The 128,338-nt window shown below is 44.9% G+C and overlaps 3 protein-coding genes and 1 long non-coding RNA gene across 5 annotated transcripts in view; 1 reads left to right on the forward strand and 3 right to left on the reverse strand.

Moving 5' to 3' along the window:
• Window positions 1–38,708, reverse strand: part of RNF216 (ring finger protein 216) — an 89,361-nt gene extending 50,653 nt beyond the window's left edge. The window contains 14 exon segments of the mRNA XM_087728483.1: window positions 18,355–18,433; window positions 19,453–19,601; window positions 21,630–21,767; window positions 23,280–23,330; window positions 23,615–23,754; window positions 25,208–25,322; window positions 28,612–28,776; window positions 30,382–30,484; window positions 31,852–31,928; window positions 32,503–32,676; window positions 32,678–32,749; window positions 32,751–33,320; window positions 36,081–36,208; window positions 38,448–38,708. Coding sequence (XP_087584609.1) covers window positions 18,355–18,433; window positions 19,453–19,601; window positions 21,630–21,767; window positions 23,280–23,330; window positions 23,615–23,754; window positions 25,208–25,322; window positions 28,612–28,776; window positions 30,382–30,484; window positions 31,852–31,928; window positions 32,503–32,676; window positions 32,678–32,749; window positions 32,751–33,320; window positions 36,081–36,208; window positions 38,448–38,511 — 2,025 coding nt within the window. The 5' untranslated portion in view covers window positions 38,512–38,708.
• Window positions 38,709–46,353: 7,645 nt separating this feature from the next.
• On the forward strand, window positions 46,354–48,607 carry LOC148042665 (uncharacterized). The gene is made up of 3 exons (XR_015698469.1): window positions 46,354–46,372; window positions 47,894–47,937; window positions 48,052–48,607. It is a non-coding gene; the product is annotated as an uncharacterized LOC148042665 (long non-coding RNA).
• A 3,713-nt stretch (window positions 48,608–52,320) lies between these two features.
• On the reverse strand, window positions 52,321–100,155 carry SMURF1 (SMAD specific E3 ubiquitin protein ligase 1). Of its 2 annotated transcripts, none has more exons than XM_087729103.1 (18): window positions 99,807–100,155; window positions 79,823–79,861; window positions 78,453–78,561; window positions 77,392–77,525; window positions 77,194–77,259; window positions 76,468–76,543; window positions 74,769–75,016; window positions 73,390–73,474; window positions 72,385–72,531; window positions 70,081–70,282; window positions 69,104–69,208; window positions 67,269–67,382; window positions 62,341–62,519; window positions 61,344–61,481; window positions 60,057–60,177; window positions 59,374–59,575; window positions 57,875–57,950; window positions 52,321–56,314 (listed from the first exon to the last, which is right to left on the reverse strand). In XM_087729103.1, exons 1-18 carry the CDS (start codon window positions 99,859–99,861, stop codon window positions 56,215–56,217), a joined length of 2,196 nt encoding a protein of 731 aa, XP_087585229.1. In that variant the 5' UTR covers window positions 99,862–100,155; the 3' UTR covers window positions 52,321–56,214. The 2 variants fall into 2 exon arrangements, with proteins under 2 accessions (XP_087585229.1, XP_087585228.1); XM_087729102.1 differs by having other exon boundaries at window positions 57,875–57,959.
• A 3,019-nt stretch (window positions 100,156–103,174) lies between these two features.
• Window positions 103,175–120,370, reverse strand: KPNA7 (karyopherin subunit alpha 7). The gene is made up of 10 exons (XM_087728875.1): window positions 120,305–120,370; window positions 118,149–118,283; window positions 116,789–116,874; window positions 115,425–115,693; window positions 112,588–112,670; window positions 112,239–112,502; window positions 110,158–110,391; window positions 107,675–107,857; window positions 105,290–105,439; window positions 103,175–103,321 (listed from the first exon to the last, which is right to left on the reverse strand). Exons 1-10 carry the CDS (start codon window positions 120,368–120,370, stop codon window positions 103,238–103,240), a joined length of 1,554 nt encoding a protein of 517 aa, XP_087585001.1. The 3' UTR covers window positions 103,175–103,237.
• Between the last annotated feature and the right edge of the window lie 7,968 nt (window positions 120,371–128,338).

Raw genomic sequence — 128,338 nt, forward strand, 5'->3', positions numbered from 1 at the left:
CTCACTCCACTCCATTAAAAAAAGTAGCTTGTTCAAACTCTACAAAATCTCGCCTTCTCCTCCAAAAATGACCTCATGCCAGTTAAAAAAAGTAGCTGAAACCGTTTCTCCTCTTCCCAGCATAAACATTTTTCCGCCTTCCAGAGAAGGAAGACGGCCGCTCGGGGAAACTGGCGAGGGAGCTCTCGCCCCCCCCCCGTACTGGGATGGCGCGTTGGCAGGACGCAAAGCAAAACCGCATAGCGGGCACCCTGGCTCACGTTAAGCCTGGAACCCGTTAAGCCCCGGGGGGACGGATGCTGGAGGAAAACCAGATAGTCTCACCTCTCCTTGGAAGAGGGGAGGGAAAAAAAGCCGATTTATCGTGATTAAAAAAAGGCATTCCTGCAGTTTACGGTTGATGATTTCTCCAGGGTGCAGAGATGCGGCGACGAATTTCCGGGAGCAACGGAGGAGAATGAGGTGTGTGAAGATTAGGCAATCCAAATGTTGGAGATGTGACTGTGTTGATGCTACGTATTATCATGTATGGTGGACTTGTAAAAAAAAAAGTTAAAGCGTTTTGGATAAAAATATGGTGGATTATTCAAAATATCCTTAAAAAGAGGATAAAGTTTACTCCTCAGTTGTTCTTGCTAGGTATAATTACAGACTGTACGGTTATAGAGACTAATTTGATTCTGAACTTAACAACGGCAGCAAGATTGTTGGTGGCGCAATACTGGAAGAAGGAAGAATTGCCTACTATTCAAGAATGGACGTTAAAAGTAGTAAATTTAGCAGAGACGGCCAAAATCTCAGCGTATTTGAAGGACCATTCAGATGAGAAATATAAGTTGGAATGGGAGAAGATGGATTGACTACATTCAAAATAAATATCGGACTAAGACATTTCAATTAGCTTACGAATGAACAAGGAATGTTATAACTTATCCAAATTTAGCTTAATAAAAGGGGAGTTAAAGCACAAGAGGAGTTAGGATGCTATAGTTAGTTAGCTTATGTTAGTGTATGATTGTTAAATGTTTATACTCTGTATTTCGCTCTGGAAAGTTGGGGAGAGGGGGAAGGGTTGAAGGGTTGGGGAGGGAGGGGAAATAAATGTAAAATGTATTAAAACTTTTCAATAAAATAAAAGATTAGGCGAGAGAGAAGGTAGTTATGTTTGCATATATTTTTTTTTGCAAACCGTACAATTCTTCCCACAGTTGTTGCAGGGAGGGGCTGTGGTATCTGTTATTCTAGCAACTAAGGGAAAGGAGGCCTTGCAGGCTGGGAGGGGAAGATGTGAGCTTAAGAGGTGAGTGATTCAGGTGAGTCACTCCCCGATTTGCTGGCCTTATTTGTTAAGATTTTTGCCCTGCCTTTATTTCTATTTCTTTATAAATACCAACTTAGAACTGAGGAGGAATTTCCTGACGGTTAGAACAATTAATCAGTGGAACAGAAGTTGCCTCCAGAAGTTGTGAATGCCCCAACACTGGAAGTCTTTAAGAAGATGTTGGATAACCCTCCAAAAACCCTTCTTGCTAGGTTTAATTACAGACTGTACAGTTATAGAGACTAACTTGATTCTGAACTTCTGAACAGCAAGATGGTTGGTGGCGCAGTACTGGAAGAAGGCAGAATTGCCTACTATTCAAGAATGGACGTTAAAAAGTAGTAAACTTAGCAGAGATGGCCAAAATTTCAGCATATTTGAAGGACCATTCAGATGAGAAATGCAAGCTGGAATGGAGAAGATGGATTGACTATATTCAAAATAAATATCGGAGAGGAGGGAGGAAGAGAGAAAAAGAGAAGGAGAGAGGGTAGGAAGGAGAAGAAAGAGGGGAGAAGTAGAGGAGAAGTAAGGGAAGGAAGAAGGGGAAGGAGAGGAGGAAGGAAGGAAGTAGAGAAGGAAGGGAGGGAGGAAAGAAAAGAAAGAGAAAAGAAGGTGAGATGTGGAGAGGTAGGGGAAGAAGAAAGAGGTAAGGAGAGGTGGGTGGGAGAGAAAGAGAAGGAGAGGAGGGAGGAAGAGAAAAAAAGAGAAGGAAAGAGGGTAGGAAGGAGAAGACAGAGGGTAGGAGTAGGGGAGAAGTAAGGGAGGGAAGAAGGGGAAGGAGAGGAGGAAGGAAGGAAGTAGAGAAGGAAGGAAGGGAGGAAAGAAAAGAAAGAGAAGGTGAGATGTGGAGGAGAGGTAGGGGAAGAAGAAAGAGGTAAGGAGAGGTGGGTGGGAGGGAGAGAAAGAGAAGGAGAGGAGGGAGGAAGAGAAAAAAAGAGAAGGAGAGAGGGTAGGAAGGAGAAGACAGAGGGTAGGAGTAGGGGAGAAGTAAGGGAGGGAAGAAGGGGAAGGAGAGGAGGAAGGAAGTAGAGAAGGAAGGGAGGGAGAAAAGAAAAGGGAAAATAAGGCGGTGTCATAGCAGGTGTGAAGGATGGTAAACAATACATTCCAAATTATACCTTATATCCTTTTAATTGGAATAATAATAATAATATAAGAATGGCAAAGAAAAAGAATAACTATGTGAATGTATACCTATAACTGTATGTAAGAGAATAAACGACAGTAAAAATATAAAGCACAATATAGGTAAATAATACTTGATCATAAGTAGCTAAGTATAAATAAATAAAGAACATATATATAAAAATGGATAATGAATAACGAGATTATGAACGGAAGACAGAAATGTATAGAAGGGAAAACACTAACTGCAAAGAAACCGATTCGGAACTGCTGTATGATATACGATGGAACTTATTGTTCCTATGTTGTTTTTTAAGTTATGTGGTTATTTTTGTTAATGTGTTTATGTGTTCTGTTGATGTGCTTATGTGTATAAAATAAAAATTCAAAAAATAAAAAATAAAAATAAATAATCGGACTAAGAAATTTCAATTAGCTTATGAATGAATGAACAAGAAATGTAACAATTTCTCTAAAGTTAGCTTAATAAAAGGGGAGTTAAAGCACAAGAGGGAGTTAGGATGCTAAAGTTAGTAAGCTTATGTTAGTGTGTGATTGTTAAATGTTTATACCCTGTATTTTGCTCTGGGAGGTTGGGGGGAGGGAAGGTTGGAGGAGGGATAGGGTTGGGGTGGAGGGAGGGGTTCCACCACAAAACCACGGTAGACTAAAGCGCGCTCGACGAAAGCGCGTACGTGACGTCATCACAGCGTGACGAAAACAGCACACTGAGCGGTAAACTTAAAATTAACACGTAAATCTAAACCTAACCCCCCCAAACCTAACCCTAACCCTAACCCTAAGCCTAACCCTTAACCTAACCCTAAACCTAACCCTTAACCTAACGCTAAACCTAACGCTAACCCTTAACCTAACCCTAAACCTAACCCTAACGCTTAACGTAACCCTTAACCTAACCCTAACCCTAACCCTTACCTTTATGTGAATCGGCTTGCTTTAAAAGCGCTTTTTAAAGCGCCCTTTTTTCTCCGCGGTCGTATTTGTCGCGCTGCTGATGACGTCAGGTACGCGCTTTAATCGGGCGCGCTTTAGTGGACCGCGGTTTTGACGGGTCACGTCCGGAGGGAGGGGGAAGGGGAAACATTTGTAAAATCTATTAAAACTCTTTAATTAAAAAAAAATTAAAAAAAGATGCTGGACACCATTTGTCTGAAGTGGGGTAGGGTTTCCTGCCTAGGTGGGAGGTTGGACTAGAAGATCTCCAAGGTCCCTTCCAACTCTGCTATTGTATTGTATTGTATAATAGCTCAGGGTGGGGAATATAGATCATAATAATACTCCTTTCTCCCCCTGTTTTCCCCCCATAGCAACAACCCTGTGAGGTGAGTTGCGTTGAATGAGAGGGACACTGGCCCAATGATACCCAGCTGGCTTTCATGGCTAAGGCAGGACTAGAACTCCCAAGTCTGGCACAAAGCCCCCCTCTGACCCGTACAAAAAGCCCCCGAAAGGGGGAGATTCTGTGCAGCAACACAAGCGTTCATTGCAAGTATCCATCCCAGGGGCCGTAGCTCAAAGACCCCCGATTTAATGCAATATCTAAAATGCAAATAATTTTTCTGAGGGCCACCAGTTTGCCCGGAAATGAACAGGCCATTAAGCCAGGGGTCTCACCCCCCTGTCTGGACATCAGCCCTTCCCCACCTGGAACCCTGATTTTAAGGAGGACGAAGCACTTCAGCCATGACTTCCTGCTGGCAAACTCAACTCTTTTCTGCCTTTAAGAAGTCACAGAAGGTCAACTACAGCTTCCTGCTTCAAGAAATTGAAAAAAAAAATCGGGGCTGGAAATACAAGACTTGCCTCTTATGGAGATTTTTTTTCCCCCAACTCGATCGGCACCGAAAAGCCGAATCATCTTCTCGCTGGATGGCTATATATGGAAGGAAGAAGAAGGCAGAACCTTCTACACACACACACACACACACACACCCTTGCAAAGTTTCACTTCCCAAATCTGCCCAAATCTATTTTTAATTCCGGGTTTAAAAAAAAAAAATCCCAAATTTTTGGAAGGTATGGGATAGTGCAAACCAACACTAATAATAATGAGAGAGAAAAAGAACACACACACACACACACACACATATACATACATACGCATACCATATTTTTCGGTGTATAAGAGGCACTTTTCCTGCCCCCCTAAAAGAGCGTGGAAATGTTGGTGCGTCTTATACAGCCATTTTTGGCCTCTCGAAGCCCTGCCTTCGCATCCAATTTTTGCAAAAAACAGAGGGGTTTTTTTTGCCTTCCCCCAGCCCTTCTGAAGCCTGCAAAGTGCTGCTGGGGGCCGAGGGAAAGCAAAAACTTTTTTTTTTTCTTACTTACGTCTTTGAAATGTTGGTGCGTCTTATAGTCCGAAATATATGGTGTGTGTGTGTGTGTGTGTGTGTGTGTGTGTGTGTGTGTGTGTCTGTGCGTGTGTGTGTGTGTATGAATGAAACGGACGTTGTTAGCTCCGAAACTTAAAATATATTGCTCACTTAGCTTTCCTTAGCCACTGCTAATATTGTCAGAATGTAAAAACCATTAAAGAGATAACTGCCTTTATACACTATTTATAGGATAATTCACAATATAGATAGATATAGAGAGATTAGATAGAGAGATTAGATAGAGAGATTAGATAGATAGTTAGATAGATTAGATGGATAGAGGATAGATAGATAGATAGAGATAGAGAGATTAGATAGAGAGATAGAGAGATAGAGATTAGAGAGATAGAGAGATTAGATAGAGATTAGATAGATGAATACATAGATAGAGAGATTAGATAGAGATAGAGAGATAGAGACAGATAGATAGAGAGATAGAGACAGATAGATAGAGATAGAGAAATTAGATGAGAGATTAGATAGATAGATGGATAGATAGATTAGATAGATAGATAGATAGATAGATAGATAGATAGATAGATAGATAGATAGATAGATAGATAGATAGATAGATAGATTAGATAGAGCCTCTCTGTGGGCACATGAGTCGTTGCCACAGCTCAGTTCCACCGCGCATGCGTGCTCGCTTCCCGCCGGCCAGCTAGTTTTTGGGTCTTTGCTGCGCATGTGTGTGGGGGGCATACGGGAGAGGCGCACTCATCTGTGGGCACACATGGGGTCACAATCACATGCATAGGCAGGGGCAGAGAATGGCGGGGTTGTGCACGCATGCGTGGGGGCTGCGCACGGGGGTGGTGGTGGTGTCACTTGCACATTTGCATTGTGGGTGTCTGCCAGGGGTGCCACCATGAGTATCGATTCAGCGCCCGAAAAAATTTGCACGCACGCTTAAAACAGTCTGCACTTGCAAACAAGGTTAAAAAAGGAATAAAAATTACGTTTTTTTTTTCCCAATGAAGATTTTTCTGTGCCTGTGCAGAACAGAAAACCGAGATGGCGCCGCCGAGGAGAGACCCGGTACGGTGACGTGTCTGCTGGAGTTACTACCGCTTCGGCCGAACCACACCGAATAGGTAGGAACCCACCTCTGGCTCTCGGCGACTAAAAGATTAGCCATCCCTGCCCTACAGGTTTTTACAAAGGCGCCTCCGGAAAGGTGAAGCATCTCCATGCCAATTTTATGCCAAACGACAGCAACCTCACTCCCCGGAACGGCAGCCTTAGGCCTGGCCAGGAAACACAAACACACACACAAACGCAGAATACAATTTCTGCCTTCTCGTCAAGTCTTTTCTCTCTCTCTCTCTGTTTCCTCCCTGGTTAGGCTTCAGCGGCACCACTGAAAAATCTGCTTGTCCTTTTAAGGTAGAAAAATGCCTGCCCCGAATGAACGGGGGTGGGTGGGTGGGGGGGAGAGCGAGAGAAGAGCCAACGCAGGCAGAAAACTTCCTTTTTCCTGCGGCTTTGGCAGAGGCTCAATGGAGCGTGTTCTCGGCCGGGGCTGTTCGGAAGTGGAGCTCCACATCAGCAAGTGGGAGAGAAAAGGGGAGAAGGGGAGGGAGAAGGGAAGGGAAGCAGCGCTTTGCAAAATCAAGACAAGGGGGTTTCTCGGAAGGGGAAAAAAAATGTGCTCTTTGTGGGGAGGTTTTTAAGGGCACACACCCCGCGGGTCGTATCTGGCCTTTTGGACATCCCTAATCCAGCCCAGGTGAGGTTAATTGGAAATTCAAAATCAAATCTCAATTTAAAAAAAGGTAAAAGGTAAAAGTTCCCTTTGCTCATGTGTGCTGGTCCAGAGGCCTTCAAACTTGCCAACTTTAAGATAAGACTTGTGGACTTCAACTCCCAGAATTCTCCAGCCAGCGTGTGGACGGCATGACTAAACGCCGAAGGCACATGGAACGCTGTTCCCTTCCCACCAAAGGTGGCCCCTATTTTTCTACTTGCATTTTTTAACATGCTTTCAAACTGCTAGGTTGGCGGAAGCTGGGACAAGTCACGGGAGCTCACTCTGTTATGCGGCGCTAGGGATTCGAACTGCCGGCTTTTCTGATCGACAAGCTCAATGTTCTTAGCCACTGATCTTCCCTTATCTTCCTCCCTCTCCCATTCTTTCCTCCTCCTCCTCCCTCCACCTCCTCTTACTCCCCTCTATCATTGTTGTTGCTGTACTGATGATGTTGCCTAGCTGGGCCATAAAACGTCTGTAAGAAAACCACCAAGCTCAGAGAGCACCAAGGACCCCCCAGTCCCCCTCCTCCTCCTCCACATTGCAAACCCAACTCTTATCACTGATGAAGTTACCTAGCTGGGCCATGAAACGTCTGCAAGAAAACCACCAAGCTCAGAGAGCACCAAGGACCCCACAGTCCCCCTCCTCCTCCTCCACATTGCAAACCCAACTCTTATCACTGATGAAGTTACCTAGCTGGGCTATGAAACGTCTGCAAGAAAACCACCAAGCTCAGAGAGCACCAAGGACCCCATACTCCCCCTCTTCCTCCTTCACATTGCAAACCCAACTCCTATCACTGATGAAGTTACCTAGCTGGGCCATGAAACGTCTGCAAGAAAACCACCAAGCTCAGAGAGCACCAAGGACCCTATAATCCCCCTCCTCCTCCTGCCCTGCTCCTTTTTCCTGTCCACAACCCCGCTTCCTTCTAGCACTGATAATGTTAGTTCATGCTGGTTGCTAGTTGCATCATTAAACTATCATTCATGATGCTACTTGCATCCTTAAACTAAACTCGGGGAACACCAAAGGTTTCACTGCTCAACCCTGAGCTACCGATATCCTCTTTCATTTCTGTTTATAAGAAGGAGTGAAAGTCTTAAAGCATTTTGGATAAAAATATGGTGGGATTATGCAAAATGTTCTTAAAAAGAGGATAAAGTTTACCCCTCAGTTATTCCTGTTAGGTATAACTACTGCTTGTACTGTTATAGAGACTAACTTGATTTTGTACTTGATAACGGCAGCAAGATTGTTGGTGGCGCAATACTGGAAGAAGGAAGATTTGCCTACTATTCAAGAATGGACATTGAAAGTAACAAACTTAGCAGAGATGGCTAAAATATCAGCATATCTCAAGGACCACTCAGATGAGAGATATAAACTGGAGTGGAGAAGATGGATTGATTATATTCAAAATAAACACAGGACTAAGAAATTCCAGATAGTTTATGACTGAAGAAGCAAGGAATGATATAATCTGTTTAGAGTTAGCCTAGCAAAAGAGAAGTTAAAGCTCAAATGAAAGATGATAGTAACTTTCTTTAAGTTTATTTTAGAACATTTTGTTAAAGATTTATACCCTGTATTTGTTCTAGGAAGTTGGGGGGGAGGGGGGAAATTTTGGGGGGGTTAGGTTCGGGTAGGGGAGGTAAATATTTGTAAAAGCTTTTTTTGAAAATAAATTCAATTAAAAAAAAAAGAAGAAGTGAAAGTCCAGAGCTGCCGGACACCGAGGTGAACCAATCACCTTTGCATACAGAAGATGTCTCGCTTTTAAATCCCGATGCCTTCAACTGAACGTAAGATAGCAATAGCAATAGCAGTTAGACTTATATACCGCTTCATAGGGCTTTCAGCCCTCTCTAAGCGGTTTACAGAGTCAGCATATTGCCCCCAACGACAATCCGGGTCCTCATTTTACCCACCTTGGAAGGACGGAAGGCTGAGTCAACCCTGAGCCGGTGAGATTTGAACAGCCGAACTGCAGAACTAGCAGTCAGCTGAAGTAGCCTGCAGTGCTGCGTTTAACCACTGCGCCACCTCGGCTACCCAAGGCCACAGGGACGAACATTGCAGCACTGAATTGGCAGGACGCATCCTTAAATCCCAACTGTTTTTGAACTCAAAATGCTCCACCGAGCAACGTTGAGTCATTCCAAGCGAGGCTTCTGGCCACGGGAGTTTTGCTGCATCCGACTTCATTTGGTATGTTAGCCGCGTCTCCTTTCCAGTAACAAGATAATTGAGGTTTAATTAGAAGGATGTCGGCAATTAGTCTCTCTTATTGTGGAGGGCTCACTGGAGCCTTGGTGAGAACAGGGAGAGGGGGAAAAAAACAGCGAAAGAAGCTGCTTTTGGGATACAGGGAAGCGGGTACGGCCGTTTGTAATCCAGCTTGTTTTTTGGAGTGTGTGTTTGTGTGTGTGTGTGTGTGTGTGTGTGTGTGTGTGTGTGTGTGTGTGCGCGCGCAATAGGGAGCAAATGTTAGAATTTTGACCCTTATGGGTGCTTTCTCCCCAGTGCACTGCCCTAAAGAGATGGCCAACTCTACACATATCTAATGAGGATAGGCTAGGAATAGGAATGGAATAGAATAAAGAGTTCTGAATAGAATAGAGTTTAGAATAGAATAGAATATAGAGAATAGGAATAGGAATGGAATTAGGAAATAGAATAGAATAAAAAGTTTAGAATAAAACAGAATAGGAAATAGAGAATAGAATAGGAATGGGATGGGATAGAAGAGAATAGGAATTAGGGAATAAGATAGGAATAGGATAGGATAGGAAAAGAATAAAATATAGAGTTCAGAATAGAATAGAGTTTAGAATAGAATAGAATATAGAGAATAGGAATAGGAATGGAATTAGGAAATAGAATAGAATAAAAAGTTTAGAATAAAACAGAATAGAAAATAGAGAATAGAATAGGAAAGGGATGGGATGGGATAGAATAGGAATTAGGGAATAAGATAGGAATAGGATAGGATAGGAATAGGAATGGAATAGAATAAAATATAGTTCAGAATAGAATAGAATAGAGTTTAGAATAGAATATAGAGAATAGGAATAGGAATGGAATTAGGAAATAGAATAGAATAAAAAGTTTAGAATAAAATAGAATATAAAATAGAGAATAGAATAGGAATGGGATGGGATAGAAGAGAATAGGAATTAGGGAATAAGATAGGAATAGGATAGGATAGGAATAGAATAAAATAAAGAGTTCAGAATAGAATAGAGTTTAGAATAGAATAGAAAAGAGAGAATAGGAATGGAATTAGGAAATAGAATAGAATAGAGTAGAATAGAATAGAAAATAGAGAATAGAATAGGAATGGGAATGGAATGGAATAGAATAGAATACAATAGGAATTAGGGAATATGATAGGAATAGGAAAGGATAGGAATAGGAATGGAATTAGGGAATGGAATAGAATAGAATACAATAGCAGAGTTGGAAGGGACCTTGGAGGTCTTCTAGTCCAGTGTTTTTCAACCTTGGCAACTTGAAGATGTCCGGACTTCAACTCCCAGAATTCCCCAGCCAGCATTCGCTGGCTAGGGAATTCTGGGAGTTGAAGTCCGGACATCTTCAAGTTGCCAAGGTTGAAAAACACTGTATCTAGTCCAACCCCCTGCCTAGGCAGGAAACCCTATACCGTTTCAGACAAATGGCTATCCAACATCTTCTTAAAAACTTCCAGTGTTGAAGCATTCACAACTTCCGGAGGCAAGTTGTTCCACTGATTAATTGTCCTAACTGTCAGGAAATTTCTCCTCAGTACTAGGTTGAGAGTAAAATGTAGCTCTTGGTTTACGACGATTCCTTTAGTGACGGTTCGAAGCTCCAACAGCAATGGGGGGGGGGGAGAAGCCACCTATGACCATTTTTTCACCCCCTCATGGCTGCTGCAGCATCCCCATTGGTCATATGGTCAAAATTCAGAAGGCCTGGCAACTGACTCGTACTTAGTGACAGTTTCAGCCACAAAAGGGTCTTTGTGATCCCCCCCTTTTGCGACTTCCTGACCAGCAAAGTCAACGGGATTCACTTAACAACTGTGTTTACTTGGGCTTTAACAACTGCAGTGGGCTCCCTTAACAGGCTGCGGCAGGAAAGGTCGTGAAACGGGACACGACTCTCTTAACGGATGCCTCACTTCGCAGCTGAAGCGTCGGGCGCCCTTGGAGTCGTTAAGTCGAAACCTACATTGTTGTGATCGCCAGGAGAGGCGGAAGGGGGTTGGAACAAATAAACGAAGAGTTAAACGTCCTGTATTCTTAGCTTCCACCCAGCCTCGCCAAAGGGAGATGGGCTAACTACTCTCTTTCATGGATGGATCATCGCCATGGCAACCGCATCCTTCACCTTCTGGTCCTTCTCAGCTCAGTGGGGAGACGCTGCAGTGACTTGTGCTGAGACTGCATAACAGAAAGGACTTTTTGGGCCATATGGGAAAACGCACCGAAACGGCCGTTGTCAGCAGGTTTACAGCTGCTGTTGAGAGAGACAACACCACACATCCATGGCCGTCACAACGGATGGAGCCAAGGGCCCAAAGCAGAGACTTACGATAGTTGCAATGTCTTGGGGGGGGGGGTCACGTGTCTTGTGGCCCACCAGTGGCCGGTAGAGCTGGCAGCAGATTCGGACAGTGAGGAGGTTGGGGAGGAAGATGGGCCAGTCCTGGAGTCTGGGGAAGGCTCTGATGAGGGCTCTGTGTTGGAGGCAGAGAGGGGGCCAGGGCCGTCTGACAGTTATCAGCTGCCTTCGGAGTCAGAGATCAGTGAGGCAGAGGAACAGCTGGAGCCTGTTCCCAGTGTGCGCATGCGCAGAGTGGCCAGATGAAGGGAACAGCTAAAGAACAGGGGGCGACTTGGGAGTAAGGCCACAGGTGGACGGTGAATGGCTCCTCCCAGAGGAAATAAAAGAGGAGCGACAGGGGAGTGGAGTTTGCAGGAGACAATTAGTTCCCTTCATTGGTTCGTGACTCTCCGAGGCTCCTTGCCAAGTTCTGCAGATATCGACCTGGCAGCTCTCCAAGCCAGATAAGGTCCGTGACTGTAAATCCTCCCTCGAAAGACTTTGCTGGATGTGAATGAGCAGAATTCACAGTCCATTAATAAAAGGGTTTTTCTGTAGGGACCAGGAGTTTGCTTCCTGCTCTTGGGAAGCCTCGGTCAGAACAAAGGGATCCCCTTTTGCGACCTCCGGCCAAGCCAAATCAATGGGGAAGCCAGATTCACTTAACAACCATGAGACTCATTTAACAACGGCAGGGACTCGCTTAACCACTGCGGCGAGAAAAGTCAAAAACGGGGCAAAACTCACTTAACCGATTTCTCGCTTAGCAATGTACATTCTGGGCTCCGTGGCGGTCGTACATTGAGATGAACCCGAACGTCAGAAAACAAGCTTGATTTAACAAATAATAGAGGAGGCTCATTATTTGCTTGCTCGGAAGGAAATCATTCTTATTGGACTTCTATTTTATTTTATAACCCAAAATTGGAGAGAGAGAGAGAGAGAGAGAGAGAGAGGGAGGGAGGGAGGGAGGGAGGGAGGGAGGGTGGGTGGGTGGGTGGAAGGGAGGGAGAGGAAGGGAGGGAGGGAGGGAGAGAGAGAGAGAGGGAGGGAGGGAGAGGGAGAGAAGGAGAGAGAGAGAGAAAGAGAGAGAGAGAGGGAGGGAGAGGGAGGGAAGGAGAGAGAGAGAGAGAAAGAGAGAGAGAAAGAGGGAGGGTGGGTGGGAGGGAGGGAGAGGAAGGGAGGGAGAGGAAGGGAGGGAGAGAGAGAGAGGGAGGGAGGGAGAGGGAGGGAAGGAGAGAGAGAGAGAAAGAGAGAGAGAGGGAGAGAGAGAGAGAGAGAGAAAGAGAGAGAGAGAGAGAGGGAGGGAGAGGGAGGGAGGGAGAGAGAGAGAGAAAGAGCGAGAGAGAGAGAAAATCGGAGATTCAGTGAACGAAGTTTCCTCCCTTCCTTTCTTGTCTTAGATGTGGCTTTCTGGCCGAGAACATCTGGTTTCTTGGTGTAACTACTAGGAACTTTAATTACATCCAAACTGGGAACACTGATTGGAATAAAATACAGCCGGGGGCCATTCAGAGTCGTAAACTAAGACCTGATTTTGTTTCGGAAATCCTTGTTGAAGCTAGCCGCAGTTTGTTAGACGCCAAAACAAGCCACGGGTCACTTACAATGGGGAATGGGTGCTAAACTGTGATTTATGTTGTATCCGAAGCAGATATATTTCGGCTGGAAACGCTTGGATCTAGTGGTGAAATTCAAAGATTTCCCCTACCGGTTCTGTGGGCGGGGCTTGGTGGTCATGTGACTGCGTGGGCGTGGTTGCACAGCCGGCTCACACACAATGCAAAAGCAGCTGGCTTTTTTTCACACAAAATGCCCCCTGCAATAAGCAAGGAACCTCACAGAGACACAGAGAGCTCAAAAGCCAACTATCACACTTTACCCAAAAATAACACAAAAGCTGCACAACTGACTCACACAGAATGCAAAAGCAGCTGGACTTCACACAAAATGTCCCCTGAAAAATGTCGCCTGTTCCTGTCCCCTGCAGGAACCTCACAGACAATCAGGCACAGCTGATTGTCACACAGCTGATCGTCGGAACCTTTTTAAAAAACTTTTTTAAACATTTTTTTACAACTTGTTCAAGTGAATGGTGGCTTTTTTCACTACTGGCTTGGCGAACGGTAGCATTTTCACTACTAGCTTGGGAAAATGGTGGCATTTTTCACTACTTGTTCGAGTGAACTGTGGTGTTTTTCACTACTGGTTCGAGTGAATGGTGATGTTTTTCACTACTGGCTGGGCAAATGGTAGCATTTTCACTACTATCTTGGGAAAATGGTAGCTTTTTCACTACTGGTTCAAGTGAACAGTGGTGTTTTTCACTACTGGTTCAAGTGAACGGTGGTGTTTTCACTACTAGTTCAAGTGAACTGTGGCCATTTTCACTACTGATTTGAGTGAACAGTGGCATTTTTCACTACTGCTTCAAGTGAACTGTGATGTTTTTCACTACTGGTTCAAGTGAACAGTGGCTTTTTCACTACTGGTTCAAGTGAACAGTAGCATTTTTCACTACTGGTTGGGCGAATGGTAGCATTTTTCACTACTAGATCGAGTGAACGGTGGCATTTTTCACTATTGGTTGGGCGAACCAGCCCGAACCGGTAGCATTTCACCCATGTTTGGATCCCATCTTTCAAAGCACTCAACACGAGATTAAAATTAGAATCCCTTTTAAGGCCTTGGAGTATATTTCAAAAGCAAACGTTTATCAGTTCAACACAATCCTTTTTTCCTGCACCACAAAGTCCTTCAGTGGTTTTCTGCTGCCATCAAAATCCGTAATAAAACAGCCTTTAGGCTCAAATCAAGAGAGAAGTGGGTTCAAATCCTGAAGCCGGCTCAATACACCGTAGTTGTTTTGTTTTTGGATAAACCGTTTCTTTGCATTTAGACAGAAGAACTGGGCTGCATAGAATTCATCCCCACTGTGGATTTAACCAACGGTGCCACCTAGCGGTGTTCAGCCCTAAGTGGACTTTGCGCAATGACACACTTTTTCATCAATGAGACAATCCCATTGAATAAATAAAGAAGCTTTCATTGAGCAGATCCTTTTCCAGAGCTAAAAATAACCCCCATTCCTCGGCCGCCCAGCCATCCAGGCTGGCTCAGGAATTCTGGGAGTTGAAGTCCACACGTTGCTGTAGCTCTCCACGCCTGCTTTAAGTCATGGGGAAATGGACACACACACACACACACACACACACACACACACACACACACACACACTATAGCAAGGGGCGAGTCTCAAAACCTGGCCACTTTTAAGACTGGCGGACTTCCAACTCCCAGAATAGCTGGCTGGGGAATTCTGGGAGTTGAAGTCCATGGAAATCTTAAAAGCTGCCAAGTTTGGAGATGGACAGCTGAACTGGAATATAATCTTAGAAGTCTTTCTGCAAAGCAATTTAATGACCATCAAAGGTATGATCTTGTTATGAAGGTATAAATAATTTGGATCAGAAGAGAGGAGATGCGATATAAATAGCAAACAATTGTGTTTTTTTTCTCTTAACTATAACAACGAGAAGGAAATGTTAATGTATACTGTTGGTGATTATTAACTAGAAATGTCAGTATCTTTCAGATTGTCTTAGATTTTAAAGGGTTATTTTGTTAATAAATTTATGTTTAGAGACGGTTATAAAGGTAAATCTCTCTTGTGGTGAGGAGAGGTGAGAGAAATAGTAAATAATTTTTAGCTAACTATAATAACAATAAAGAAATGTTAATGGACAATATTTAATGATATATACAGGTGTGTTGCACTGGTAAAAGTAAAATGGAAGTGTTAATCCATGAGTCTTGTGGGGGGGGAGGAGAGGGAATGTTAGATATCCTTTTAATCGACTTTCTTTTAGAATATGGTATGTAAAGATGTAAAGTTATGGCAGATTCATTGAGACTGGGGGGGAAAAAATGCCAGTGGGTGGTTGTGTCCTTAAAACCCTAATTAAATGAAAATTGTGGTATGGTGATAGTAAAATATATAAATTCTATAATGTACAACCCAAACTGAATGAAATATATGTAATGATTGTGGAAGAAATGCACAAAATGTACCTGTGTAACCTATGGATACGCTTTCTACAAGATGTAATGAAAGATGATTTTTTCTTTTGTGTTTCTCTTTAATAAAAACAATTAAAAAAATTTTTTTTTTAAAAAGGTGAAACCACCGTACTTGGTTTAAATGAGAGTGACATAAGGAGATGCAAGAATCCCAAGGCAGGAATATGCAGAATTGAAATACTAAAAAGGACAAGAGATGATGGGTAGATATAGAATACTTCTTAATATACGATTTGTTTGATTAAGAGTTAGAAAATGGAAGTAGAAGTTAGAAATGGGAAAAATATTACATGTATACAATATATTATAATTACCAAGTAGACACAAATGATAGAAGCGGAAAGATTATTATTAGATCTACTTGAATGGTATTATTATTAGTATTGTCTATAGCAATAGCAATAGCAATAGCAATAGCAATAGCAGTAGACTTATATACCGCTTCATAGGGCTTTCAGCCCTCTCTAAGCAGTTTACAGAGAGTCAGCATATCGCCCCCAACAATCTGGGTCCTCATTTTACCCACCTTGGAAGGATGGAAGGCTGAGTCAACCCTGAGCCGGTGAGATTTGAACCGCTGAACTGCTGATCTAGCAGTAGCCTGCAGTGCTGCATTTAACCACTGCGCCACCTCGGCTCATATAGAGTAAGTTGATCATTATTACTATTATTATTTTAACTATTATTATTAATCTTGGAATTATTATTAATATTTCAAAAATCTAAAATGACTCAGACAATGCACGGTTCACCAAGCACCTATGTGTACTTAAAGAAAAAAAAAGTATAAATAAAAATTATTTTTAAAAAAAGGTGAAACCACCACTTGGCTGGTGTTCATTTGCCATCGGCTTGCGATCTCAAAAGATGCAAACCCATTTGCAGTTGGTGGTGTCAAAAGACACAAACCCCGGCATTGCACAATATTGGAAAAAGTATTTGCACAATATTGGAAAAAGTATTTGCACAGTATTGGAAAAATGAGAACACTCCATCAGATGAGGATGCAATTCGAAAAATATTAAGACTGTGCAGAGATGGACAGATTGACATTAAAAATAAAGGACAACGATGACGCAGAATATTACCTAACATGGAATAGACTTTACCAGTGGTTAGGGATGATAAGAGCTAGAAATTAGATGAAGAAAGATTATTGCTATGTATGAATTAAATATACAGGTGGTTTGTAATTATAAACATGCTGATATAATTAACAGACTTACAAATAAGCTAATATAAAGAGAAATTTAGTGAAAATTATTATGTTACACTGTTGTTATTGTTAGTATGTGTTAATATTTCTTTTTGTTCTTTCTTTAGCTTTTTTTTATAAGTGATGTGCCCTGACAATATACTGTATTCAAAATGTTTTTTTTAATTTAAATTTTTTATTTCTCATATATACATTCACAATTATATGATCTCATAACTGTTATTAATAATATGTATTTGTAACAATTTTTCTCCCCTACAGTTGACAATATACTTGAAATTGCTTTCTTACCATCCCATAAACCCATCTTATCTTACAACAATCCTACTTCTTCTTCCTTCCTTCCTTCCCTCCTTTCTTCTCTCCTTCTCTCCTTCCTTCCCTCCCTCCTTCCCCCTTCCCTCCCTGAATAACTCATGGCTGGAAAGTATGATAAGGCAATGAATAGATCTGAAACCTGAGACATTTTCGTTGGGCATGCTTCCAGGGAATTATAATAAGGGAAACACATATTTGGTTCTGGACATCCTAACAGCAGCTAGGATCACATACGGACATTGTTGGAAAAACACAGAAACCCCTGCGTATTATAACCCCCCAAAAATCCTGGAATGTGCAAAGATGGATAGGTTAACCCTAAAAATTAAAGGAAAAGAAGATTCGGACTATTTCATAACATGGGAACTATTCTACAAATGGTGAAATGACAGCTATTGAGGTTAGAGGAGTGGAATTAGGTGAAATGTGGCCTACAGGAAAGAAAGAAAAACAGATGAGTGAATGTTTGTTGTTGACGGTTATATGATCGGTACTATAATGGAAGATAATATATGTTATAACATGATTGAGGTTATCGCATATTTGTCTATATATTACTGCATATTTGTTTATATGTATGCAATCATAATGACAATGTTGTGGCCCAGCAGGAGCCGTTGGACCTGCCAACAGACTCCGATAGCGAGGGACCCTATGAGTCAGCTCTGGAAGATGTGGAGGACCCTGGGCAGGGTTCAGACTCCGAGCAGGACCAGAGAGGCTGGTTGGCCTTCAAGAGGCGCCTGAGGCATGGAGCAATGGTGAAAGTCAAAGGGAGTTTGTCCCTGACGTCAGGCACTGGAGCAGTGGTGAAGACGTCAGGCACAGGAGCAGTGGGGAAGAGCAAAGGGAGTTGGTCCTGGATGCCAGGCAGAGAAGGGCGGAGAAGCGAAGACAGCAATTACGGAGACAGACTCATAGGAGATAATCAGGCCCAGGTGGTTGTGATTTGGCTCCTCCCAAGAGAGTATATAAGAAGAGACTTTGGGAGGAGACCTTTTGCAGGACACAACAGTTATGCTAAGCTGGAGAAGCTCTTGTGTGTATCTCTTATCTGTGGGAGTCTGGGTTGCTGCAAAATGTCTTGTCTGTGAGTAATTACTGTGAATAAAGTGTAAGCTTGTGTTGGCATGACTCACCGGATGGAGGGGGTTCAGAACAGACAATGATGATGTTTGCATGCTTGTATGTACGTTAATATCTTGGACCCCTAGGAGAGCACACTGCTCAACATGGAAATGGAATGTGTGATATAAAGCAATAAAAATATTTCAAAATGTTTACGAATAAAAAGCAAAAAAAAAAAAAGAAGAAGAAGAAGACGCAAACCCATTTCTGCATCTTCCTTTCATTCTTTTCATCAAAGTTGTGAGTCACACCCCATCGCCTGCCAACTGCAAAGCTAGCCTAAGAAGGTTTTAAGTTTCCTTCTGGAACCTCTAGCTGGGTCTTAAGCTAAGGGTGAGATAAAACAGCCAGAATCTTCCTCTGGTTGTGTTTTTGCTAGGCGAACAATCAATTGTTTTCATAAACAGGCACAACCTACCTTCCGGCAGCACGGATTGGGACAGCTGAACCGCTTCACCTCCTTGTCCAGGAGAGCCGGGAAGTTGCAGAAGGGACATCTAGAAACCAGAAGAAGAGCGAGTGAGGGCTTTGAAGGGGAAGCTGTTGTGGCCCACCAGTGGCCAGCAAAGCTGGAAGCAGATTCGAGCAGGGAGGAGGTTGGGGAGGAACCTGGGCCAGTCCTGGAGTCTGGGGAAGGCTCCGATGAGGGCTCTGTGTCGGAGGCAGAGAGGGGGCCAGGGCCGTCTGACAGTTATCAGCTGCCTTCAGAGTCAGACAGCAGTGAGGCAGAAGAACAACTGGAGCCTGTTCCCAGTGTGCGCATGCGCAGAGTTGCCAGATGAAGTGAACAGCTAAAGAACAGGGGTCGACTTGGGAGTAAGGCCACAGGTGGAGGATGAATGGCCCCTCCCAGAGGGAATAAAAGAGGAGTGAAAGGGGAGTGGAGTTTGCAGGAGACCATTAGTTCGCTTAATTGGTTTGTGACTCTCCGAGGCTCCTTGCCAAGTTCTGCAGATATCGGCCTGGCAGCTCTCCAAGCCAGAGAAGGTCTGTGACTGTAAATCCTCCCTTGAAAGACTTTGCTGGAGGTGAATGAGCAGAATTCACAGTCCATTAATAAAAGGGTTTTTTTGTAGGGACAAGGAGTTTGCTTCCTGCTCTTGGGAAGCCTCGGTCAGAACAAAGGGATCCCCTTTTGCGACCTCCTGCCAAGCCAAATCAATGGGGAAGCCAGATTCACTTTACAACCATGAGACTCATTTAACAACGACAGGGACTCGCTTAACCACTGCGGCGAGAAAAGTCAAAAAGTCCTTGCCAAATTCTGCAGAGATCGGCCTGGCAGCTCTCCAAGCCAGATGAGGTCTGTGACTGTAAATCCTCCCTTGAAAGACTTTGCTGGAGGTGAATGAGCAGAATTCACAGTCCATTAATAAAAAGGGGGTTTTGTCGGGACAAGGTCAGAACAGTGGATTGGAGAGGCTCCGCCAGAAGCCGCTGCCACGTCGAGAGCCTTGAAAGGGTGGGAGGATGCTGCTAAGCCCCTCCCCTGTCTCCCAAATTCGGCGAGCTTTACCTGACGAGTTCATCTGCGCAAGCAGCCGACACTTCCTCCTCGGCTTTCCTCTCGTAGTATTTGCAAAGGATGTTTTCAGGAAGCACTTTCTCCAGTTCGGTGGTGGGGAAGGAACAGGTGCAGCTCCCTTCCATGCAGCTGAGCTCCGACTGCGTTGAGGGAAGGAGGAGGAGGAAGGGAGGACATGAAAGGTTGCGCACGTCAGGAGTTGCAGTGCCGCGGTGGTCAGAATGGGGTACTGCAGGCAGACCCTGCCCACTGCCAAGAGTTCGACCCTGACCGGCTCAAGGTGGACTCAGCCTTCCAGCCTTCCAAGGTGGGTCAAATGAGGACCCAGACTTTGAGGGGGGCAAGAGGCTGACTCTGTAAATCACTTAGAGAGGGCTGTAAAACACTGTAAATCGGTATATAAGTCTAAGTGCTAAGTGGGAAGGAAAGAAGGAAAGAAGGAAGGAAGGAAAGAAGGAAGGAAGGAAGGAAGGAAGGAAGGAAGGAAGGAAGGAAGGAAGGAAGGAAGGAAGGAAGGAAGGAAGTAAGTCCTAGTGGCACAGTTGTTACAATGTAGTGTTGCAGGCTAACTCTGCCCATTGCCAGGAGTTCGACCCTGACCGGCTCAAGGTGGACTCAGCCTTCCAGCCTTCCAAGGTGGGTCAAATGAGGACCCAGACTTTGGGGGGGCAAGAGGCTGACTCTGTAAATCACTTAGAGAGGGCTGTAAAACACTGTAAATCGGTATATAAGTCTAAGTGCTAAGTGGGAAGGAAAGAAGGAAGGAAGGAAGGAAGGAAGGAAGGAAGGAAGGAAGGAAGGAAGGAAGGAAGGAAGGAAGGAAGGAAGGAAGGAAGGAAGTCCTAGTGGCACAGTTGTTACAATGTAGTGTTGCAGGCTAACTCTGCCCATTGCCAGGAGTTCGACCCTGACCGGCTCAAGGTGGACTCAGCCTTCCATCCTTCCAAGGTGGGTCAAATGAGGACCCAGACTTTGTGGGGGCAAGAGGATGACTCTGTAAATCACTTAGAGAGGGCTGTAAAAGCACTGTGAAATGGTATATAAGTCTGCTATTGCTTGGGAAGGAAGGAGAGGACAAGGAAAGAGGAGAGGGAAGGGAGGGAGGGGGGAAAGAAGGAAGGAAAGGGAAGAGAGGGTGGAAGAACAAGGGAAGGGGAGGAAAGGAAGAACAAGGGAAGAGGAGAGGGAAGGACGAAGGGAAGAAAAAGGGAAGGAGAGGGAGGGAGAACAAGGGAAGAGGAGAGGGAGGAAGGACAAGGGAAGGAAGGAGGGAAGGAAAAGAGTAGGAAGGAAGTCATGAAAAGAGGAGAGGGAGGAAGGGAGGGAGGAAAGAAGGAAGGAAGGAAAAGAGTAGGAAGGAAGGACAAGGAAAGAGGAGAGGGAGGAAGGGAGGGAGGAAAGAAGGGAGGAAGGAAAGAGGAGAGAGAGAAAGAACAAGGGAAGGGGAGGAAGGGGAGAACAAGGGAAGGAGAGGGAGGGAGGAAGAACAAGGGAAGGAGTGGGAGGAAGGAAGAACAAGGGAAGAGGAGAGGGAGGGAGGGAGGAAGGAAGGACAAGGGAAGGAAGAAGGAAAGGAAAAGAGTAGGAAGGAAGGACAAGGAAAGAGGAGAGGGAGGAAGGGAGGGAGGAAAGAAGGAAAGAGGAGAGAGAGAAAGAACAAGGGAAGGGGAGGAAGGGAAGAACAAGGGAAGGAGTGGGAGGGAGGAAGGGAAGGAAGGAGGGAAAAGAGTAGGAAGGAAGGACAAGGGAAGAGGAGGAGGGAGGGAGGAAGGAAATGAGAGGCAGGCAAAGGAAGCCTGTATCATGACCCAAACTAGGTTAACATCATCAGGGATAGTGAGAATCCGACTAGCACTGATGAGGTTCCCTAATGTGGGTCATCAACACCTGCAAGAAAGCCACCAAGCCCAGAGACCCCCCCCAAGGACCTAGAGTCCTTCTCCTTCTCTCCCCTTCCTCCTCCTCCTCCTCCTCTTCCTCCACTCCACAAATCCCTCCCCCTTCTAGCACTGACCCTGTTCCCTACGTGGGTCCCGAAACGCCTGCAAGAAAACCACCAGGCCCAGAGAACCGCCCCAAGGAAGCCACAGTCCTCCTCTTGACCTCCTTCCTCCCGCCCTCCACGAATCCCCAAAATTGGGGAGCACCCGAAAGAGAGCGTCCCTCACCTTCCCGGAGCCAAAGACGGCCTCCTGCGCGTATTTTATTAAGCACTCCTTGCAGAACAGGTGTCCGTCGGCGCACTGCGTCAGCTCTTCGAAGGCGAATTCCCCGTAGCAGCAGCGGCATTCGATCATCTGGCCGTCCTGAAAAGCGGACACCCCCCACAAGGTTGAGCTCTTTTATCAACTGCTCTGCTCCCTCCTCTTGGCATGGAGCTCACCTGGGCCGTTATCAACCCTGACCTGCTTCAAATGCTCCTTTTTTTTTCCTTTCCATTTTTTCATTTTCATACACTCACATGTATACTGTGCATAGCCAACGCCATACAACATTAAACAATAATCGCAGCAATTCCTCTTGTCAACAATACCCCAAAAAATAGAAACCCAATATACCTCTTCCACTCTCCATACACCTCTTTCTTCCACCCCCTCCAACTTTCTATCTTCCCTCCATCATCCCCCTCTAGCCTACTTCCCCTGCCCCTGTACCACTCCTCTCTCCTAGTCCACTCCCTCCCTTCCTTCTCACCTTCCCTCCCACCCTCTCTCCCATCCCTCTCTACCCATCTTGGTGGCGCAGTGGTTAAATGCAGCACTGCAGGCTACTGCTAGATCAGCAGGTCAGCGGTTCAAATCTCACCGGCTCAGGGTTGACTCAGCCTTCCATCCTTCCGAGGTGGGTAAAATGAGGACCCAGATTGTTGGGGGCAATATGCTGACTCTCTGTAAACCGCTTAGAGAGGCCTGTAAGGCCTATGAAGCGGTATATAAGTCTACTGCTATTGCTATTGCTATCTTTCTTCTATCCCACTCCTCCTCCCCTTGGTGTATTTCCACTATATGTCAATATACTTAACTTATCCTATTTTTACAGAGAAATTTAGAGAAAAACAGTATACATGTGAAGTCGCATTGCATTGAGAACTAACACATCGTGTCTAGCCTAATGTATACCCCTCCCTCTCTCCCCCCCAACCCCCCTCCTCCCCCCCCCCGACTTCCCAGAACCCGTACACGGTATAGATTTTTAACAAACAGTGTCTAAAATGTTCAAATGCTCCTTTGACAACATGAAACAAACGCTTCATGGGCCCAATTTTGAAGAACAGGAGGGGATCAGTGGTGGGATTCAGCCGGTTCGCACCTATTCGGGAGTCTCCTCCATAGAGTCTCCAGAGCCGGCAGCAGATTCGGACAGTGAGGAGGTTGGGGAGGAACCTGGGCCAGTCGTGGAGTCTGGGGAAGGCTCTGAGGAGGGCTCTGTGTCGGAGGCAGAGAGGGGGCCAGGGCCGTATGCCAGTTGTCAGCTGCCTTCGGAGTCAGACATCAGGGAGGCAGAAGAACAGCTGGAGCCTGTTCCCAGTGTGCGCATGCCCAGGATTGCCAGACGAAGGGAACAGCTAAAGAACAGGGGTCGACTTGGGAGTAAGGCCACAGGTGGAGGATGAATGGCCCCTCCCAGAGGAAATAAAAGAGGAGCGACAGGGGAGTGGAGTTTGCAGGGGACAATTAATTGGTTCGTGACTCTCTGAGATTCCTTGCCAAGTTCTGCAGATATGGTCCTGGCTGCTCTCCAAGCCAGATAAGCTGGTGGGGTTTTTTTTTGATAAAGCAACTGATACGATTGGTCAGAGATGCCTTTTAGCTACTTACTTTTTGATACTGCTCTTCATTCATCTGCAGGGCGAGAAGGAAGTCTGCATGCTGACAAAGGGAGGAAAGACACATTTAGCACCGGTAATAGTTTGTTGTGTTATAAACTAATAAAAATTGTATATATAGAAAAAGAAATTGAACGAATGAATCGAAAACAAATTTCAAGTGTATCCCACGGAGAATACACGGAGTATTTTAAGGAGTTTCACACCGTGTTCACTGGAGGTTCAACCTACAGTGGTCCGGTTTTTGAGTTTACGGAGCTACGTATGCGCAAGAGGGAGGGGACACCCACCCCCCCAATTCCTCTCCCACCCGGGGCTTGTAACTACCTCCGCCATCTCCTTGATCTTCTGTTCGTAAAACTCCCTCTCCAGCTGCACGGGGGGCAACAGAGAGAGGTGGTCGTAACTCCTCCAGTGGCGTCTCTTGTTCTCCAAGAAAAACATGCGCTTCTCAATCTTCGTGTCACCTGGAGCATAGTTGGAAAGCGGGAAGAAAAAATAAACCACGAATGCTTCTCTTAATGAAGAAGACCTGGAATTTTGCAGAGGAATGTGTGAGAAAACAAGCCTAGAATTGTTGAGAGTTGGTTTCTTTTCTTAAAAAGGGAATTATTTTTTATCCAGTAGGGTGAATTTTGATTTCCGGCTCTCCGGAATCGCTGCTTGTACAGCTTTACTTTGGAGTAGAAAGCGGTAGAAAAAAACGAACTTTTCTTGTCTTTCGTTCGAAGACGTTTCACTTCTCATCCAAGGAGCTTCTTCAGCTCTGACTGGATAGTGGGGAATGGAAGGATTTATATTCCCTGCAGACAGCTGGTCATTTGCCTGCTTTTTATTACAGGGTCGTTGAGGCCACTTGGGAGGTTTAAGGGCAGCACTTCCAAGAGGATTCCACTCCCATTTCCACCACTCAGATAAGCCTCCAAGTGGCCTCAATGACTCTATAAGGTAAAGGTTCCCCTCGAACATGTGTGCCAGTCGTTCCCGACTCTAGGGGGCGGTGCTCAACTCCGTTTTAAAACCGAAGAGCCAGCGCTGTCCGAATATGTCTCCGTGGTCATGTGGCCGGCATGACTCAACGCCGAAGGCGCACGGAACGTTGTTCCCTTCCCACCAAAGGTGGTTCCTGTTTTTGTACTTGCATTTTTTTATATGCTTTCGAACTGCTAGGTTGGCAGGAGCTGGGACAAGTCACGGGAGCTCACTCAGTTACGCAGCACTAGGGATTCGAACTACCGACCTTCCTGATCGACCAGCTAGGCATCTCGACCACTGAGCCACCGCGTTCCTCTCTACGGCTCTCTAAAAAGAACGCAAACGACCAGCTCTGCATGCAAAGCATATAAATCCTTCCGTTCCTCACTATCCTGCCAGAACTGAAGAAGCTTCTTGGATGAGAAGCGAAACTTCTTCAAAAGATTAAAAAAACAGAAAATCCTCTTGGGGAAAACACTATTAAGGACTGAGAATCTCCATAGATTCTTCCCACCTGAAGATCGACCAGATCAGGCTTTAAGAGCCGAGGTGGTGCAGTGGTTAGAGTGCAGCACTGCAGGCTACTTCAGCTGACTGCAGTTCAGCAGTTCGGCTGTTCAAATCCCACCAAGCTCAAGGTTGACTCAGCCTTCCATCCTTCCGAGGTGGGTAAAATGAGGACCCGGATTGTTGTTGGGGGTGATATGCTGACTCTGTAAACCGCTTAGAGAGGGCTGAAAGCCCTATGAAGCGGTATATAAGTCTAACTATTGCTATTGCTAACTATTGCTATTGCTTTTTCAAATATTCATGCTGAAACAACGAAATGGAGACTCATCTCTCTGGATAAAATCGCCACTTATTTTATATTTTTATATTCCTCCACCAACAGTTAGACCCACCCCCCACCCCAAAAAAGCCCCCTCCCTCAGAAGCCAAACCTACCCTGCTCAAATTTGAAGTCGATGTAAGAATACTGATTCATCTCTTTCCTCCTTTTTCGCTTCCCGCTGGTTTCTTGAGATAATTCCTGCCATTTTTTGATGGCATCGGAAAAGGCCTAAATGAGGGAGGGAGGGGGGAAATAAAAGCTGTGAACCCAGATGTGAAGACGGAACCACAGATGTAAATTAAAGTGTCCGCAGGGAGGCCTCAGGCAGCCCCACCCACCCACCCACCCCCCCAAAAAATCCCAGTTGCAGCTGTGTCTTTGAAAGGTTGTAAACTAAGTGTCACTTTTTATAGGGGCAGAAGAAAATTATTATCCCCGCAACTGGAGAATGGAGCTTCTAGGGATGGCTAAATCAAGGTCTTTGATCAAGGGGAAAAAACAGGATCTACATTTATATTTTGCATTTATCTGCATTTGTTTATTTACAGGAAGGAAAGAAGGAAGGAAGGAAGGAAGGCAGGCAGGCATAATGGTACAGTTGTTAAAATGCAGTGTTGCAGGCTAATTCTGCCCTGCCAGGAGTTCGATCCTGACTGCCTCAAAGTTGACTCAGCCTTCCGTCCTTCTGAGGTCGGTAAAATGAGGACCCGGATGTTTGGGAGCAAGAGGCTGATTCTGTAAACGGCTTAGAGAGGGCAGTGAAGGATTGTGAGGCGGTATATACAGTAAGTCTGCTATAGCTTGGGAAGGAAGGAAGGAAGGAAGGAAGGAAGGAAGGAAGGAAGGAAGGAAGGAAGGAAGGCATAATGGTACAGTTGTTAAAATGCAGTGTTGCAGGCTAATTCTGCCCTGCCAGGAGTTCGATCCTGACTGCCTCAAAGTTGACTCAGCCTTCCGTCCTTCTGAGGTCGGTAAAATGAGGACCCGGATGTTTGGGAGCAAGAGGCTGATTCTGTAAATGGCTTAGAGAGGGCAGTGAAGGATTGTGAGGCGGTATATGACTCTTAAGTGCTATTTTGTTTGTGAAGGAAGGGAGGGAAGGAGGGAGGGAGCCACAGAGGTGCACTTTTTACAGGGCAATGTTTCAGGCTAATTCTACCAGCTGCCAAAAGTTCGATCCTGCCCGGCTCAAGGCTGACTCTTCCACCCTTCCGAGGTTGTATTGTATTGTATTGTATTGTATTATTTGTATGCTGCCCTTTTCCGGGAGGACTCAGGGCAACAAACAATTCAAGGAGGAAAAAGGGGAACATAAAAAGACAAAATACAAATAATAAAAGTAGACAACAGTCGCACAACCATACATGTCGAGAGGGGAGGGAACTCATCACCCCCAGGCCTGCCGGCAAAGCCAGGTTTTGACGGCTTTTCGGAAGGCCTGGAGAGAGGTGAAACGTGGACCCAGATTGTCGGAGTTAATCGGCTGACTCTGTAAACCGCTTATATACGTGAAGCAGTATATACGTCCAACGGCTAGTAGCGTTACCTGCTTCGGAATCTTACCCCGAAGCCACTTTTAAGCCCTGAGATTTGGGAAGAACCGATTGAAGTCATAGACCGAATAAAGTAAAGAAAAACTCGAGATAAATGAAGGTGGGCATTTTTCTTTTTAGAACGGCATTTGGCCAGCCGGGAATTGGGCCTTTAGTACCCCCCACCCCCCCGAGCCAAGACTCTCAAGACACAGAGCGGTAAGCAATGCAGAAATAGATGAATATTAATAGATTCTGTTAATGTTATGGGCTCTTTACACTTTTAATCATTAAGCTGCTGTCTGGATTTTGCCGACTGCCCTACTCCTGGGAATTTTTCTGCACCATTTCCTTCAGCCATGGCTATTTGTCTGGGAAACGTTAAAAGTGAGATGCTTTTGATAAACAGGAGGGAAGATGGCCAGGATTATTCAGAGCAGTTGGGGTTACGTCACCACCACCATCCCAGTTTCACAGGCATTTCCCTGCTGGTAGTCCTTGATTTAAAGTAAAGGTTCCTCTCGCACACATGTGTTGGTCGTTCCTGACTCTAGGGGGCGGTGCTCATCTCCGTTTCAAAGCCGAAGAGCCAGCGCTGTCCGAAGACGTCTCCGTGGTCATGCGGCCGGCATGACTCAACGCCGAAGGCGCACGGAACGCTCTTCCCTTCCCACCAAAGGTGGTTCCTATTTTTCTACTTGCATTATAGAGCCGAGGTGGCGCAGTGGTTAAGAGTGCAGCACTGCAGGCCACTTCAGCTGACTGCTATCTGCAGTTCAGCGGTTCAAATCTCACCGGCTCAAGGTTGACTCAGCCTTCCATCCTTCCGAGGTGGGTGAAATGAGGACCCAGACTGTTGGGGGCGATATGCTGACTCTGTAAACCGCTTAGAGAGGGCTGAAAGCCCTATGAAGCGGTATATAAGTCTAACTGCTATTGCTATTGTTATTTTTTACCTGCTTTCGAACTGCTAGGTTGGCAGAAGCTGGGACAAGTCACACAGGAGACCGTCTCCTGCCGCATACCTCCCTAAGACCAATAAGATCGCACAGGATGGGCCTTCTCCGGGTGCCTTCAGCAGGACAATGCCAGCTGGCGACGCCTCGGAGTAGGGCCTTCTCTGTTGCCGCTCCGGCCCTATGGAACGAGCTACCCCCCAGAGATCCGGGCCCTACCCACCCTCATGGCCTTCCATAAAGCTATTAAAACCTGGCTTTTCCGGCAGGCCTGGGGCTGTTGACCTCTTGATTGAGGTCCAGCCCCCTTTTGATTGGGTGCATGTTGTGCTTCTTCTTAATTTTGTTGTGTCTTATTGTTTTAATTCTTTTTTAATATTTTTCATTTCTGTAAGCCGCCCGGAGTCCTTCGGGATTGGGCGGCCTAGAAATTCAATAAATGAAACGAACTCTGTTACGCAGCGCTAGGGATTCGAACCGCCCAACTGCCGACCTTTCTGATCGACAAGCTCAGCGTCTTAGTCCCCTGAGACACCACATCCCTAGCCGTCCCTGACTTACAACCATTCATTCAGTGACCAAAGTTGCAACAGCATTGGGGGGGAAAAAAGAGACGTACAATTGTTCTAACATTTAACAACAGACAGCTGCACCATCTCCCTGGTCACGTGATCCAAATTCGGACCCGCAATTGGCCGACTCATATTTATGACGCTTGCATAACGACCTGATCCTTCTTTTCGTGACGGGGAAGCCAGATTCGCTTAACATCCAGGTCACTTCCTTAACAGCCGCAGCGATTCACTTAACAACTGTGGCGAGGAAGGTTGCAAAAGGAGGCAAAGCTCACTTTAACAACTGTCCCACTCAGCAATGGGTCATAAGTCGAGGACTATCCATATCAGAGGCCTTTGAATTCCGGGCACCTAAGGGGTTTCTTTTTTGAGCCTGGCCTGCGCGTCTCCCTTTCGGACGTTAAAAGAGGGGAGGTTCCTAGCAAGGAAGGAAGGAGAAGCAAGAGGCGAGGACCTTTCGTGTGATTGCATAGTGTCCCTTGAGTTCGTGGAGGGCCCACTTGATGTCTTGGCTGCTCAGCATTTTGAAGTCGGCCATGAGGAGGTCGGCGGCTTGAATGAAGCAACGTTGGTCAAGCGGATCCAGTTTGGAGAAGTCAAAATAATCCACTTTAGGCACCTAAAGGGTGAAGAGGAGGAGGAGGAGGAGGGGGAGGGAAGAGGAGGAGGAGGAGGAAAAAGAGGAGGAGGCAGGGAGGAAAAGGAGGAGAAGAAGGAGGAGGAAGAGGAGAAGGAGGGAAGAAAAGGAAGAGGAGGAGGAAAAGGAGGAGGAAGAAGAGGGAGGAGGAAGAAGAGGGAAGAAGAGGAGGAGGAAGAAGAGGAGGAAAAGGAGGAAGAGGGAAGAGGAAGGAAAAAGAGGAGGAAGAGGGAGGAGAAGGAGAAGGTGGGAAGAAAAGGAAGAGGAAAAGGAGGAGGAAGCAGAGGGAGGGAGAGGAGGAATAGGGAGGAGAAGAAGAGGGAGGGAGGAAGAATAGGAGGAAAAGGAGGAAGAGGGATGAGAAGGAAGGAAAAAAGGGGGAAGAGGGAGGAGAAGGAAGGAAAAAGAGGAAGAGGGAGGAGAAGAGGAGGAAGAAGAGGGAGGAAGAAGAGGAGGAAGAATAGGATAAAAAGGAGGAGGAAGAGGGAGGAATAGGAAGGAAAAGGGGGAAGAGGGAGGAGGTGGAAGAGGAAGAGGAAAAGGAGAAGAGGGAGGAAGAGGAGGAGGAAGAGGGAGGAGGAGGAAAAAGAGGGAGGAGGAGGAAAAAGAGGGAGGAGAAGAAGAGGAGAAGGAAGGAAGAAGAGGAAGGAAGAGGAAGGAGGAAGAAGAGGGAGGAAGAAGAGGAGGAAGAATAGGATGAAAAGGAGGAGGAAGAGGGAGGAAAAAAGGAGGAAGAGGGAGGAGAAGGAAAGAAAAAGAGGAGGAAGAGGGGGGAATAGGAAGGAAAAAGAAGGGGAAGAGGGAGGAGGCAGAAGAGGAGGAGGAAAAGGAGAAGAGGGAGGAAGAGGAGGAGGAAGAGGGAGGAGGAGGAAAAAGAGAAAAAGAGGAGGAAGAGGGAGGAGAAGAGGAGAAGGAGGGAAGAAGAGGAAGGAAGAGGCGGAGGAGGAAAAATAGGATGAAAAGGAGGAGGAAGAGGGAGTAAAAAGAGGAGGAAGAGGGAGGAGAAGGAAAGAAGAAGAGGAGAAAGAGGAGGAGGAGGAAAAGGATGAAAACACAAAAGAAGTTAGGTATTTTCTAGGTAAATTTTCTTAGGTACACTTTAGAATTTTTAAGGCAGTACTGAAGATGCATAACCCCCCCCCCCCCTTCCACCTCTTATGGCTTACATTTGGGACCAGGATTTCCCTTGCTAAGCAAGGCAGGTTGTTAAATGAGCCACGCCCGACTTCACAGCCTTTTCCGCCACGGTTCTTAAGCAAACCACGCAGGCATTAAGCGAATCCCGCTTGCCCCATTGACTTTGCGTGCCCAAAGCCAGCTTGGCAGAGTTAACCCGTTAACCCATCAAAGGCCCCCCCGGACGCTGCCAACCATCGTGAATGCAGGCTAGTTGCCCAGCGCCTGGATTCTGATCTCGTGACCTTGGGGGGGGCACTGTGACGGTCATAAGCGCGAGGAGCGGTCCCAAGTTAACCTGTGTTTCAGGGCGACTGTAACTTCGAACTGTCGATAGACAAAGGACCGTAAAAACAACAAGAACAACAACAAAGGATTGTAAACAGAGAGGGGAAAAATCCTCAAACTTGCCTTTGTCTCGTCTTGGCTGGAAAGCAGGCTGCTATTTGGATTTAAAACCATATTGAGTTCCTTCTTTGGATAGTCTGGATTTTCCAGAAGAAAATTACAGAGTCTGAAAAAAGGAAAAAGAGATGAGAAGGAGCTGCTTGCTGGAGAACCTGCCCCCTGTCCATCAAATATTAAAAACGTCCAGGCACTTGGGGGGTAGTTGTGGGGCTAAGAGATTTGGGGTACGCGATTGGTTAGTCTAGACCAGGGGCCGTGGGGTGCTTAGATCTGGCCCCAGGGGCTGCGCTGGAAACAGCAAAAGACCGGCCCGTGGTGGGTCTTGTCAGTGAAAACGGAGCTCCCTCTGGCTAGTTGGAAGAGGGCTAGCAAAACAAACTTAAAGCAAAGCAAAAGGAAAAGCCTTTGAGCATGTAAGAAGGGACAGGAAAGGAGAAAGGGAAAGAGGAAGAAAAAGAAGGGAGGACGGGAAGAGAGCAGGGAAGGAAAAAGAAGAACAGAGGGGAAGGAAGGAGAATGAAAAGGAGAGGAAAAGGAAGAGAAGGAAAGAAGGAAGGAGAGAGGAAAGAAGGAAAGAGGGGAAGGAAGGAGAAAGGAGAAGAGAGAAAGGAAAAAGAAGGGAAGAAAGGAGAATGAAGAGGGGAGGACAAAGAAGAGAAGGAAGGAAGGTAGGAAGATGAAGGAAGGAGGGAGAGAGATGAAAGAAGAAGGAAGGAAAGAGGGAGAGGAAGGAGAAAGGAGAATGAAGAGGGAAGGAAAAGGAAGGGGAGGGAGGGAGAGAGGAAGGAAGGAAGGAAAGAGGGGAAGAAAGGAGAATGAAGAGGGGAGGAAAAAGAAGAGAAGGAAGGTAGGAAGATGAAGGAAGGAGGGAGGGAGATGAAAGAAGAAGGAAGGAAGGAAAGAGGGGAAGGAGAAAGGAGAATGAAGAGGGAAGGAAAAAGAAGAGAAGGAAGGAAGGAGGAAGGAAGGGAGATGGAGGTAGGTAGGTAGGTAGGTAGGTAGGTAGGAAGGAAGGGAGATGAAGGAAGGAAGGGAGATGAAGGAAGGATGGAGGGAAGGAGGAAGGAAGGAAAGATGGGAAGGAATGAGAAAGGAGAATGGAGAGGGAAGGAAAAAGAAGAGAAGGGAGGAAGGAAGGAAAGAAGGGAGATTATAATGAGGGAGGGAGGGTTTGAGGGAAGTCCTGCCTTAGCACTTGGCAATACAAGTGATGTTAAGCTGGCCACGCCCTCCCCTGACCCCCCTACCCCCCCCCGGAGATCAAACACAACCCTGATGCGGCCCTCAATGAAATCGAGTGTGACACCCCCTGGTCTAGACCAAACGAAAAGGGCTCAGGCGAGAGATCCGGGACACGAGATCAGAATCATCTTTTGTTGGGTCGCAAGGAAGGGGGAATCTCGCCACTAGTTTTGCGAGTTCTGGGCCAGGTTGGCTGGCCAAAGGACGACCCGCCCAGCCTTTGACACTTACATGTTTAAGTCGTTGCAGTTTTTGCTCTGGATCAGCTCTTCAATGTACTCTCTCGTTGCATCTGGGAACCTGGCTTCCTGGAAAAGGAGGAAGTGGGGGGGGGGTTGAATCCTTCAGGCACCCCAGCAGTGGTGGGATCCTCCCTGCTTAACAACCAGTTCGGTGGTCGCGCCTGCGCAGTTTTAACAAAACCTACCTCCCACATTACTTCTGGGGAGCAACACAGCGGAGGCGCCACCATCTGCTCGCCCGCGCAAATCAGCTGAGAGGATATAGGTAAGTGAAGCGCAGGGGCGGGCGGGCGGGCCCACCTAATCACCGGAGCTCCCGGTTCTCCCGAACCGAACCGGCTGAATCTCACTCCTGCACCCCAGCCATTCAAGGAATTACTAGCTTCTTGCCGGTCGACGGTTACCGTGTTTCCCCCAAAAATTTCGGGGAAACACGGTAACCGTCGAGCCATTCAAGGTCAAAAATGATGTAGGGGGTCTCCTGCTTGACCTAGAAGACTCCCAAGCTCCCTTTTAGATCTATTCTGATGAATCGAGTCTACCATCAGCCAGTCAGGATCGAACTCCTGGCAGTGGGCAGAGAGTCAGCCTGCAATACTGCCTCCTAACCACCGGGGCTCAAGTGAACCGTCAGACTTACCGTTTCTCGGGTGAGTAAAACAAGGAGGTCTTTGTCCAGCAGAGTAGCCGTCTGCTTGGGAAGCTCGCCGGAGCTGGTATTCAGCGACCCTTGGACTGGAAACGCCGGCCCGGCCTGCTCGTTTATTACCGCCTCCTGGCCTCCGTTTTCCTCTGGGGGGTGAGCTAGTTGAGGGGGAAGCGGGGCCTGGGATCCCATCCTGCTGAGGCACGGGCCTGGGGAAAGCCGGCCCGGGAATCTCTCCCTGGGTACACCCTCGGCAAAGGCCCAAGTTCTCTTTCTAACGGTCCAGGCTGAGAAGGGAGAGGATTGACCCCAGTCCGTGCCTCCTCCTTCGCCGGCTGGAAGTACGGATGATCCAGCCGCATGTTCTCCTTCGCGCAATGGAAAAGTTTGGGGTCCTGCTGTGGTGGAAGCGTCCGATCTCCCTCTTCTTCTTCTTCTTCTTCTTGGCTCTCCTGATTGGGCCCCACTTCCTCCAAATTAATGACCTCCGGAGCCGCCTCTCTCTTCGGAACCACGCTGGGCCCAGCCTCTGTCCCGCTAACCTCCCCGGGGTCGGCGGGATCTGGAGAATCGGGTAACTCCAAGACTTCGGCCTGGCTCGGCCTGCCCCGCCCCGCGGCGCTTCCCGCCTTCAGGCAGTTCCGGCGGGTTGTTCCGGGCAGCCTCGGAGAAGTCGGGGCTTTGGCCTTGTGGTCTTGGTGAGGAAGCGCCACCACATCGCCATCTGATCCTCCTTTCCCCGTCTTGTCAACGACTTGCCAGGGGGCGGCGGGCTTGATGACGTTGGGCCGCAGGAATGATTTGGTGGCCGTCTTTATAAGGAGGCAGAGAGAGAGGGGTTAGATGCGTCACTCCTTTGGAAAAAGGGGCTAGGTTTAAAACCCCTCTGCCTAGATCAGGGGTGTCAAACTCAATGTGAAGGCCTTTCCGCTTTCTCCGGGGTCTTCGGGCTGCCACACTTTCTATTATTCTACTATGCCTTTTTCTATGGTGGGGAAATGGGAGGGAGGGATTGTACGGTTTAAAGGGCCACTACCTACTCCTCTTTGTCTCTCTGCTTCCCCCCTTCCAGCCAGCAGCTCCAATCACCGGCCACGGGAAAGTTTAAAACCTTCTTTGTGGCAGGCCTTTCAAATGATAACTTATCTATCTATCTATCTATCTATCTATCTATCTATCTATCTATCTATCTATCTATCTATCTATCTATCTATCTATCTATCTATCTATCTATCTATCTATCTATCTATCTATCTATCTACCGTATCTATCTATCTATCTATCTATCTATCTATCTATCTATCTATCTATCTATCTATCTATCTATCTATCTATCTATCTATCTATCTATCTATCTATCTATCTATCTATCTATCTATCTATCTATCTATCTTGTATGCCACCCACTCCCGGAGGACTCCAGGCGGCTCACAAAAGACAAGGGAAAGTGGGGAACAAGACAAAGACAACATATTAAAAACAAAACCAACATTCACAATTTCTATGGAGGTAGGTGCTTCTCAGCTCCCCCAGCCTGCTGGAACAGCCAGGACTTGGTGGCTTTGCGGAAGGCCGGGAGGGTAATAAGGATCCAGATCTCAACAGGGAGCTCGTTCCAGAGGGCCGGAGCTGCAACAGAGAAGGCTCTCCCCCGGGGAGTCGCCAGCAGACATTGGAGTCGCCAGCCGACAAAATATAACTTTGTGCTTCTCATCCAGCCAGCTCCCACTTATCAAAACATCTCAGAGGAAAGAATCAAAAGCGGCTGGGATGCATGTAATGAATTTTTTTTTTGCAAGATTAGCAAAAATGCTCCCAAAGAGATCACCAAGAGTGTTGGAAATGCAAGCAGACACAAGGAGCATATTAACACATGTGGTGGACCTCTCCATCAGCAAGAAAAAGTATTGGATAAGGATAAAAAAAGTGGCCAGAGGAACTGGTGAAACAACAAATAGAATTAAAGCCAGAGCTATTTCTATTAGGCATATTAACAGGGAAATATAACAAATAAAACCCCAATACTTAACACTTACACGTAATAACAGAGGCTAGAATAGGGTATGCTCAAAATTGGAAAAATGGAAATATACCCACCGAGGAAATGGTCATAAAAAAAAATATTAGATTGCGCTGAGATGGACAGGTTGACAATGGAAATTAAAGGAAAGGAGCAACAGGATATTATTTAATTTGGGATCTATGGTTTAATTGTCTAGAAAGTAGATGCAAAGATTAGAAAAATTAACCAACGAAAGACGATTAACAAATTGGGAATCAGAAATAAGTATAAGTATAATGGTAGATGGAAGAATAGAGATTGTAAATAATATTATGGTCAGATGTTATAAAAAGGTAAAATGTAAAACAAAATATCTAGAATGATAATTAGAGAGAGATGTATGTTAAGAAATAGGGAAACAAGAATTATGAATATGATAATGTATACTAGGCGCTATAACAGTATGTATAATGTAAAAAAACTGTGGATATAACCAGTATATCGCTGTTGCAAAGATGGAACTGTGATGTATAACGAAGAAAACTGTATAATAAAAATACTTCGAAATATAACTTTGACCTTCTGGGCTAACAGCTCCCACTTGTCAAAAATATCCCAGAGGAGAGAATCAAAAGCGGCTGGGGGATGCATGTAATGAATTTGGGATAATAAACCTCTCATCAGCTTGAAGAATATTTAAAGCAGCTGGAAAACAGCCACCTGGCGTTTTAAGAATGCAGGGGGGGGGGGGAACTGTGCTTGGCTTTAAGCCTTGGGACATTCCTCAAACCTTGCACCTGGTTTACACGCCAGGCAATTTTTGCTTGAGGTTTTCGTGCAAAACTGTGACCCCGGTGAATTGTAGCCGATGCACCACACTGTGGTTTAATAATGAAGGCTTAGCCACAATTATTAAAAGCAAAGGTTCCCCTCGCACATGTGTGCTAGTCGTTCCCGACTCTAGGGGGCGGTGCTCATCTCCGTTTCAAAGCCGAAGAGCCAGCCCTGACATCTCCGTGGTCATGTGGCCGGCATGACTCAACGCTGAAGGGACACGGAACGCTGTTTCCTTCCCACCAAAGGTGGTTCCTATTTTTCTACTTGCATTTTTTTATGTGCTTTTGAACTGCTAGGTTGGCAGAAGCTGGGACAAGTCACGGGAGCTCCTTCCGTTACGCGGCGCTAGGGATTCGAACCGCCGAACTGCTGACCTTTCTGATCGACAAGCTCAGCGTCTTAGCCCCCGAGCCACCGCGTCCCCTAGCCACAATTATTAGTATAAGATAAAACCCAATTTTAGCTGCAGCCTATTTGGATAAACGTACAAAAACCAGTTTGGGAAGGCCCTGAGCTCAGAGGATTCAGGAGTTATGAAACTCATCGCTGGAAAACAGGCCCAGCTCCTTTACCAAATTGCCAGAGAAAGAACAAGAGTATTTTTTTCTTTTTTTCTTTTGTTTTCTGCACTGCTGAAAAGATTTTTTTTTAAAGAAAACACCATGGAGAAACTCCAAACGGTCCAAAGGTCCAAACGGTTGGTGACCTCTGACACAGAATAGGGAGGACTTACCTCCGTCAAGATGACCACGTCTTCATCATCCTCGTCTTCCCACTGCTGGCGGACGGGTGTGTCCAACATCACGGGCAGGTCTTCGTCCGAGGAGTCCGATATAGTGATGAGCCCCTCGTCTCCCCTATCTGAAGGGAGGACAAGCCCATCAGCCAGCTGAAGGTCAGCGGCAGCTCGTAAATATGCATTATCTCCGTCCGTCTGACTCCAGGCGGAAATAAGTGGCCTGAGCTTGCATGGAAATAAGGCAGGAGGGGAACTCCCAGGACAGAGGTGGGCGGCCGGTCATGCACATGGACTTCAACTCCCAGAATTCCTTGCACAAGGCACTTCACCTCCCACCTTGCTTAATAACAGAAATAACAACCAATTGTTACCAACCTGCCTTCCATTGAGGTACATTGCACGAGTCAAAAAAAGCGCTGAGAAAATATCTAAAGACCCCTGGCATCCTGGGCATCAATTGTTTCAACCCTGTTCTGACCCCCCTCGTTCCACACCAAAGCACACGCCGAGCCAGAGATAAGTTACGGCATTTAATTAACAGACAGACAGGTCCTTGGCAGCAACCCAGCACAGACAAGCTTGGGCAGCAAATAAACACAGATAAGGCTTGGCAGCAATCCAGCCTGCCAAGCTCACACAAAGTTCTCCGACATTCGATTCTGTGTTGACTTCTGCAAAGAGGGCCGTGTGCACAAGTAGTCTCTTTATAGTCTGGAGAGGAGCCTAATGACCACCAGCTGAGCGCAATCACCTCCTGTAATTGCGTAATTGTTCCTGACGCCTATTAGCTCTTCGATGGCGTGCATCCAGGAACAACTCACTGCTGGCTTCCGGCTCACTCTCCCTTGTCTCCTCCCCACTGGTCCAAGGCTTAGGTGCCTCCTGGTGGCCAACCAGCCTCTCTGCGCCCTGCTCCGAGTTGAAACCCTGTCCAGGGTCCTCCACATCCCCCAGAGCCGACTCATAGGGCCCCTCGCTGTCGGAGTCTGGTGGCAGCTCCAACGGCTCCTGCTGGGCCACAACAAACCCCTACCCTCAAAACGACACTATAGAGCACCACACATCAAGACAATTAGACACAAGGACAGTTTTTTCCCCGAGCGCCATCACTCTGCTAAACAAATAATTCCCACAACACTGTCAAACTATTCACTAAGTCTGCATTACTATTAATCTTTGCATCGCTCCTATCACCCGTCTCCTCCCACTTATGACTGTATGAGTGTAACTTTGTCGCTTGTGTCCTTATATTGATTTATACTGATAGTTTTTCCTGATTGCTTCTTTGTACACTATGACCAATCATATCTGCGAGACCGTCTTCTGCCGCATACCTCCCAAGGGCCGATAAGTTCGCACAGGGTGGGCCTTCTCCAGGTGCCGTCAGCCAGACAATGTCGGCTGGCGGCTCCCCGGGGGAGGGCCTTCTCTATAGCCCCTCCGGCCCTATGGAATGAACTACCCCCAGAGATCCGGACCCTACCCACTCCGTGACCCGTCAAAACCGCGGTCCACAAAAGCGCGCTCGACGAAAGTGCGCATTTGACGTCATCACAGCGCGACGAAAAAAATTAAAAATTGAAATAAAAATAAAATTAAAGCAAGCCGATTCACATAAAGGTAAGGGTTAGAGTTAGGTTTAGAGCGTTAGGTTTACGTTTAGCATTAGGTTAAAGGTTAGCGTTAGGTTTAGCGTTAGGTTAAGGGTTAGGTTTAGGGTTACATTTAGGCTTAGGTTAAGGGTTAGGTTTAGGGTTAGGTTTGGGGGGGTTAGGGTAAGGTTTTCGCTTTATTTTTACATTTATCGATCACAGCGCGATGTTTTCGTCGCGCTGTGATGACGTCACGTACACGCTTTCGAGCGCACTTTTGTCTACCGCGGTTTTGTGGTGGAACCACCCACTCTCATGGCCTTCCGAAAGGCTATCAAAACCTGGCTATTCCGGCAGGCCTGGGGCTGTTGACCTCATGACTGAGGTCCAGCCCCGATTAGACTGGGTGCATGATGTGGTTTTTCTTTTAATCTGTTTCCTCCGTTTTTTTTAACTTTTCACTTTTTTACAATTTATTTTCTGTAAGCCGCCCGGAGTCCTTCGGGATTGGGCGGCCTATAAATTTATTAAATCAAATCAAACCAATCAATCAATCATCAAGTGTACCTTATGATTCGTGACGAATGTATCTTGTCTTTTTATGGACACGGAGAGCATCTGCACCAAAGACAAATTCCTTGTGTGTCAGAAAAGAATTCAATTCCTTATTCTACTTCTATTCCAATTCTATTCTGTTCCGGTTCTCATTTCAGTGCTGCGCTGTGCTAAATTCTAGTGGCCAGAAGGTGAGAACTTGCTGAGAACTTACCTTTTCCTCGATGGCTCCGGAAACTATTCAAGTCGATTACTTCTTTCTGACCTCCGTCTGCCATGTTAGAAGGTTACGCACTTGAGCATGACATTCCCTTGGTCAGGAGCCCCTGGAAAAGGTAGAAGGACCGTTTGAGCACACGGCTTTGCGTGAGCATGTTACTGCAGTCTCAGGAGCAAGAACCCTTAGACTTATACACCGCTTCACAGCCCTCTCTAAGCGGTTTACAGAGTCAGCCTCTTGCCCCCAACAATCTGGCTCCCCATTCTATTCTATATTCTATTTTCCATTCTATTCTATTCTATATTCTATTCTCTATTCTGTTCTATTTTCCATTCTATTCTATATTCTATTCAATTTTCCATTCTATTCTATTGTCTGTTCTATTTTCCATTCTATTCTATTCTCTATTCTATTTTCAATTCTATTCTATTCTCTATTCTATTTTCCATTCTATTCTCTATTCTATTTTCCATTCTATTCTTCTATTCTATTCTTCTATTTTCCATTCTATTCTATTCTCTATTCTATTTTCCATTCTATTCTATATTCTATTCTCTATTCTATTTTCCATTCTATTCTTCTATTCTATTTTCCATTCTATTCTTCTATTCTATTTTCCATTCTATTCTATTCTATATTCTATTCTCTATTCTGTTCTATTTTCCATTCTATTCTATTCTCTATTCTATTCTATTTTCCCTTCTATTCTTCTATTCTATTGTATTCTCTATTCTATTCTCTATTCTATTGTATTCTCTATTCTATTCTATTTTCCATTCTATTATTCTATTCTACTCTATTCCATTCTATTCAGATACTGCCTTAGCTCCCTCTTCCTAGCCACAGCTGCTAAAAGGCTCCACACTTTTTCGGGGGTCCCCCCTCCTCCAGGGACGTATTTGGTGTCCGTCAGTGTGTGGGCGTATATGAGGCAGGAGAAGACTCAATGCGAAAAGAGAGAGGCTATAATTGAAATATGACACGTGGATCTGAACAGAGGCGGCAGAACTGCACGATAAACGGCTCGCTGGGAAAGACACTGCTGGGCGTTTCAACTCTGATCCCGTTGCCAAAAGCCTGCAGCAAACTTCTATCCAGAACTGTTCCATGACACCAGCCCCATCGTCAGATTCCAGGCACGACAATGCCGGCCTTCGTTTCAAGAGACCAGCATCTGTTTGGGTGTAAATAAAACCCTTCCAAGAGGCAGAGGACAGAGAGTCAGGCACGGGGGGGGGGGGGGGGGGGAGGGATAAAATACAAGAGACCCATCCACTGACCTTAGAATAGAATAGAACAGAATAGAATTTAGAATAGAATATAGGATAGAATATAGAATATAGGATAGAATATAGAATAGAATATAGAATATAGGATAGAATATAGAATATAGAATAGAATATAGGATAGAATATAGGATAGAATATATAGAATAGAATAGAATAGAATAGAATAGAATATAGGAGAGTGAAATATAGAATAGAATATAGAATAGAATATAGAATAGAATATAGGAGAGTGAAATATAGAATAGAATATAAAATAGGAGAGTGAAATAGAATATAGAATGGAATATAGAATAGAATAAAATATAGAATAGGAGGTGAAATATGGACTAGAATATAGAATAGAATAGAATATAGAATAGAATAGAATAGAATATAGGAACAGAATATAGAATAGAATATAGGAGAGTGAAATATAGAATAGAATATAGAATAGGAGAGTGAAATATAGAATAGAATATAGAATAGAATATAGGAATAGAATATAGAATAGAATATAGGAATAGAATATAGAATAGAATAGAATATAGGAGAGTGAAATATAGAATAGAATATAAAATAGGAGAGTGAAATATAGAATAGAATATAGAATAGAATATAGAATAGAATATAGGAATAGAATATAGAATAGAATAGAAAGAGAGTGAAATATAGAATATAGAATGGAATATAGAATAGAATAGAATATAGAATAGGAGAGTGAAATATAGAATGGAATATAGAAGAAACAGAGTTGGAAGGGACCCTGGAGGTCTTCTAGTCCAACCCACTGCTTAGGCAGGAAACCCTACGCCACTTCAGACAAATGGATATCCAATCTCTTTTTAAAAACCTCCAGTGTTGGAGCATTCACAACTTTTGCAGGCAAGTTGTTCCATTGATCAATTGTTCTCACTGCTCGTAAATTTCTCCTTATTTCTAAGTTGCTTCTCTCCTTGATTAGTTTTCACCCATTGCTTCTTATCCTGCCCATAGGGGCTTTGGAGAATAGCTTGATTCCCTCTTCTTTGGGGCAGCCCCTGAGATATTGGAAGACTGCTATCATGTCTCCCATAGTCCTTCTTTTCATTAAACTAGCCATGCCCAGTTCCTGCAACCATTCTTCATATGTTTTAGCCTCCAGTCCCCTAATCATCTTTGTTGCCCTTCTCTGCACTCTTTCTAGAGTCTCCACATCTTTTTTTACATCGTGGCGACCAAAACATCTATTTATCTATTTCTTTTTTCCCCTGGAATACACGCTGAAAGAACTTTTTAAGGGAAAATCTCTTGATTCATTGGGCCGCGATAAAAAAAAAAAGTTTCACCACCGACCGGTCGAAGGAAGTTGCCAGGACTGGATTCCCCTGGGATCGATTATCCTGAATGCAAAAAATTTCCCCCCCAGCTCTAACCAGAAACCAAAAAAATGGTTCCAAGAGGCGCATGCAACAGATTCTTTCCGAAAGGAACATAAAGTTCAAGAGGACACAGTTGAAGAATCTTCCTTGTGACAGCAGCTCACGACTTCCTCCAGAATCTAAACTACGGCCAAACTCATCTTTCAGAAGGGTGGATCGGGAATTTGGCTTTTTTATCGGCGCAGAGAGGAGGGGGGAAAAAAAACAACGAATCTTAGCCGACCACCCTCGCAATAGGGATATTTAAACTGACCTATTGATGGCCGTGCGTGCCGAAATATATTTAAAAATCCCCCAACGCATTCCCACGAAGTTGAACATCAACCAAAGTTACCAAAGATAATTCGCGGGAATGACATGGAAGCTCATTCAAAGGATAATGGTTTTTGTACGGCAGGCAGTCCTCGACTTACGACCCCAATGGAGCCCCCAAATCTCTTGTCGTTGAGCGAGACACTTGTTAAGTGGTTCACCGACAAAAGGGCGAACGACAAAACCGCGCTCGAGTAAACCGCGGTGACAAAACCGCGTGTTCTAAAGCGCTCTGACGAATGAGCGCTGAATCGCGCCGACAACAGCACGGCGACAGAAGCGCGCTGTAAAACTAAACTTAACCCTAAACCTAACCCTAAACGTAACGCTAAACCTAACCCTAAACCTAACCCTAAACCTAACCCTAAACTTAACCCTAACCCTAAACTTAACCCTAACCCTAAACCTAACTCTAAACTTAACCCTAAACCTAACCCTAACCCTTACCTTAACTTAAATCGCCCCTCTGTCAACTGAAATCGCCCTTCTGTCTCCGCGCTGTTGTCGCCGCGTTGATGACGCCGCGGTTTTAGCGACGCGGTTTAGTCAGCGCGGCTTTGTCGTTCGCCCTTTTGTCGGGTCACGTGTTAAGTGAGTTCTGCTCTGTTTTGCCATCTTTCTTGCCACGGTTGTTAAGTGAATCGCTGCTCTGGTTTAGTTAGGAACCCGGTTGTTAAGCGAATCTGGCTTCCCCATTGACTTTGCTTGACAAGCGTGTTGCAAAGAGGAAATCACGTGACACTGCAACCGTCATAAATACGAGGCAGTTGCCCAAGCATATGAATTTTGATCCCATGACCGGGGAGGGGGGACGGGACGCTACAACTGTGTGAAAAATGGTCATCCGTCAATTTTTTTTTCTGGGGCACTGTAACTTTGAACAAACTTCTGAAAACTGCTTGTGGTATATTTACTAACACAATTAATAGCAAACGACTTACAAATGTCAAATTCAAAGCTGCATCCGAAGTCTGCAGAGCTCAATCACACACACACACACAACACACACTACACACACAAACACACACGCACGCCCCCCCAATATTATGGTGCTCACTGCTGATTCCCAAGGATAAGGAAGAAAACCACTCATATCCCAAATCTACAAGGCTGGGACCAGAAAATTCCTACAAACCATCTTAGTTTAAAGTCCATTTCGTCCATGTTATTCTCACAACAGGTAGCAGACAATTTCAGGATCTGCCTGCCTCTTCTGTCCTTCCCTCTCACCCCCCCCCCTAAAAAGTTCCTGGCACTTACCTTCTCCCCCCCCCCCACCCCACCCCCAATAAACGTTCAGATGGCCAGGTTGTGTTTTCACTGCACACAAAGCTAGATTTGCAGGTAAGGGAACTTTGTCCCTGCCAGCAATTACGAACCAGGAAATTTATTCTCTTAATCCCCATGAATGACTTTCCAAGGAGAAGCAAAGACCGTCTTAGGGAAGGAAGGAAAGGGTGGGAGGTGGGGGGAGAGAAAAAGGAGCTTGTACGATGGGGAAGGGGAGAAAACAGGAAAGGGAGAGAACAGGTGGGAGAGAGACGTTAAAGGGACAGTTCGAAGGGCTATTCCATAAATGGGAAAAAGAGCAATATGGTTCGGAGGACGAGCAGACATGTGGCCCAATCAAAAAAGTGAAAAGGAACACAGTTGAGCGTCTGATTTGTTCAACTGATAAGCCACGTTTACATTCAAGTGGGCAAACCCCAATTAAAACCTGAAAGGTAAGTAAAGATTCCCTTTGCACATATATGCTAGTCGTTCCTGACTCTAGGGGGCGGTGCTCATCTCCGTTTCAAAGCCGAAGAGCCAGTGCTGTCCGAAGACGTCTCCGTGGTCATGTGGCCGGCATGACTCAACGCCGAAGGCGCACGGAACGCTGTTCCCTTCCCACCAAAGGTGGTGCCTATTTTTCTATTTGCATTTTTTACGTGCTTTCCAACTGCTAGGTTGGCAGAAGCTGGGACAAGTCACGGGAGCTCACTCCGTCACGTGGCGCTTGGGATTCGAACTGCCGACCTTTCTGATCTTAGCCACTGAGCATCTTACCCACTGAGCCATGAGTCCCAAAGGATAAATGAAGGCATATAAATCCCATTAATAAACAAACAAACAAACAAATAAATGTTAATGGAAGAATTAAAACCTGATTTTTTAAAAATAAAAAAAAATAGTTCTCGGGAGTTTTCCTACGTTGTTTCAAAGAGGAAGGATTTGGAAAGTCCATGAAACATTTTGGCCTGGAGACACACACACACCCCTCCGGAAGGGATGGGAGGCAGCCCTTCAGACTACTAAGCCCTGGGGCTATGTGTAGATTTTTCAAAATTAGCAACTTACGATTCGCAACCGAGCCCAAAACTGATGTTGTTAAGTGAAGTTTTGTCCCATGTTACGACGTGGATTGTTTTTGCAACTTCGGCCGATGGAACCATTTCAGTTGGTAAATGAGTCACACGCTGGTGTCCTCGCCGACTTTTGTCGGAAGGTCGCCAAAAAAGGGGGGGGGGGAATTGCGTGACTCCGGGATAACTGCCACCGTCATCGAGGCGAGTCAGCTATCTAGCATTCAAAAGTAAATCCAGTGTGAAAAAATGGCCCAGAGTCCCTTTTTCCAGTGCCGTCGTAACTTCGAACGGCCGCTAAACTAACTCCCGCAAGTCGAGGGCTACCTGTACTGTCTTCAATTGAGGAGGGGGAAGCCATACATTTCAGATCTCCGGGGTCATTTCAGTTAGTGTCAAATCCCTCGGGAATTGGACATAGATTAAAACAGCTGTAAAGCCAGGAGCCAGGGGACGAGGTGGCTCAGAGGCTAAGATGCTGAGCTTGTCGATCAGAAAGCTTGGCAGTTCAGCAGTTTGAATCCCTAGTGCCGCGTAATGGAGTGAGCTCCCGTGACTTGTCCCAGCTTCTGCCAACCTAGCAGTTCAAAAGCAGGTAAAAAATGCAAGTAGAAAAATAGGAACCACCTTTGGTGGGAAGGTAACAGCATTCCGTGCGGCTTCGAGAGTTGAGTCATGCCGGCCACATGACCCCGGAGACGTCTTCGGACAGCGCTGGCTCTTGGGCTTTGAAACTGAGATGAGCACCACCCCCTAGAGTCGGGAACGATTAGCACTGTGTGCGAAGGGAAACTTTACCTTAAACTAGGAGCAAATTCCAATATAAACCATAAAGGTTTCTTTCCAAATCAAGTCAGTCAACACCGATTTGGCCAGCAAAGAAAGTTAAACAAGGATAAAAGATCTGGCGGAGAACCAGCCAGGATGCTAAAAACATAGAAAGTCAGTTTACAGCAGGCCACACCCACACCTGGCTGGCTCTAAACCCCAGAAAGAGGTTCTTGGTCTTGCTTTTAGCCCCAGGGTGAAAAGTATCAGGATTTGAACCGGAGACTCGGCTGTTGATAGAGAAACAGCTGCTGGGCCATCCACCAGTCCCCCCCTCTTGAAAGCATTGCCGGGGGGGGGGGGGGCGGGGACAGTGGAGACCCCTGAAGCCACATGCCAGGAAGGGGCAGAGAAAGGCCTAAAGGGGAGGGGGTGGAGAGGGGGCAATGCTGTTGAAAATCGGGCCTCGAGAATCAGGGAAGAGCAAAGAAATCAAACCAGCGAAACTTGCAAAGCGGAAGAGAAAGTGTTATGAAAAGGAGACAGGATTAGCTTTGGGGGGGGGGTATTGTTTTTCCTATAAGGAAGAGAGAAAGCAAGCCAAAGGGGGGGGGGGTCAGGGATTGGGGTGGTGGTGGAGAGAGAGGAGGGAAGGGGTGAAATTCAGAGGGCTGGGGGGGGGAGAGCCCACCTGTCTATCAAAGAGGGGGAAGAATAAACCAGGGGGGGGGAAAACAATATTTGGGGTGGGGGTGTGATTAAACATTGAGGAGGGGAGAGGGAAGGAGAAGCCAACCTCTGAGAAAAAGAGGAGGGGAGGGGAAAGAGAGTCTGGAAAGTAGGGCAGAGGGAGGCCAGGAGGGAAAAACCCCTCCCCAGAAATGGAATGGGGAAGAGAGGGAAGAGAAGACACCCTCCAGGAAAGAAGGGGGGGGAGAAAAGACCCTCCCTCAATAAAAGGAGGGCAGGGAAGGGAGAGAAGCCCCCCCCCCCCCCACACACACACAGGAAAAGAAGCAGGGGGGGAGAGGAGGGGAAGACCACTTAGGAAGGGCAAGCAAGGGGGGGAGAGAAGACCTCCCCCCACACACCAGAATTGGAGGGGGAGGGGAACTGAAGACCCCCCCACCCACCCAAGGAGAGGAAAGGGAGAGACCCCTCCCCGGGAAAGGAGAAGCACAAGAGGGGGGGAGACCGCCCCTACCCCACCCCCCCAAGGAAAGGGAGGGGAGGACGGGAGACCCCTTAGGAAGGGAATAAGACCCCCTCCCCACAAAAGGAAGGAGAGCGGACGGGGAAGGAAGAGGAGGAGAAGACCCCTCCCAAGGAGGGAAGGAGACGCGGAAAGGGAGGGCGAGGACCCCCAAGAAAGGAGGAGGGGAAAGGGGGGGTGGCGGGGAAGACCCCCCCCCAGGAAAGGTGAAGAAAGCAAGACCCCTCCCCCCCCCAGGAAAGCAAGAGACTCCCCCTCCCCTCCTCCCCTCACTCACCGCCCGCTGCCCCGCTCGCTCCCTGGCCGGTTGCCCCGTGCGGCCCCTTCGCAGGCCGGCCTGCCCCTCGCGCTCCGGCCCGGCCCCCCCCACCCCCACGCGCGGCTCCGGCGCTTCCGGCTTCCTCCCTCCTCCCCCCCGGACGCGTCACGCAGCGCCGCCCCGCCCTCCCCTTCCCACGTGACCGGCCGCCGGAGGGGGGCGGGGCGGGGGGGCTGGCCGGGCCATAGAGCCGCGCGGAGGGAGAGGTGCTTCTTTCCTCCTTCTCTTCCCGGCCGCGCCATAGAGGGAGAGAAGCGGCCACACGTGGAGCACGTGGTGAGCCTGGAGGCCCCTCCCCCCCCCGGCCTACCTGCCTGAAGTTGGGGTGAAGGCCGGGGAGGTTCCAGCAGGCCAGCAGCCCTCAGGAAGGCTGAAGGGAGAAGGGCCAGGAGTAGCAGCCTCTTGCAAGGCTCCATGCCTCTCTGTCTTGTCTGTCTGTCATCTATCATCTCATGTATCTACCTGTGACTTCTATCTAATTATCTATCTGTCTACAATACCTAATCTACATCTATCTATCCAGCCATCTTTTCTCTCTCTATCTCTTATATCTAATTCTTCTATCTCTATCTCTTCTATCTATCTTATCTATCTCTTCTATCTTATCAATCTCTTCTATTTTATCTATCTCTTCTATCTCTTCTATCTAGCTTATCCATCTCCTGTCTATCTCTCTTCTATTTTCCCTATCTCTCTCCTATCTATCTATCTATCTATCTATCTATCTATCTATCTATCTATCTCTCCTATCTCTCTCTCTCTCTCTTCTATCTCTCTTCTATCCCTATCTCTTCTATCTATATATCTCTTCTATTTTATCTATCTATATCTCTATCTCTTCTACCTATCTCTCTTCTATCTATCTCTTCTATCCCTATCTCTTCTATCTTATCGATCTCTTCTATCTATATTTCTTCTATCCATCTTATCTCTATCTCTTCTATCTTATCTATCTATCTATATCTATCTATATCTCTTCTATTTTATCTATATTTATCTCTCTCTTCTACATATCTATCTCTCTTCTTTCTTTCTATATCTCGTCTCTCTTCTATCCCGATCTCTTTTATCTTATCGATCTCTTCTATCTATCTCTTCTATCTATTATCGATCTCTTCTTTCTCTTCTACCTCTATCTCTTCAATCTATTTTATCTATCTATATCTCCCTTCTATCTTTCCTATCTATATATCTCTCTCTCTTCTATATCTATCTGTCTGTCTGTCTATCATCTTTGTGTCTTCTATCTAATCTATCTCTACCTGTCTATCTTTATCTTATCTATTTTATTTATTTATATTTTTGTCATGTTTATATAGTGTAGCTTGGAGGTGGCTTGAAGTCAATGGGTGGACCTCAAGTATTGGTATTTGGTATTTATTCGATTTGTAAGCCGCCCTATTCCCCGAAGGGATTCCCCAGCCAGCAACCTTGATGACTTTAAAACGCACAGAATCCCTGATGGAGTACATAGCTTAGCCATGCTTCTTTAAAATTGCCAGGACATTCAGCATTTAAGCTGCTGCTGCTACCTATCCCATCTCCCCTCTCAAAGTATTTATCTCCTCCCAGGGATCAGCCTGGTCAGTTATGGGAACTATTTATCATTAACATCTGATAAGAAAAAAAAGAGAAAAGATGCTCCTGTTTTATTCCATTAGAAAATGGAATATATTAGGATCAGGCTTGGCTTCCTTCTGCTTCTTTGGTATAATAGATATTGCAATCCATTCCATGTGCAAAGGCCTGCCCCTTGGAAAGAAAATTTAAAAAAAAACACCCCATGTTTCCCTTTAGATGATACTGTGCTGTAAACACCAGTAAAAGTGGGAACCGCAAAGGTAAATATTGTGATTTTAAGGGTATTCCTGTGTCCATCTGTTAGTTACATTTGGTTAGCATGAATGTTTCAGTGTATGATAGCGTATATTTTTCCCCAACATGTTATCCACCAGGTGGAGCTCAACGATCAAAAACTAATATTGACTGGAACAATTCTGGAAGGGAAGCGATTTAAAATTAAACTCACTGCTTCTGGGAAAATGAGAAAGTTCAGACACAGGAGCCTGTCTTGATGCGATTCAACAATGCTGGCTGGGGAATTGTGGGAGTTGAAGTCCATGCATCTTTAAAAAAAAAAAAAAGAGGGAGTCAAGCTACTCTCCAAAGCATCTGAGGGTAGAACAAGAAGCAATGGGTGGAAACTAATCAAGGAGAGAAGCAACTTAGAACTAAGGACAAATTTCCTGATAATGAGAACAATCAATCAGTGGAACAACTTGCCTCCAGAAGTTGTGAATGCTCCAACACTGGATGTTTTTAAGATGATGTTGGATATCCATTTGTCTGAAGTGGCGTAGGGATCTCCTGCCTGAGCAGGGGGTTGGACTAGAAGACCTCCAAGGTCCCTTCCAACTATTCTATTCTAGTTGCCAAGATTGGAAGGATTTTGGACTGTGTATTGGGTCACTCCAATAGACTGATTAGATCCCACAGATTAGGCCTCCTCCGAATTCCATCCGCCGGCCAATGCCGACTGGCGACTACCCGGAGGAGAGCCTTCTCTGTGGCTGCTCCAACCCTTTGGAACGAACTCCCCGTGGAGATTTGAACCCTCACCACCCTCCAGGCCTTCCGCAAAGCCCTTAAAACTTGGCTGTTCCGACAGGCCTGGGGCTAAAGAGCTGTTGCCCCCCCCCCCTCGAATGGTATGACTGTTGTGTGTTTTTACATTATGTGTTGTTATGTTTCGTCTTTTTATTTCCTGTCTGTACCCCGCCCTTCCCTGATTTGAATTGTGAGCCGCCCTGAGTCCCCTTTGGGGAAAAGGGCGGCATATAAGTGTAATAAAATAAAATCAATCAATCAAATCACTCCAGAAAATGGATCGTGTAGCTAGGTGAAAAGCACGGGAATTATTTTTTTTTGCCTTTTTGCTGGCAGTGAACGTTTTACTTCAAAGGACGCTCTGGACCCGAGCCATCCATTGTGCAGCCTGGAAGGGTTTGCAAGCCCTCGGTCACAGGGGAAGCAAAAATAACCACAGCTGACGTATTCAAATGGATCACTTATTACCTTTTGCCCCATGTATGCAGGTGAGAGCCGGAGGCAACAAAACATCTCCAGGCCCAGTGGCTTGAAAGGAGTGCAACAAGAGTCCGGCCAATTGAGCCACTTGCCAGGGTATTGTTTTGCCACAGGCTAAGGTTTAAAGTTGGTCACAAGGACATGTTTGTTCAACCAGAGGAAGGAGGAAGTAGCAGCTGGCCTAGGCGTTTTGCTTCCAGAGAGAGAGATCGAAAAGCGTAGCCAGTTTCGGCAACAAACGAAGGAATTCTTCCTCTCTCTTTTTTTTTAGAATTCTTTGTTGGCCAAGCGTTGATTGGACAGACAAGGAATTGGTCTCCGATGCGTGTAAGTTCTCAAGTGTACATACAAACAAGTGACAAATCGTGATTATAATCTTAAGATACATTCATCATAAGAGACAACACTACAATAGTCACAGAATGCTAAATAAGCAATCCACATAAATCATACTAGTGTTTTTTTGCGGGAGGGCAGGTTTTCAGGAGATGGTTGAGCAATGTTGACGAACCTTGGTTTCTCCATTCCTGGACCAGGAGGGCTCTTCTTGCAATCCTTGATTTCCTCACTCTTCGTTGGGGCCCGCCAGTGGAGCTGGCAGCAGATTCGGGCAGTGAGGAGGTTGGGGAGGAACCTGGGCCAGTCCTGGAGTCTTGGGAAGGCTCGGACAAAAGCTTTGCATTGGAGGCAGAGATGGGGCCAGGGCCATAGGCCAGTTATCAACTCCGATGAGGGCTCTGTGTCAGAGGCAGAGAGGGGGCCAGAGCCGTCTGACAGTTATCAGCTGCCTTCAGAATCAGACATTCAGTGAGGCAGAAGAACAGCTGGAGCCTGTTCCCAGTGTGTGCATGTGCAGAGTTGCCAGACAAAGGGAGCAGCTAAAGAATAGGGTCGACTTGGGAGTAAGACCACAGGTGGACGATGAATGGCCCCTCCCAGAGGAAATAAAAGAGGAGCGAAAGGGGAGTGGAGTTTGCAGGAGATCATTAGTTCGCCTCATTGGTTTGTGACTCTCTGAGACTCCTTGTCAGGTTTTGCAAAGATCGTCCTGGCAGCTCTCCAAGCCAGAGAAGGTCTGTGACTGTAAATCCTCCCTTGAAAGACTTTGCTGGATGCGAAGGAGCAGAAGTCACAGTCAATGAATAAAAGGGGTTTTTGACGGGACAAGGAGTTTGCTTCATGTTCTTGGGAAGCCTCGGTCAGAACAATAAGTCAAGAGGGCTAGTTATGAACTACAAAACCCTCCATGGCTCCCTGTGGTCTCCAATTGCTTGCATCCAACCAGGAAGATAGGATGGGGAGGGGGCTGTCATGATCCAGGGCTCATCACTTAAAAGAGTATCCTCTGACAGGACCCAGGAGATGGGTCTCTCGTGTGCGAGGCTGCCCTATGGACCCCCGATCTTCTCTAGATTTGGATGTCCCCTGATTTTAGATGCCCTTCAGAAAGCTCTTTAAAAACCTGGGTTTGGCCCAAGTACGTCATCAAGAGATTGACTCATTTTTACTCCTCAGTTATTTTTACTAGGTATATGTACTGATTTTACAGTGGTAGAGACTAACTTGATTCTGCACCTAATAACGGCAGCAAGACTGTTGGTGGCGCAATACTGGAAGAAGGAAGACTTGCCTACAATCCAAGAATGGGCATTGAAAGTCACAAACTTAGCCGAGATGGCTAAAATATCGGCATATCTTAAAGATCACTCAAATGAGAGATATAAACGAGACTGGAAAAAAATGGATTGACTATATACAAAATAAATACGGGACCAAGAAATTCCAGTTAGCCTATGCTTAAGATCAGAAATGATTTAAATTGTTTAAAGTTAGTTCAGCAAGAAGAAGCTAAGCTCAATGCAGAATGTCATTAATTTCTTTATTTTTTTTTCTTTCAATAGATTTTAGACTGTTTTTTGTTAAAAATCCATACCGTGTACGGGTTCTGGGAAGCCGGGTGGGGGGGAAGGAGGGGGAGTAGGGGGGGTAGAGGGAGGGAGGGGCACAAAGACAAAAAAAATTGTACTTCGATGTTTTAATGATTGACGAATGATGAAATATTTGTGTTTTAAAAGAAATAAAACCTTTGAACCCATAAGAGATTGACTCATTTTTGAAAGATTGTTTTATGGGGTTTTTAAGTTTGGAAGGAGGGGTTATTGGCTAGTTTTTAGTTATGTCTTCCCACATTGCACGTCAAGTATAACAAGCCTGTCCTTAAAAACACCCTCCTTAGCATGCCTAAAGCAGAAGTACCCCAGGATGGCTGCTCGATGTATTAGAACTACAATACCCAAAAGGTTGGTCGTGAAAGCCACTTTTTCATCACCATCACGATGGATGCAAAGGGAGACAGTTGCCGAACGAGGATGGCCTGTAGGGCTCTTATTCTGCATTGGAAGACGACTCTGGATGGGAGGGCCCAACAAAAGGGTCACACAGAAGGCGATAGGGAAACACTCTTCACAAACCGTTGGGCCCACCCTAGAACAGGAAATCGATTTAGTGACTATTCAAAGGCAATGAAGAATGGGACTTAGGGCTGTTTACATCGCTACGACGTTCGCAGCAATTACGTGATCCGAATTCGGACGCTTATAGCAATAGCAGTTAGACTTATATACCGCTTCATAGGGCTTTCAGCCCTCTCTAAGCGGTTTACAGAGTCAGCATATATCGTCCCCACAGTCTGGGTCCTCATTTCACCCACCTCGGAAGGATGAAGGCTGAGTCAACCTTGAGCCGGTGAGATTTGAACTGCCGAACTGCAACTAGCAGTCAGCTGAAGTAGCCTGCAGTGCTGCACTCTAACCACTGCGCTACCTCGGCCAGTGGATTCATCCTTGAGGCCGTTGCTGTGTCCCAAGGGGACGCGATCCCGTTTTGCGACTTTCTGGCAAGCAAAGTCAATGGGGAAACCAGATTCACTTAACGACCATTGTTACTAATTTAACAATGCCGTCGTTCACTTAACAACTTTCACATAACGGCAGAAACGTTGGAGCTTAATAGTAATTAAGTTGAAGATGGATTGAAAACTCAGCTGAAGCTCAGCTTTTCCCCACTGTATATTTTAATACTGTCTTTCAAATCATATAGTAAAAATTAAAAAAAAAAAAAGAGATCAAGACACAAAATTAAAGTTGTGAGAGTTTATTGCATATGTAACAAAAATGGACATGACCTTCCGGGCCCACCCCTACTACACAATCACTGTTTATTTCAGCCGGCTCCATAACACATTAAATAGAACTAGCATTTTCTTTTAAATACTTTGATTTAGACATAAAATGAAAAAAAAAAAACACATTAGTGTACAACTTTTTTTTTTACAAAATAAAATCTGCAATATAAACGGTGAGAAGAGTAACAAGGGTAGCAGCAATATTTAAAAACCCAAGACATTACAAAAGAATAAGTTAAAAAAACACATTATAAAGTGGTTAAAGAATGGATAACAAAAAAAAAAACGGGGGGAGGGGGGAATTACCGAGGGAGGGGGGGAAAAAAAACCTGAAACGAACAAAGAGACTTAAAACTGCATTTCTGGAAAACTTCCTGTGCCCTACAGTGCAGAAATACTGGGCTGTGGTCGAGAGGATTTTAAAACAAATTGCTGAGGCCTGAGAACTAATGTTAAAGCAAACGATCCCTTTAAAGCAGCGGCATCCAAACTCGGCAACTTCGAAGAGCTTGTGGCCTTCCAACTTCCAGAATTCCAGCCCCGCGCAGGGCTGGAAGGGGAATTCTGGGAGTTGGGAGTCCGCGGGGGTCTTCCAAGTTGCCGGGGGCTCTTCCAAGTTGCCCCTGCTTTAAGCGAACAGAAAGTTGGTCCGATTTTGACTTCCCAATTCCTAAGACTGAGCAAGTGCTGATTTCCTGCATCCCTGGGAGAGCATCAAGGCAGACGAGGCATTTCGGGGCAAGTAAACATACCAACCAAAAATGCAGAGAGAGGGAGGGAGATCTGTCTTGCTGGACCAGGCGCGGCTTCTCTCTGCCTACGGGGATGCTGAAGGTCACTTCAAGAAGCTCCAGAAGATAATCGGAGGAAAAATTGGCCCTTCTCCTTTCCCGCTGAAGTGGCATCACAGCTAAACGCCCGGTTCCTATCTCCTCGTGGGAAAGCTGCAAATGCTTATCAGTGGGGAAGACTGCAGGCAGGCAGGCGTTTCGTGCTCCGCCCTCACGTAAACTTTACTCGCGGTTTTCAAGGACTTCTGCTGACCTGCGCGATACTCCTGATGGGAGGAGGGCATCCTTCATGCTGGTGGGTTTTGTCCTAATTGTTGAGCTGTCCCAAAAGCTTTCAGCAGAAGTGACCCTTAAGCCTAGCTGAGGTTAAAAAAAATGCTCACCTGTCCAGAAACAAGTCATACCTAGCTTGCTTTCTGATCCTGCCTGAAAACCTTCAGGGTCTTAGTTGATGAACGGCGACAACTTTAGAAGGCCACTGGAGGAGGATGAGCAAAATTAAGAGATCTTTCTTCCCATCCTCCAAGTTACCACCAGAGAGAACCTCTTCTGCAGCCTGCCATCTTATCCACCTCCTAGGGCAGGGGGTCTCCAACCTTGGCCGCTTTCAAGACGCATGGATTTTGACTCCCAGAATTCCTCAGCCGATTCTGGGGGGTCAAAGGCCACGCGTCTTAAAAGTGGCCAGGTTTGCCAGCCACTGTCCGAACGCTACCTTTTATGCTATATGCAGGCTGCCTTTTGCATTTCAAGTTGCCTGATCCGTTCGCGAGTCCTCGATTTTGGACGTGGCCGAAGCACGCCGATATGAGACAAGAGCAATGCAAGAATTCAGCCTATAAATGCCACGGACGTTATCTCTGCTGGTCTGATGTGCCCGGCCCTATTTTAATGCGTGGCTCGAGGAGGAATCGTTTACCGACCCTTAACGCCGTTTAATAACTGGGAAACAAACTGTGCAAATCACTTTAGTGGGAGCAGAATTCACACCTTTTATGATTCTTTAGAGGCTTAAATTCCAGTGGTAGGGTCAATCAGGATCCCCACGAAATATACAATGTAATTCAAGAGCCCTTGGAAAAGCAGCGATGGTGGTAGATTTCTACTGTCCAGAAGTTGGTTAAGGTCCTTCCAAGTTCTGAAAAGGCCTCCTTGATCTAATCCCCTCCCAGGTGATCTGCAATGCATTTCAGTGGCCTCCTAAGTGCAAATGAAGCCCGGAAGGGCACTACGAGTCAGTTGTTAAGTCAACCACAAAACCCAATCGTTTCGCCACACGGTGCAAATATCACAAAAGGTAGATCTGCCTTCTCTCACGTGGAATCCTCTCAAGTTTTCCGTCGCCGAGGGTTACAGTCAACTGAATAAACAGGAAGAAAAACAATTCCGGGGATCTGGACAAGTTCTCTAATTTTGGTTTGTCCTATCACAGTTTAAAGCTATTCTCAATCGGTTGTATTAAGTGACGATAGAAATATCCTCGTTGGACAGACAAGAAAACAAATTTAAAAAAAAAACAAGCCCACACCATACATGACCCACGTATGAAGTTCGACACCTTGTTAATATGCTTCTTTGCAAAAGGAAGAGGAAGGAAAAACTCTCACAGGAGTGTCAAGGTTACACTTGATGATTAGTGGAATTTCTGACCCCCAGAGAAATGTTACCTTGTTAACAATTACCGGCCTTCTTCATTTGTGCAAATTAAAAATAAGCATTTGGAGAGAGGAGGGGGGGGGAATCTTACCATTCGGATTCTTCCTTGTTGTGGAAGTAAGCCGGAAGGCAAACAAATTGGTATCGACTGTCAAAATTGACTAAATTGTGTTGGGGGGGAGTGGGGGAAGAAAAAAAAAGGGGGGGGGCAGAAGCTGGAAACAGTTGTTTGAGTTACTCAATCTCTATAGGCTGAGTCCTTTTTCACGAGAGCCGTTCTATATACCAGACAGTTTCAGAAATGGAACTGGATCCCGTTTATCTTTGCTGTGAGCTATTTCCTGTGGAAAGAATTTCGGCCGTTTCACATCACAATGAAAGCATTTCAGAAAAACAGAGCGAGAAACAGAGAGAGAGAGAAAAGGGGGGATGTGTGGTTTCTCTTGAGAATCTGAGCCGTGCCCTGCTTTCTCTTCCACAGATGCCAGGGATGACGAAAAGAAAAACAGTTATTCCAAAGAATGGATCTACCTCCTATGCCAAGCGTCCCCCGCAAAAGGAGAAAAGAAACTTGCATCGTCCCAAGATGGCTGGATTCTCCTGAATTGTTCCTCTTAAGAGCCAAGTCATCTCATTCACAGAAGAAGAAGAAGAGGGGGGAAAAAAACTTCCTGACAAGGAATAATAATCCTCAGTTTTCCTATGCTTACGGAGCGGCACGCTCTGCCGGGCGGCGTTCCTTTAAACGGGGATTTCCTTGAAATGCGCTAGTGGGAATTTCAGTGCCAATCTTTTTCCTTTTCCCTTTATTCATTCCTCTCCAGAGCTTCTGGATTCTACAAGGGTTCAGGGTTGCGTCGAAGACAAACATCCACAGACACCTACCGATGACCAAACTCCTCGGGCAAACCAATGGCAAAAGATACTCAACTACAGTTTTGAATCTCCTATAAAAAAAGACCACAGGTCGTAGACCCTTATCACAATATGTGTTACAAATCTAGCAGAATTATCGCGGGTAACCGAAACCGGAACGCTGAACCTGGCTGCCTGTATTTTGTGTTTGTGTGTGTGTGTGTGTGGTTTGGTTTGGTTTTCTGGTTGTTGTCGTTGTTGTTTCCTGGGAAATGAAGAAAGGAAAGGGAGGGTTATATTGTCACGAGAGGGAGAAGGTATGTTTGGGAAACCTCCAAAAAATAAAAAGCCTCCCTCTTCGCCGACGCCATCGAAGGGAGGGGGAAAACAGCCTTTGCACCCTTAGTTGTCAAGCAAATCCCAACACTTTGGACAAAAAAAAAAAAAAGAAGTTCACAGCAAGCTTCTCCTTACAGGTTTTTTTTTTTCCTTTGATTTGGTGGTCCGTGAGCTTTAGCAATTATCGGTTTCCTTTGGTTGCCTGGTCACTCCACCGCAAAGCCACAGGTCTCTTCCACGGCGGTCACGAGCTTCTCATAAAGCTTCTCGTAGGACTCGTAAGGCGGAATGTCAATTCGGTTAAAGCTGCGGGAGGTCAGGAAACACAATAGAAATGCTTTGACTACTTAAGATATTTTACTTAACTGAATTGGTTTCAGAACATGTCATAAAGGGGTAATGTTATTGGAGGTTTATTGAAACTGCAAATGAATGCCAGTAGGTGGTTGTGTCTTTAAATACAAATGATCTTAAGATAAAAACATGTTTAAATAATTGTAACTAAATGAGAATTGGGATACAGTGACAGTAAAATACATAAATTTTCTTTTTTGATCTAAAATGTACAATTCAATCTGAATGAAGTATATGGAAGGATTGTGGAAGATACGCACGGAATGTATTTGTAACCAATCGACACGCTTTCTACAAGATGTAACGAAAGAGGATTCTTGTTTTGTGTTTTTGTTTGAATTAAAACAATAAAAATTTTCAAAAAAAAAGAAAAGGAAATGCTTTGACTACTACTACAGCAAGTTCATTTAGAGACCGTTCAAAGTTATGACGTCAAGAAGAAAGGGGACTTAGGGCCATTTTCCACCGTTACAACCTTTACAGCCCCTCCCCCGTGGCCATGTGATTTGGGTTTAGTATTTGGGTGATATAGCAAATACGGGACTAAGAAATTCCAGATAGCCTATGCTTAGGCCAGTGGTCTCCAACCTTAGCAATTTTAAGACCTGTGGACTTCAACTCCCAGAGTTCCTCAGCCAGCTTTGCCACAGGTCTTAAAATTGCCAAGGTTGGAGACCACTGGCTTAGGCTATCAGGAATGATTTAAACTGTTCAAAGTTAGTGTAACAAGAAGAAGCTGAGTTCAACGTAGAGATGTTATTAACTTCTTTTTTTATTTCTTTTGTCTCAATATATTTTAGACTGTGTTTGTTAAAAATCTATACCGTGTACGGGCTCTGGGAAGTCGGGGGGGGGGGAGGGAGGTGGGGTGTTAGGGGGGAGGGGGGGATATATACTATGTGTTAGATTTCAATGTAATGCGATTTCACATGTATACTGTTTCTCTTTAATTTCTCTGTAAAAATAGGACAAGCTGAATACATTGACATATAGTAGAATACACCAAGGGGGAGGAGGAGTGGGATAGAAGAAAGAGGGGTAGAGAGGGCGGGAGAGAGGATGGGAGGGAGGGTGAGAAGGAAGGGAGGGAGTGGATCGGAAGAGAGGAGTGGTAGAGGGGGAGGGGAAGTAGGGTAGAGGGGAATGATGGAGGGAAGATAGAAAGTTGGAGGTGGGCGGAAGAAAGAGGTGTATGGAGAGTGGAAGAGGTACATTGGGTTTCTATTTTGGGGGGGTATTGTTGACAAGAGGAATTGCTGTGATTATTGTTTAATGTTGTATGGCCCCGGCTATGCACAGTATATATGTGACTGTTGGAAAATGGAAAATAAAAACACATTTTAATACAGGAAAAAAAAAAGAGTATTTGGGTGACATAGGCAGAGAATAAATGGGTTGAAGCGTCAGGCGGAAGAAGGTTAATCTGGATACGCTCCACGCCTCGTTTCACAGGAGAGTTTTAACAACTTCATCTGGCAGAAAGAAACACGTTTTCACAGCCGAGGGACTTACCAAGTATGAGCTTTCGGGAGGTTGTCTGTGTTTGCATCGATCAAGTGGATAGTGAACAGCCTGGGCCCTGCCGCGCCTGTAGAACCTTGCAAACAGACATTATAGTTAAGGCCCTTCAAAAGCCTGGCTATGAAGTAATGGTAGAAACTCTGGCAGAATTTCTGATAACTAAAGGGAAGATGATGGGAGGGACGGATGAGGGGGTTTCAAGCCTTCACAAGATACGCAGTGAAATATAAGTTGCCAAGAGGTGCCCATGCAAGATTTACTAAAAAAGCAATTAGAATACAAATGCCACAAATGGCAAGAAATAAAAGACTGCACTACTATTGGATGGAGACAGGATGACGTAGTGAACTGTTATAATAAAAATTAATTTGAATTTATCTAAAGTTAGAAAATGTTGTATAAAATGAAGTAGTAATAGTTATAGTCAAATAAAGGATTAATAATGATAATACTGTATACATATATATTGATTATGTGAGATTTTATATAATTTGTAAGTGAGGACTATTTGGTAACCAAAGATAAACAATTTTATAAAACATGGGACTTATCAATGGTTAGACAAAGAATTTTATAAAGATGTATTATTACTGGATGGATTTAGGATGATAAGCCGCTGGCTGGCAAAGAAGCTCCCGGCCACCCCCTTTTTGCAAAGCGGCTCTCACAGAGGCGCGGCTGGCCACAGGCTGCTGAAAAGTCCTCTGGGTGGCGAAAAAGCGGCTGCCATTGCCACCATGTTCTTTGCGCATATGCATCCCATTGCCTTGCAAGTCCAAAGTTGGAACCAGTTAGGGGCGTGGCCAGCCAACCATCCAGGGGTGGATTCCTGCCAGTTCTAACCTCTTCTATAGAAGAGGTTCCACAAATCTACAGTGCCTTTTAGAACCGGTTCCAGCTTCCTCCCCCCACCTGTCTGCACCTCATCAAGATGAAGAGCGAGAGGAGGAATTCTGGGAGTTGAAGTCCACAAGTCTTAAAGCTGTCAAGTTTGAACACCCCTGGGGATTTCTTTTCTAAAGGGTTAGGGGTGCAAAGGTCTTGTAACTTGACAGCTTTAAGACTTGCGTGCTTCAAATGCCAGAGTTCCTGAGCCAACATTTTAGTTGCTAAGCAAGAGCGTTGTTAAGTGAGTTTCACCACATTTTACAAGTTGGCCATGCCCACCCAGTCACATGACTGCCAAGCCACTCCCACCCGGTCACATGGCCGGCAAGCCACACCCACAAAACAGGCCATACCTAAAGAAGAGGTTCTAAAAAATTTTGAAACACACCATTGCAGCCATCACTACCGGTTCGCCAAACTGGGCAAAATTTCCACCACCAGTCGAACCGGTGCAAACGGGCTGAATACCACCTCTGGTTGGGTGGGACAGTTAGGAGAGGGAGGGAGGGCCAATTGACTGGCATGGAAAAGCAGGTGCCCCCCCCCACCTCCCCAGCTTCCTGTGGCCCAAGTCTGCTAACTCAGCCACCCCGATCAGTCACCTTGCAAAGCCTTGAAACCCTGAAGGGGAACCCGCGTGGAGCCTGTCACAAACTGGAGCAGCCGCGCTCGCCTTTCCTCGTCAAAGGCCTCCACCGCTTGCCAGAACCACTTGACGATATTGCTGTCGGCCATGCAGTGCTTCAGGCGCGTGTTGGATTTCCAGTCGTTCAGATCAATCTTGTCTAGGCCACCGATGATGAGCTGGGAATCAAAAAAAAAAAAAAAAGTTCTTTTTCAAGTATCGGGACAACATGGGATGGTATATTTATACTTATTCCCCCTTGACTGCTAGGCTGCAGGAAGCTTTTGAGCGGATTTTGTCATATTTCCATCATGGTTTTTAAAACAATAATAATGTCAAAACAGATTTAAGTTGCAATCTATCATTATTCAATTATTCCACGTTTTCTCTTGTTATTACTTTTATGTTATATTTTTTTTTCCACTATGTGTTTTAGTATAGAAATTTCCCCAAATTTAAGTTTGCCAAGTGAAGGGCTCCCCCAATTTAAGAAATGCCCTTCCAAATTAAGCTTTCTTGGGCACTGCTCCCCATCCTTGGACAGAACTCTATCTAACATGTCAATTCAGAACAAGGAAAATATATGTAGAGCTGTTTCCGCCTCTGAGGCTACGTGAACAGCAGCAGCAAGAGTTAGTGGAAATATACCATAATCAATACCTCAAGTTCCTTATGGTCGAAAGGCTTCAGGAGGTGTTGAGGAATAAGCTCATTAAAACCTTTTTGAAGGGCCAGGAATTGGGCTTCAATTCCTCTCATGAACCGCCAGTTTACATACAGCCTGGGAAAAACAGGAAGATAAATCTCAGAGTTATTGCAGAATTGCTGCTGGAAAGGTAAGAATTTTGCACATAGGTATAAAACCTGCCCTCCAATTGAAGTTACAGGCTGTCTAAAGAAATACTGTATTTTTTTGGAGTATAAGATGCACCTGAGTTTTTTGGGGAGGAAAATGGGGGGGGGGGATTTCTGCCTACCACGTATTCATCTGGCTCAGTGGTGGGATTCAAATTTTTTTACTACCGGTTCTGTGGGCATGGCTTGGTGGGCGTGGCTTGGTGGGCGTGACAGGGGAAGGATACTGTAAAATCTCCATTCCCTCCCCACTCCAGGGAAAGAATACTGTAAAATCTCCATTCCCTCCCCACTCCAGGGAAAGGATACTGTAAAATCTCCATTCCCACCCCACTCCAGGGAAAGAATACTGTAAAATCTTCATTCCCTCCCCACTCCAGGGAAAAGATACTGTAAAATCTTCATTCCCTCCCCACTCCAGGGAAAGGATACTGTAAAATTTCCATTCCCTCCCCACTCCAGGGAAAGAATACTGTAAAATCTTCATTCCCTCCCCACTCCAGGGAAAGGATACTGTAAAATCTTCATTCCCTCCCCACTCCAGGGAAAGAATACTGTAAAATCTTCATTCCCTCCCCACTCCAGGGAAAGAATACTGTAAAATCTTCATTCCCTCCCCACTCCAGGGAAAGGATACTGTAAAATTTCCATTCCCTCCCCACTCCAGGGAATACTGTAAAATTTCCATTCCCTCCCCACTCCAGGGAAAGGATACTGTAAAATCTCCATTCCCTCCTGATTAGCTGGAATAGAACAGAATAGAATAGAACAGAACAGAATGGAGAATGGGAATAGAAATAGAATAGAAATAGAAGTTGGAAGGAACCTTGGAGGTCTTCTAGTCCAACCCCCTGCTTACACTAATTTAACCACTGCAGTGATTCACTTAACAACTGCGGCAAGAAAGCTTGTAAAATAGGGCAGACCTCACTTAACAAAATGTCTCACTTAGCAACAGAGATCTTAGGCTCAATTGTAGTCTTAAGTTGAGAACTACCTGCACTTGGTAGTAGTATCTTTGTGTGATCTACCTTGTTGGGACTGTTAGCCTCTCATTGAGAGGAGCAAAATTAGCCTTCCCTGAATACGTACCTGACATATTCTTTCTTATTCTCTTCCGTAACGGAAACATTTCTCCCGTTGGGTTTGAGTTCATGTTGCAGAATTCTACCAAATGCATTGTGTTCCACGCAGAAGGTATGGTCCAGAACTGGAGTGATGTCATTCTCTCTGTCAACAAGAATTGCAATGCCTACAAGTCATTTCTGCAAGTGAAGGTACTTTTTTAATTTAGCCAGACCTAAGAGCAAAGCTCTCTATGGCTGATCCACACTTTAGTAAGCAGTGGTGCACCGTGAAGTTTTTAATATTCATCCTTGTAGAGGGAAAAAATCTCTGGTGCTATTTTTGATTATGACACTTTATTGACGTAAAGAAAATTAGTTTTATAACCGCACGCAGGAATATCCCTATGCCAGTGTTTCTCAACCTTGGCAACTTGAAGATGTCCGGACTTCAACTCCCAGAATTCCCCAGCCAGCATTCGCTGGCTGGGGAATTCTGGGAGTTGAAGTCCGGACATCTTCAAGTTGCCAAGGTTGAGAAACACTGCCCTATGCAACTGAAGCATAGGGAATGCAAAATTTTAAAAAAGCTATTTTCTGATCAAATTCTGTTCCCAAAGATATTCCTTTGATGCACTGTTGGTTGACTTCCAGAAATGTAAAATAGTTTCTCATGCCTCTGTTACGAGCGAGGGCTGAAGATTAATTTGGTAATTACAAGCAAGCCAAATCTATTCAGAATCAGAATTCAGATGAACAGGTTTCTAATGAAGTACAAGGATGACTTTCTCCTACGGAGCAGTTATCCAGAAATGTCACCGCTGATGGCTTATAAAAATCATCCCAGGTTTTCTTTTTTTCCCCTGGGTGCTTTTTGGAAGTTCTTCAGTATCTGCCTTGTCAAAAACAGCTTTAAAAATCTATGTAGGCACCAGTGATTTGAGGTCAGGAAGTCTATTTCGTTGGAGCTGGTCCTCCTCCTGCCCCAAGCAAAACACGATAAGATTATCGGACGGAATACTTACAAAATCCAGACTAAGCTCTTATGCAGTTCTGGATCCACCGATTCCAAATCAGATAACTGGATGGGTTTGCCCAGCAGCTGTTTGTAGAAAGGGACGGTGAAACCCCCGTTGATGTAATGCCCGTGGAAAACCGCCAGCCCCATGATCCGACCGACAAAGTGGAAATAAGAGAGATGATCCTGAAAGAGATGCCAACCGCCAAGAAGGTCATTCGCCGTGAGAGATGACAACGATCCCAGCTGCCTTTTTTTCCGCCTGACTTCAGTTGGTGCGATGGGAGGTGTTGTTTCATTATTTCAAGCCCTCTGGCTGAGAAGCATCAGCAGGTCCATGAATGTGGTATTTATGTTTTTTCCAATCAGTACAATTATGTGGTGTTGTTGTTTTTTTAAAGACTGTAGGTAGATTTGAATTTCTCAACCTCAGCCACCTTTAAGGTGGACTTCGACTCCCAGAATTCCCCAGCCAGCTTATGCTGAGCGTTGAAAGTCCACACATCTTTAAGCGGCTGAGGTTAAGAGACGGCGAAACAGATTTTCAGTAATCAGACGCTTATAAGAAGCTGCAACAATCCCTTTTGTCTCGCTGAAGATTCCCCCGGCGTATTTTTAGCCTCCTGCCGCCCCTGGGGCTTCTCAGCTGCAGGTGTTTTGCCAGGAGCAGCGGGATTTCTCTTAAATGCCAAGTTCAAAGGGATTGTAGTTACTGCCGGAGGGCAATCGCAAGCAAAGCAAACTGAACGGCGAAAGAGAGGCGCTTCTTGGGAAGAGAAAGGTGCCAGGAATTCTCTTCACCCAGCGCTTCTCAACCATGGCGGCTTTTAAGAGCGGTGGACTTCAATTCCCAAAAGCCCTGCTGGCTGGGGAATTCTGGAGTGGAAGCCCAGAAAGTCATCGAGATTGGGGAACACCGCACGAGCCCATTTCTATGCAGAACGTTCCCTCTCTCGAACCCTTCACACATGACACCAAGCCCTGACTATACCCAGTCCCTATTTGGGGTGGTTTCATCCCCCCCCCCCCCCGGCCCCCTGCACTTCTTGAATGCACGTGGTTTCTTGAAGATGTCAAATGGGCAACCTTCTTGCGCAGAGTTGCTGCCCTTTTGGAGAAATCCTAACCGGCAAATAAGGGAATGCATTTGTGATTAAATACAGAACGGCACCTTTTACCACGTGGTTTAATGCGTTTGCCCTCGCACATATGTGCTAGTCGTTCCTGACTCTAGGGGGCAGTGCTCATCTCTGTTTCAAAGCCGAAGGGCCAGCACTGTCCGAAGACGTCTCCGTGGTCATGTGGCTGGCATGACTCAACGCCAAAGGCGCACGGAACGCTGTTCCCTTCCCACCAAAGGTGGTTCCTATTTTTCTACTTGCATTTTTACGTGCTTTCGAACTGCTAGGTTGGCAGAAGCGGGGAGAAGTCACGGGAGCTCACTCCATTACGTGGCGCTAGGGATTCAAACTGCCCAACTGCCGGCTTTTCTGATCGACAACCTCAGCATCTTAGCCACTGAGCCACCATATCCCTTGAGTTAATACTTACTCCCCTCAAAAGCCTGAACATCTTACCTTTTCAAGGGAGGGTGGTATGAGCTGTTTACCTGGATCTTGCTCTAACTCCAAGAGCTCCATATAGCATATTTAGCAAACCCCCTTTTAATTTTAACGCAACCACAACCACAATCTAGGAGAGCTTGGATCTCTCCCATTCATGGGACTAACCCGTTGTGTTTTACCAGTACCGCCGCTATCTTGAACGGTTATGGTGGTGGTTTTTTAAAAAAAATGACTTACATTTAGGATTGGACTCCATCCAATCCTAACCCACTGTTAGATAGTAGCCTAATCTATAGACACAGTGAACTGTTAGTATGTGCCTATGTATGTTTGAAGAGATGGATTTCAAGGCAATTAATATTTAGTGGGACATATTTTTCAAACAGGGGTGGGCAACCTATAGCAATCACCAGGTTCTCCCCTCCAACCATTTCATGCAGCTTCTCTATGATGGCTGTTCGTTGTGAAAACTTGGGAGGGGGAGGGGAGAGAGGATTTGGGGTGGGGGGGGAGGAGGAGAGGAATTACTTTCCCATTAAAACTGATAGCCTGGGGCAGCCGAGACAATAATTATAACAAATTCTTTTGGGTTGCTGCAACATCCTCAGACCCTTCTGGTGCTTCCTGTGATGCTTTTAACCACAAGCTGTAAGTCAGGGCTGAGTCATAGTTTCAGGTTGAACTATTGTGGCAGCAAAGGAAGGTCCCTCCCCTCCCCATGAAGAAAATGTCTCGTTTTCCTCCTTTAAGGCAAGTTTCTGTCTTCTCTTCTCTTTCCTCTTCTACTTCTCTCTCCCTCCCCCTCTCCTTTATTTCTCTCTCTCTTTCTTTCTCCCTCTCTCTTCCTCTACTTCTCTCTCTCTCCCTCTCCCTTCTCTCTCTCTTCCTCTACTTCTCTCCCTCTCCTTTCTTCCTTTCTCCCTCTCTCTTCCTCTACTTCTCTCTCTCCCTCTCCTTTCTCTCTCTTTCTCTCTTTTCCTCTACTTCTCTCTCTCCCCCTCTCCTTTATTTCTCTCTCTTTCTTTCTCCCTCTCTCTTCCTCTACTTCTCTCTCTCTCTCCCTCTCCCTTCTCTCTCTCTTCCTCTACTTCTCTCTCTCCCTCTCCCTTCTCTCTCTCTTCCTCTACTTCTCTCTCTCCCTCTCCTTTCTCTCTCTCTCCCTCTCCTTTCTCTCTCTTTCTCTCTCTCCTCTACTTCTCTCTCTCTCCCTCTCCTTTCTTTCTCTCTCTCTCTTCCTATACTTCTATCTATCTCCCTCTCCTTTCTCTCTCTCTCCCTTTCCCTCCTTTCTCTCTCTCTCTGTCTCTGTCTCTCTTCCTCTACTTCTCTCTCCCTTTCTCTCTCTCCCTTCCCTCTCTCCCTCTCTACTTCTCTCTCTCTCTCCCTCTCCTTTCTTTCCCTCTCTCTCCCTCTACTTCTCTCTCTATCTCCCCTCCTTTCTCTCTCCCTCTCCCTCCTTTCTCTCTCTCTCTTCCTCTACTTCTCTCTCTCTCCCTCTCCTTTCTCTCTCTCTCTCTCTCTCTCTCTCTCTCCCTCCCTCTCTCTCACACACCCCTTTCCCTCAACATAAATGGAGCTTGAGTGATTTGATTCAAACTCAGGATTTCTCCCCCATCCCTTTCTCCTCCTCTTCTTCTCGCCAGGCTGCCCTTCCCAGACCTTCCACTTCTTCACCACTGGCATAGGAAAAACTCATTTTCTGATTCTACTCCCCATCCTTTCCAACATGCACAGAGGTTGGCAGAGACATCCCTCTGCATGGTTCCCTGACCTGGCTCAGCTCTGCAGCGGAGGCCACCCAACGGCCCAAAGGGAAGGGCAAACGGCTGCTCAGACAATCCTTTCCAATCTCAAAGGAAACCAATCCGTTAGCTGGCAATGCCATTCACGCCTGACAGCTCTGGAGCTCGCACAGAGGGTAATAGCAACAGCCCTTAGACTTATATACCGCTGCACAGTGCTTTTACAGCCCTCTCTAAGTGGTTTACAGAGTCAACCTCTTGCCCCCAACAATCTGGCTCCTCATTTTACCGACCTTAAAAGGATGGAAGGCTGAGTCAACTCTTGAACCGGTCAGGATCGAACTGCTGGCAGTGGGCAGAGTCAGCCTGCAAAACTACATTCTAACCACTGCACCACTATGGCCTGCCTGCCTGCCTTCCCTCCCTCCCTCCCTTCCTTCCTTCCTCCTTAGCAATAGCAATTAGACTTATATACCACTTCACAGTGCTTTCCAGCGCTCTCTAAGCGGTTTACAGTGGCAGCCTCTTTCCCCCAACAATCTGGGTCCTCATTTTACTGTCCTCGGAAGGATGGAAGGCTGAGTCAACCTTGAGCTGGTGAGAATCGAACTCCTGCACTGCGTAGTGAGTTAGCCTGCAATACTGCATTCTAACTACTTTGCCACCATGGCTCTTTAGTAAGGATGATACTGGCAAATATCAGAGGAAGAAGGCAAAAAGGAAAAAGAAACGGATTTGTGGAGGGAGCAGCAATAACAGCCACAAGACCAAATCTTACCTAGGGAAGGAGGGAGGACCGGGTGAGAATAGCCAGCTGTCCCAGCTGATTGCAAAGGGCGAGGGTCATCACGACCCTCCCCAACGTTGCCCACTCCTGCCTTCGTGGGAACAAATGTGGGCTACACCAATTAGTCCATTAGAAGCAAGTTAGTTCAGCTTTGAGCCCTATTTTGTGTAGGCTTACCTTCCATGGTCTATGAGGACTCGACTGAAAAATAGACATTAATCGGTTCGCAGAGTGTACAGAAAATAAAAACAAGGAAGGAAAAAGATTTCACTTTGGCCTTCCAGTACTGGATTGTGTATTCTAAAGGCTACTTCGATGAACTCAAGTGGCCGCTGCCCGGGGGGTGGGGGGTGGGGGACAAGGGATTGCTAGACTGGCTGGGAAACCGTTACGGAATGTGGAAAATGAAGATCATGTGACCGCAGCAGCCGCCCAGCAGAAACTAGTAGCACTGAAGCAACCACAATTTCCACAATTTTTTATTCCCTCGGGAGTCATGGGTCCTGGATTTTGAGCTCATTCTGTAAATTAGCCCACTTGAGGCACCTGGGTTCAAAAATTGTTTTCCTGTGATGCACCAACTTGCCCAAGTAAAGGTCGTGACTATGAAAGTTTTAGTTTTAATTAAGTGTCGTAATGCCACCCAGAATCATTTTTCGTGAGATGGGCAGCCACGCAAATTTGACAAAATATATAAAATAAAAGAATATCCTGCGGAAATTCTAAAGCCAAAATGAGCTGGCAAATGAACTTTATCTTATATATTTCAGAGATGCTTGCTCCTTTTTAACAGTCATCTTCCAAAACCAAAAATAGATCCTTGGGTTTAAAGAGTACTTACGGGGTTGATGGAGGAATCGGGATTTATTTGCAGCGTGTAAATGTTATCAGTTGAATATTGGAAAAGCCCGTAGTACGGATTCAGCATTTCGTGGCATAGAAGGTACAGCCATTCCCCTGCCGGATGTAATTTTCAACAAGATTAGAAATTGGGGGGGGGGGGGGGGGGAGAGGATGAGAAATGAAAGTAAAAGTTTATTCCACTTCAGAAATTGGATTAGTTCCCAAGATGGTTCTATGAGAGTCTTAAGCTCAGCATCTTTAAGATGGGTGGACCGGGGAGAAATTTTTAGGAGTTGAGGTCCACGGATCTTAAAAAATTTGCTGAGGTTGAGAAATGCTGGTTTATGAGACACTTTGGGAAAAGGCTGACTCCAGCGAGCGAGATTTGCCAACATTTCAGAAAAAAACACATTGTGGAGCAGAGGTCCAATCACGATGGCTTTTCTGGATCCTCCTCGCTCTGTTACAGAAAGGCATTCAACAGGAAACAGAATAAGAACAGGGAATAGGAAGTTTGGAGATTTTTGTTTTGTTTTAAAAGAACTGCCAAGGTTTCTTTTTTTGTGGTAAGACAGTGCCCGATGAGCCGAATACCTGAGATAACAGGTATTTAATTGCATAATGGGGAAATCTTCTGCCTATCCCGCCCCCAAACCAAACAGACATCTGGTTATGGCATGTTAAGAGGATTCAGCATCCGTCTAGACAGCGTTAAAATGCAGACGAGATAAAGAGATGCTGAAACTCTCCCTAAGAGGGAGGTGATGACAAGGGAGAGGTCAAAGGCAGAGAACTCCCAGACGGAACCCGTATCAATAGACAAAACAATCAAAAAAGGATTTTTTTTAAAAAAGCAGCCATTTAAATGCTGATGGATTCAGCTGCCCCGAGAGAAACGAGTGCTCCAAGGGGAGGGATCAGCATTACAAGAGGAGGCCAGGATGAAATACGTCTTGGGTGAGAACTACCCAGGTTGGGGGGGGGGGGATCAGGAGAACCTTCCCCAAAACAAGTTAGAAAGTTTGGCTTGCCTAAGTAGATGAGAGGCAAAGTGGTCTTAGGGCAGCACATTTCATAAGTTAGAATTTGCAGGATAGAAAGCAGGGCTAAAAAGGTGTTTTTCTTTATGTCTACCCCACTGAACAGATTCAAACCCAGAGTCACCGTCGGTTTCTTTAAGGATGGTTCTTATTGTGGGGTCCTCGGTGCTCTCTGAGCTTGGCTGTTTTCCTGTAGGCGTTTCACTGCCCAACCAGGCTACATTATCAGTGCTAGATGGGAATGAGGTTTGCTTCGGTTTATATAAAAAGGTAAAGGTTCCCCTCGCACATATGCGCTAGTCGTTCCCGACTCTAGGGGGCGCTGCTCATCTCTGTTTCAAAGCCGAAGAGCCAGCACTGTCCAAAGACGTCTCCGTGGTCATGTGGCCGGCATGACTCAACGGCAAAGGCGCACGGAACGCTGTTCCCTTCCCACCAAAGGTGGTTACTATTTTTCTACTTGCATTTTTTACCTGCTTTCAAACTGCTAGGTTGGCAGAAGCTGGGACAAGTAACGGGAGCTCACTCCGTTACGCGGCGCTAGGGATTCGAACCGCCGAACTGCCGACCTTTCTGACCGACAAGCTCAGCGCCTTAGCCCCTGAGCCATCGTGTCCCACCAATATAAAGCATTTCTATAAGGGTCCACCAAGAACTACCACAAGGAATAAGCAGGACCACTTCCATCAACACTGATAGGACAAGCCAATAACATAGAAAGAGAACGTGACATCCCCTGCTTGCCCTCCTCCCCAAAAAAATCTTAAAAGCTCTTTTAGGATTCTGGCCCTTACCTTGCCACTCCACCATAATCTAAGCCTTCCTCTCCCCGAAATTTCACCATCAGCCTCTTCTTCAGATCTTTCGGCCTCATCTTCATTATCTGACGGTAAGATTCCTATGCACAGAAAGAGAAGCACTTAAAAAAAAAAAAACCCACTATTTTACCAAAGGCAACTTAACCTCTCACACCTCTTTCCTACCCAATATTAGAGAAAAATGGGGAACTTTTCGGCTGTTTCTTATCTAAACGTGGTTTTGTTCTTGATGCTCAATGCTACTCAAGACTGTTGGAAAAGGGACATGATAATAAAAGTGCAGTTTTATGAGCCGAATGGCTGTTCTCAGCTCTTCAAGGTGCACTGCAGTTACTGCCCTGATCTACTGGAAAGGCAGATCATAAATAAAAGAAAACATCAAGTAACGGGTAAGCTTTGACTTATGATCACAGGTAAAGGTAAAGGCTCCCCTCGCGCATCTGTGCTGGTCGTTCCTGACTCTAGGGGGCAGTGCTCATCTCCGTTTCAAAGCCAAAGAGCCAGCGCTGTCCGAAGACGCCTCCGTGGTCATGTGGCCGGCATGACTCAATGCCGAAGGCGCACGGAACGCTGTTCCCTTCCCACCAAAGGTGGCTCCTATTTTTCTACTTGCATTTTTTTTACGTGATTTCGAACTGCTACGTTGGCAGAATGCATGACCACAACTGGGATCCAAATTTCTGTTGCTAAGCAAGAGCAGGTGTTAGGTTTGTGGCAAGCCAATTTTATCACCTTATTTTGACACGGCTGTTGAGCGAATCATTGCGGTTGTTAAGTGAACCACACGGTCGTCAAGCTAACCCCCTCCCTCCCCCGGTGGTTTTGCTTATCGAACGTCGGTTGGGAAAACCGGTACCCAAATGGCATCTGGGCCTGGCAGGACCAATCTGCGTTTTACGCAGGCAGGCAGGCAGAATCCAGATCCCCTTCTCCCAGGTTCCTGTTTACATACCTCGAATATTTCTTCCCTCGATACTTCGATGCGGCAGTGGCCCGCTTGAGGCTGCTGGAGGGAGAGTTCGTGCCGGAGGAACTTGAGCTTCTGCACCAAATCCCGCTCGTATCTCTGAGCGGGCAGCTCCTCGCTGTCTTCCAACGATCCTTCGTTTGGGGCTTGCAAAGGCTGGTTGGATTCTTTTAGTTGGCATTGGTGACTTCGGTGGGGAAGGAAAGGGAGAGAAGGCGTGACTTCCAAAAGTAGCAGCGGCGGCAGAAAAAGGAAGAGCGAGGCAACGCGAGCAGGCCTGTTTATTTACTTAAAGGCTGCGTTTGGCCGTCCCTCTAAAAAACACAAGGGAGTAGCTCACAACAATGAAAAGCTTGGCCTTGGGAAAACCGTGAAACAAGCCAAACCCAGGGCCTCAATCATCCTTCTGGGATACACACCAGACATTCACACTGTACTGAGTAGTAAAAAGGGTAGTTTTGATGGTCTTCTGGAAAGTTAAAATGAGGGGTGGGAGGGGGCTGCCTGATCGCTGGGGGCAAGAGTGTTTTCTGTGGTGGTGGCAGCCACATAAAACACATGTTTTTGAGGTCACCTAGTGGGCAACATTTCAGGGAAGGGACCCAGAACAGGCCTACCCCAGGGATCAGTGAACTGCAGCTCTGGAGCCGCATGTGGCTCTTTCCTCCCTCTGCTGCGGCTCCGTCACCGGTTGGTGCCACAATTTTGAGAGGAGCTTCCGGTTGGGGGGGGGGGGGAGAGAAGCACAGTGCACCAGGAGAAGACTCTATGGCAATTGTCTCCACAATTGATAGGGCTTTATGACAGGTAGAAGAAAAAGTACGTCGCGCTAGGAGGAGATTCTATGGTAGGGGAACTGAACTTCCGGTCAGCTCCAGAATTGAACGGGGAGCTTCCGGTTAGGACCTTTGTGGCTCCCGGCCTACCCTATCTGATCTGGAACAACAGGGAGATACTCTGGAGGAGATTTGTCCTGGCTCCCTCCCACCCTACCCCAAAACAACTTGATCGCGTGCCACATTTAGAGGTGAAAAGCACTGTTCACATGGTGGTATTTTGTGGGGGAGAGATTACTTTCTTGGCAGCGCCAGTCCACAAAGGACAACACAACCAATTTTTCATTTCTTTGAAGCAACATGGCGCCTTCTCGTCGGGTTGTTCCTGCAATTCCCCACCAGGTTAACCTGCCTTAAAGAATTACACAACCACAGGGATGATCCAAGCCTCTAATAAGCCTGGGATGACAACGGAGTATTTCATAGGGGAAAGCTGTATCACCTGTTAGAGCAGGCCTCGTATCCCTCCCTCCCCTGCTCGTACCTTTTAAAAGGTAATTAATTTCTTCTGGAATAAGACTGACTTAAGACAGCAGCGTTCAACATGGGAACAACTTGTCGTGAAAAAGCTTTCGACGTATTTTAACCTTCCAGGTGATTCCTGGTTCAACATTTGCTCAACAGCTTGTTTTTAAGGGCTTCCAAAAAGATATGAAAATATCCTGTTTCCCTGAAAATGCAATCTCCCCAGATAAGCCCTCCCTGAAAATACTGCAACACAGCAGCAGCCATGAGGTGACCACACTCGCCGCCTCTTGCACCCCGAAAATAATAAGACCTCCCCGAAAATAAGGCCAAGTGCTTATTTCAGGAGTCAAAAGAAAATAAGACCCGGTCATATTTTCGGGGAGAAATGGCATTTCTTTATGTATCCTACTGCTTCACTATGTTCGTATAATATTTTTGGGGTATACCGTATTTTTCGGAGTATAAGATGCACCAAGGTTTTGAAGAGGCAAGTAAAAAAAAAGTTTTGTGCTCTGCAAACCTCCCCAAAACGGCCCGTTTTTCTTTCAAAAAAGGGGCATGAATAGCCCTTAGGAGGCTTGTAGAGTACTCCGGGGGGGGGGGGAGCCCAAAACGAGCAAAAACGGGACTGTTTTTTGTCAAAAAAAAAAAGGGCATGGATAGCCTTTAGGAAGCCTACAGAGTGCTCCTGGGGGCTTGGGGGGGGGCAAAATTAAGCAAAAAACAGTCCATTTTTTGTTCATTTCTGCCCTCCCCAGCCCCCAAGAGCTCTCTGAAAGCCTCCTACAAGCTATGCATGGCCATTTTGGTGAAGGGGGGCGGGGTTTTGGGAGGCAAAAAATGCTGTATTCAGTGTATAAGACACACCCAGATTTTCAGCCTCTTTTTTGAGGGAAAAAGGTGCGTCTTATACTCCAAAAAATACGGTAACCTTGCCCTGACCCTCAGCCTCAAAAACCAAAGCGGCAACTGGAAGGCCACCTACTTCATTATGTGATGCAGTCTTGGATCTGTGAACTGGGTGGTTCTGTTGTTATGGTCTACAAAATATATTCTTCCCGATACCGTACTTCTAACCTCCCAGCCTGGAGGCAGAGGTCCAAGTTCATCACAATTCACACTGTTAAGGTCTCTGCAAAAAGAAAAAAAATGGAAGAGGGACTAGATTTAACTCAATGCCAGCATTATTTGAACATGTCTACAGAAAAGAGAGGACATGTCAATCTCCAAATCTAAGGATCCTGTGGTTTCACTTCCCGCAAACATCTAAACCAGGGGTGTCAAGCTCAAGGCCCCGGGCTGGTTCCGGCTCGCGGGGGTGCTTAGATCTGGCCCGTGGGACCTCCCTGGAAATGTTTAGCTAGAATAGGACATCAGGATTCAGTGTTATTGGAGGATTTTAGAAATATTAAATGAAATGCCAGTATGTGTTTATGTATTAAATTTTGGTATAGTTTATGATGGACGTTTAAATAGTTATAGTCAAATGAAAATGGAGGTATAAGAATAACATGTATAAATATTTGAGTTAAAATACTTGACTTAATATGAATTATGCTTGATGACTGTGGAAGAGATGCATGAAAATCTTTTGTAACCAACTGATATACTTTCTACAGTATGTATGGATGAGAATTTTTTTTATGTTGTTTCTTATGTTTAAAATTTTTTTAAAAAAAGTATAATAATAATTTAAAAAAAAGAAGCAGCCGAGGACCAGCCCGCGGTGCCTCTGCCAGCCAAAAGGTGTGGAAATCACCTACCCACGAGCTCCGTTTTCGGCTGGGATGGCCTCCTGCAACCCTCTGACAGTGAAAACAGAGCTCAAGTGCTCGGGTTGCCACAGGTGCCTCCAACATGAGTGACGTCGAGCCAGCCATGCCCACCTCCCCCCCCCTTCCAGATCAAACACAACCCTGATACGGTCCTCCATGAAATCGAGTTTGACACCCCTGATCGAAATGAACTGCAAAGCAGCGACTGCACCTACCTTGGTATCCTGGGATCGTGCCAGGTGCTGACCCCAGTTTGTGTATGCAAAAAGTAAACTTGTCCCTGTACTGTTGTCCTTTGCTCTAAAAGAGACGGAAAAGAGAAGAGGCTAAGAAGAGAGAACGCACAAATCCCTCACAAACCTTTGTGGCTAAAGCCGGACCTGGTAAAACTGAGCTAAAGCTGAAAACGGCAGTTAATTTGCTTCCCTTACCTCTGTCCTTGTTATGACGGGAGAAAAGGAACGTCAAGGAGTTTTTTACAATTTCCTCACTTTTTGAATTTTTTTTTTTTTACCGCTCATTCAGAAACCTGCTGCTCTATGGGAGCAATGAACGGTCTCGTTTGTTTGTCATTCGCATTTTATTGGGCAGCTGTTTTAGGAGCTGCAAAAGATTTGCATGGTTTCCTCCTAACTACCTCGAGAATCTGGTCTTAATATTGCCTTGCCAACAGGCCATGTGAGCAGCAGTCCAGCTGCAACTATCTATCTATATCTATCTATCTATCTATCTATCTATCTATCTATCTATCTATCTATCTATCTATCCATCCATCCATCCCTCCATCCACCCACCCATCCATCTGTCATCTATCTAATCTCTCTATATCTATCTGTCTGTCTGTCTATCTATCATCTATCTATCTGTCTGTCTATCATCTATCTATCTATCTATCTATCTATCTATCTATCTATCTATCTATCTAATCTCTCTATATCTATCTCTCTATATCTATCTCTCTATCTATCAATCATCTATCTATCAGTCTATCATCTATCTATCTATCTATCATATCTATCTGTCTGTCTGTCTATCATCTATCTATCTATCTATCTATCTATCTATCTATCTATCTATCTATCTAATCTCTCTATATCTATCTCTCTATATCTATCTCTATCTATCAATCATCTATCTATCATCTATCTATCTATCTAATCTCTCTATATCTATCTGTCTATCTATCTAATCTATATCTGTCTGTCTGTCTATCATCTATCTATCTATCTATCTATCTATCTATCTATCTATCTATCTATCTATCTATCTATCTACCTGTCTGTCTGTCTGTCTGTCTGTCTCTCTGCCTGCCTGTCTATCTTCCCTTCCTTCCTTCCTTCCTTCCTTCCTTCCTTCCTTCCTTCCTTCCTTCCTTCCTTCCTTCCTTCCTTCCTTCCTTCCTTCCTTCCCTCCCTCCCTTTCCTTTCTTTTCCTTCCCTTCCTTTATATGCCACCTGACAGTCTTTGCAAAATGACTCTGGGCGGCCCTAAAAAATAAAGGAACAATTGCAAATCCAAAAGACAATTGAACCATTTGGCCTTGCCTTGGGATTGCCAGGGTAGGAATGGGCATTGACCCCCTACCCAAACTCACCGTAGCCTTCAGGCAGATCCGGCGATGGCGACTGATGACCGTGGGGCCTATTTTGGGGGGTCTGGACATGGCTTCTTACGTCAGGACCCCGCAATCGCTGGACCTGCAGGGTCTGATCCTGGCCAGGGGTATCCGTAAACCTGCAGTTCCCTCCTCCGCCGGCAGCTCCTGTGCTGTCCGTGTACGGGGCTGGCTCTTCCATGTAGCAGCTCAGGGGCCTCCCAGGTCCCGAGTCTTCATAAACCGTTCTGAGAGGAGGGGAAGCTCGTTCAGTGGACAGATTCCCCCACATTCCCCGAGGAAGCTTTGGAATGACCGGCTTTAAGGGGGAAGGGGCCCAGCCTTTCCAAGCAGACCTTCCCTCCCAGGAAGCCAAGAACCAAGGAAATTAGCTCGAAACACAAAACTCTGCTGATTCACAACCAGGGTGGATAAAAATTGATGATTTTAAAAAAAAATTAAAAAAGATTTTTTTCAAAATTTAAATCGGATTTTTTTTTTAAAAAATCACATTTATTTTAATAAAATGCTTCTGGAGTTTAAAAAAAAATCTGTCTAAAGATAGTTTTCTATTTAAGATACATGGATAATTTAGTTTATTCAGCATGAAGTGGAACTTAGTTATGTAGCGTGAGGCTGTATATATCTGCAAAACTGGGAATGAGTCAACAGCGGGTCAGAGGAGGAGCCGCCGTGGGACAGAGATGACAGCGGCTCTTTAAAAATTACGATTTAAATCGAGTTGATTTAAATCAAGCCTTTTTACTAGGGATTTAAATCCTGATTTAAATCAATCTAAATTAAATCCGCCCTGTTCACAACTGCAAAATTTGGGGGGGGCGAGGACATGGGTGCCAGAGGCTAAATTTGCATTTGTCTCTTAAATGACCACGCTTCCTTCAGTGACTCACTTAATGATGATAAAATGCCGAGGGAAAGCGATCTGACTTTTCAACCCTTGTTCTTTGCTGCAATTGTGTGTTTTTTTTTTAACCCAATAGCTAAATTTAGCTTTTATTCTTAAACTGAGAGAAGGGAACGTTTGTAGCTCAGGGTGGAACTAGTGCTGTCTGAGACTGGTGGTTTTCTTTCAGATGTTTCATGACCCGACTCGAGAACATCATCAGTGCACGAGGATGGATGATGTTACCTAATTTGGAACTTTTATTTATTACGATATTAGTGTGTGATGAGAACATGACAGGATCGAAGTAAACTTAAGACACATAGCCTACAAAATTATGAATAAAATGGGGGTACAGCAGTAGCCTCATAGCTATCCAGGCCATCACAGCGTGGCTTCATGCAGATCTTCTAGGGCAGTGTTTCCCAACCTTAGCAACTTGAAGATGTCTGGATTTTAACTCCCAGAATTCCCCAGCCAGCGAATGCTGGCTGGGAAATTCTGGGAGTTGAAGTCCAGACATCTTCAAGTTGCCAAGGTTGGGAAACACTGTTCTAGGGGACCAGAGTGGGACAATCTCGCGCAATATGTTTAATAGTTTGCATATCTGCGCCACAATCATCACAAGGGGAATAATTTTGCACCCCTAGCGATGCAGGGCAGAACCCTGAATTCTATTCCATTTCGACCAGATAAAGCGAGGCAGTTTGGAAATGACAAGGACTGCAAGAAGACACGGAAGTCTCACAGAGCACCGAGGACCCCACAAACCTGATCGGAAGGCCGGATACCTACCCTTCATTCTCCAAGAGCCCCCTGCAGTCTACCACAGACCCTCCTGTGCCTATCCTATCTCGTGTCTGCAAGCTGACTGGAATGAGAAAAAGAGAAACAAAAATGGAAAAAGTTTTCAGTACGCAAATAGAAGACAGCAACCAAAACACAAAAACATTTCTGGGAAAGCGGTTTAATTTGACATGGCAAGCATTTGTAGACTTTTTTTTTAATAGACTCTCAAGTATTTGGCCATGAGCCACATGCAGAGTTCCTTCCTATGAAGGCAGATCTGAGTACTTTTGCTGGGATAATTTAAGAGGCGGTACATTTTCGTATTCTAATAATTCATTCAATCTTTAATGACAAAAAGAGGAAAAAGAAGAATATAGTAAGTCTTCTTTTCCTAGGGCCTCCTTCAAATTTCAGGAATCAAGGCCACTAGCAATTAAAAACAATTAACAAAACAGCCACTGACCAATAATGTAGACTGCAGTCTGAAAAATACTTTGGCTAAAACACAAAGCCTTCCATATTAACATACAATTAAAAATTCTTTTCCCTCCATAAGTGCAAAAGGAGAGCAAATTTGTCACACTAGGGGGCAGTCTAAAAAGGAAGGCCTTTTTTCTTACCACCTCAGTCACACTAAAAGGTGTAATTCAATAAAGGCATTCTGCTTGTTAATCCGGAGTTGAACACCCCAGCTATATTTTAATTTATCACGTTCAAGATATTCCTTCTTACCAACTATCTGGCCTCGGACTGCATCAGTGTCTGTGGGATTTAGTTTGCATAGATCCAAACGCTGATCTGAAACGAACAAGGGGGAGGCAAAACATTCAGCCGAGAATCTATACAATCGGGAATCAGTGTTTAGAACAGGGACCCCCAAATATTGCCCAAGCCAACCCAGAAAACATTTGGCAGTAAAGACATGCTTACATCCCGTATCTTTTAGCCTGCTGATGGCGTTAGAAAGAAGTCGGACGCATCCCAGGAAGCCAGCTCCCTGTTTTTTGTGAATTTTCTTATGGTTCCAGACACTGATGGTGATAGAATCTGATTTCCCAACGTATCTAGAATAATCAGTCGGAGGAGGAGATTTAACTGAGGTTCATTGTCTGCTATGGTACAACTTCCCCATTTGTGAACCCATTTGAATCATGCTTTGGTTAAGACTACGCCTTCATCAAAAGGAGAGAAACATGCAGCTAATCACTAGATTACTGTAATTTGCACAGCATGTTAAATAGATAACACACAAACATTTGTTAATTGCAGACAACCTTATTACAAACTACAAAAGTGCAGAGCTCAAGTGGAAAGGCTGCTTTTTCTTAAAACTGGAGAGTCGTTTTTGCACAAGAGACACCTTCGGTTCCTAACAGCGGAGGAATTAGGCAAGGGTTTCTAGGAAAAATGATACAGGCTTCCATTTCTGGGATCCAGAAGTCAGATAAGGCACGATGTTTTTCAACTGAGGGGCTTTGCAAAAGTAACATGAAGACATAGTCACTTGGGCACACCTAAAATAAGTGCCTGAGAGTCTAGCTGATACCTCAATTCCCAAGCCCCAAAATTAAGCCTTGCAAATTACGACACAACAACATTCTCTAACAAAACATACTAATAATGATCCTCAGGGGAGTGGGCCCTGCCTCAAAATTACTTCGGATCAGCACTGCTGGTGTGAAGCATTTTTAGATGACCAGTTGTGTAAGAGCGGAGATGGAGAAGGAATTGTTATCTTATGGATTATTTGGGCTTTCTTAAGTCTACTCGGTAACCGACTTGTATTCCCTGAGTTATTTCTCTCTCGTTGTCAAGTTACCTGAGGCCCTGGCTCCTAGGTACAGAACAAGGTTGTGAACACTTCGTGTAAATAAAGATAAACGATCGTGTCTTGATTGTGGCATAGAAATGTAATCAGTAGATCAGATTAAAAAAAAAAAACCTTATGTAAGAAAAATAAATAAAACCGCTTGCGGAACAGTTCGACTTACAAATCATAATGCTGGTTCCACTTGGGATCTAAGGTGTTCTTCACGGTGTCGGTGGAATGACACTGGCCAGACCCGTCCACCACAATCTTTGCAAAGGGGTCAGGGAGCCCTGCAAAGGATGAAAGCAACCCCGTCACCACAAAGACCAAAGAAGCTAGCAGAGGACTACCGAACCACAATGGTTAACAACTGCTCTCTTCGTAGTTGTGAGAAGAAATGTTATAAACAGTTGCTGGGAGCACAGAGCATTTTTAGAGTTTCTTTTATTATGGAAAGGAGAGAGCATGGAGTGGACCTCTTTTAGGGGCGTCCTGGCTTAAGGTCTCTATTTCCATTTTTAACCCTAGAGGTGGGTTCCTATCAGTTTGCACCTATTTGGTAGAACCGGTTCTTCAAATCTACCGAACCGGTTAGAAGAGGTTCCACCAGTGGACCCGGAAAGCAGGCCACACCTACAGAAGAGGTTCCAAAAAAATTTGAAACCCACCACTGGCAAGGATCTTGTAACTTGACAGCTTTAAGACTTGCATGCTTCAATGCCAGAGTTTCTGAATAGCTACTTGGACCGACCTAAGTACTAATTCATAATTTCATATCCGGTCACATGGGCGGCAAGCCACTCCCAACTGGTCACATGGGTGGCAAGCCACTCCCACAAAAGAGGCCACACCCAGAGAGTAGGTTCCAACAATTTTTGAAACCCACCACTGTTTAACCCCCACCTCCCCAAAGACCCCAAACCTAGGGCAAGGTTGGGTCCAGTCAACTTTTGCTACACTGTGCATGCCTTGGGTGGCCCTTGATTGAAAAGCTGCATGCCCCTGGAAGAGAACATGGATTTCCCGTGAAGCTCCATCACTAACTAATTCCACAGTGTGCTATTTTTAAAGTCCCCCGAAGTTCCCAAAAATGCAACTAAGCCTTTTTTTTTTTTCCGGGTTTCTAAAGTACGATCTCCGGCGTGTGTCACACCAGGCCTATCCGGGAAAAGAACCTGCACTTCTCTCAATGTAACGGTGATTCCCCGGTTAATTCACTGTGACTTGATCCTGCCACCTCTCCCGAGAGGAGATATTTACCACAGCTTACAGCGGCTCACCCAATTTAGAAAGAAGAGAGTGAGCGTGAGCAAAAATGCATTTGCTGGCAGCCGCCGCCAGAGTTGAGACCTGCCTTTAAAGCAGCTCGCAGCAAAAAAAAAAGATCACGCTCACTGCTTCATGGTCTGGTGAGTAGAAGTTTCAGGCAGTTATGCTTCCGACTCTCGAAAAACTTTCCTTGAATACCCACAGCAGAAACACAGAAGATCAGTAGACCTACTAACATCAGTAGATGGGGAGGTATGAAAAAGTATATTTTCAGTTACTTACTGAAGAAATCTTTCTTTGCAAGATTCTTGGCGCAAAGCACTGCAAGGAAAAAAAGAAAAAGGTTAGCAGATTCCACTCATATTTCAGCATAAACAGCTCAAGCTGGGAAAAGATTTCTCTTACACACCCCAGGGCACAATGTATAAAAAGCTCAGAGACGCATACAACTGGATTAATAAATAGCAGCGTTACGTTTTGATTATTTTCCTGAATTGCACAGCACACATTTCCCCAAACCTGGGCCTTTTTTTTTTTTTTGCCTTCGAATTCATTTATATGGAGAAACCATGGAAAGTTTGTTTAACGTTGTGCTAGAAACTCTTTTCTAAAATTGGTCGTTTCTAGGATTTTGAGAATTCAGACAAGGTTTGGCTTGTGTGATCAAACTGAAACCTTGTTGAGGTTCAAGCATTTCCCAGCTAGCTTTGTGGTTTCTTACTAGAGTTTTTAAAAAGTTGTTCTTCCGGCAGAAGGACTGAACATTTAGTATTATCACAGAGGTACTATTCTTTTTTTTAAAAAATGGTTTTGGTCGCTAAAAGAAACCAACGATAACATTACAGACGGAAGCAGAAGCAGCAGCCTGAAAAATTCAACCAGTTGCCTTTAAACAAAAACATTGTGAAATGCTGAAATTATGAGATCGATTGAAAAGCATTCATGTGGAACAATTCTCTTATTTCTTTTATTCACAATTCTATTGCGAGTAATTTCAGAAGTAACCATGTCGCACACCTCTAACTTCAACTTCGGAACGGCCTCTCTATAAAAGTACTTTTCCTTATGGGCAATGAACATACCGACGGCCTTAAAACGCACACACCGTTTGCTGCTGCAGGTGCTCAAAATAAAGGTAGTCCTCAACTTACAACAGTGCACTTTGACAGTTCAAAGTTACAACAGCACTGAAAGTCACATGACCATTTTTCACCCTTACGACCGTTGCAGCATCCCCGGGGTCACGTGATCAAAATCCAGATGCTTGGCAACTGGTTTGTATTTATGACCATGCGCGACTTTCTGACGAGCAAAATCAACGGGAAATCCAGATTCACTTAACCGCCATGTTACTCACTTAAGAAAAAAATATGATTCGCTTAACAAATCTGGCAAGAGACATCTGTGACAACTGTGGCAAACTCAATGAATGTTTCACTTAGCAACGTACGTTTTTTGGGCACAACTGTGGCCCTACAGGTCAGTTACCTGGACTACAATACCCTTATTTTTGCTATGTACTTTTTAAATACTTTCTGGCTAGAATTTAATGACAAATATCTTTGACTTCCAGCATCCACTCCTGATAGGGGAGTTCAGAGGGCTGTTGCTTGTGCATGCATGAGCAAGCACATCAATCGAAACATAAAGAAGACTTTGAAAGCGAAGACCAAAGGTTTGTTTAATCAGAAAATCCATTCCCGTCCTGCTCTGTCAAATACACCCACTGGCTGCCAACATCTGGCCTTTAAACGTGAACCCTGAACACGAAGGTTCATTTATATAGCAAAGTCAATAAGAAGGGCCAAAACAAGCCACCTTCTCCCCATTACAGGAGTGTGACAATAGGGTTTTAAGCTTCATCTGAATCATCCAAAGTGCTTCCTCCATTTTTAATTTAAGGAAAGCATTCATTCCTTGACATCTGCAGTTACACGGAGAAAGAAAAAAGGCAGGTTGAACAATGAAAACTATGCCATGTGTTTGAAGGAGACTTTTAGACAAATGAATGTGTAGCTGAAAGGAATGGTGTCTCCTTCCTGCTGCACATTTGGTTTCCTTTAATTCCACCTTATTGATTGATTGATTGATTGATTGATTGATTGATTGCTTCTTCTTTACCTTTGCTATCAGGGTTCAGTTGGGAGGACAAAACGAAATCTGACAGGCTTAAGACTGTGGGCCGCATCCAACCCACTGAAATATAACAGAAAGTAAAAGTTCTGCATTTGGATAGCAAAAAAAGCCCCAAGAGATGGTGCTTGGCTTTGCGGGGGTGCATGAGAGAGAATATTAGCATATAATATAATATTATAATATAATATGAGAGAATATTAGCATATAATATAATATAAGCATATTAGGGACGCGGTGGCTCAGTGGCCAAGATGCTGAGCTTGTCGATCAGAATGGTCAGTAGTTCGGCGGTTCGAGTCCCTAGCATCGTGTAATGGAGCTCCCGTTACTTGTCCCAGCTTCTGCCAACCTAGCAGTTCGAAAGCATGTAAAAAACGCAAGTAGGAAAATAGGAACCACCTTTGGTGGGAAGGGAACAACGTTCCGTGCGCCTTCGGCGTTGAGTCATGCCAGCCACATGACCACGGAGACGTCTTCGGACAGTGCTGGCTCTTCAGCTTTGAAATGAAGATGAACACCGCCCCCTAGAGTCGGGAACGACTAGCACATGTGTGCAAGGGGAACCTTTACCTTTTATATGAGAGAAAGGTAGAGGTGTCTAAGCTAGCCGCAAACTGAACAACGTTGCCAGCAGTGGGATGCGATCCCAAAATAAGTGAAAGCCATCTAAAGCTGCTTTAACCGAGTAGCTCCGTTCTGTACTATTAGGTCATACGACTGGAGAGCGGTGTCCCGGGTCTGGATGAAACGTTTTAAGAAAAAGACAGAATGAGCGAGGCCACTCGCAGATGAATGGGTAGGATAGCAAAAGAGGTAGAATTGAAACGTTAGGAAAAACAGTTGGAAGAGCTGGCTATATTTAGCCTGGAGAAGAGAAGATTAAGGGCTGACAGAATAGCAGTGAGGAGATGATCCATTCACCTTCGCTGGAGGCATTTAGTAGAGGATCATTAGCTACTCCTTAGTGGTGCTGCCGTCACCAATATTCCTTTCCCGGGGAGAGGGGGGCCTCGATGAAATCCAAGGCCATTTTCAATTCTATGATTCTCCGGTAGCTGATCAGACTATAGAAAACTAAATCGTGAATTGGGAATTGATTATCCCAATATTCTCAATTACACACAATCAGGCCAGAACTTTAAATTGAAGGATCTACTGCCACCATACAGCTAGCCTTCGGCTTGCAAACCACAAGTGAGCCCGAAATTTTTGTTGCTAAGTGAGAAATCTTGTTATGTGAGTTCTGCCCCATTTTCTAAGTGAATCACTGCAGTGTTCAAATTAGCGACCCGGTTGTTAAGTGAATCTGGCTTCCCCATTGACTTTGCTTGTCGGAAGGCCACAAAAAGTGATTGCATGAACGCCGGACACTGTCATCATCATAAATATGAGTCAGTTGCCAAGCCTCTGAATTTTCAATCACATGACAACAGGGATGCTGTACTGGTCGTAAGGGTGAAAAATGGTTGTAAGTCTTTTTTAAAGTGCCCTTGTAATTTTGAATGGTCACTAAACAAAACTGTTGTACATCAAGGACTACCTATATCTAGTTTAGCCTCTCAAGTGGCCATAAAGAAGAGAGAAAAAAACAGTACTGTATCCTAGTTACCAGATCACATTAAAATAGTCCAGAGCTGGATTTTTTCATCGCTAAAGAATCTGCAATCTCGCTTTTTCTCCCCGCTCTCTTCATTCGGTTTTACAGAAATAACACATCTTTGGCAGAAACACCTAAACATAGGAACATTAATTTGACTACTTCATGAGATCTGATTGTGATTCAGTCAAAACAGAACTGTTATTTCTTTTATTCATGTCTTATCGACTGCAAGCCAAGAATGGACCAACAGATACTTCATTTCCTCAAGATAGAATTTGATTCCTTACAAAAGCAGCTGCCAACTGAATGCCCTCGGCATAACCCATACTTCAATTCCCAGAATTCCCAATCAACGTGGATTTTACCTATACACCTTGCAATTGTGAGAACTCCTGGGGAAGGGCTCCTTGACAATAATTGGGTGTGCAGTGGGGACAGGTTATAAAGCCACGGGCTCATTTTATGAAGCACAATCTGTTTGATTAATGGTTCCCATGTAATACTTGCTACTTACTGAACTCCTAAATTCCCACGGCAAAATCAGAATTTGCTCTACGCTCAGAGCAGCCCAAACCACTATGGGTTTTCACTACTGGGTGCATACACACTGTTCACAAGGTCTGCTTTTATCATAGTATAAACTGAATAAGAACCATTGCAGGTTAGAGAGCTAGAGATGAAAAGAAAAAGGAAAAAAAACCACAGTCAAGTAACACTTAACTCAGGTTGCAAAAATTCAATCTCATTCTTCCAGGGAAAGATTTTTTTTTTATCTCTGCAGTAATGGAAGAAAAGCAAAAAGAGAGCCTGCCATAAGCCAAGATCAACAGCTGAGCAGAAAGATGCAAAGTTAGGATGCAGACAAAACCCTGGAGGTGGCTCTGATTTGGTGGAAAGTTTGGAAATTCCAAACTTCCATTACCTCTGGTGTTGGTCAGCTCCCTGGCAGCCTGCCTGTGTAAGGAACAGGGATTGGACAAGAAGACCTCCAAAATCCCTTCCGACCCTATTATTTCATCTTTTTATGAACTCTGAAGTGCCACAAGGAATTAGAAAAAAAAGAATTTTGGAACGGCAACCAACATCAGCAAGTGGTGTGAACGATTTGTCAGCCACAACTGATCAAGATGGTCTTTGCTTCTAAGCAAATCACAAGTTTCATTCCATGCTTTAAACGTTGAAATAAACCATCCTCACAATTGAATTCTAAGGCTCAGCGAGACCTACAGGAACATCAGAAAGAAATAGCTCAACAGAAAATGCAGATATTTTCTTCTTGCAACAAAAGTAAACATGGACATCATTAGCAGAGCCAGAATGATCAAACCACGTTATCACCCCAAAAGCAGGACTAACTAAACAATCTCTTATGTATGCCCCAAAAATATCTTGTTATCAAAGACGTCCGGTTGGTGATAGAGGGATGGAAGAAGAAAAGAAGACTGAATAAAACAACGCATTCAAGATATTATTCCTCCCCTTCATTAATGCAGCCCATTAGACTCATAGATGACAATTTCTATTACAATTGATCAACACCCATCTTGGGGAGGGAGGTAGTTTTTTCAGGAGACTAAAAGGACCCATCTTTTTTCCTTCATTGCCAATGGTGGTTGATGTACATTGGATTGACATCAGGATTTATTACCAATTTCTGTCCAGCTCTGGCCTGAAACTTAAATGTTTTGTACCTCTGTAGCTATCCGAAATGCTAACATTTTCTGTAATAAACTTAAAAGGCAGTATTAATCCTCCTGAATAGTACCAAGGACTTTATCCTGTCGTACATGCTACAGACACCACTGTAATTCCTGAGTAGGATACGTGGGCTTGTAGGAACCTGTCTTAAGGCCACCTGAGAATTTGCTTCTATTTCCACAAAATACCAAGCTAAATCGTTCAAAAAAACAAACTACAGTAACATATAATCTGATAATTCAACAGCAGCATGCTACAATGTTCTAATGTCCACTGGAGAGATGACAATATATAACTTTTGTGCATTAAAATAGTATCAACTGTGTAGTACTGTATAAGATCTATTTATACGAAGTTTAAAGCAATTCAGCTAGCTGTTAAAGAATAGCAGATCCTCACTACTCATCCATTAAGAAGCTAGAATTCCTCAGGATTTATTCACACCTTCGTAGCCACTTAAATTCAGGTCTGATAGTCTAACAGCACTCACATCCAAAAATTTTAAAATAACTCATCACGCTTAGCATTATCCACACTAGACACAATTTCCATTTCAACAGAGTTGGGACCTAATTATATTTCAAGTGCTTTATTAAAGTAACAGATTAAAGACTCAATGGAAAGATAGTCAAAAGAGGAAAAAAGGAAGCCTTCACTAGCAGACATTTCAGGGTTGACTTTGATCATCTGTACATTCTATCGTCTGAAGACTTTACCACCTACCCAGCCCCCCCCCCCACCCAACAAAAATCCTTGCAGCATTTCTGCACTGCATTTCAAGAAATACTTATTTTTAGTTTTCCCTATGACATTCCCTGCTTAATTCCACTTAAAGCTATCTCAGTGAACCAAAGTTCCCATAATGGCTTTCAGATCTGCATAATATGCAATTCCCCAAACTCAAAAATCATCAGTGACCTATTTAGGAAGGAAACTCTTTTCTAGTAATTCTATACCCAACGGAAGGCTGTGTTCTTACAATTATTTATTTCCTGATTTCCAAACTGGCGACGTAATTTGAACAACTGTACATTAATGAAAAGTGTGATATAATATACCACCAATAAATACAATTAAAAATCTATAGATGACCACTGACCTCTCCTGCTTCAAAAAAACAACAACACCTAAGTGCATTTAATTGGAAGAATTTATGACAAACAGAAACAGCTTCATCCTACTTTAAATCCCCCAGAATGTTAAATCAGATTTAAGTTTTAGCTGAAATTTGATAAAAGGTTTATCTTGACTCTCTTCCATATGAAGTTATTAAGTATTTAGAATACAGAATAACAGAGTTGGAAGGGACCTTGGAGGTCTTCAATCCAATCCCTTGCTTAGGCAAGAAACTCTACACCACTTCAGACAAATAGTTATCCAACATCTTCTTAAAAACTTCTAATTGGAGCATTTACAACTTCTGGAGACAAGTTGCTCCAATGATTTAATTGTTCTGTCAGGAGATTTCTCCTCAGTTCTAAGTTGCTTCTTTCCTAGATTAATTTCCACACATTGCTTCTTGTCCTGCCTTCAGGTGCTTTGGAGAACAGCTTGACTCCCTCTTCTTTGGGGCAACCTCTGAGATATTGGAAGATTGCTCTCATGTTTCCCCTAGTTCTTCTTTTCATTAAACTAGACTTAACCAGTTCCTGCAACCATTTTTCATATGTTTTAGCCTCCAGTCCCCTAATTTATTTTGCCATAATACCCTCATTGTAGTATTCTTCTCTTGAAGCAGATACAGCCATTTCTGACGTGGGAGGCACTTGAAAATGAGGAAAATTAATTACCTGTAGTCCTCAACTTGAGGCCATTCGTTTAATGGCCATCCACAGTTATGACAACACTGGAAAAAAGTTATTTATGACTGGTCCTTGCACTTAAAACCATTGTATTATCCACACTTGTGTGATTTGGCTGTTGGGAACTGGAATGTATTTAGCAAGTTTTCAGTCTCCTGGGAATCACATGATTGTCATTTGTGACATTACAGGCAGTCCTTGACTTACAACAGTTCATTTAGGGACCGTTCAAAGTTACAATGGCACTTTAAAAAGTGACTTGCGGCTGTCTTTCACAGTTTCAACCTTTGCAGCCTCCCCGTGATCATGTGATCACAATTCATTTGCCCAGCCACTGACTTATATTTATGACGGTGGCCGTGTCCTGGGGCCATGTGATCCCCATTTGCGACCTTCTGACAAGCAAAGTACATGGAAAAGCCAGATTCACTTAACAACCGAGTTACTAAATAATCAACGGCACTGCTTCACTTAACAACTGCGGCAAGAAAGATCGTCATATGGGGCAAAACTCACTTAACAAATGTGTCACTCAACAACTGAAATTGTGGTTGTAAGTCGAGGACTATCTGTATGTTGGTTCCTTTCTCTCTTTTTTCCCCTACCTAAATCATTAACCAATCAACAAAAGCAGCAAGGGAATGCGGGTGCTGAATCCAAAAGTGAATTCAGGCTCGTAATGTTTCTTTCGGATTTCCACATAGAAGGGAAGACAAGTTGAAGCTGAACCTCTAGGGCTCTAAGTCAGGGGCCTCCAACCTTGGCAACTTTAAGCCTGGCGGACATCAACTCCCAGCAAAGCTGGCTGGGGAATTCTGGGAGTTGAAGTCCGCCAGGCTTCAAGTTGCCAAGATTGGAGGCCCCTGGTCTGTCACCTTTGTTGGTTATTCATTTTCTTCCACCGCCTGAGAGCAAGCCTCTCTGTCATTCAATAAGCCATGTCACCTGAAGGAAGTGCTGTAGAATTTTTTTTTAAAAGCAGCTTTAAAATGCTCGCTGCTTGCATAATTCAAATGTTGTCCACGTATGAGATGTATGTTCTTCCTCCCACTTGCAAGCATAACTCAGATTCCAAGTTTCATTTCAGTTGCCAAAAATGTTTTGCATACTTAATAGTTCATTGAAAGTTCTGGTTCAGGGCAGCGCTGTACAATCACCCATAAGGGACAGACAAAATGAAGAATCGGGATATATCAGCCGAGGTCAAAGATACAAACATTTGGGTCACGTTTGAAACCCAAGCACTTCCCCAAGCTTTAGTTTCATCAAGACATCTCCAATGTTGGTTAACATTTGAGAACGGAAACTCGCCGCTTAACAACCTGCTCTTGAACAAAACCTGAGTGGAAAGAATGTGTAAATCCAGACTGATCCTGCAGTCGGCCAAAACCAAATGATTTTTTTTTTAAACTAAGTACTGTAAGCTTAGGATCAGATCTTGAATAGAAGACAACCACAAAATGTCAGAACTTCAAGCCAGATATGCAAAGATACGCACACGCATATCCATCCAAAGGAACGCAACAACAAACTACTTTCGTACTGTTGCCAAGAAAAGCTCTTGCAATTTTGCTTTCTTTTTGAGGCAACAGAGTGTGATTATATTGTGGCCCTCAGAAAGCATCCAAATCTCTGCAAATTATCTAGTCAAATGGATAACTGACATTGGACAGTCTCCCCTCCTTTCAAAAGAAAGCCATTCCAGAGTTAAAAATGATGAAATGTTTCTTATTTTTATAAGACTGTTCAATTTATTCATATAAAATCAATCCACTTATTCATATAAACATTTATACCTTCCCATTCTACATGCGCCTTTACAGGAGTACTGAAGAGAGGACATCAACCCTCTCCATACATTTGAATCCCAATCATGGGGCTTTTTTTTCCTGTTTTCAATCAGCAAAAACTCATTTCCAGATAAATCAGTTGATAAGAAAACTAATTTCCACATGTACCGAAACATCTACTCTAGGCAAAATACTGATTGTTGGTTCCACATTTTGGCAGATCACTTTCTATTCACCCAATTCTCTTGGTAAGTAAAGATATTTGCACCTTCGTCTGTTCATGCTGACAAAGCAGTGGAGCCAGAAGGCTGGAATACAGGAAAACTGTTTGTAGGGCACATTCAGAAGAGAGAGTGGAGGATATTGCTACATTTGAATGAACCTGTTCTAGCATAATTTATACCCACTTGTGATACAAACATTCGGGGAAATGTGGCCTTTAGCATCTTCTATTGTGACTGAACAGCCTTGTGAATCATTATGTTAAACTGTCTTTAAAATAATAAAAAAAAGCAAATCATTATGTTAAACTATCTTTAAAACAAAAAAAAGCAATTCCTGGCAGTTGATTTATGTGGATTCAAACATAATAGGTACAGTTCCTTTAAACACTTGGAAATCAATGGGTGAAACAAGACCCTCAGGGTATCAAAATAATGTGTGGCCCGTGACTGTCCTGGTGTTTCCATACCTATTGTCATAACTTGGAAAATGGAATTATTCTGAGAGTTTATAAGTAACTCTCATGTTTGTGTGTGTGTGTGTGTGTGAGAGAGAAAGAGATAGATAGACAGAAACAGAGACACAGTTCTTAACCAATTCTGTGTTTTAACTTAATTTGGTACTTTTTATCTATGCCTCTAAACATTTGCATCCTTAACAAAACTGCACAGAATGTAAGGTAGCCATAACAATGCATGCCATTATGAAGGAGGGTCTTTTTCTAACTAAAGCTGTATCAGCCTATGTAATGCACTTTTGTTCCTCAAATATGACAGCATTACTCTAAATCTGAATCTATACTCTGTTTGCATGGAGTAGATCTGCACTAACAAAGACGGAGCTAACAAAAGAAATTGCAATGTAAACTTACTGTCTAACCACTGATGAAGAAAGCAGATTGTATTCAGAACATCCAAAATGACAAAATAGCCAAGGCCTAGTGTGATAAATTTACTTGTTCTGAATTATCCCAGTAATATTTATCCTTTTTTTCTTTTCTTTTTCTTTTTGCTTACAACCAAATTGCATGTTCAGCGCACGTAAACATTTTAATAGTGATATAAGTCTACAGTACTGTGGAAACCAGCTTTGTCACTATACGCAAACGATGTGATGGTCCTAGTTGCAACTGATATATTTCTATTCCATGGGTCAAGATGAACTATAGAACTTAAGTTTATATTGCACAGCTAAAGATGGTATAAAGATGGTGTGGCATTCTAACACAACATCATGTAATAAAGCAGCCTTATCTGGTTTTAATTGTGTGGATTATGGAGTGTTTGTGAAAAGTCCATGCAGACTCATAAACAAACACCTAGACAGACATCCTGGAACAGCAGGGAAATTGTAGACAGTGGCATCCTAGAGGAATGAAAAGCAAAACGTTTTTCAAAGTTCACCGTTAATAAGATAATTAGCAATAATGCCCATCTACAAATCAGTTGGGCATAGAAATCCTTGCACCGACGGGCTAATTAAGACACAAAGAGATTGGGGGGGGGGATTCCTGAAATATAACATAGCCCATTATTCTAAACCACCTTTCGCCAACCTGGTGCCTTCCAGACGAGTCAAACCTCAAGCTTTCCTAATCGCCATGGAAGAGCCAGGTGACTGGAGACAAGTGAAATACACTAGAGCAGTGTTTCTCAACCTTGGCGACTTTAAGTCCTGTGGACTTCAACTCCCAGAATCCCACAGCCAGCTGGGGAATTCTGGGAGTTGAAGTCCACAGGACTTAAAGTCGCCAAGGTTGAGAAACACTGCACTAGAGGGTAATCTAGAAAAACTGCCTGAATTAAAACGGCCGGAAGAAACTGATTTAACGTCTGAAGTTAAGTCCATCGCTCATTTGAATATTGCACTTTAGGAAGGAGTAACCTGTCCTTCTGACAGCTGTCATGATTCCGTTGCCCCAATTTTGCAAAGTACAGGCAAGTCTTCAACTTATGACCACAATTCAGCCCAAAATGTAGGTTGCCAAGTGAGAAATTAGTTAAGTGGGTTTTGCCTCATTTTATGACTTTTCTTGCCACATTTGTTAAGCGAATTGCTGCAGTTGCTGAATTAGTAAACACTGCTGTTAAAGTGAATCTGGTTTTCTCACGGACTTCGTTTGTCAGAAGGTCGCAAAAAGGGGGATCGCATGACCCTGGGGAATGGCAATTGTTAAGAAATATGAACCAGTTGCCAAACCTCCAAATGTCAATCACATGACCATGGGATGCTGCAATGGTCCTAAGCATGAAAAAAACCGCACTTTTTTTCAGTACCACTGTAGTTTTAAATGGTCACTAAGCAAAGTGTTGTAAGTTGAGGACTACCTACAGTCAAAAGTGGTCCGGATCATTCTTCCATCCTTCAATATGAGTTCATCTAAGAATTCATCTCAGAATTTATTTTAGTATGAAATGTCCCAGTAGGGAGACTAGCTATCTTTTCCACCTCTCACTTCAGCGCATCTTCTTTGCCGGGAATAGTTTACAAATATGTGTCGATTCAGTGAAAAACAAACCGTCCTGACATTTTAATTAGAATTCTCCCTAAGAAATATTTTCGACCATAGGTTAGCACATTTCAGTCTCCCTCTTCGGATTTTTGAAATCTTCTGAGGGACAGGGGTGTAACGTTCTTTTTTTCATTTTTCACCGAGGAATTCAACAGATCACGGACAGATTCGGTTTCCTTCCTAGCATTTGGGTATTAGAAAAGAAGAATACTGTTGGCTGCAATTCTGGGAGACTGAAGGCAGGGTAAAAGATTTAGCAACACCAAACAAACATCTCGAGCTAAGCAACCAAGTGGCCTTCCAGATGTGCTGGATTTGCATCTCTCAATATTCCCGGCCAACATGATCCAAGGCCAAATGTCAGGAAATACGAGAAGTGAAATTCAATTCATTTGGACAGCACCCATTTGTGGAAGGTTACACAGAGAAAAGAACTTGCAGTAAGGGGTTTTTTCCTTCCCTTCCTTGTAATGTTTGAAGCTTCTTTTCAAGATGCTCCAATTTATAAAGAACATTCTGAGTTATCCATTAAAACTGTCTTGACATATTGCAGACATTTTTTTTTTACTGTATATCTGGGAATTTCTTTCCTATCTCCCAAATGATGATGGCTGTGTGGTGTTTTTTTTTTTAATGAAATGAATTAGTTGGAATAATGAGTGGTTTTAATAAAGATACTGTACTGTTTGTGGCTGTGCCTTTTGGAGGTGATGAATATATTAAATAAAAAGAAAGCATAATACAAACAATATTTTGTATTGTATCATTGTTCCCCTATTTATTTGTTTTCACCTTCTATAACAGGCGCTCAAAGTGGCACACGTCACATTCACTTCTCCAATTTTCCCTGAAAACAAAAATCTTGTTGGTTCAGCCTTAATCTGGCCCTAAGAGCTTTTATGGCTGATGATGGAATAGAATTAGAAGCGAGGAGCCCCCAATTCAACACCTTAATTTCTACACTGACTCTCGCTCCTAGGCGTGTAAGCTTTGAGAAAAGCTCTTCCAAAAGGATGTAAGCAGCACTCCAGCAGTTTAGAAGAGTGTTATAAATTTACTTTTCCCTGAACGAGGAGGGAGCAAAATTTAACCTACATTCTATAATTGTTCTTAGCATATTCGACAGCAAATCATTAAGGGGTGATGTGTCGCTTTACACATCCCTTTATATTTTTAGTGACAGGAGATCTTCAAATTAATCTTTGGTTGTTAGGTAGCTAATAGTTAATCGTTATGGTAGTTATTTGTAGAAGTTATTTCTAGAGCTTGACATAAGTGAGGAGAGAGGCACGCCTGATCCAGAGAGAATTTTGTGCAGCTGCAACGGAGGTGAATCTACTTGGAGCCCTGTACCACCACACCCTTTTTCTCTGCGAGTTCAATTTCTTGAAGAATGGATCGTTTTACTCGCAAAGAGAGGCAGAAAGATGACTAAGAGATGCTTCAATGGCATTTATCTTCATTTAGTAAACTCAGCAGATAGGATTCCAAAAGACACATTAAATATGTACGATAGGATTTGGGCTCTTTCCATGAACCTTTTGGAAATGGGAAACCTCACTTTTAAAAGCAGAGTGCTTTCATGGACAGAAAAGAGGGCTGTAATTTGAGGAACAAGGCCCAAGAAATAGGTATCCACGTGAAATTAGTTCCATAGTTCCTTGGAATTCAAGCAGTGTCTTCCAGAAACAAGAGATTTCTTTGAGCTATAAATTGGATGGCCCAAAGGGATTTTATCTCTGCTGTACGCAAGCTTGCCTTTGACACAAGCCAGTGCAAGTTGTGGCCTCTCACATGATTAAATGTTGCTGAATGAAAACTAACCCCAAACTATGTACTGCATTAGAATTCAGCAGGCTCTCACCCAGAAAAATCTCATTTAGCCATCAACCTAGGGGCTATTATCTCTCTCTTTTATCACTCTTCCATGTGTCAACTTTCATTCTCTTGCCAGACTTGGAATTCAAAAGCCAAATTAGGTATTTAGAACGTTGGGTTATTATTTTCATGTCCCCCCCCCTTTTTTTTGGCATACCTTTGGAAGTTACTCTCTCGCTGTGAAATGTTTTTTATTATTCGAGAAATTAAACAGAAACTTTGTATCGGATCAATAGGGCAATGTACAATCTAAATAACTGAGAGATATTTATTTTGAAGTGTTCCATGCTCTGACGTAGCCTGTTCCCACAGTTCTCTAAATTAGAAGAAAAACATTTCCTCCACCCAAAAGGGCAACTATTTAATCATTGCCATATTAGTAGTAAAAACCTAACCGCGGTTCCAGCCTATCAGTTGAAAGGGTACTGAAAAGAGTGAAGAAGTACAATCTACGTCAGTGTTTCTCAACCTTGGCGACTTTAAGTCCTGTGGACTTCAACTCCCAGAATCCCCCAGCCAGCAGAGCTGGCTGGGGAATTCTGGGAGTTGAAGTCCACAGGACTTAAAGTCGCCAAGGTCGAGAAAACACTGATCTATGTAGCGCAGTCAGTTAGCCACCTACATTTTCAACTTGGAAGTTATCTTCTGGAGACAGATCACCCTGGAGAAAGTCTATCCATGGGGTCAATTAAAACCCAACACGGACTTGATGACACGTAATCGCGTGTTAAATGATTTACTGGAGCAAAGAAGCCAGAGTAAAGCTCATCTATTCCGCAGAATTGGTTTCCAGCTGTAACAAAATAAAATGATAGTAGAAGCAAAAGGATATTATGCAGGCCACGTTTTTATAAAGAGAGACCTTTTCGTCACGATTTCTGAAAATGACCAGGGGGGAAAAAAAACAATTGGGCCACTTATAATTTCAGTGTCAAAGATCACTAGTTAACTATGCTGCATCAGTCAACACGGATATTCGTGTCCGACTTGAGGGCACGGTGCTCATCTGCTTCTTGGCCAAGGGACTCAAGAGTTGTCCGAAGACAATTTCCACGGTCATGGGTGTAAACTTGACTATTCGGAAAAGGCGCACGGAACAGTTACCTTTGCACCAAAGTGCTAATTATAAATCTACTTGCGTTTGCATTTTTTCCAAGGTGGGAAGGGAGCTGGGGCAAGGAACGGGGAGCTCACCCTGTGTCACGAAGCTCGGGTCTCAAACCAGTTCTCTGACTACCACAGTTTCTTTAGCCACTGAGCCATCGTGCTCCCCGCTCAGATGTCAGCATGCTGGGTGTAATCTCTTCAATCTTCTTTTTAACATACAGCTCCAATGAGTTTAATTTCAAAATCTGACCTATTATAGTTTGAAGCTTCCATTATAATCAAATTTATGGGAGGCTGGAGAAGAACTGTCTTTGCGTTAATAAACAGGGTGATTTCTTATACTTCACATTTTCAAACCATGTTTCCCTTGCTATTACAGGACAGTGCATCACCATACTTCTGCAGCTAATTAAACTCACCATCCAAGAGGAGCTTTTAAAAATAATTTCACCCGTTCAACCATCTCAGATCAATGGTTTGTTTTGTTCACCAAACTGTATTTAGCTGTGCTCTTCTGCTAATGCAATAAATATTACTGCTGTATTGAATTTCCTTTTCCTTGTTATATTCTCAAATCTACATCAAGGGCATGAAAGGTTTTTTTTTTTTAAAAAAAAGAGAGAGCAAAACAGGGAATTAAATCCACAGAAATACTTGGGGAAAAGGAGGAATCAACTTAAATTTGTCCAGTGCTAGTAACTGAAATATAAAATGGCATTTGGACACGTTATACCCACACAACAAATTTCCACATTAGTCACCTGACCAATACAATACTCAATGGATGCAGTCTTTCAAATCACTTTAACCACATCTGGAGACTTGCAAATGAAATTACAAGTAACATTCAAACCATTCAAAAACAAACCAGTTTGGCTTCGAACAATCAAATAATCTGACTGTTAACATAAAAGGTGGCATTTGCTATTGAAGGGCAAACTTTTTGTACTTTATGGTAGCAAATTATTACAGTTATACCTACGATATTACACAGTAGCATCCAAAATGTCATGTAATAGTGCATACAATATGAAAATGTGAAGATGCTTGCAAAAAAATATGGAGCAGAGAGCTTTAACCGAAGCCAGGTGTTAGAAAGTTGATACGTTCAAAATTAAACGAGTATCTATCGTTGCAAGCTAGCAACCTAATGCTAAATAAGCTTGTCAAGATTATTTCAAAAGGATTACACACCAAGTCCCAGCTTACCTCTATAGCCATACTTATATAATAAAAAATAATTTTCATGGAGTGCTAGCAAGTTAAAAATGCCACTAACTTAATTATTACCCAAGATTTATAATTTTCAACTCAAGCTTTAGACATAAAAAGTACATTTTAGGATGGCCAGCTTTTGCTAATTGGTCTGAGACAGTATGGCAGCTTTCTACAAACAAAGTTAGATAATCTGTAAAATCCTTAACTCCCTTGTTATTCTCAACTCTCAGGTATCACTTGTTATAATGTGAATTTGGTCAAGCCCCCCTTTTTTGACACTACATCTTAATTATATGTACAATGTCTGGTGCATGATTTCTCTCTCTCTCCCTCTCTCTCACACACATGAATACTGACAAGTTTAGATTTTATTTGGTTTGTATGCCGCCCTATTCCCGAGAGCCTCAGGGCGGCTTTATTATAAGTATGTTAGTCAGTAATGAAAATTGTTTTCTGACAAATATTACAAAAAAAAAAAAAAGAAATCTAGCTTTATATTTTACTTTATAAGCTGTTTCTATCATGACCAAGTTCCAATCAGCCCAAGACTACTTAACTTAGGCCAAGCTGACAGGGCTAATGCACATTGAGATGCAAAACTATCAAAGATACTAGACCCATTATGAATTGGATTGGATAGTTAACATTTGTTTTCTATCATTCAGAACAATTCTGTATCTAAAATATTTGCAGGTAAAATCACTTAATATGAGCATTAATAATTTATTTAAAATGTATCTTCTTGAATCAGTTTTTTTTTAATGAATTCCTTGCTTTGGTGATTGTGGGCTGCCCAGTCATTGGGAGTCAGGCAGCATGCAAATTTGATTTAAAAAATAGAGCCAGTTTAGTGTAATAATTAAGGCATCGGACTAGAAACCAGGACCTCTTGAGTTTTAGTTCCACCTAAGGCATGAAGCCAGTCACATGAGTGGGTGTCTTTGGGCAGTCATTCTCTCTCAACCCTAAGAAGCAGACAATGGCAAACCACCTCCCAAAAAACCTTGCCTGGAAAACTGTCAGGACTCTTCCAGGCAGCCTCCATGACTAGAAGGAGGTCAAACATGACTAGAATTCACCACTCACACAGAGAGAGACTAAACAATATCATGGTTAGGTTGAGAAATCTCCAGTTTAGAAGCTTCAGTCATGAATTTGCTGTTTAGCATTAGAGAAATTGCTACTTTTAATAGTATCTTCTTCATTTACAAGAAAGCAACAGTTAGCAACAGAATTGCTATTAAATAGGGATGTTGAAAATAATTACAGGAAATGCATAAAAGTACTATTATGATGCTAAGTAGGGACAGACCTAAATTAAAGAAATATTTATGGCATATATTTACAGCAATTATATAAGTTTATAAGAAAAGTAGAAAGCATCAACCTGGCATGACAATATAATCACTGCTGTATAGTTTTAAATGTTTCATTCCTTTTTGCATCTGAAATGCCTTTTAACTTCTGAAAAAAGTCGTTGAATTAATTAAATTAATGAAGATCAGGAAGACAGAATATCAACGGTAGTTCAATAATCAAGACTTCCATTTAAAAAATGCAAGTTAATTTGTAGTTCAATGAAAGCAATGCAGAAAAAATGCAATTAATCATTGCCAGGTGCTGAAAATCTGGCCCATCATTTACCCTGGTAAATGGAAGTATTATTTTTTTTGAGAGAAGTGAAAACACTCTCAAGCAGAATCCACACAAAACATAAAAAGAAAGTTGATTTCTGCAATTCATGTGGCTTCCCGAAAGAATTGTGCCGAGCTTTTGTTAGTAATTCTCAATGGAATTAGCAAATATTCCTAGTAGTATCTGAATTTCATTCAAAAAAAAGGGGAGGGAACAAGACAGGAAGTTAAATATTGTTTAGATTCTAAAGGCCAGCTCACATACTTTTATCTCCATAGAAAAGTGTAGCATTCTACAAAGCATAGGCCAGGAAACACCTGTCCTATGTGTATTTCACTTACATTAGTAATGCACCAGTTCTATAACGTAAATCAATATAATTAACCTCCTATTACAAGAGAGGGAGAGAGAGAGAGGCCACTGAAGGACAAAAGCTATCCAGCAAAATCATGGCTAACATGGAGACTGAAAGCTTCCACGTTCCGTTTTTTGAACAGTATATTTGACAGGTTTCTTAGTAAAGATGTTTGGTTACATTTATTACAATACATATTCCACATTTTAAAAAACCAACAAGGGCACAATTTTACAACCATGATCACTGAAGCTCCCTACTATCCCTTTTCGAAAGCACCTAATTTCCTTCTGACATTTAAAGGAATCTTCAATGGAAAAACCCTTAGATGCAATCTAAGTGCGCCTTAATACAGACCACATAGGGCACCTCTCCAAAAAGTCCTGAACAAAATCTATCCTTCCCGTCAAGCCTCATAAAGTCTGGTTGGCCAGGTCATTTTTTACAAACATAGACTATCTGTGTTCCCATGAGAAATTTATTTTGTCAAATATTAACAACCAGCACTGCTTTAACACAGAAATCCAGTTGTATTTAACACAACCCTCTGAAATAGTTTTAAAACAAGGTGCATCCAGAAAATTCCAGTTATTCAACAACCCAAAGGGAAAACAAATAATCAAATCCTTCAGGAGGTTTATAGATTTGAAAGTCCCCAACCCCGAGGAGCTGCAGGGAGGGAAGGATTCAGCCTCTTTTAGAAGATCTCCTAAATTCCAACCAGCAAGGGGAGGAAAAAAAAAACCACGACCAACCAGCTTTCCCCAATTCCACTGCAATGCCGAAACAGTCAGAACTCAAATGTCTGCGGGGCATTTTTGCCAAGAGAGCAGAGCAAGAAATGAAAAGAGGGGACAGGATTTCTCCAACCCACCAAATTGGGGAGATGTGAGGAAGGATTCCACACACACCCCAATTTTCCTAGGAAAAGGGAAAAAAGAAGGGAGAGAGACAGTCAATCCATGACAGCAGGAACTGTCTCAGTACTGTTAGCCATGGTGTGTCTCACCGTGTTTGAATGTCAAGGCCCAAATAAGGCCTTCCTTTAACCTGGTCAGAGCAGCCCTTTGAAAGGTGAGGCTTACCTGTCCTCCTAGCCCTTCAGCCCACCTGGGGAGGGAAAGGAGCACCAACAGTAGGACAATTGTAACCTTCTCCTCTTCCTCCACAGCCCAGAAGACTTACCTCTCCATCCAAACAAGGCTGGAGAGGATGATAGGGAAAAGGGGGAGGAAAGGGAGGAAAGAAGAGAAAGAGGAGGAGAAGGAGAAGAAGAAGTCAAAGGGAAAGAGAAGTAGAAGGAAGAAGAGAAAAAATAGGGGAAGGAAAAGGAGGAGGAAAGAAGGGAGGAAGGAAAAAGGAAAGAAGAGAGGAAAAAGGAGGAAAGTAGAGAAGAGGGCAAAGAAAAGAGAAGAGGGAGAATCCGGGAAAGAGAGAAAGAAATAGGGGAAGGAGAAAGAAGGAAAAGAAAGAAGAATGGAACAGGAAAGGAGAGGAGGAAATAGGGGAAGGAAAAGAAGGAGGAAAGAAGGAAGAAGAGAGGAAAGAAGAGAGGAAAAAGGAGGAAAGCAGAGGAGGAAAGGGGAGGAAGAAATAGGGGAAGGAGAAAGAAGGAAAGAAGAGAGGAAGCAAAGAAAGAAGAGGGGAAGGAGGAACAGGAAAGGAGAGGAAGAAATAGGGGAAGGAAGTGGAGGGAAGAAGAAAGGAAGAAAAAAGAGGGAAGAAGAGAGGATCAAAAAAGGGGGAAGCAGAAAGAGAGGAAGGAGAAAGAAGGAAAGAAGAGAGGAAGCAAAGAAAGAAGAGGGGAAGGAGGAACAGGAAAGGAGAGGAAGAAATAGGGGAAGGAAGTGGAGGGAAGAAGAAAGGAAGAAAAAAGAGGGAAGAAGAGAGGATCAAAAAAGGGGGAAGCAGAAAGAGGGAAAGGAGAAAGAAGGAAAGAAGAGAGGAAGAAAAGAAAGAAGAGGGGAAGTGGAAAAAAGAAAAAGGAGGGAAAAAGAGAGGAACCAGGAAGAGGAGAAAGACTCCCTGTTGCAGAATCCGGGCGCGGGACTACAACTCCCATCACCCCAGCCTGTCCTCCTCCACACAGAGGCGAGGCCCAAGCTGGGGGGGGGGGAGGCCCTCAGCGGATGATGGGCTCTGGGGCCCTCAGGAAGGCGATCCCAGCAGAGGCAACCCCCTCCCCTCCTTCCCACCCTTCCCCTCCGCATCCCAGGCGCCGGCTCCTCCAGCGGGACGGCGCCGGCCGTTGTCGCCCGGGGCGGTGGGAGGGGGGGGCGGTGGGAGGAGGCGGCGGCGCCCCGGCGTCTGTACCTGTGAGGCGGACTTTGATGCTGGAGCCGGCCCTCCGGGTGCCCGCGTTCGACATCGCTCCCCTCAGGCCGACCCCACACGCAGGGCGAGAGGCGGGATCAGCCGCCGGCCACCGACGCCCCCATCCGCGCTTCCTCAGCCGCCCGCCTGCCGCCAGGCCCGGCCTGCTCGATCCCGGCTCGCAGCCTCTCCCTTCCCTTCCTTCCGTCTTCTCTCTCTCTCTTTTTTTAAAATAATAATTAAGATTCGCCTTCTCGCCCCTTTCAAAAACCAAGAACGGTCATCTTCGGGACGGAACTCAACCGCTCCGGTTCTCCTCACGAAGCGGCGGGCGGCGGCGGCGGCGGAGGCGGCGCCGCCTCACGGAGCTCGACGCCCGCCCCGCCGGACGCGAACGGCGACTGCGCGGCCTCGCGCCGCCCTCCCAGCCAACCGCCCGCCTTCGCGGCAGGGACGGCGCCGCCCACTTTTTTTTTTTGGGTGGCGTCCCGGCCGCCATCTTGGGGAGGTCCCGCCTATCATAAACCTTAGAGAAAGAGAGAGCGAGGCAAGGAAGGGAGGCGGTGTCTCCGGCCGCCATCTTGGGGAGGTCCCGCCTATCATAAACCTTAGAGAGGGAGGCAAGGAAGGAGGCAGTGTCGACGGCCACCATCTTGGGGAGGTCCCGCCTATCATAAACCTTAGATAGGGAGGCAAGGAAGGAGGCGGAGTCGCGCGTCCCCTTCTGGGGGCGTGACGGAGTGTCCCGGCTTTAGAGGGCTGGGCCGTTGAACTACCAATCCCGTCAGCCGTCGGGGGGGAGGGAAGAAAAAGGAACCAATCATGGGCGGATTCTCTCTGGAAGGTCACAGGTGGCCCACACCTGTAGGGGAGATGCCTGGGATCCTGGCCCAGGATGATGGGAGGTGTGGTCCGTGGCATCTGGAAAGCGGGATTGGATGGAAGGAATTAAATTATAGTTCCATTAGGAGAAGCCAGGGCAGGGAAACAGGAGTCCTTGGTGCTTTCTGAGCTTGGTTGTTTTCTTGCTGATGTTTCATGACCCAACTAAATAACATCATCAGTGCTTGGAAAGTATTAACACTGATGATGTAATCTAGTTGGATCACAAAACGTCTGGAAGAAAACCACCAAGCTCAGAGAGCACCAAGGACCCCACAGCCCTCCTCCTCCTCCTGACCTGCTTCCTGCTTCTCTCCACAAACCCCACTTCCTTCCAGCACTGATGATGTTCCCTAGTTGGGTCATGAAAGGCCTGCAAGAAAACCACCAAGCTCAGAGAGCACCAAAGACACCTCATTTGCAACCCTGAGCTGCAAATATTCTCCTTTAAAGTTAATTCAGAAAGCGGGTTCGGCATCAAAGTCATCTTGAAAAGCATGTCTATTGTGAAGAATAACAGACCAAAACTTACAAGTAGACCACATTGAACATAAGTCTGGCATCTGCACCTCCATCACTGTCTGGTTTGGCTCTGCAACCCAACAAGACAGACACGGACTTCAGAGGAGAATCAGAACTGCAGGAAAAACAATGGCTGCCAACCTGCCTTCCATTGAGGACCTGCACACTGCACGAGTCAAAAAAGAGGGCTGTGAAAATATCTACAGACCCCTCGCATCCTGGACATCAATTGTTTCAACCTGCCTTCCGTTGAGGACCAGTATATTGCACGAGTCCAAAAGGCAGAAAAACAAGATTTATGCAGGATGTGCATGTTCTGTGCCTTAATTGCACTGAAGAATAGTGGAGATTGTTCTACCTCTTTGTTTTTTTGCAGTTTCTCAACTCAAGGGGAGGGACGGGGTTTTTAGCACCAGTGTGAGCTTTAACCCCATTGCAAAAAAAACCACTGCCTTTCTGGTTGTCACCTGGACGCAATCCATGTTCAGGTGCTTTGCAATACCTTAAACACAAAACGCCTTTATTATATACCTCATGCCTCAAGCTACAGGATGGAACAGATTGGCGCATAGGAGACGGTTTGGTGCATGCCTGAATTATGGAAGAAATCCACGCAGTGGCCTGAAGGATATGTTTTTTTGTTTTTTTTAAATCTCTTCCCATCTCTGTTTCAACCTGTCTTTAAGGTCAAAAAGAGGCCTTGATGGCAAAGGCAGTTTTAAATACTTTTTTCGCGGAATGAGCCGAGGTGGTGCAGTGGTTAGGGTGCAGTACTGCAGGCCACTTCAGCTGACTGTTATCTGCAGTTCAGCGGTTCTAATCTCACCGGCTCAAGGTTGACTCAGCCTTCCATCCTTCCGAGGTGGGTGAAATGAGGACCCAGACTGTGGGGGCGATATGCTGACTCTGTAAACCGCTTAGAGAGGGCTGAAAGCCCTATGAAGCGGTATATAAGTCTAACTGCTATTGCTATAAGGTGATTTACAAAGAGACTTTTCCCACGTCATAGAAAATCCTGCTAGAGTTCATTATGCTGCTTGTGTTAGTTTCTTCTCAGGCATAAAAGGGCAGAACCTGGAAATGGTCTTTGAAGATGGTTAGACTTCAACCCCCCAGAATTCCTCAACTAGCTGGGGAATTCTGGGAGTTGAAGTCCACACATCTTAAAGTTGCCAAGGTTTGAGAAACTCTGGTGCTGTTGTGGCCCGCCAGCAGAGCTGGCAGAAGATTTGAACAGTGAGGAGGTTGGGGAGGAAGATGGGCCAGTCCTGGAGTCTGGGGAAGGCTCTGATGAGGGCTCTGGGTCGGAGGCAGAGAGAGGGCCAGAGCCATCTGACACTTATCAGCTGCCTTCGGAGTCAGACAGCAGTGAAGCAGACGAACAGCTGGTGCCTGTTCCCAGTGTGTGTATGCAGAGTTGCCGGGCGAAGGGAACAGCTAAAGAACAGGGGTCGACTTGGGAGTAAGGCCACAGGTGGACGGTGAATGGCCCCTCCCAAAAGAAATAAAAGAGGAGCGAAAGGGGAGTGGAGTTTGCAGGAGACCATTAGTTCGCTTCATTGGTTCGTGACTCTCCGAGACTCCTTGCCAAATTTTGCAGATATCAGCCTAGCAGCTCTCCAAGCCAGAGAAGGTCTGTGACCGTAAATCCTCCCTTGAAAGACTTTGTGAATGAGCAGAAGGGTTTTTTGTCAGGACCAGGAGTTTGCTTCATGCTCTCGGGAAGCCTCGGTCAGAACAGGTACAACGTATAGATGCTTCTACAAGGCCATCTGAAGGAGCCTGCTCTAGATCGAACTGTTTTCACAGCAAGAAGGAAGGAAGGACGGAAGGAAGGAAGGAAGGAAGGAAGGAAGGAAGGAAGGAAGGAAGGAAGGAAGGAAGGGACATCCTCCAGACACAATTTTTGCAAATCCAGGAAAGTGATTTATTATAACAAACCCTTTTTTTTCATCCCTCCCTCTTAGTGCTCACCCCAAAAGAGCATCCACCACCATGTTTGAAAGCGTGCAACAAGTTAAGCTCTTTCAGAAATCGAAAAAATCCTGCTGTTCGCCCTTAAAAGGCAGAGTTTTCATCTCTTCGTTTCCAGGGTTTAGCTCTTCAACTTCCTAACATCGATGGGAGAAAGAAAAGAGGGGGAAAAAAATAATTCAGCATTTTCCTTGCAGACTTTTCAAATCTGTTACTTTAACTCACATGCCTCCTTCCACAAAGTTCCAAGTATTATAATTTCACGAACGTTTATGGGGAACTCTTCAATCCTTAGCATCCTTCCCAGAAATATGAGTTATGATTATTGAATTTTATGATTATAACCAGGATTTCTCACTTATGGCTTGTATGTATGCAGAGAGCTTATGTACCAGAGACAAATTCCTTTTGTGTCCAATCACACTTGACCTATAAAGAATAGAATAACAGAGTTGGAGGGGACCCTTGGAGGTCTTCTAGTCCAACCCCCTGCTTAGGCAGGAAATCCTACACCACTTCAGACAAATGGACATCTTCTTAAAAACATTCAGGGTTGGAGCATTCACAACTTCTGGAAGCAAGTCGTTCCACTGATTGATTGTTCTGTAAGGAAATTTCTCCTTAGTTCTAAGTTGCTTCTCTCCTTGATTAGTTTCCATTGCTTCTTGTCCTGCCCTCAGGTGCTTTGGAGAATAGCTTGACTCCCTCTTCTTTGTGGCAGCCCCTGAGAGAGCCGAGGTGGCGCAGTGGTTAGGGTGCAGCACTGCAGGCCACTTCAGCTGACTGCAGTTCGGCTGTTCAAATCTCACCAGCTCAAGGTTGACTCAGCCTTCCATCCTTCCAAGGTGGGTGAAATGAGGACCCAGACTGTGGGGGCGATATGCTGACTCTGTAAACCGCTTAGGGAGGGCTGAAAGCCCTATGAAGTGGTATATAAGTCTAACTGCTATTGCTATTGCTGCTAGATATTGGAAGAATTCTATTCTAACACCAGAAGCAACTTTTCCCAAGTCAAATCTGCAGATTGTGCCAAGTTCTGCTTTACTTTTCCTCTGTGGAGCAAACCACAACCACCGTAGTTACATTTGTCCAACGTATAGAATTTAAACGGAACAAAACCATAACTTATTAGTGTAAATAGCAATAGCAATAGCAGTTAGACTTATATACCGCTTCATGGGGTTTTCAGCCCTCTCTAAGCGGTTTACAGAGTCAGCATATTGCCCCCAACAATCCGGGTCCTCATTTTACCCACCTCGGAAGGATGGAAGGCTGAGTCAACCTTGAGCCGGTGAGATTTGAACCGCTGAACTGCAGATAACAGTCAGCTGAAGTGGCCTGCAGTGCTGCACTCTAACCACTGCGCCACCTCGGCTCCTCTAAAGTGGGAATTGGGCCTCTGTCTATTAGGACATAGTCCCTTCCATTATGCAAACAACACTTTGCTTAACAGGGGACAAGTTCGTACCCCAGGCTAAATCTAAGTCAACAATGTCAGTTATTTTGCAAAATCCTTTTGCAAACAATTCGCAAACTAACCAATCAACTCTCAGGACAGTTTTGAAATCTCAGCAATAGTGTTAACCAATGACTGCTCCCAATGAGGTTTAAAAATATGCTCAGGAGGTCTCAGTTTCCCAGATGTTCTTTGAATGGAGAAGGGATTTCCAAGCTGATAGGATACTGCTAGGTAATGGTTACGGTTCTCCTCGCACATATGTGTTAGTCGTTCCCGACCCTAGGGGGCGGTGCTCCTCTCTGTTTCAAAACCAAAGAACCAGCGCTGTCCAAAGACGTCTCCGTGGTCATGTGGCCGGCATGACTCAACGCCCGAAGCCGCACGGAACACTGTTACTTTCCCACCAAAGGTGGTCCCTATTTTTCTACTTGCATTTTTACCTGCTTTCGAACTGCTAGGTTGGCAAAAGCTGGGACAAGTCACGGGAGCTCGCTCCGTTATGCGGCGCTAGGGATTCGAACCGCTGAACTGTCGACCTTTCTGATCGACAAGCTCAGTGTCTTAGCCACTGAGCCACCGCGTCCCAGGGTTAGTTGCTGTTAGTTCTCCTTTAAAGCTTGGGAATTTGATGGCAGCGTCCACTCACCTCTCCAGAGAAGTATTTCTCAATGAGAGCTAGGGCAGCGCGATAGACCAAGTTATTCTCATGAGTCTGGAGAGCTTCAATCTTCTCTACACCTTCCAGCTCCTCGACCAGGAGGCCCAATCTTTCTGCCTGACCCAACTTCTCAGCTGCCTGATATGGAAAAAGAAGACACAAGTATAGTAGGTCACACACTGCTTTCCTCTGTTGCACAAGGCCATGGCTTAATCACAGTGAAGGAAACGATACAGAGGTTGGATCTACCTATTGCTCCAAGAAGGGTTTGCTTTGAAAGCAAAGCTTAGAGAATAGAATAGAATAGCTATTGGGATATAGAACAGAATAGAATAGATTAGATTAGATTAGATATTGGAATATAGAATAGAATAGAATAGAATAGAATAAATATTGGAATATAGAATAGAATGGAATGGAATAGAATATAGAAGAGAAGAGAATAGGGAATAGAATAGAATAGAATAGAATGGATATTGGAATATAGAATAGAATAGAAAAGTATAGATATTGAAATATGGAATGGAATGGAATAGAATAGAATACAATAGATATTGGAATATAGAATGGAATGGAATGGAATGGAATAGAATATAGAAGAGAAGAGAATAGGGAATAGAATAGGGAATAGAATAGTATAGATATTGAAATATGGAATAGAATAGAATAGAATGGATATTGAATATAGAATAGAATAGATATTGAAATATGGAATGGAATGGAATAGAATAGAATAGAATAGATATTGGAATATAGAATAGAACAGAACAGAATATAGAAGAGAATAGAATAGGGAATAGAATAGATATTGGAATATAGAATAGAATAGAATAGATATTGAAATATAGAATAGAATAGATATTGGAATATAGAATAGAATAGAACAGAATATAGAAGGGAATAGAATAGGATAGATATTGGAATATAGAATAGAACAGAACAGAATATAGAATAGAATAGATATTGGAATATAGAATAGAACAGAACAGAATGTAGAAGAGAAGAGAATAGGGAATAGAATAGAATAGAATAGAATAGAATAGAAAAGAATTCTTTATTAGCCTAGTGTGGTTGGACACACCAGGAATTTGTCTTTGGTGTAAAAGCTCTCAGTGTACATAAAGAAAAATAAAACACAATACATTCTTCAAGAATCATAAGATACAACACTTCGTGATAGCCATAGGTTACTAATAAAAAATAAAAATTTACTAGGAAAGAAATAAAACAATATAAATTTTAAAGATACTAGTAACATGGTTATAGTCATAAGCGGAAAGAGATATGGTAGGTGCTAGGAAGGTACTTAAGACAGTCATGGTTTTATACAGGGGAGATCCAGGTCACCTAAGGGGGTACATGATGACCAGGTTGAACCTGAGGGAGGGGTCAAGAACGTCATCAGTCTTGAGCCTCTTTGCAACCAAGAGAGATCTAAGTCCAGATAATGGGACACATCCCAGGTCAGTTTCTAGCAGGAATCAGAATAGAGCTGGAAGGGGCCTTGGAGATCTACTAGTCCAGCCCCCTGATCAAGCAGGAGACCCTATACCATTTCAGACAAGTGGCTGTCCAGTCTTTCCTTAAAAACCTCCAGTGATGGAGCAACCACAACTTCTGAACTGGTTCCACTGGTTAATTGTTCTCACGGTCAGGAAGTTTCTCTTCCAGGTTGCCTCCCCCACCCTTGATTCGCTTCCATCCATGGTTTCTTGAGAGACCGCCTGCTGCCAATTACCTCCACTAGACCAATTAGATCCCACAGATTAGGCCTCCTCCGAATTCCATCCGCCGGCCAGTGTCGGCTGGCGACTACCCGGAGGAGAGCCTTCTCTGTGGCTGCTCCGACCCTCTGGAACGAGCTCCCCGTGGAGATTCGAACCCTCACCACCCTCCAGGCCTTCCGCAAAGCCCTTAAAATCTGGCTGTTCCGACAGGCCTGGGGCTAAAGAGCTTTTGCCCCCCCCTCGAATGGTATGACTGTTGTGTGCTTTTAAATTGTGTATTGTTCTGTTCGTCTTTTTTATCCCTTATCTGTACCCCCTTCCCTGACTTGGATTGTGAGCCGCCCTGAGTCCCCTTCGGGGAAAAGGGCGGCATATAAATGCAATAAATTCCAATTCCAATTCAATTCTTCACTTGCCTTCTGGGTGCTTTGGAAGATAAGTTGACCCCCTCTTCTTTGTGGCAGCCTCTCAAATACTGGAATACGTCTACCTGTCCCTCCCCCCCAGTCCTTCTTTTTCTCTAGATTAGCCATACCCAATTCCTGCAGGTAGGAACCTAAGTGGATCAACAGAACAGCTGACAATACATCCAAATTCTCCATCATTCTAGCTCGGTTTGATCCATCGTTTCCTTCCTTAGCCTTACCTGGAAGAAATTGGCGACGCTGTCCAAGATGACAAGGATGGTGTTACTATCCTTGATGGACAACAGGTTGAGGAGAGGTTTCAGGACTCCGGCCCGGATCATCGACACCACTTGCTGCACTGTGCCTCCCGTGGTGAAATTGGCCACAGCCCAAACACCTTCCTTCTGGGCTTTGTAGTCTCCCTACAGGTGGCAAAGAAGTAGAGAACCTTAAGAAACTCATAAACATGGCTCCTGCAGCTAGCTCTCAACTCACAATCGGTGTGTTCTGACCCGGGCTTCCTTAAAAAGCAAGAAGGGTGAAAGAGACACCTCTAACAACAGAAAAAGAAAGGGAGAGAGGAGGAGAGGAAGAGGAGGGAAGGAAGAAAGAGGGAAGGAGAGGAGGGTGGAAGGGAGAGGAAGAGGGTAGGAAGGGGGAGAGGAAGAGTAGGGGAGAGGTAAGGGAAGAAGGAAAGAGAAGGAGAGGAGGAAGGAAGTAGAGAAGGGAGGGAAGAAGGAAGGGAAAGGAGAGGAGGGTGGAAGGGAGAGGAAGAGGGTAGGAAGGGGAAGAGGAAGAGTAGGGGAGAGGTAAGGGAAGAAGGAAGGAGAAGGAGAGGAGGAAGGAAGTAGAGAAGGGAGGGAAGAAGGAAGGGAAAGGAGAGGAGGGTGGAAGGGAGAGGAAGAGGGTAGGAAGGGGAAGAGGAAGAGTAGGGGAGAGGTAAGGGAAGAAGGAAAGAGAAGAAGAGGAGGAAGGAAGTAGAGAAGGGAGGGAAGAAGGAAGGGAAAGGATAGGAGGGCGGAAGGGAGAGAAAGAGAAGGTGAGATAATAGGAAGGGAAGAGGAAGAGTGGAGGAGAGGGAAGGGAAGAAGAAAGAGGTAAGGAGAGGAGGGTGGAAGGGAGAGGGAGAGAGGGTAGGAAGGGGAAGAGAGAGAGCAGGAGTAGGGAAGAGGTAAGGGAAGAAGGAAGGAGAAGGAGAGGAGGAAGGAAGTAGAGAAGGGAGGGAAGAAGGAAGGGAAAGGAGAGGAGGGTGGAAGGGAGAGAAAGAGAAGGAGAGATAGTAGGAAGGGAAGAGGAAGAGTGGAGGAGAGGTAAGGGGAGAAGAAAGAGGCAAGGAGAGGAGGGTGGAAGGGAGAGAAAGAGAAGGAGAGAGGGTAGGAAGGGGAAGAGAGAGGGTAGGAGTAGGGGAGAGGTAAGGGAAGAAAGAAGGGGAAGGAGAGGAGGAAGGAAGGAAGTACAGAAGGAAGGGAGGGAGAAAAGAAAGGGAAAATAAGGTGGTGTTACAACAGGTGCTAGGGATGGTAAACAAAGCAACCCAAACTGTATATTATAACCTTTTAAATGGAATGTATAAGAATGGCAAAGGAGAAGAATAACTGTGAATGTATTCCTATAATTGTATGCAAGAGAATAAAAAATAAAAATAAAAATTTTCAGAAAAAAAAGCAAGCAGAGCCTCTCTCATGCTGGCTGGGGAATTCTGGGAGTTGAAGTCCAGACATCTTCAAGTGACCAAGGTTGAGAAACACTGATCTAACACCTTCGCAAAAGCACCCTTCTCTGTAGCTGGCAGTTATGGGCAAAGCTCCTTTTGCTGGTGTTAAAAATTCATTATCCAAAAAAAAACAAAAACCCAGAGACGCCACTTTTAAAAAAAAAATAATCCTGCAACTTTTAAATACTTTGGTGAATGCCTGAGTGACTTAAATCTAGATTCAGTTCTCATTTATGTGCAGCTGCCCTAAGCTAGGAGGAGCTGTAAGCACCATGTATCCTGCTCTGAACACCTGCAAAAATAGGCATGTCCCCCAAATTAGTAGCTATAAATTTAGAAACTTAAGATTTGTGTCTCTAAAAAGAATGCAGAATCCCAGGAAGTGCACTATATGCGCCCATATTAGATATTTAGAATGGAATGGAATGGAAGGGAAGGGAAGGGAATAGTGATAGCGATAGCGATAGCGATAGCAATAGCAGTTAGACTTATATACCGCTTCATAGGGCTTTCAGCCCTCTCTAAGCGGTTTACAGAGTCAGCATATCGCCCCCACAGTCTGGGTCCTCATTTCACCCACCTCGGAAGGATGGAAGGCTGAGTCAACCTTGAGCCGGTGAGACTAGAACCGCTGAACTGCAGCTAACAGTCAGCTGAAGTGGTCTGCAGTACTGCACCCTAACCACTGTGCCACCTCGGCTCTTAGAAGAGAAGAGAAGAGAAGAGAAGAGAAGAGAAGAGAAGAGAAGAGAAGAGAAGAGAAGAGAAGAGAAGAGAAGAGGAAATTATTTATTGGAGACACAAGGAAATTTCTTTTGGGGTTTTGTAGCCAAAACAATACAATCTTTCCTGTGGGAACCAAGGACATTCTCACAGGGGGCTGGCCAGAGGAGGAGCTGGTAACCTAGCAACCAGACAGTACCTGCATTGGACAGCGTGACCAGTGACTTGAGGCGGGGGAGGGAGGGAAACCTTTAACTTTTAATTAAGTGAAAGCTGGCATCGTACCTTGGCCAGCAAATTCACCAGAGGAGGAAGCAGCCCGCAGGTGATCAGCTGCTGAATTTGGTTGCAGGGTCCAGCAGCAATGTTGCTCAAAGCCCACGCGGCCTCCTTCTGGACCAATGGCTTGGGATGACACAGGAGCTTCGGCAGGACGGACAGGAAGCCCGCATCGATGGCCATCTGGGTCTGTTCGTTTGTCCCGGTGACCACGTTGCCCATAGCACGCAGAGCTGGGGTCTACAAAGATGCCCAACAAAGAGAAAGACAAGATGACCAGGGAGGTCCATCACTAATGGACCAAGGACGACCAAAGAGATCCATCACTAATGTTCCCACAAAAGGAATGTTTACAGATTTACAGAGTTGGGAGGGACCTGGCAGATCATTCTAGTCCAACCCCTGGCCCAAGCAGGAGACCCTACACCATTGACCGATGGGAGATCCTACACCGACTGACCAATGGCAGTCTAGTCTCTTCTTGAAAGCTTCCAGCGGTGGAGCTCCCACAACCTCTGAAGGCAACTTCTGTTCCACTGGTGGATTGTTCTCACTGTCGGAAAATTCCTCCTTATTTCCAGGTTGAATCTCTCCTTGTTTAGTTTCATTATTCCATGTCTGGCCTTTAGAAAATAGCTTGATCCCCCCCCCCCTCCTCTCTGTGGCAGCCCCTCAGATACTGGAAGCCTGCTCTCCTGTCTCCCCTGGTCCTTCTCTTCCCTAGACTAGCCAGGCCCAGTTCCTGTAACCATTCATCGTATGTTTGAATAGATCTTCACCAGGGGCTGATCCCTCACTAGCCTAGCATTGTCCTTCAAGAAATCACTCTTGCTTACCAGAATGACGTTGCGTATAGTACGTAGAACTGGGGTCTACAAAGAAACCCATCACAGAGAAAGACAAGAAGATCACATAAATCCATCACTAATCTTCCCACAAATGGAATGTTTGTATAGATGTTCTTGAGGAGGACTAATCCCTTACCTAGCCTGGTATTATTTCACACACACAAAATCACTCTTGCTTACCAGAATGATGGTGCCTATAGTACGGAAGGTCTACAAAGAAACCCACCAAGAGAAAGAGAAGACAACCATGGAGGTCCATCACTAATGTTCCCACAAATGTACACCAAGGTACACCCACACTACACCTATCCTCCGTGAGCTGCACTGGCTTCCCATTGGTCTCCGAGCATGATTCAAGGTGCTGGTTATCACCTTTAAAGCCCTACATGGCCTAGGACTCGGATACCTACGAGACCGTCTTCTGCCGCACACCTCCCAAAGACCGATAAGATCGCACAGGATGGGCCTTCTCCAGGTGCCTTCAGCTGGACAATGCTGGCTGGCGACGCCTCGGAGTAGGGCCTTCTCTGTTGCTGCTCCGGCCCTATGGAATGAGCTACCCCCAGAGATCCAGGCCCTACCCACTCTCATGGCCTTCCGAAAAGCTATTAAGACCTGGCTATTCCGGCAGGCCTGGGGCTGTTGACCTCTTGATTGAGGTCCAGCCCCCTTTTGATTGGGTGCATGTTGTGCTTCTTCTTAATTTTGTTGTGTCTTATTGTTTTAATTCTTTTTTAATATTTTTCATTTCTGTAAGACGCCCGGAGTCCTTCGGGATTGGGCGGCCTAAAAATCAATAAATGAAATGGAATGGAATGGAATGGAATAGATTATCTTCACAGGGGCTGATCCCCCACTAGGGGGATCTAGCATTGTCCTTCAAGAAATCACTCTTGCTTACCAGAATGACCTTGCCTATAGTACATAGAACTGGGGTCTACAAAGAAACCCACCACAGAGAAAGACAAGAATATCATGGAGATCCTTCACTAATCTTCCCACAAATGGAATGTTTGGATAGATGATCTTGACGATTACTTCACACAGACAAAAACACTCTTGCTTACCAGAATGATGGTGCCTATAGTATGGAAGGTCTACAAAGAAACCCACCAAGAGAAAGAGAAGACAACCATGGAGGTCCATCACTAATGCTCCCACAAATGGAATAGATGATCTTCACGGGGGCTGATCCCCCACTAGCCTAGCGTTGTCCTTCAAGAAATCACTCTTGCTTACCAGAATGGGCAGCTCGTTGGTGAAGAGGAGCTCTACCAGCCGAGAGAGGACTCCGGCCTCCAACACCACCTGGATGCGATGGTTGGAGCCTTCGGTCAAGTAGGACATGGCCCAACAGGTGTCCGAGATAATGTCCTTGTCTTGGTGTTGCAGGAGGCAAGTGAGGGTGGGAAGCACCTGCCTCACAGCGTCCAGGGGAGGGTGGGGGTTCTTGTTTCTGCAAAGGTTGGAGAGGGTCCATGTGATGTTCCTCAGGAAGCCCACCTGAGAAATTAAGAGGATGTTTGTTATCAGATCAGATCAAATCAAGAGAACTTAAGGAACCCCAGGGGGCAGACTTTCTACATACCGGAGTAGAAGGCGTCACCAGTGAAAGAATTGGTGGAATTACACCGTAGCTGATCAAAGTATCTCGGTAGACAGGTCCGTCCCCTACACGAAATAGGGATGGGAAGGAGAATTGTACTTTTGACAAAAAAAAATAGCAATAGCAATAGCAGTTAGACTTATATACCGCTTCATAGGGCTTTCAGCCCTCTCTAAGCGGTTTACAGAGTCAGCATATTGCCCCCAACAACAATCCGGGTCCTCATTTTACCTACCTCGGAAGGATGGAAGGCTGAGTCAACCCTGAGCCGGTGAGATTTGAACAGCCGAACTGCAGAACTTCAGTCAGCTGAAGTAGCCTGCAGTGCTGCATTTAACCACTGCGCCACCTCGGCTCTCAACAACGCCAGGTAGTCAATTTACAACAGTTCATTTAGCAACCGTTCCAAGTTACGACAGCACTGGAAAAAGTGACTTAGGACAGTGGCAGCGTCCCCAAGGTCCCATGATCAAAATTCAGATCCTTGGGCCACTGGCTCACATTTACGACAGTCCCGGGGGTCACCTGTTCCCCCTTTTGCGACCGTCTGACAAGCAAAATCGATGCAGATTCAGAATCATTTCATCACCACGTTATTAACTTCACAAATGTGAACGATTCATTTTAACAGCGGTGGCAAGAAAAGTAAAGGGAAGCCAAGTCACTTAACAAACGTTTCACGTAGCAACCTAAAACTTTGGGCGCGACTGTGGTTGTAACTCGAGAACTACCCGTATCTTGGAACTATATACCAGCTCAGATAGGTTGGTCACACCCAAGCCTCCCAGCCGCCACCCTCTTTGCATACCAGCTCTCAAAGAGGCCAGAAGCTGGCTGCAGGCCGTTAAAAAGTCCTCCAGTCGGCAAAAATGCGGTTGCCTTCGCTTGCAAGGCGATGGGATGCGCATGTGTGAAGATGATGGTGGCGAAGGCAGCCGCTTTTTCGCTGTCGGGGGGGGGGGGGAATTTTCAGTGGCCTGCAGCCAGCCGCCGGCCTCTTTGAGAGCCGGTATTCAAAGAGGCAACGCAAGCAAGTAGCAATAGCAATAGCAGTTAGACTTATATACCGCTTCGTAGGGCTTTCAGCCCTCTCTAAGCAGTTTACAGAGTCAGCATATCGCCCCCACAGTCTGGGTCCTCATTTCACCCACCTCGGAAGGATGGAAGGCTGAGTCAACCTTGAGCCGGTGAGATTAGAACCGCTGAACTGCAGATAACAGTCAGCTGAAGTGGCCTGCAGTACTGCACCCTAACCACTGCGCCACCTCGGCTCTTGGTGACCAGATGGGCAGGGTGAGCAACCAGCAACAGGAGGATCGGTTCAGGGCGTGGCCAGCCAGCCATTGCTACCGGTTCTCCGAACTGGGCAAAATTTCTACCACTGGTTCGGGCGAAACCGGTGCGAAACAGCTGAATACCCCTTTTGGTTGGGTTCCTACAGATGGACATTGTTGTGGTATCAAAGAAGCCATTGGTCTCTTCTCCAATAAGATAAAAGTCCATTGGGCAGAAGATAAAAATCGAGCCTCAAGGTTCGATTATTGCAATGCGCTCTACATGGGACTTCCCTTGAAAAGCGTTCGGAGACTACAGCTAGTCCAGAATGCAGCCGCGCGAGCGATATTGGGTGTACCGAGATACACCCATATTACACCTGTCCTCCGCGAGCTGCACTGGCTGCCAATTGGTCTCCGGACGCAATTCAAGGTGTCGGTTATTACCTTTAAAGCCCTACATGGCTTAGGACCAGCCTATCTGCGATACCGCCTACTGCCATACACCTCCCAACGGCCGATAAGATCCCACAGGGTGGGCCTCCTTCGGATACCGTCAGCCGGACAGTGTCAGCCGGCCGTCCCCCGGAGGAGAGCCTTCTCTGTGGCTGCTCCGACCCTGTGGAATCAGCTACCCCTAGAGGTCCGGACCTTACCCACTCTCATGGCTTTCAGGAAAGCCGTTAAAACCTGGCTGTTCCGGCAGGCCTGGGGCTGTTGGCGTTAGTGTTAAGGTCCAGCCCCGATTAGAACATATGTGTGTTGTGAATTTCAAACTATTTTTTTTACTTATTTTGCTTTTCTTTTTTTCTTCATTCGTTGTAAGCCGCCCGGACTCCTCCGGGATTGGGCGGCCTATAAATTTAGGTTCCACCACAAAACCACGGATGACAAAATCGCGGACGACAAAATCGCGGTCGACAAAATCGCTCATTTAACGTCATCACAGCGCGACGATAACATCGTGCTGTGATCGAAAAATGTAAAAATAAAGCAAAAACCTTACCCTAACCCCCCCAAACCTAACCCTAAACCTAACCCTAAACCTAACCCTAAACCTAACCCTAAACCTAACCCTAAACCTAACCCTAAACCTAACCCTAAACCTAACCCTTAACCTAACCCTAAATCTAACCCTAAACCTAACCATTAACGTAACGCTAAACCTAACGCTAAACCTTAACCTAACGCTAAACGTAACCCTAACGCTGTAAACCTAACCCTAACCCTTAACCTAACCCTAACCCTTAACCTAACGCTTACCTTTATGTGAATCGGCTTGCTGTAATTTAATTTTTATTTCAATTTTTCGATCTTTTTCGTCGCGTTGTGATGACGTCACATGCGCGATTTCGTCGACCGCGCTTTTGTGGAACGCGCTTTTGACGGGTCACGATAAATTTAATAAATGAAAATGAAATGAAATAGGGAAGCCATTCCTTCACCCTAATCCACTCATAAATAAGAGCCAAGATACACCTGTTCCGTCTCCATGAATCTGGAACCGACATGCCTCAGAATGTAAAGCCAGCCCCCACCACTTACCGGCGATGTTGCCGAGTGCCCACACTGACTGCTCACAGATGTGCATGTGCGGAGAAGACAGAAGGACAACCAAGCCCTGAATGCCATTGGCATCTACCACAGCTTTGGTATGCGCAGAGCTTCCCGAGGCAACGTTGGTGAGCGCCCAGGCGGACTCGAACTGCAGGTTGGGCGTATCGTGATAATATAGGAACTCCACCAGTTTAGGAATGATTCCAGATTCAATGACTTGGTTGGTGGGTGGGTTCTTCTGCCTGGATAGCATCTTCCTGTTGGGAGAGAAACAAGGGTGACCCTTTAAGGTGGCCTCGCCCTTCTGGAAGGGGCCACAACAACAAGTGGCATATCTCAAGTGGCCTCTAAAATAACTGAGGCACCTTCAACATTTGAAGGTCGGTTCAGAAGCAAGTTGACTATGCGTTGCCCATATCTGTGGTGGGATTCCCAATAGGCAGTAGGGTTCTTAGAGGCAAGAGAACATGGGGATTGACAGCTTAGGCCATCTTTCATGTTGGCTCACTCTATCATGACCGTACCAATCATCTTTAGATGGGATTGATGGTCCTGCAGCCATATGCTATCTGTTGAGCTTCTCTAGAAACCTAGTGCTATGGTTTTCCCAGTTGCAATAGGTGGCTGTGGAAGATGGACCACAAGGAAGGCTGAGCGCCAAAGAATGGAGGCCTTTGAACTCTGGTGCTGGAGAAGACTCCTGCATTGAGTCCCTTGGACTGCAAGGCCATCCAACCGGTCAGTCCTAGAGGAGATCCACCCTGACTGCTCTTTAGAAGGCCAGATCTTGAAGAGGAAACTCAAAGACTTTGGCCACCTAAGGAGAAGGAAGGACTCCCTGGAGAAGAGCCTCACTATGGGAACGATGGAGGGCAAAAGAAGAAGGAATGCAATGCCATCCAATGGGTCAGTCCTAGAGGAGATCTACCCTGACTGCTCTTTAGAAGGCCAGATCTTGAAGAGGAAACTCAAAGACTTTGGCCACCTGATGAGAAGGAAGAAGGACTCCCTGGAGAAGAGCCTCATGCTGGGAACGATGGAGGGCAAAAGAAGAAAGGGACAGCAGAGAATGAGGTGGCTGGATGGAGTCACCAAAGCAGTCGGCATGAGCTTCAATGGACTCCAGAGGTTGGTAGAGGAAAAGGAAGGCCTGGAGGAACGTTGTCCATGGGGTCGCGATGGGTCGGACACGGCTTCGCAACTAACAACAAAGAAACCTAGTGGCCTCCATTGACTGGAGCTGGTTTGGTCTCCTGTTCTTCTCCTCTGCCAAAGAACTAACCCAGGTGGTTAACTAACCAATGGCAACTGAGATTCATTGATGGGGGACACAACTTATGGCTTCAACATACCTGACTGCTTGGGCCGCCTTCAGCTGAAGAAATACATCATCCGACTGGATCAGCTCAACTATATCTATCAAAGAAATCTGAGTCACCTGCAAAAAGCAAAAAGATTGTCAGACCACCACCAAAAAGAGGTCATCAGGATGCAGATCCTTCTGGCCATGCCAGGTATTGAACTACAAACAGCCAAGAACTTCATCTTCCGGTCAATACATGGCTTACACTTATTCAACACTAAGCCTCAAATAACCCATATCATAGTTTAGCATGCCACATGAACCAAGCATGATAAAGTCCTCAGACCTTGTTAATGGTCTGTTTCTGCTTTCTTTACACACCTGTTGTGGGCCATCAGTGGAACAAACCCTTTTGAGTGATACGGTTAATTGTCCATGAGAAAGAAAGGTGCAGCTAATTCCTACCAAAAGTTTGTCATTCTATTATATGTTGTGGGCCACCAGCGGCCAGCAGAGCTGGCAGCAGATTCGGACAGTGAGGAGGTTGGGGAGGAAGATGGGCCAGTCCTAGAGTCTGGGGAAGGCTCTGAGGAGGGCTCTGTGTCGGAGGCAGAGAGGGGGCCAGGGCCGTATGCCAGTTATCAGCTGCCTTCAGAGTCAGATATCAGTGAGGCAGAAGAGCAGCTGGAGCCTGTTCCCAGTGTGCACATGGGCAGAGTTGCCAGGCGAAAGGAACAGCTAAAGAACAGAGGTCGACTTGGGAGTAAGGCCACAGGTGGACGATGAATGGCCCCTCCCAGAGGAAATAAAAGAGGAGCGAAAGGGGAGTGGAGTTTGCAGGGGACAATTAGTTCGCTTCATTGGTTCGTGACTCTCCGAGGCTCCTTGCCAAGTTCTGCAGATATCGACCTGGCAGCTCTCCAAGCCAGATGAGGTCTGTGACTGTAAATCCTCCCTCGAAAGACTTTGCTGGATGTGAAGGAGCAGAATTCACAGTCAATTAATAAAAGGTTTTTTTGTTGGGACCAGGAGTTTGCTTCATGCTCTTGGGAAGCCTCGGTCAGAACAACACTTCTCCAAAACTCTCATGCTCACAGTCAACAGCTGTGAACAGTCCTACATATATACAGAGATATGGAAGAGGGCCTTATAAAAACCAGGCTCCATCCAGATGCGTGAGAATTACAGATGCAGGATTCACAAGCGATACGAGTGAAATTTGGATTTCTGAACCTTGCAATCCTGAGAAATTTAGACAGCATGGGTTGGAAAAGCTGCTACAGAAAATGAAATTGGCAACTAGATGCAATATATTCTCCAACTAAGATCTACAGGAGGAGGTTAAAAATGAGCTTTACAAGGGAGCCCTTCTCCTCATCACACTACTACCACCACCCACCCACGCATACCACGTTCTTCTTGTCTTTCTCGGGAGACGGGCTGGCTTCAGCCTCAAAGCAGATGTTCCTTCGCTTCAAAATCTGTTCATCTTTCCGTGCTTTGCGAAGTTCAACTCTCACTTCAATTTTTCGTCTACGGATTTCCTACCAAGGAAGAGCGTGGAGCGTTACCGGTTTTAGCACAGCCAATTATGAGCCGTACGATTGGAAGTGCAGGGAACAAGAGGATTTGGGGAGTATCAGGGTTCAAGATCAAATGTCCCTGGGCAAAAAACAATTCTTACCTGCCACTATCAAACTTCAGAGGACGGACGGACAAGAGTGGCTAGAGGCTTCACCCACTTCGTGTTATTGTCTGGGTGGCTGATGGCTTGAGGACTCTCCTGCTGACTTGTTGCCCTCCTAATCTTTTGAATGTTGGGCCTTGATTTTCATCTGGATGTTTTAAATTCTCTTTTTAATCCCAAATGTGCTTTTCCAAAAAGCCACTGGACTTTCTTGGGTTTTTTTCCTCAAAAACATTTAGCTTCTCATCCAGGAAGAAGAACTTGTTCTGACCGAGGCTTCCCAAGAGCCTGAAGCCAACTCCTGGTCCCGACAAAAACCCCTTTTATTAATTGACTGTGAATTCTGCTCCTTCATATCCAACAAAGTCTTTCGAGGGAGGATTTACAGTCACAGACCTTCTCTGGCTTGGAGAGCTGCCAGGTTGATATCTGCAAAACCTGGCAAGGAGTCTCGGAGAGTCACCAACCAATTAAGCAAATTAATTGTCCCCTGCAAACTCCACTCCCCTTTCGCTCCTCTTTTATTTCCTCTGGGAGGGGCCATTCATCCTCCACCTGTGGCCTTACTCCCAAGTCGACCCCTGTTCTTTAGCTGTTCCCTTCATGTGGCAACTCTGAGCATGCGTACACTGGGAACAGGCTCCAGCTGTTCATCTGCCCCACTGATGTCTGACTCTGAAGGCAGCTGATAACTGGCATACGGCCCTGGCCCCCTCTCTGCCTCTGACACAGAGCCCTCATCAGAGCCTTCCCCAGACTCCAGGACTCCTGGCCCATGTTCCTTCCCAACCCTCCTCACTGTCCGAATCTGCTGCCAGCTCCATTGGCCGCTGGTGGGCCACAACAGAACTGAAGAAGCTTCTTGGATGAGAAACGAAATGTTTTCAGGGGAAAAAAAACCCAAAAGTCCAGTTGCCTTTTGGGAAAGCAACTTTGGGACAACCATGATTGGACGATGAAGATTCTCCACAGACATTTGGTTTTTAACATCTCTCTTACATTCCTGTATCTCGATTTGGCTTTATTAGGCAGTTATTTAGCCGAGATAGGCTGTGACCCATCAAAACCGCGGTCCACTAAAGCGCGCCCAATTAAAGCGCGTACCTGACGTCATCAGCAGCGCGACAAATATGACCGCGGAGAAAAAAGGGCGCTTTAAAAAGCACTTTTAAAGCAAGCCGATTCACATAAAGGTAAGGGTTAGGTTTAGGGTTAGGGTTAGGGTTAGGTTAAGGGTTAGGGTTAGGGTTACGTTAAGCGTTAGGTTTAGGGTTAGGTTAAGGGTTAGCGTTAGGTTTAGCGTTGGGTTAAGGGTTAGGTTTAGGGTTAGGCTTAGGGTTAGGTTTAGGGTTAGGTTTAGGGTTAGGTTAAGGGTTAGGCTTAGGGTTAGGTTTAGGGTTAGGTTTAGGGTTAGGTTTAGGATTAGGTTAAGGGTTAGGCTTAGGGTTAGGCTTAGGGTTAGGTTTAGGGTTAGGTTTGGGGGGGTTAGGTTTAGATTTACGCGTTAATTTTAAGTTTACCGCTCACAGCGTGCTGTTTTCGTCACGCTGTGATGACGTCATGTACGCGCTTTCGTCGAGTGCGCTTTAGTCTACCGCGGTTTTGTGGTGGAACCAAGATAGGCAGGGTAGAAATTTACTAAATAAATATCCCTTCACTTTCTGCCGTTTTATTTTACAAAATTGTGCATTTTTTAAAAAACCGTCAAGGAAAGCTACAGAATGAACACAGTCTCTGAACAGAAGCGTCCTTTACACCAGGGTGGATCAGATCCTTCTCTGAAATTACAGCTCCAGGTTGTAAGTGCAACCTCTGGAGACCATCACCTTTGTCCCCCTCGGTTCCTGAGTAACCACTCAGGGTTTCCTAAGTACTTACTGCAACATTTTTGCCTTTGTTTTTGAACTTCTTCATGCGGCCATCTTGCTCGTTTGTGGGAGGCATGGTGTGCGTTCTGCAAAGCCGAGACAGGTGTTGGCCAGGTACGTCTCCTTACACCTAGGTGGACAGAAAAAATATTTGACTCTGGAGATCCTCTGCCTGGAATCCACACCGCATATCGGACATTAATACGATCGAGCGAGTCCAGAGGTATTTCACGAGAAGAGTCCTCCACTCCTCTGCTCGCAATAGAATCCCTTATGCCACCAGGCTCGAAATTTTGGGATTGGACAATTTGGAACAGAGGTGGGTTCCTACCAGTTCGCACCTATTCGGTAGAACCGGTTCGTCAAATCTACCGAACCGGTTAGGTTCCACCAGTGGACCCGGAAAGCAGGTCACACCTACAGAAGAGGTTCCAAACATTTTTTGAAACCCACCACTGGTCCTTGGATATGATTATTCTACACTATCATGCTCCTATTTATAAAACTCAGTGCCTCTGTGAAAGGTAAGGATGACTTCTGCGTTTGTGGTGCAATCAGAACATTGCGTGTGTTGAAGTTGTTTTAACGCAAACCAAAGATGCCTTTTAAAAAACAAGTTTGCATCCTATTCTTATGCATGCCAGTGCTGTGTGGGAGGTAATTTAAGGTGGTTCTGACAAGTGTCGTCGGCATCTTCATATCCGGTCACATGGGCGGCAAGCCACTCCCATCCGGTCACATGGGTGGTAAGCCACTCCCACAAAGGAGGCCACACCCACAGAGTAGGTTCGAACAATTTTTGAAACCCACCACTGATTTGGAATTACGTCCCTTACGGTCTAAACCTAATTGTAGTACACAAAATTGTCTGCTACAACATCCTACCTGTCAATGTCTACTCCAGCTTCAACCGCAATAATACTCGGGCAAACAATAGATACAAACTCAAGGTAAACCGCTCCAAACTCGATTGCAGAAAACACGACTTCAGCAACAGAGGGGTCAACGCCTGGAATGCTCTACCTGACTCTGTTGTTGCATCCTCAAACCCCCCAGAGCTTCAACCTCAAACTGTCTACCGTGGACCTCACCCCATTCCTAAGAGGTCCGTAAAGGGGGCCTGCATAAGTGCACCAGCATACCTTCCATCCAGAGGTGGGTTCCTACCAGTTCACACCAGTTCGGTAGAACTGGTTCGTCAAATCTACCGAACCGGTTAGAAGAGGTTCCACCAGTGGACCCAGAAAGCAGGCCACACCTACAGAAGAGGTTCCAAAATTTTTTTGAAACCCACCACTGACAAACACAAACAGACAGACAGACAGACAGACAGACAGACAGACAGACAGACAGACTCACAAAGAGAGAGAAAGAAAGAAAGGAAGAAAGAAAGAAATAAAAAAGAAAAAAGAAAGAAAAAGAGAGAGAGATGAAAGGAAAAAAGGGAAAAGGGACAGAGAGATAAAAGGAAGGAAAGAGAGAGAGAGAGAGAAAACACATGGCTGGCAAACCACTCCCACCAGGTCACATGGCCGGCAAGCCACTCCCACAAAGGAGGCCACACCCACAGAGTAGGTTCGAAATTTTTTTGAAACCCACCACTGCTTCCATCCCTGTCCTACTCTCCCCATTAATTTGTACTCATTTTTTTCATTCATATCCATGTTCATACTTACACCTGCTATCTTGTACACGTTTGACGAACTAATAAATAAAAAAAAGAAAATAAACTTCACCCGCCAGTGCAATCTGTTCCTTTTGCGCCAATAGGATTCTCCTAATGGATTTGATAGCATTTATAATTCACCCCAAATTCATTTTTTTAATGGAAGAGGGAAAAGGGTGTGGTGTTTTTTTTTTTGCTTTGCAAGATGCCGCAAATTTAGTTTTGGGTTGAGACCAAGGTTGCCTTGGTCAAGGCAGAGAAAGGAGATTTTAAAAGGCGGAACAGTTTCAAACTCATTAGTTTAGTTTCAGGCTGAACTGGTAGCACCTTGGGGAAAAATAATTTCTAGCTGCAGAAATTACTTTAAAACCTACTCGGGTGTTGTACTAGCATTTAAACAAGTCAGTTACAAGGTCTATTAGCGAGAAACTAAGTTTCCTTAATTTTTCACCTTTTAAAAATATTTCATTTTAAATGCAAATACAAACATAGTTAATATAAAAAAAAAGAAAGAAAAAGGAAGCTGGAATATTTGTTTATTACAGAGCAGCACCAGAGGCCTTTTTTCCTCCCTTATACTTCTCCATCTATAACAACTTAAAAATATACAATATATTCCATATATTGTGCCCTTATCCCCTCCAAAACAACATATATTCTTGAGTAGTTTTTTTTCCTTTTGCCTTCCACCAACACTGATTTTATAAAACCCTCCCATATTTCATTATAATTGTTGGCCTTGACCATAGCTTTTTTTGAATTTATTTTTGGCTGTTAATTTATCATTTGTTGCCATACTCCAAATTTCATTATATCACTCATTTCTTTGAACTTCCCAATTTCGCCCTCAACATTTAACCATCACTAATCTAGCTGCCATTATCAAATTTAAAATCAATTCCGTTTTTGTTTCATTTATATATCCCATTTTTCACCAGCAACTGCATTGCAATTCTTGGTGGCATGTCTAAATTTACATCCAAAAGGGGTCTAATTTCTCTAAACACCATGTCCCACAATCGTTGTGCACTATCACAATCCCACCACACACATTTATATGTTCCAACCTCTTTCTTGCACCTCCAAATTTGTTTGTATATTTACCATCTATTTGATTTAATTTACGTGGCGTTAGGTACCACTTCCATATCACTTTAATTTTTCACCTTGAGCAGGTGAGTTTTCCTTTAACGTGTTTGGTAAAGCCAGGCTTCCTAATTATTGCATACTTTACTCCAAAGCTTCATGCATGGGTTAATTATGGGTTAATTATTAATTATGGGTTAACTTAACATTCAAGAGCCAGTTTCATCTAGTAGTTTAAAGCAGGGGTCTCCAACCTTGGCAACTTTAAGACTTGTGGACTTCAACTCCCAAAGTTCCTCAGTCAGCTTTGCTTTGCTGGCCGAGGAACTCTGGGAGTTGAAGTCCACAAGTCTTAAAGTTGCCAAGGTTGGAGACCCCTGGACTTTAAAATACCAGGCTCCAAAATGGGAGACCATGAGTTCTAATCCTACTTGGCAAGAAAACCGGCTGTGGGACTTTGGGCTAGTCTTTCTCTCTCTTTCACAGACCAGCCTACCTCACAGGGCTGTTGTGGAGGGAAAGAGGAGGAGGCAGGTGTATTAAGTACATTTGCACCTTAAGCTCTTTAGAAAAATACAGGTGGGATAGAAATAAAAACCGTAATAACCCAGGTTAAGCATGCAGCTTTAACACAGCCACTGAGGGTTTTAAAAAAAACCCTCAGAATTTATACAAACCAAACCTTCATTTAATTGTTATTTTTACTGCGTAACCTTTGCAGAAGAAGAAAAAAATCCAGAATGAATAACATGTCTCGGACATAAAATTGAATATATTTATAAACTTAAGGTGCCTCTGTTCCTTGTGCACAATAAATTAAAAAGCATGCAAAGAAAAACCAAATTACGCCCCAGCTACTCACTGTTTCCGTGTACAAAATGCTTTTACCAGCTGCAGCCGCCCTGAAAGACACTTAAATTTCCCGGGAAATGGGGGCAATCACCCATCCTCGTCTTTTGATTGGTTCCCACTTCCAAGCAGCCACGCCCCTTTTCAGGATTCTGTGCTTAACGAGCCTCAAGGCACCGAACTGCGGGCGAGTGGCTTCCCACTGCGCCTGCGCAGGACTGATTTCTTATTATTTCTTTTTTCTGCACGTGTGAATGGTTGCTTCTCAAGCCCGTGATGACGGGCGGTGGTTAAAAAGTTGCGGAGCAGCGTTGATTGGCGTGGTCACCTGGAAGAAATCTCGTTTAAGTGCATTAGGGCTTACTTCAGAGTAGGAAGCACCCCCCCCCCCCTTAAAGGTTTGAATCCCCTTATAGAGTTCTTCATTGGCCAAGTGGGATTGGACACACAAGGAATTTGTCTTTGGTGCATCTGCTCTCGGTGTACATAGCAATAGCAATAGCAGTTAGACTTATATACCGCTTCATAGGGCTTTCAGCCCTCTCTAAGCGGTTTACAGAGTCAGCATATTGCCCCCAACAACAATCCGGGTCCTCATTTTACCCACCTCGGAAGGATGGAAGGCTGAGTCAACCCTGAGCCGGTGAGATTTGAACAGCCGAACTGCAGAACTGCAGTCAGCTGAAGTAGCCTGCAGTGCTGCATTTAACCACTGCGCCACCTCGGCTCTTTTGCAGCTCAGGGTTGCAAATGAGGTGTCTTGGTGGTTTTCTTGCAGGCCTTTCATGACCCAACTAGGGAACATCATCAGTGCTGGAAGGAAGTGGAGTTTGTGGAGAGGAGCAGGAAGCAGGTCAGGAGGAGGAGGAGGAGGAGGAGGGCTGTGGGGTCCTTGGTGCTCTCTGAGCTTGGTGGTTTTCTTCCAGACGTTTTGTGATCCAACTAGATTAAATCATCAGTGTTAGTACTTGCCAAGCACTGATGATGTTACTTAGTTGGGTCATGAAACATCGGCAAGAAAACAACTGAGCTCAGAAAGCACCAAGGACTCCTGTATTAACTTTTATCTCTCAGCAAAATTATTTTAAAACGTTTTATTCATAAGCATTTTTAATACAATATATTTTCGGGGTCTACCGTTTACAAAAAAGGAAGACCAGTAAAATAATAATAGATATTAACACATAAACTAATAATAGTAATAATAATAATAATATAACACATGTATTAATGGCAATAATACTATAACCAAGTAGTTTTAACTAAGTTTCTTTTTACATTGACTTACTTAACATTTATGTTACTTGTAATGATGGCAGTCATAAACTACTTTTAATACAAACATTCATAGTCTTTCTTTCTCTAATTTCCGCTTCTTGTCTCTAACCGCTCATAAAACCTATCCCAAACCAAATAATATTCTGTGTCTTCCTTATCTTTTATTTTTAAAGTTACCCTGGCTTTGAATGACTTGTACCCGAGTCGCAGCTGATTTGGGGAATCCCTGTTTCCATGCAAGCCTCAATAACTGGCTGAATTGGTGAAACCAGGATCTGGTTCATGGTGAGTCAGCAAGGGGTGTGAACAGGTGTTTCAAACAAGCCTCCAGCCTGGTACGTGTCAAGGAGGGCACTGTGGTTCTTCGAGGTGCCAAGTGGCCTTCTCTGGAAATAGGTTCAGAAGAGCGATTTTTAAAAAGGAAAAAAAAATGGTATCCTTCCATCAACTCGGATTCATTTCTTTTCCAGATCATCATCTGTTTTTTTCTGCAAATTATAACCATACACTGTTGTCGGGGCAGTTCCAGATTTTCTTAGCATGGATCAGCCATCTCTCAAAATAGATATTTAGATAAGTGTTGTGTCCTTCTTTGGACCAAACCGCAGCTCAGTCTGGGAATCCGGCGGGAATACTACGAACGGGTAGCAACAGCTGGGAATGATCTTGCCCCATCAAAATAGAAGCCTCTGCCTTCCTCGGTATTTGTTTAGGGGCTAAGAAAGCACCTGCCAAGGAGACAAGCCCAGCCAGATCCCCCCCCCAACTTTCGCTCAGCCTGGACCTTAAGGAGGAAGGAGGGGAAATTGCGGGGGGGGGGGACTTTTGGGGGAGAAGGAAGGGAGAGGATGGAAAGGAAAGGAAAAGAGGAAGGATAGAAGACGATGGAAAAGGAAGGAAAGAAAAGAAGAAGGAAGAAGGAGGGAAAAGAGGAAAGGGAGAAGGAAGGACAATGCAAAAAAGGAAAAGGAAGAAAAAAGGGGGAAGGTGATAGAAAAGAAAAAGGAAAGAAGGGAAAAGAAGGACGGAAAAGAGGGAAGGGGAAAAGCAAAGCAAAGGAGGAAGAAGATGGAAAAGGAAGGAAAGAAGGAAGAAGGAGGGAAAAGGGGAAAGGAAAGGGAGAAGGAAGGACAATGAAAAAAGGAAAAGGAAGAAAAAAGGGGGAAGGTGATGGAAAAGAAAAAGGAAAGAAGAGAAAAGAAGGAAGGAAAAGCAGGAAGGGGAAAAGCAAAGCAAAGGAGGAAGAAGATGGAAAAGGAAGAAAAGAAGGAAGAAGGAGGGGAAAGAGGAAAGGAAAGGGAGAAGGAAGGGCAATGCAAAAAAGGAAAATGAAGAAAAAAGGAGGAAGGTGATAGAAAAGAAAAAGGAAAGAAGGGAAAAGAAGGACGGAAAAGCAGGAAGGGGGAAAGCAAAGCAAAAGAGGAAGAAGATGGAAAAGGAAGAAAAGGAGGAAGAAGGAGGGAAAAGAGGAAAGGAAAGGGAGAAGGAAGGACAATGAAAAAAAGGAAAAGGAAGAAAAAAGGAGGAAGGTGATGGAAAAGATTTAGGAAAAAAGGGAAAAGAAGGAAGGAAAAGCAGGAAGGAGCAAAGCAAAGGAGGAAGGAAGGAAGATGGAAAAGGAAGGAAAAGGAAGGAAAAAAAGAAGGAAGAAAGATGATGGAAGAGAGAGAGAAAGAGAGGAGTGGGGGAGAGAGAAATTTAGGATTTTGCTCTCCTGCTACTCAGTCCTCTTTCACCTTGCCTGCCACGTGCCTTCCAACCACTCCAGAATAGTTCACAGTAACAACATCATAACACAAAGTAAATATTAACTGTTCTCCCATGCTAAATAAATATTAATTCTCTGCGCCTTGGAGAATTGTTTAGGTGGGGTCTGGCTGATTTCCTGGCCTTTTAAGAATGACCCAGAGCAGGTCTCTGTTTTCAACCTTTCTCTCTTTCCCACAAATTGTCCTCTCCGGTTGCACCCATTCATCTGAGGTCAGCCCCATGGAGTTCAAGGAGACCTTTGAGTAGAACCGCATAGTCAGCCAGTGTTTCTGTCTTCACCTTGGTAACTCTACGGGGTGTGGACTTCCAACTCCCAGAATTCCCCAACCAGAATTACAGAACACAAAAATACACTAGGTCTCACAATCCCACTCTTGGGGCTGGAAAGTTATGTTTTATGGGTTTTTTTTTTAACTACTAAACCCACCTGCTTATCTGACAGGCCCAAACTGGGGGAAGAGGTATAGCAATAGCAATAGCAGTTAAGACTTATATACCGCTTCATAGGGCTTTCAGCCCTCTCTAAGCGGTTATCAGAGTCAGCATATTGCCTGCAACAACAATCCGGGTCCTCATTTTACCCACCTCGGAAGGCTGGAAGGCTGAGGCAATAGCAATAGCAATAGCAATAGCAGTTAGACTTATATACCGCTTCATAGGGCTTTCAGCCCTCTCTAAGCGGTTTACAGAGTCAGCATATCGCCCCCCACAGTCTGGGTCCTCATTTCACCCACCTCGGAAGGATGGAAGGCTGAATCAATAGCAATAGCAATAGCAGTTAAGACTTATATACTGTTTCATAGGGCTTTCAGCCCTCTCTAAGCGGTTTACAGAGTCAGCATATCGCCCCCAACAACAATCCGGGTCCTCATTTTACCCACCTCGGAAGGATGGAAGGCTGAGTCAATAGCAATAGCAATAGCAGTTAGACTTATATTCCGCTTCATAGGGCTTTCAGCCCTCTCTAAGCGGTTTACAGAGTCAGCATATTGCCCCCACAGTCTGGGTCCCCATTTCACCCACCTCGGAAGGATGGAAGGCTGAGTCAACCTTGAGCCGGTGAGATTTGAACAGCCGAACTGCAGAACTGCAGTCAGCTGAAGTAGCCTGCAGTGCTGCATTTAACCACTGCGCCACCTCGGCTCTGTATATACAGTAGAATAGAATAGAATAGAATAGAATAGAATAGAATAGAATAACAGAGTTGGAAGGGACCTTGGAGGTCTTCTAGTCCAACCCCCTGCTTAGGCAGGAAACCCTACACCACTTCAGACAAAGGGTTATCCAACTTCTTAAAAACTTCCAGTGTTGGAGCATTCTTCAACTTCTGGAGGCAAGTTGTTTCACTGATTCATTGTTCTCATTGTCAGGAAATTCCTCCTTAGTTCTAGGTTG

Source organism: Thamnophis sirtalis, unplaced genomic scaffold (assembly GCF_051295495.1).
Source record: "Thamnophis sirtalis isolate CommonGarterSnake01/CBP01778 unplaced genomic scaffold, rThaSir2_p1.2 scaffold_14, whole genome shotgun sequence".
Classification (NCBI taxonomy): Eukaryota; Metazoa; Chordata; class Lepidosauria; order Squamata; family Natricidae; genus Thamnophis; species Thamnophis sirtalis.

Excerpts from the sequence above, each read along its gene's own strand:
- SMURF1 (XM_087729102.1), bottom strand. The coding sequence starts at position 99,861 with ATGTCGAACGCGGGCACCCGGAGGGCCGGCTCCAGCATCAAAGTCCGC. Across the intron at positions 76,544-77,193 it reads AGTCCGAGGCCAGATAGTTG|TCAGCTTGCAGACACGAGAT; the intron begins GTAAGAAGGAAT and ends TTCTCATTCCAG. Across the intron at positions 57,960-59,373 it reads GGGTTTCAAGGCTTTGCAAG|GTTCTACAGGCGCGGCAGGG; the intron begins GTGACTGATCGG and ends TCTGTTTGCAAG.
- KPNA7 (XM_087728875.1), bottom strand. The coding sequence starts at position 120,370 with ATGCCTCCCACAAACGAGCAAGATGGCCGCATGAAGAAGTTCAAAAAC. Across the intron at positions 112,671-115,424 it reads GGCACTCGGCAACATCGCCG|GGGACGGACCTGTCTACCGA; the intron begins GTAAGTGGTGGG and ends TATTTCGTGTAG. Across the intron at positions 112,503-112,587 it reads TGGTGACGCCTTCTACTCCG|GTGGGCTTCCTGAGGAACAT; the intron begins GTATGTAGAAAG and ends TTAATTTCTCAG.